The 144,179-nt window shown below is 44.0% G+C and overlaps 2 protein-coding genes and 1 pseudogene across 11 annotated transcripts; 2 read left to right on the plus strand and 1 right to left on the minus strand.

Moving 5' to 3' along the window:
• The first annotated feature begins 650 nt into the window (after positions 1-650).
• On the plus strand, positions 651-17,934 carry CYP1B1 (cytochrome P450 family 1 subfamily B member 1). The gene is made up of 3 exons (XM_084828355.1): positions 651-2,275; positions 6,947-7,927; positions 15,052-17,934. The coding sequence occupies exons 1-3, from the start codon at positions 1,599-1,601 to the stop codon at positions 15,656-15,658; spliced, it is 2,265 nt and encodes a 754-aa protein (XP_084684481.1). The 5' UTR covers positions 651-1,598; the 3' UTR covers positions 15,659-17,934.
• A 1,946-nt stretch (positions 17,935-19,880) lies between these two features.
• Positions 19,881-72,070, minus strand: RMDN2 (regulator of microtubule dynamics 2). Of its 10 annotated transcripts, XR_014786836.1 has the most exons (13): positions 70,794-70,858; positions 68,388-68,854; positions 57,407-57,602; positions 54,746-54,848; positions 54,311-54,371; positions 48,305-48,380; positions 47,536-47,613; positions 42,030-42,128; positions 41,012-41,065; positions 40,598-40,678; positions 36,370-36,826; positions 35,794-36,215; positions 35,497-35,664 (listed from the first exon to the last, which is right to left on the minus strand). XR_014786836.1 is itself a non-coding variant. In XM_084828356.1 (11 exons), exons 2-11 carry the CDS (start codon positions 68,840-68,842, stop codon positions 22,118-22,120), a joined length of 1,491 nt encoding a protein of 496 aa, XP_084684482.1. In that variant the 5' UTR covers positions 68,843-68,854; positions 70,794-70,880; the 3' UTR covers positions 19,881-22,117. The 10 variants fall into 10 exon arrangements, 5 of the variants coding, with proteins under 5 accessions (XP_084684482.1, XP_084684484.1, XP_084684485.1 ...); XR_014786832.1 differs by having other exon boundaries at positions 35,495-36,215; positions 70,794-70,880; XR_014786833.1 differs by having other exon boundaries at positions 35,497-36,215; positions 36,378-36,826; positions 70,794-70,880.
• A 47,943-nt stretch (positions 72,071-120,013) lies between these two features.
• Positions 120,014-120,946, plus strand: LOC146359903 (DNA-directed RNA polymerase III subunit RPC6 pseudogene; annotated as a pseudogene).
• Positions 120,947-144,179: the final 23,233 nt, after the last annotated feature.

The following is a 144,179-nucleotide window of genomic DNA, read 5'->3' on the forward strand; positions in this document are numbered from 1 at the left end:
TGTAACTCAAGGGTAGGCAATCTGATGACCTACAGATGTTTTGGTCATGCTGCCTGGGGCTGATGGGAGTTATAGTCCAAAAAATCTGATGTGTGCCAGGTTGCCTACCCCTGATGTAACATCATCTTTGGGGCTGGGAGAGATGTTTTTGCCCAGGTGAGAGTGATCAGGGAAGCCAAGGATTTTTATTTTTTTTTTGTCTTTCCCAATAGCCTGGTTTGCTAAAGTGATCTGGAGACATTTTGTTCTGGACTTCACTTGTGCTTGCTCTTTACATGTGGCATATGGTGGCCTGGATTAAGTGCACAGTATGTAATGGATTCTGCTTAGCAGTGTGGGCTTGGACCTGACTCGCAGCCCTACACCTCACGTGGAATTAATCCTCCCACAATCTTACCTTCAAAGCCATTCGTCTTTCAGGGTTCACATTTTAAGTTTGTTCACATATCTTTATTTTTTTTAAGGGCACAATCCCATGCATGTTTAGACAGAAAAAAGTCTGCCAACTCCTAGCATGCTTCAGCCAGCATAGCTGGCTGGGGAATCCTGAGAGTTGTAGGACCTTTTTTCTGCCTAAACATGCATAGATTGCCCCCTAAGTCATTAATGTACCCCAGAGAGATCAGGGATGCCACAAGTTAGGTAGTTTGTGATGTTACCATTTATTGTAGTTACTTTTCCTGCCCACCAGACTCATGCATGAGTGCTTGTAAAGGGTAATTTTTTTTTTTTTTATGCATTTGACATCAAAATATACACCAGCCCTCCCAATGGCCATGCTAGCTGGGAATGATGGGAGTTGCCATCCAGCACACCTGGGGAGGGGAGGCTGATCGACACTTTCCATAGCCACAAAGCCACTGTGCCAGGATTCCCTCATCCCAGTGACAGTCTATCTTGTCGATCTGTGTAAACAAGCCCACACACACACACACACACACACCTTGCAAAGCCATTTCTACATTGGTGTGAGGTTGTGGGGGGCTCGTACTGGGAAGGGTCGAGATCAGTAGTGTAGTGGCAAATGCAGAAGTGCAGGGTCCCTTCGTGACAGTCACAGCCACGCCCCTTCTAAGATTGTACAACCTTGTAAGATATACAGCCTTCAACAGGGATCCAAAAACGGTGCAGCTGAGAGTAAGGCAGGGGTATTTCAATTGGACGTCTGAGGAAAAATGCAGGGGTGTTAAAATCTTTTTCACTCACTCACTCACTCACACACAAACATTGCAGGGTTTCAAAATATGATGCTCTGTGGAAGCTTCCCCCTCTCAACTCAGCCCTCACGGACAGATCCCTTCTCATTGAAACAGCTCCCTTGCACACTCCCTTGGCGCCCCAACATTACCCATTAGCCTTCCTTAAGCTCCTTCATGATCTCTCTCCCATCCCGCAACAGAAACGTCCAGACACCCAGCTGGATTGAAGCACACACACACACACACACACACGCCGAGATCGCTTTGGCCAACCAGCCGGACGCTCATCTCCAGCTTCCCCCTTTGGAGCCTTCGCGCTTTTCTCTGCTCGCCACCTTCCTCTTCGGGTCTGGCGCGCGCAGCATCTAATGCGGGGAAGGGGAGGTCTGAGGGGAGGGGATGGCCAGAGGGCTTTCCACCAGCAGATCACGCAATGCGAACTCCGCACGCAACGGGGAGGTGACACTCGGAGGCGAGGAAGCTTTGGCAGCCTCCAGGGAGAAAGAAGAAGCGGCGGCGGCGGGCGTCTTCCCGACCTCGCTCTCTCCGGTGTTCCCTGGCGGCTGGACGCTTGGGAGCTCCGCTTTTCTCCCAGGGCGTGCGGGGCTGAGCGTGGCCGCCGCCAACCGACGGGAGAGAGCAGGCTGGCAGAGAGCAACCAGGTCCCTCTGGAAAGGGCAGCGGCTGCAGCGCGCCAGTTCTGCCCGGCGAGCTGGCTGGGCCACCCCGAAAGCTGCCCTGGTCGCCTCCCCCGGCTGCCGACCGACTGCGGAAGGGGGCATCCGTCGAAGCGCCGCTCCGCGCCCTGCAGATCTCTCGCCGGCGCTGCGAAGGGGGAGCTGGGCGGGCGTCGCAGGCAGCTCTCCAGTGCCGCGATCCTCATCGGGGTGCTGCCGCGGCCATCTGCCTGCCCCCGACCTGCCAAGAGCTGCCGCGGACCTCTTCGGGTCTTCAGCGCTCTCCTTCCTTCCCTCAATTCCGGGCGCTGAAAACAGCTGCTACCGTGTGCGGCGCTCAGCCTTGGCCGGGGGCATGATGAGGCGGAGAGAGCTCGGAGACGCTTCTTTGGCGAGCAGGTTAGTGGTGCCCTCCTGCCCAGAAACGTACTTTTCTACCCCCTTAAAAAAGAGAAGAAGGAATGGTCACAGTTGTGCCTGGCTAGGGCCAGCCGTGAAGGAAGAACAACGAAGAGTCTTGTGGCACCTGAAAGACGAACGCGTTTATCTGGGCCTAAGCCTTCGTGGACACTCTGCCCAAAAAGCGCATGCCGAAATGAATGTGTTCGTCGTTCAGTGTGCCACCACAACTCATCGTTGTTTTGGCTGCAACAGATTAACACGGCTACCCTCCGGAAAGGGTTAGCATGAATTAAGCCAATTGTACTTCTACCCCCCGCCCCAGGTAACCCTTCTTAAGGGAAATTGCCTAAAGAGAGGACCGGTTCTCACTCCCATGCTGAAATATGCAAAGGCTTTGTTCCAGCAAGTATGGGACAACGCCGTGGGATGAGACCTCGACGATCAACATGCGTTCACACTGCCACATCCCTTTCACTTGTAATGAGAAGAGAGATCTTCCAGAGACCCTTTCGACGGGTGAATAGCGATCACCTCTAGAGCGTGTTCCTTAAAAATCTTTTGACCGCCTCGTTGTACATATAGCCAGGATGCGAGTGGCAAATGGGTACCTTCCCCCATTTTCGACTGCTACTTTTGGCAGCGGAGGTTAGTGGCTCCGATGTCAATGGGGCGGTGAATCCGCTCCGGGTTTGTCAGAACTCTAAAGGAGCTATCCAAGGTAGCTTCTTTAGAGTTCTGACTGAAACTCGGAGCCGATGCACCACCCCACTGGCATTGGAGCCACCAGCCTCCACTGAGTTTGGGGGTGTAAAATGGTGATTTAAATCCATGGGTTGTATCCAGTATTAGTCAAAATTACTCTCCGTTCATTTCAATGGGTCTACTCTAAGGAGGAGGACTAACATTGGATACCAACCCATGTTTGTGGATGAAAATACAGAACTCACAATTCTGGAAGTTTTGCAACCAATGGGTTTCTTCTAAAGCTACTGATTTTAGAGTGGCCAAGCAAGACCCTGAAATGCCACACCTCCAGTTTAGGAGCTGGTGGTCCACTCCTGAAAGCCACACTGAGTTGCTTTCATGGCCCCAATCCTGCTACGATTCCTTTGTGACTCACCTGCTCCATTGCTTCCAATGGAAGTTAAGGCTGAAATCTATGTACACTTACCTACGGGTGCACCTATGGAATGTAGCTATTTCCAAGTAAGCCTGCATCAGAGCAGGCTGCATGCAACAACTACCTCTAGCTGGATCACTTCCATATGTTTAGCATCAGGACATAGGAATGTAACCTTAAGCACAATTACATGGAAATAAGTTCCACTAAAATCAGTGGACTTTCATTCACATAATGTAATCCTATGCACACTTACTTGAGAATAAGTTCTACTGAAATTGGTGGGCTTTACTTCCAGCTACACATGGATAGCATTAGATTGCATGTGACAATGTTTTTCATGTATTTTAATCACACGAGTGTCCATCCACTCTTGGTAGAATGGCAACTAGTAAAAGCCACAAGGAGACTGATAGGTAGGTAGGTAGATAGGATCAAATCCAAGAGCCGTGAAATGTATGTGGAATATATGTGTAGCAAGTAAGGCTGCCCTGTTCCTCATCCATTCAGCTATCTGGAAAAGAAGTGAGGATTTTCTGATCACTACAATGTCCTTATTTCCCCCTCAGTCCCCTTTGTTGGAAGGTAGTGAGTCAGTGAGCACTAGTTGATAGAATGCTGCATTTGGATTCAGGTTTAAATTCCCATCCTTGGGTGGTCTTGGACAAGTTACAATCTGCCACTCTCTAACCTACCACACGGAAGTCATGAGGATAAAGAAGATAAGAGTTGTAAAACACTTTGTACAGGGAGAAAGAACTATGGGGGATTATTATAATTATTGCTCAGACACAAAGGAATGGTTGTCATTTTATTTTCTATAAACCACTTGGAGCACTATATATCTCATATTTTTAATGTTTTAAATCTTTGTAAGCTGCCCAGAGAGCTCTGGCTATTGGGCAGTATAGAAATGTAATAAATAATAATAATATTTGTGGAAAAGGAGGTGTGTAAATACATTTAATAGGGCTATGACCTGTAGCAAGGCTGGACGCCTTGGCCAGTAGCAGAGCTAGAAATGGGGCTCTTCCTTACAATCCAATTTCTTTGGCGTAATTCAAACGACTGGAATAAACTGTATTTACTGTTTTTTATAGTCTGGTACCATCTGTTAATGAGAAGGATTTCTATGTAGCAAGTTAGAACAGGGAGATATTCTTGGTGGCTCTTTTGGTCTGGCCATTGGATTCTTTTATATATCCGACAAAGCCCAAAGCTGCTTCTCATTCGGAAGAGCTGCAAACACTTTTCATTCAGCAAGGATTTAGTGGTTAGGGATGAAAGTGGGTCCTTGTAATATACCAATACATAAGCAGTTCACTGCTGTGTTCTGATCCAATCCTGGCCTAATGATTTTGCACTTGAAGGGCTTGATTTTGAGGTGATATAATGAATGCGTACACATGGAGATGTTGTCTGGGAACTGCAGGTTTTCCTACGCTGCTCTAGATTCCAATCTGATGTGGTTCATAGACTTGCAAAAATATGACAAATTCTCACATAACATTTCCAAATGTAAGTTTTCATTTAGTGTTCATACCATTTTTTCCTGGCACGGCTATATGACAAGCAAAAATTCTACAGGTCCAGCCTGGCATGCAAATACAGTAATGGACAAAGCTTCTACCTGTCGAATTTTTTGCCAGTCATATAGCTGTTTATGGTAGAGGTGCGCTGCCAGAAAAAACAGCAATCCGATACTCATGGGATGTCTTTCAAAAGCAAGGACCAATGATTAAGTTCAATTCAGCATGGCTAAAAACTGATGATTAAAACAAAGAATGTTTAAAAAATCAGTTTAAAAAGACTGGATATTTCAGCTATAGCAATAGCTCAGTCCTATGCAAGTTTATTCAGAAGTAAATTCCATGTTTTCAATGGGGCTAAAACTCTACTAAGGGCATAATCCTATGCAAGTTTAGACAGAAAGAAGTTCTACACCTCCCAGCATTCCCAGACAGCCATCCTGGCTGGGGAATGCTGGGAGTTGTAGGACTTTTTTTTCTGTCTAAACATGCATAGGATTGTGCCTTAAGTGTGTCTAGGATTGCAGCCTTAGACTCACTTACTTGGGTGTAAGCTCCACTGAAAACAGCGGGGCATACTTCTGAGTAGACAGCTATAGGACCTGACACTTAAAAAAAAGAATGTGTTTTAAAATGAAGCCTGTATTTAATATAAACATGTTAAATCCTATGCTTCCCTTAACTAAAACTCTGTCTATAACCCTCACTCATGCATACTGAATGTAATCTTATTTTTTCTTTATAAAAAAAAGGATAAAATATTTGGGTTATGAAGCAAGTATTATAAAGATGATACAATATGTCATATATTTATTACTGCAACAAATTATGTGCTGGATCCAGACTTAGTGATACTCAGAAATAAGTATTGCATTAATTTTTACTTACTTCCCATTGATTTCAGTGGGTCTACTCTAAGTACGACTATGTTTCGATCCACCCATATGATTGTTTCTGCAACTTTCCAGCTCTTGCAAGAACAGTTTTCCCCAATAACGATCAGCTTTGCTTCGGGAAAGTTTTAGGCACTTATAGCCCAAACTTACTTAGAACCAAGTCACTCTGTGTCCAGTGGTGCTTACTCCCAGGGAACTGTGTACAGGATTGCAGTCTCAACCCACCATCCAGCACACCTGACTCTGTACTGGACTGTGGCCCTTGTTTCCAAGCAGGTTAACTTAGCTTTTCTTTCCAGGCAAAGAAAAATCCAGTAATTTCATAGGTAAGAACCTCCCTCCTTGTCTCTAGACATCACATAATCGTTTAGTGTAATAAGCAAGAGAGATGCATGTCTGAGATTTTGGATTAAAATCTTAGATGGCATAAAGGCTTTATTTAGTTACAAACCAGTCTGTTTCGTTTATTGCTATAGCAACCTGTCAGCATACACTCTTGTGCGGAAATGCACGTATTACAACATGGGAAACTCGATTTAAGGCAGTGTTTTAAAATCAGTCGTCGTCATCCCCCCACCCCACCCCCCGCATTTAAAATCAGCTCACTTTGGTTCAAAGTGTTATTATTGGCTTCACGGACTAGTTTTTATGCTCCACAGAATCAGGGAGTAAAGCCTTTTCTCTGGACCAGCCTCCCCTCAAGCCGGCGCCCCCCAGATGTGTTCGACTACAGCTCTCAGCGTCCCCAGCTAGCTGGCGATGCTGGGAGTTGTAGTCGAACACATCTGGAGGGCGCCGCGTTGGGGAAGGCAGCTCTGGCTCCTGCCACTTCAGGCTGCTTTAGTTCGGCGTGGCACGTTTGAGTGCCTCCCCACGGGGAAAGCCCCTCGCCGCACCTCTGCCGACAACGGCACGTGTAGGATGTTGTGCCAGCCGTTCGTTTTTAAAGAGGGCGCGATATTCAAACAGGCGGCCGCGGCCCGACGTGGCGAGCCCGGGAGAAAGCTGGAGCTGCGGGCGTCCGTTTGAACACGGCAACCCCGCCGCTCGTGCCTGCCCGCCCCTCGTCCTGATTCCCCCTCGAAGCACGGCAGCGCTTCTAACGCGGCCCTTCCCCCTGCAGCGTGCGCCCCCGCAGCGCGAAGGACGCGCTCCCGGTGCAAGGCCTCCTGCTGCTGCTCCTCTCGCTGCTCGCCGCCGTGCACGTGGCGAAGCTCCTGGCGCGGGAGCGGCTGCGACGGAGGAGGCTGGAGCCGCCGGGCCCTTTCCCGTGGCCTCTGCTAGGCAACGCGGCTCAGCTGGGCAGCGCCCCCCACCTGGCCTTCGGGCGCCTGGCGGCCACCTACGGCGACGTCTTCCAGCTGCGCCTGGGCAGCTGGCCCGTGGTGGTGCTGAGCGGCGAGCGCGCCATCCGGGAGGCCCTCATCCGCCAGGGAGCCGCGTTCGCGGGCCGGCCCCGGTTCCCGTCCTTCCGGCTGGTCTCCGGCGGGCGCAGCTTGGCCTTCGGCGGCTACTCGGAGCTGTGGAAGCTGCAGCGGCGCCTGGCGCACTCCACCGTGCGCGCGTTCTCGGCGCGCCGCCTGCTGGAGCGGCCCCTGCTGGCCGAGGCGCGCACGGTGGTGCGGCTGCTGGCGGGCGCCTGCGCCGGCGGCGCCTTCGTCGACCCGTCGAGGAGCCTGGTGGTGGCCGTGGCCAACGTCATGAGCGCGCTGTGCTTCGGCCGCCGCTACAGCCACGCCGACGCCGAGTTTCGGCGCCTGGTGGGCCGCAACGAGCAGTTCGGGCGCACGGTGGGCGCGGGCAGCCTGGTCGACGTGCTGCCCTGGCTGCAGCGCTTCCCCAACCCGGTGCGCTCCGCCTTCCGCGCCTTCCGCGCCCTCAACCACGAGTTCTACAGCTTCGTGCGCCAAAAGTTCGTGTGGCACCAGAGCAGCCTCCGGCGTGGCGACGCCCTCCGCGACCTCATGGACGCCTTCATCCGCCTCCAGCAGGCGCAGCCCGGCCTGCCGGTGGAGCACGTGCCGGCCACCGTCACGGACATCTTTGGGGCCAGCCAAGACACCCTCTCCACAGCCCTGCAGTGGCTCTTGATCTTTCTCATCAGGTAAGCTGACGGGCTAGGGTGGCTAGAGGGTAGAAGAGCTGGGAAGGAGGAACTGATAGGAGATGCTGCGGGGGGAGGGGGGGGCTTCCTATATCAGTATTATTATTGCTGTTGCTATTATTACATGTATATCCTGCCTTTTGTTCCTCTTGGAAGGAACCCAAGATGGCTTACATAGTCCTTTTTCTCTCGGTTTTATCCTCACAACAACCTTGTGAGGTAGATTTGGTTGAGAGTAAGCGACTGGCCCAAAGTTACCCAGTGAGCTTCATGGGTGAGTGGGGACTAGAACCCGGATCTCCTGAGTTCCAGTCCAACGCTCTAACTACTACACCACACTGACTCTCATACATGTATTTCCCCTGGAAAGTTAAAGGTGGTGTGATAGAGGCATCATCAACTGTGGTGGCACACATACTCATCCCACTAAAATCGTTCTTTGGTTTGCAGATCAGAACTGTAGAGGGGGGGCCCTTTTCTCCCCATGCTGTAGCCCCAACAAAAATCTTCCACTCCCCGTTTATGTTGAGAGGGACGCTGCCATTGGCATTCTCTTCTGCTTTGGTGGGGAGGACCTTTTCGTTGTTGGGGATGATGGAAGGAAGCCCTCTCATGGAAGGTGTCTGTGCCAGATTTGGGGGGATCCCCCCTTCTCCCCACAGCCTACCCCATTCAACAGGGTCACCTGAGTCTGCTGAATGTGTACTGATTTCATGGGGCTGCCATGGGGAAGAGGACTGGGGCAATCTGGTTCCGACAGCCCTTCTGCACATTTAGCCCTGCTAAATCTGGACGCAAACCATGACTTCAAATCCATGCTCAATTATAGACCCCTAATATGAATGGCTCAGCTCTGTGAATGTTAGAGCCCGAGTTCTCCCCTTGACTAAACCCTGTTTGGTCCATTTTTATACAGTTTCCCACAATAGTATTAACGTCTACTTTTATATAATTTCCTGATTTTCAGGATTCTCTCTTCTTGTACCACAGGCTACTCCAGTTGGCATTCTCTCCCCCCCCCCCCCCGCCCAGCAACTCTCTGTGTAGCATTTTTAGTGGGCAGGAAGAGAGAGAAGGCATTTCTGTTTCCACCGGCCCTGTTGCAGGTGCAGAAATCTGGACCCAACCCCATGTGTTTAAGTTCAGCACTAACCATTGGAGGACACTGTCTCTTTGCACTGATATTTCAGAGATGTTCTGTAGCCGAGTTAGAATCTTTCCACCATCCTTTCAAGATGATCTCAAGTGTGCTGCATCCACAGTTTTTGTTTTGTTGACAGAAATGCTATGCTTACAAAAGGAAATAAAATGCTCCTGTTAGAAATGAACTAATGCTGTTTGACTATTTAGCCATTCCCTTGTGAAAATATGGTAGGTAGGATTTTCATTAGTTGGAATCGTGATCTAAATTTCACACACATATCACTATTCACTTTGATATATATCTTAACATCCTTGTCAATTAAGGGCGCAATCCTATCCAGGTAGGCGACCGCCTCTGAACTCGGAGGCGGCTGCCTATCCAATGCAGGGCAGGAGAAGCATGGAGGGGATTGTCCCCTCTGTGATTCACCTGCTCTGCATTTGCAGCTAGACAGCCGATAACGGCTGTCTAGCCATGGAAGGGCTGAGCCAGGGGGGAGGCTGCTGTACGACACATTGGTTGTGTTGTACAGGCATTTCCGCCTTCCCCGCCCTGGAACGCGCCCCCCCCCCGCCACGCACCTTTTCGGCTGCTCCGCGCTCCTCTTGCGAGCACGGAAGATGGGGCTGTTCTCCACTGCCTCCAAGGCAACGCGGAAGTGGGAGGAGGTCGCTTCTCCGGGAACCGACCTCGGAGCGTGGACTCCGAGGTCATTTCCCAGAAAACAAGATATCCTATGGCCGTCTAGCCGCTGTCTAGCGGCCATAGGATTGCTCTGTAAGTTAGTTTGAAACAGTCCTTACCTGTGCTCCTTTGTAATGCTGTGCTACTGAAGCCAAACATTAAAGAGATTCTATTATTTGTCCACAGTCCATCCAGAAGTTCTGCTGTGTAAAGCCTATTGAAATGAATGCTCTTTCTCTAGTCTTGTGCTACTTTCCTTTTTTCAGTAGGGCAAGTGCAAAAGAAATTCTGTGGACTGGGCCTTATCTGATTATCTGGGTGTTTTGGATCCCCTCCCTCTCTCCCGGAAACAACCTGCTATCAGATCCTTTTAGGAGTAATACCAGTCTGACCAAATCAGGTGCTTTTATTGCCTTGGACTGTGTTTTCAATATTAGTCTGGTACCCTCAGATAAGATAAAATGTGGCTGTTTTTGAAATAAAATTATGAAGCATCATCTTGCCACATAGAATGTCAGCAAACTGAAAGCTGTTTAAGGATATTCTGCCCCCCCCCCCCCGCCCCAGGAGTTGAGGGTGGGATTACATAGGAAGCTGCCGTACACTGAGCTGGACTATTGGTGCATCTAGCAGTTCACACAACATGACAACTCATATTCAAGGTTGAGTGTGGGTTGTTGTTGAAATGTGGGTTGTTGTGTTGTGTGAACCCAGTTGCGCTAACAAACTATGGTTTGTTAACCACCAACAATCCACAAAGAGAACCTATGGTTTGTTGTTGGGTTGTGAATTGTGGGTTAATAAACGCGCGAACAAACCATGCTTTGTTAGTGTGGCGGGGTTCACACAACAACCCGTGTTTCAACAACAACCCACACTTGGTCCTTACTCAATCTTGAGTGTGGGTTGTCGTGTTGTGTGAACCCAGTCTCTGATAGCAAGTGGCTCTCTAAGGTTTCAGAAGGATTTTTTCCTAGCCCTACCTGAAGATGCTGGCCAGAGAATCTCTGCATGCAGAGCATGTTCTGTACCACCTGGCTGCAGCTTTCTTTCTTTGCTTTCTTCCTTTTGCGATGTGAAGTGCGTTACCAGGTCCAATAGCAAGACTATCAGTCCATCTATCCATTACTCAGTTTTACTAATACATCATGCTGCTATTGACAAGGGCTTAGATCCAGACATTGTTTCTGTCAGCAGGAACAGAGTTCAGCTTGGGACACACTGGTTAGGGGGAAACGGGAGAGAGTATTTTTGCTCATTTGGGGTGATTTCCCCTTTCTCCTGTGATCCCCTGGACACGGTTCCTTCAATCCCCCACCCCCAGCAGATTTTCAAGGGGCATAGGGGGCTGTAGGGAAAATCAGTGAAAATCACCATCTCCCCCATTCTGCCAGCAGTATTCCTTTGCTGGATCTAAAGCTTTCCTCAGACAGAAGGAGGCTTTCCGTTCATGGGAGCTATAGTCTGGATCCAAGCCAAGGACTCATAATTTAAAGAAGGTATTGGATTTGCCCGTCCAGAACAATTTATGTGACTGCAGAAAATATCCAATTTGGATCCTATCCTGAAACCAAAATGTGTAAGGCACTAAGTACAAATTAGCCTGTTATTTTTAGAGCAGGAATTTACCTGATCATCATCGTGAAGGCAATAAACTGAATTGAGCTGGTTATTAGCTCTTTATTTTGGGGGTATCCATCTGAAAAACCAAGATATGGTATACTAACTCTTTTAGATTGAGTACAAGTCCTCCAAGTTTCAAAGGAAAATGGATCATTATCACTCAGTTCAAAAATAATCTAAAGCAAAAAGTCCCAAAATATGTTAGAGATTAAACAAATCTTTAGACTGTGATGGGTTAACAACAACCTTTCATAAACAGTTTGTAGATACCTTAACTGCAGATGAACAGATCAGTATAACTCAGTATGTGATACTGTCTCATTCCCAAAACCTAGAATGAGGCAAAGATTGTTCTTTTAATAAAAGAAGGTAAATAAGAAACACAGGTTGCATCATATCGTCCAATTTCATTATTAAATATGGACTATAAAAATTACTCAAATTTTGGCAAAAGGCTTTAATATTATTGTGGGAAATTATATAAATATGGACCAGACAGGGTTAATTAAGGGGAGGAAATTAGTCTCTAGTATTTGTAGAGCCATTCATATTATTAACAATCACAATCTCACTCACAGCTCATCCTACCCTTCTCTTGTTTCTAGATGCTGCTAAAGCAACCCCCTGCAATTACCCAGCCAGATACTGAAAGTCTTCACTATAAGAGGAAATTTAGCACTTCAGGTTAAAATCTTAATAGAGGATTTACAAGTTCTTTTTCACCTTTGTTTGTGTTGGATAGAACCATTAGGTATAGCAATCAGACAGAGCAACTGGCAATATGAAAGGTGTTAAGGCTCAACATGATTCAGTAAAAAAACCCCTTTATCTGCAGATGATATTATGTTGTCATTAGAGCATTCTACTCAGTCAACTTGGTATTTATTCCATCTGACTGACACATAGAAGTCGACCTCGGCATATAAAGTATGTCAATCAGGAATAATATGTTTAAATATTTCAGCATCAGATCAAAGGCAAATATTCGGACAACTTAGGTTAAAAAAAGAGGTAGTTGAGAAGTGAGATGCCTGGGTATAAAACTTTGAAGTGATCCATTGTATTTTGAGAAATTAAGCTATCAGGCTTTAGTCAGTAATATATAAAAGGAAATGGAAAGATGGTCTACATTGATTTTTGACTTGGTTGACAGAAGTGGTAACTATTAAAATGGCAATTCTTCCTAAATGTTTATTTTTGTTTATGCCTTTACCTCTCTTAGGGTGCAATCCTATGTATGTTTAGACAGAAAAAGTCCTACAACTCACAGCATTCCCCAGCCAGCATTTAAGGCCTACTGTCATACTCTGGCTACTATGATGTGTGCATTTATTATGAATGTGTGACATGGAATTTTAAAAGATGTAGAAATTGTGGATGCCATCCTGCAGCAGCATTTAAGCATACTAGCAGTGTGCAGAATTATAGTCTGAGCCATCTTTAATATTTGGCTTGAATCCAATGGCAGTACTGGAGTGGAAGTAACTTTAAAGAACAAGGAATTAGTGTGTGTATGTGTGTGTGTGTGTGTTCTTCTGGTCATTTCCATTTTTGCAAGCATCATGAAAGATCTCTTGGTGGGGCATGGGGGAAGACCCCCAAATAGTTGATCTCATTAACCATTTCCTCTAGAGCAGATTAATGTACAAGTGCAAGGTATAATTTCCAGTGTTCGTATAATATATTTGCTTTTCTGAACTGCAGCATTTTGTATTGTTTGACTTCTGTATGCTGTAAAAAATTTGGAGAATGATACAAATCCTCACACTAAATTAGTAAAAAGACAAATAAATCTTGATCTCAAAACAGAGAAAATACATGTGTGAATCTATTTAGCAGGTTGTTAAATAGAGAGACAGTAAAGATAAACGTTCTTGGCAACAATATCTGATTTAGAGATAATATAATGTAGGGCAGGGGTATACAAACATTTCAGTCCCGAGGGCCGCGTTATGTCCCTGTTGGGCTGGCAGGGGCTGTACATATGCACATGCACTCACATACAACTCAGAGACACCCTTCTCACATACATTCACCCCAGCAGCAACAGATCTTCATATTGCAGCAGCAGCAGCAGCAGCAGCATCAAGGTATTGAAGTGCCTTTTTTGGCCACTCCAACGTGACCACCCAAACAAGAGGAAAAATACACTCCAGGAATAGGCTCTATGGTTCCTAGACCATGTCCTCCCCCCTTTCTAATGGCATTTGGGACTTTTGCACCCCTGTTATAAGGCTTGATTGTCCATCCAGTCTACTGCAGATTCAGTGCTCAAATGCAGGGGGATCCCCACAGGGCCTTTTTACCTCTCTCCCTTTGCAGCATGTGTCTGCTGGAGAATGGGAAACCTGTGCTCACCTCCCATATCCTTGTCCATCCTGCATCTACTTAGTCAGAGAACATAAGCTCAGAGCTCACATTCCTTCACTGTGGGCTCCTTCACATGGAGCTTTTATCCTGCTATTGAGTTTGCTCACTCATGGAAGTTTGCGGGTCCTTTTCATGATGTTGTCAACCTCCAGGGCACATCCAGAGGTATTTCCTGGTTATTCCATCTCAAAAAGTTCCCGAAATAATGAGCTGTCTATTTAAGTCAGATTGTTACGCTATTAAAACAGCCACTAGATGGTGCAGTTTCATTGATCTCTATGGAACCTTGAACATTTAAAAAAAACTTCCCCCCCTCAGCAATCACATGGTTGCTGTCTGGGAGCCATAAACATGGAAATGCTCCACAACGGGAGGACTGCAGGATTTTTCCTTAATGTAAAGGTAGGGAGAGAGAAGTGAAGGTTTGACAGGGATATGGGAGCTGTGCCAAGGTGCAGAGCATCTCTGCATGCATACCAAGGAGTGAGTGAGAAAAACAGGATTGTGTTTAACTCTGTGGAAAACCTTCTGCATATGGTTTCTGTGCCCCCATAGACTGGATCAAGCCATAATATGTTCTCTGTAGGCTCATAAATGTGCTAGTTCAAGCGAGAGTCCAAATGAAACAGCATTGTTTAAAACATATAAACTCCCATCTAGAGCTGGGGTGTTGTTTGACCGCAACTCCCCAAATCCCTCACCATTGGCTATACTGGCTAGGGCTGATGGAACATGCAGACCAGTAATATTTGGAGGGCAACATTTTCCCCACCACTGATCTAGAGAAAGACACATTTTTTTGCCCATAGTAGCTACTTTAGTTCCCATTGCCAAGCCATGCATCAAGTCTTTCTTTACACTCATACAAGAAGTACACATTACAAGGAAAATACAGGGTTCCAAATGCTTTGTTTTCTTTATAAAGCAAATGTGTGTGTGTGTGTGGGGGGCACTTGCAAGGGTGAATTGGTGGGGTGGAGGTGCTTAACCTTTCCTTTGCCTGCTGATTCTTGCCCCCATAGCATATTTTGACTGAGGCCATTTTTAATTGCTTTTCCCCAGCTGCGTTCCAGAACTGGAAGGAACCCAGCTGCTGCAAATCCCGCCTTGGGGAGCAAGCACGTTTGCAGGGGAGAACTGCAGGCACAGGAGGGGCATGGTTCTGTCCTCCCTGCCAGTTGCCACCCCCCCCTTCACGGTTTGTCCACAATCATGGGCTCGGGCGTGCGTTTGCTCAGATAACATCTGTCCTCAGCAGAGTTGTGAATCCCCAAATAGCTGCTGCTGTTGTTTTTTTAACCAGGTACCCAGAGGTGCAGGCTAAGCTGCAAGAAGAAATAGATAAAGTTGTTGGCAGAGACCGCTTGCCGTGCGCTGAGGACCAGCCCCGTTTGCCTTACGTCATGGCTTTCCTGTACGAATCCATGCGTTTCAGCAGCTTTGTGCCAGTTACCATTCCGCACGCCACCACAGCCGACACCACCTTAATGGGCTATCACATCCCCAAAGATACAGTGGTCTTTGTCAACCAGTGGTCAGTGAATCATGACCCAGTGAAATGGCCTGCCCCAGAGGATTTCAATCCATCAAGGTTCCTGGATGAGAATGGGTTCCTTAACAAGGACCTCACTAGCAGTGTGATGATTTTTTCAGTTGGAAAACGCAGATGCATTGGGGAAGAATTATCCAAAGTGCAACTCTTTCTCTTTATTGCAATATTGGTGCACCAGTGCATTTTCACTGCTAATCCAAAGGAAGATTCCAAAATGGATTTCACCTATGGCTTGACTATTAAACCAAAGCCATTTACACTCAATGTCACACTTCGAGATACCATGGATTTGCTGGATAACACTGTACAGAGACTTCAGGCAGAAAAGGGCTCTGAAAATTGTCTGCCAAATATATAAGCTCTGAAGTTTGAACACAGTCTGTAATAATTGTATAAAGATCTTGACCCATCCTTCACTTTTTATATTTAAATGAATCAAATTGAAATATAATGTACTGGAGAGCTACTAGCATGATATGAAGTAAAACAATATATACCTTTTAAAAATTGGTATTTTCCTTACCTCTCCATTTCTTGCCAGCCATCAAAGGCATTCTCTAAAGTATTTTTTGTTTTCGTAATTCTTAGGGTGCGTCCACATTAGGCACTGAGTGTGGAATTCCCATGCTTTGTTCACTTTGTATGGGGCATTCACACGCTTGTCTTGCTCTATTTTCCAGGTGGTTATTCTGTCTTTTCTCAGAGTGTACAAAATTGTTATTTTCCAGAAGAGCAGCACATTCTCCACAAATGTAGATGCCCTTAGCGCTACTCCTCTGTCTTTTTAAAAGTGGCGTTTCAAGGTGGGCAATGATGTATGAGACAGGTGAGCCTATCCAATCGCAGCAAACATTCACTCTTGTGGTAGGTGCCATTTTATCATCCCATCATTAATCATTATTTTAATTAACTCTAAAATGCCTTCCTGGCTATATTAATGTAGGAAAATATTGGTGAAACACCAATGAATAGTGTTATAATGCGATAATACCTTAACAATACAATGCTAATTTTAAAACAATGATAGGGGAAGCAAACTTTCCAGTCACTACTATTTCACCAACATGTTTAATGGTGGTGACTGGAAAGGTTTTTTAAAAAAGCATTAGCGTTATGGCATTCTAGCATTAATAGTGCTATCATTTAAATGGTATTTCACTAATATATAAATTATATAAATTAAATTATATCCTGAAAAAGCATTTTAGTGCTAATTAAATGACTGATTTTTTAAAAGTAACAGGGTGATAAGATGGACTCACTACAAAGACTATAGTGCTAAGCTTCAAATGGCTGTTCAGATGAATTGCACTTTCCCAACCAACAGCAGTTATGTCATGCCTACTGGTATGGACAGAACATAAGGAAGATGAACGTATGGGAAAATGCAACATCTCTGACAGTTCACACAGCGCATAGTTAAACTATGGAATTCACTTCCACAAGTTGTAATGATGGCCACCAATTTGGATGGCGTTAAAAGGGGATTGGACAAATTCATGGAGGAGAAGGGGCTGTCAATTGCTACTAGTCCTGATACTCTGGGTTTGCCATGGGCAGCTGGTTGGCCATTGTGTGAACAGAATACTGGACTAGATGGACCCTTGGTCTGACCCAGCATGATCAGGGGACTGGAAACAAAGCCCTATGAAGAGAGATTGAAAGAACTGGGCATGTTTAGCCTTGAGAAGAGAAGACTGAGGGGAGATAGGATAGCACTGTTCAAGTACTTGAAAGGTTGTCACAGAGAGGAAGGCCAGGATCTCTTCTCCATCATCCCAGAGTGCAGGACACAGAATAATGGGCTCAAGTTACAGGAAGCCAGATTCCGGCTGAACATCAGGAAAAACCTCCTGGCTGTTAGAGCAATACGACAGTGGAACCAGTTCCCTAGGGAGGTGGTGGGCTCTCCCACACTGGAGGCGTTCAAGATGAGGCTGGACAGCCATCTGTCAGGGATGCTCTGACTTGGATTCCGGCATTGAGCAGCGGGTTGGACTTGATGGTCTTGTAGGCCCCTTCCAACCCTACTATTCTATGATTCTATGTCTCTTCTTATGCTTTTAATTGCAATTCTGCTTGTAGCTTACTGCAGGAAGAGCTATGATTATTGGCACTAGGAGCTACCCACATGGAACCAACCTTTGCCCCACTCTGTTTTTAAAGTTTTTATATCCCAAAGTTTAAAACGTTATGTTTTAACATCTGATGCAGCAGCTTTTCCCTGTATATGACCAAAGGTACATGTTGAGATTCTAATTGTGATTGGCAATGATATTCAGCTGGCCTGGTCATCAGATCTTTCTCCTTTAACATTCCAAATCACTTTTTTTTATTCAAACAGATTTTAAAAGTAAATCGAATTTCATTCTGAAATGCAATTTGTATCTGCATAGCATATCTTGATTGACGCAGTGGATTTAAATATGTAAATTAATTGTCTGTCTTCTATCAAATATTCTCAAAATATCCCGTATCTTGAGAGAATGTAATATTTTAAATTCAGACATCGATTAAAAATAATTGGCATTTAATTAACCTGTCTTTTATTGGTTGAGTGCTCTGTTAACATCGCCCATTGACTTGTCTTCAGAAATAAAGATATTGCTTATGATAAATTTGTATATATAAATCATACAGAAAATACACACTAAAGTTGGTGTTCTGTATTTTTAAATAATTTGAATAAGAAACTGGAAGCATTCTGAATTCTATTGATGAATTCTCAATTTACTAATGAGAATGATTGCAGGACTGGGCTCTGTTAAGTCTATTCCAAGATTTTTGCTCCATAACAGAATCAAACTCTGATCCATCTTTCATTTAAAATAAATATAAAATAAATATATAAATGAATGGAATTATAGTTGTCTTCAGTAGAAACCATAGCCCCATTCTTTCATCTGGGTGGGTGGGGGGCCTGGGATTGCCCCGCTCACTCTGGCCCACCTGCCCCACCTCTAGCCGTGCCTGGCATTTGTCACCAGAATGACTTTGAATAAGAGTAAGATCCTATCTGCTGTCATTACCCTTAAAACTGGGTGTTAAAGATGTTGTGCATTAGGCCTAAGAGCACTGGGCTCTGTTTATCGGCTCCTCTTTGAAACCACTGTGCCAATGCCATGCAAGCCAGGGAGGGGCGCAGCAGGCTTCTGATCCCCCACTGTTTGCAGGCTATACACACTTGTTGTCACATTTGTCTAGGTCCACGGAGGTGGAAGAAAAGTATTCTCCATCCCCACCCTGCCAGATAGAGCCTGTCTGGCAAGTTAACTCAAATAACGGCAGCTCATTACAATCTGTCTGAAAAGCAGCAAGTTGTAAATGATTCCCTTGATTTCAGTTTCAAGGTGTCATCTTTACTGTGCTTACTAAAAAAAAATGGCTTTTTGGGTGGTACTTTTCAAACATCTCTATAAGTGCTTCTGAAACCATGGATTTCAAAATTTGGGTACTTGATTTGCAGTGCATTATATAACCCTGCAGTTGAGTAGAGTCATCTGCTGGCCAGTGCGTTCTTTTTCATGAGATTCAAATCCGTCTACGAGATAGCCAGAAACTTAAGTAATATTTTGTATATTTAGTGCTCTTCCATTTCATATCTTTATCTCTCTAGACCAGTCTTCCCCAACTTGGTGCTCTCCAGATGTGCTGGACTATAACTCATATCTCTCAGTCAGCATGCTATGAGGGGATGTTTGGGGGATATTAGGAGCTGTAGTCCAACACATCCGGAGGGCATCAGGGGAAGACTGCTTAAGAAAGGGCATAGAGCAGAAATGTTAAAACAAACTGAAACATTAGTAGAGGTAATTAGTAGATTAGTATCAGGCATTGTGTTTCTTATGTTTCTTATTGCAGAACTTTGCTTACACTGTGAAAAGCTCTGTGCTACATGAAACATTTCATGCTCAGGTCTATGTTAGATCTGTCATTAGGGTAATCCCATTTCCCCCCAGTACTTCTCCAACATCGATGTGTATGTAATGTGTATTATAGACTAGAGAATGTAATGTTCCAGCAGATAGTTCCCATTAACTCAAGATCCTTGAGTTTTTGTTTATCAAATGCTGATTGTAATTTTGTTTATTTTACTTTTCATAAAAGCTTAAAAATATATCAGGCTGATAATATGATATTGGTACATGCCATTGTTGTATGGATTTCTGTATAATGAGTTAAATCCTTGTGTACCTAATTCATTATATATATATATATATATATATATATATTACAGTCAGATTGTTCAACAACTATTAGACCTTTTTGGTTGCCCTCCCCCATTTAAGGATAGATTATTGTATCACCCAAATATTAAATAAAACCATTCTTATATTGCAGCTACTTCGTTTGTACTTGCTGAGACTTTCAAATTTATACCTCCCTGGATTTCTCTAGTATTTGTCTAGCATCTTGTTGCCCCACTTCCAATGACAGAAAAACCAAGTTTTGCCTCACTTCCAACTTTAGAAAATTCAGGCTCTCTTCCGTGCCCCATTGAGCTTCCACACATTCCTTTTTTCTACTTTTCATCTTTAAAAGTGAAGCACTAAGAAGAATATAATGGAATGTTCCAGCATAAGTTATCTGCTATATTTATTTATTGTGTGACAGAAGTGTAAAGATGAGGGAGTCTGCCAGTGCTCATCCAATATCAGCAAGGTCACTGCCATGTAAGGGATCCCTGTGCTTTGTGAACTACCATTCCCTTCTCTTTAGATGTGAAGAGTGTTGGACAGGCCCAGTTCAGCCCAGTCCAACCCAGGAAATAGGTTAACAAACAGACTGAATAATTGAGAAGATTTTAGGTCACTTAGGGTGCAATCCTATGGCCGGTAGACAGTGACTGGATGGCCATAGGATTAATCGGTTTTCGGGAACGGACCTTGGAGCCCGTGCTCTTGAGGTTGGTTCCCAGAAAACTACCTCCCTTCCCCTTTCCTCGCCACCTCGCAGGCAGTGTGGATTGTCCTGGGCTCTGCGCTTGTAAGAGCAGAGTGGGAGGGGGAGCATTCCCGGGGGCAGGGAGGGGTAGGGACCTCAGAAGGGCTGGTATGATGCTGCGTCATCTAGCCAGACCCACCTCCCCTCCAAAGTGCTGCAGCTAGATAGCCGAAATTGACCGTCTAGCCACAAATGCAGGGCAGCTGAAGCGAGAGGCGAAGATCCCTTCCACTCTCTGCCTGCCCTGCATTGAATAGGTGGTCGCCTCCGAGTTTGGAGGTAGCCACTTATCCCCAAATGATTGCGCCCTTATACTGTATATGTACATCATGAGTGTTGAACCTCTTTCAACCTGAGGGCTGAATACCATTTGGGAGGAGCTCTTGCGTGCCAAATTCCAGTGTTGTTGCCAAAGGCAAAGGGGATGGGAACCAAAATATCAAAGGTGCCAGCATATTTTAACTCACAGCTCTTACAACCATTAATGAAGGCTTAGGAGAGGCATTTTAACCTTTAAGAAAGGGGGAGAAACTGCACAAAAGCTGGGAAACCACCAGGAGAAAGGGGTGGGGCCTGAGGAAAGGGGGCATGGCCATCTGGGAACCCTAGAGGGCAAGAGTGGGATCACATGCCTGATGTTCTGCACCCCTGATGTACGTCAGTGCTGAGGAATGGATGCAGCACTGCTTGATGACGTCAGTGGGTAGGCTTTTGACAGACGTTGAGATGTATGGACAAGATCCTGCTGCTTTGATTTGTGCAACAAAATATTATAGGTGGTGCCAGAAGGAGCAAGTGACAAGCACCCCCCACAGACAAGTAATTTGTCGTCCCACCACCATGACGTTGCTTGAAGGAAAGGCATGTCCCCCAGTATTTTTTTTCTGGTGTCGCCACTGGGATGCAGTAAGATGCTCAAGTTCTCTCTTGGTCAATGCAGTTTCAGTAACAGTTCAGCCTATGTGGTCCTTCTCTTGACTCACCAATTGCTGCCTCTATGCTGGCCTAGCTCTTATGGTTGCCAAATGATTGGGGCAGGCAGCGAAGGCCTAGCTTGCCTTTCCTTGATCTTCAGACATTATCAGGCAAAGCTTTTAACAGTACATAGATAAATATACTTCTCATGTCTATAAATTAAGCTGCTGTTAAAAAGGCTGGTTCAAAAGCTGGAAACTACTAGCTATGGCTGTGAGCCTGTAGCCCCATTTTGGGCAAGTAGAACCTCAGGATACTCCATTCTTCACCAGGAACACTTCCTGTACATCCTACCAAGGGTGGCTCCTGGGCAAAGTGCCTCTTGGTGGTCCTCCTTTTATGTTGATGGCCCCCGAAGTCTTAACTTGCAGTAGCAGCAGCACTCCCAAGGATGGCTGGAAACTGCCATTTTTATTTCCCAGGAATACCCACTGTAGTGTCACTCCTCTTGAGGCAATGTGAGAAATTAAAATGGAGGCTCGCAGACCCAACTGCTGGATGTGGAACAGGTGTCAACACTGCTGGACCATACTGGGGCCCTGCTGCCCTAGGATGTCAGGTGTTGCCGGGCCTGTATTGTATGTGTATCTTTTCCTTTTTTAAAAAACAAACTTTCATGGTTTCTAGTGTCTGTGGTTGTATAAACATAGCCTTCATTTTTCATACAGGTTTCCCCCTTAGTTGTGGATTTTGGACTGAATGCCTCTGGTTTGAGATGACTGATTAGTTTAGTTCAGGCAAAACAATATAATTGAAGATTAAAATCTTTTCGTAGATAACCTCTGGAGTGGAAAGGTAGCTTTGTTTGAGGAATTTCTCTCTAAGTCTAGCAAGAGTGTGCTTCCTTCCTGTTGCTGAGGTTCAGTTAAGTTGAACAGCTTCAGTCTGAAGCACTGGGTCAGGTTGCAGCTTGTTGCGTTACAATTGGGCCTCTTCTGTTTCTGGCAGAGGTGAGAAGGCAGACCTGTATCTGCAGTCCAGAACAATGTGCCTCGTGGGTAAACTTTGCAAGTGATGCCAGAACAAAAAGGAAGGGTTTTTTTCCCCTAAGCTCTTTCTGTTTAATGCATTTTTTCTCTTGGGTGTCTTCTACTAACATCCTGTACGTTGTTGCCAAACTGTATCTTCTCAGTGCGTGACAAGGGTGCTTGCAACACAGAGCCGATTGCAGAGCAGCTAATCCAGTCTGGAGGGGAAAACAAAACATACAACAGAAACGAAGTTCCAGTATTGTTCAAGAGGATGAGGTATGAAAAATGGGAAGAACCCAAATGTTAAAGGAACTCTTTTTGTGTGACTGTGGAGGGAGGGACAGAGGAAGAGGGGGCCACTGAGAACCAAAGAGACAATGAACAAACCTGGAACCCAATTCTAGCCAAAAGCCAAGCACTTTAAAGTAGGGATTCTTGTGGCATTCAAGCCCTATTCAGGTATTCTCAACTTGTGTTGTTCAAACACCTTAGGAGAGGGAGCATGCTAGCCCCAGCCTGCTCCATTGTCACTCTTGTTGCTCTGTATATGTCAAGGATGACTGTCTGAAGAGGAGTGACTCCTATATCCATGGAGGCTCTCCATGAAATCTGGAATGCTGGATAAGCCCTAAATAGTGCTTCAATCTTCGCATGTTCTGATAGCTACTAACATGAACCATTCCTCCCTGACTAATGTGCCAATAGAACGTAGTTTTCCCAACATTTTTCTAATGTTCCAAAGCAGTTCTCAGCTAAAAAAAAGTATCAACATTTTAAAAATGTGATCATACATTTAGAAGTACATATCTTGAAAGAAAATATCTTTAGAGACATATTCATGTGGATTTTAAATATTTAGATATATAAATCACAGATTTAGAGGGACATGGGAAGGACACCGGTGAACACATGCGAAAGTGACAACACTGGCGGAGACATGAACCTACTATAAAACTCCTAACTACATTTAACAGGAGGTGCAAGTCCCACCTAGTTCAGTGGGATGTACTTCTGAGTGGGCATGGCTAGGATCATACCACATATTACACTGACATTAGTCGGAGAAATCCATGAGACTGAAATGTGCGTGGGTGGGTGGTGAATGCTGGGAGTTGTAGGACTTTTTTCTGTCTAAATATGCATGGGATTGTGCTCTAACTGTGGCTGGTTTGTGTTTGGGGTTTTTTTTGGTTCATGCTGAAAGATGTGTACTAGTTTTGCGGTATTTTGATGCCATGTGATTGCGGGTGTAACTGTGCTCTAGGGAGGGGGACAGTGTCTTCTGTTTGTGACATCAGTTAATAAATTAAATAGGGTGTATATTTCAGCATTGGGCAGGGAAATCATACAACCCAGAACTAAATTAAATTTAAAATAATAAAAGTGTTCATGACATGGCAGGGCGATGCTCTGGGTTTGTGGAAGCTGGTGTTTGCCTTCTTTCATTTAAAAAAGGATCCATAAGCGTTCCCACAAGAATATCGTGTAGTGGTAAATTTTGAAGAGCAGGTGCTCATCATGACAGACCCCATAGCCATGGTCCCAAGGAGAGTCCCCAAATTGCAGACAGCTGCATTGATCCATATCAAACTATTTCTAGGAGAACATCTCTTCTAAAGCCAATGGGTCTGAATTGCCCATTCACGACAAAGCCAACGCAAAATGCTTTGCGTTACAGCAGGGAACAATATACTCTTGCTAGGAAAATTAATTTGTCCTCAGCTGCTGTGAGGATTGCAGCTAAGTTCAGAGGCAGCTGGGAAGTCTGAGGGTGGTGGGGTGGTAGATGACGTCAAAAGGAAAGGAAAGGAAAGGTTCCTCCTGTGCAAGCACCAAGTCATTGCTGACTCCTAGAGGGACGCCGCTTTCGCTGGCATTTTCATGGCAGACTATAGCGGGGTGGTTTGCCATTGCCTTCCCCAGTCGTGACTACCTTTCCCCCAGCAAGCTGGGTACTCATTTTACCGACCTCGGAAGGATGGAAGACTGAGTCGACCTGAGCCAGCTACCCGAGACCCGGCTTCCGCTGGGATCGAACTCCGGTCGTGGGGAGAGTTTCGGTTGCCATACTGCCGCCTACCACTCTGCGCCACACGAGGCTCAAGATGACGTCAGCTGCCCTGCTAATAAAAGAAGTGCCAGGGCTGCCTCTCCGTGAGACCTGGCTCCACCGCACCACTGATCCCGTGGACAGTGAACTGGTCCTACAGAAGCCAGGTGTGGGGGCAGGGGAGGCCCTACATCCAACAACTGATTTGGCGCACCCAGAGAACTGGGGTTTTTACTTACCATAAAGTCTTGGTGTTGAGGAATTCAAGAATACAGTTCTTACTTTCTGAGTTATCCCATGGAGTTTGGGAGACAGGACTAGCTTGCTAACGCGGCCCATCCCTGGGAGAGCCTGCCACTTCCCAGGCCTGCCTTGCCTTGCAGCCAGGTAACAGGGCTCCAACACAGCACTGAAAGAGCCTGCTGAAAATGTGTGTTTTTAGATCCCCTCCTTTGATTTTGTTGTTTTTTTCTCTAAGTTAGGCTCCTTTCTTTTCCTCCCCCTCCCCTCCGACATATCAATGCAGGGCCGGGCAAGAAACAGCGGGTGGGCTGGGGGGATTTTCTGCTGGGCCTATGGAGGAGGACAACAGGCATGGTTCCCCAACAAACCCTGGGCTGGCAGAGATCATGTGCTGTGGGGCGCTTTGCACCACTGGGCTTATGCAGCATTCTTCCTTCACTCCTTAGGTGGGTTTCCGAGGACTCCTCAAAGGCAGTCCTGTGTAGAGCACATTGCAGCAATCCAGCCATGCACCACGAATCCAATGTACAGGGATAACACTGGCACACCTTGCAGGGCCGTTGTAAAAACAATGTTGATCTGTCTATGAAGAGCTTTGAGCACATGCAATATTATTATGACTGATGCAGGGAGAACACAGGGCAGCATGACCGCTGCTTTCTATCTTCTGTCAGTTTAGACCAGCTTTCATGCTATTTTCTACACGCTCCTTTCTGCTGTGCGTAATGGGGGCGGGGCGGGGGGGACTGGCCAGCCTCAAGTGATCAGTCAGGCCTCCCTGAGGCTGAAATGAGCTGGCAAGTCAGTCATGACATCCCCACATGTTTCTGTTTTCTGGACTAATGGGAACCTTCTGTGCTCCTGGCCCGGCTCTCCTTCAAACAGCAGTGCCAGTGCAATCAAGGGTGTGTCTGTATGTCTGTGTGTGCGCGTGATTCACTGCTACACATGGGGAACCACATGGGATCCAGCTCAGCTCAGAAGTCCCCGGGAGCTATGTTCCTGTGTGGATCTAAGCCAGCAGAATTTTTTCTTGGTGTGAAAAAGTTTCTAAAACCGCAGCTATCTTTTCATGGTGCTGCTAGAGGCTGGTGATATGGGAGACCTCCATGCTCCCAGGACAATGCATTAGTACAAAAGCGGAAGTACTGGAAGCCTGGGCTGGTGTCAAGGGTAGGCGTGCTTGGGCACCTGCCGAGGGCCCACACCCCAGAAGGGGCCCACTGAAAGAGGTCCCTGGAGTTGCTTTCCTCTTCACCATTGCAACCCACTTTCTCACTTGCCTCTCGCTCTGCGGGGTGGTGAGGAGGAGCAGGAGACGCCACTGCCAACTTGCTCACTGACTCTCTGCCTGTCAAGCAAGCAAGTGGTAGCAATGATGAGAAAGAGAAAGAACAGCAGGAGCAGCTGGTGACAATGGCAAGAAGATCGACTCACTGAGGGAGGGGGGCATTGAAGGTGCTTTGTCAGGGACCTCAAAAACCTGAAGCTAGTATGGCCAGAAGCAGTGCCTGGATTTGTATGACACGCCAACCCATCATGGGTGACGAGCCACAGTAGGTTGTTGTGTCAGGTGAACCCAGACTGATTCCCTCAGGGTGGCTTGTGCATGGCAACAAGCCACTCTAACAGCCCATGGCTTGTTCTTGGGGTTGTTGTACCCATGATGGGTTGGCGTGTCGTCCGAATCCAACACTGCCAACCCATCATGGGTTCCAGGCTTCAGCAAGCAAGCTGCTGGGCAAGAGTGGCAGAAATCCACTCTTGCCATGATTACTTGCCATGGACCTTGCCATGAATGAGTGACAGCCCCTCCAATGGTGCCCAAGCAGCACTTTGGAGAGGCTGTCACTTATTTAGTAACTCCAGGGGACATGGCGGCAGAACTCATCTTGTCTGCAGGCAAGTCTGTCCCCCCCCCCCCCCGAAAATGACGATCCTAGTTGCTGTTCCCATTATTTTTTATATTATTATTTTTGCATTTGGGCATTTGCACAAAAATGGGGCCAATTTTTTATTTTTTCAGCCCCAGCAATGTGCGCAAATGTCCTCTTTAAAAAAAAATAAAATTGTGGCATTTTCTGAGTTGCACAAGTGCGCAACTCTGACTGTCCAAAATATATAGGCTAATCTTGTCTGGTACCTTGTATGTTTCAGCTGTTGAACATACAAAGTATCTGAAGAGGAGAATGTATATAGGCTGATTTTGATAGTTGACAGGTGGGAAAAAGGGGTACAGATCACCTCCTTAGTAGGGTGATCCCCAAGGTTTAAAGCAGTGCCCCGCCCCCTGGGATGCCCTGCTTTGAATCTCCACTTGCCTGAGTCCCCAGCATGTCTTTTTCATAGAGATCTACAAACCACCCCCTTTTTTGCTCTCTTTTGCAGTAACCGCAACTTCATTTGACAGCTGTCAAAGATTGCCACTGTTAGTTGAATGGCAGGGAAGGGGGTGGTGTGTAGATCTCTGTGAAAAAGACTCTCTGTGAAAAAGACTCTCTTTTTCACAGAGATCTACACGCCACCCCCTTTTCCCTGCCATTCACGCTAACTGCCCTTATCCTATGAGGCAGCGGTTCTATTGCCAGAGCAAACAAAACAGTGGAAAGAGGAGAGCCCCGTCAAGTGCCCCTGTGCAGAAAAACTGTGCAGTAGCACCTTATACCATTGGTGTGTATCAGGGTTTCTGATGTTTTATACATTTGTCCTGTTCCTGCAAGGGAGCATTCCCCACCCCACCCCCACCCCACTGTAATTCATCAATATAGGGCCACTCCAAGCAATCAAAATCCTTAAAGGCATCACGTGACAAAAATGTTATCAATGCATTAGACTGAGCCCCATGGTGTACTAGATTGAGCACTTTCCATATAGGTGTACTCATGTGCCAAGCAGGCATAAAGCCCGTTTTGTCGGCATGGATATATTCAGTGTTACTTGAGTTCAAACGTTTAGTCAGAACACGGGGGGAAATCTTTGCATCCTGATTAAGTAGAGAGATTGGGCAGTACAAGCCACTAATTGCGGGTCTTTGCCAGGTTTGTGGAGAAACGTCACGCTGGTCCTTCCTCCAGGTACCTGGGACCTCCTGTGCATCCAGGACACTATTCACAAGAAGTTTAAAATGTGGCTGCAAGTCCTCATGAAATATTTTGAATAATTTCTCTGTGAAGCCATCTATCCCTGGGATTTTCCAGGTTTAAGCTTTTGGATTACACTTTTATCTCCTCCTCTGAAATAGGGTGATTTAAGTATTCCCTTTGAGATTGGGAGCCCCTCGCCCCCCATCCCAGGGAAAACAATAAGCCCCTTATTAGGGTTGTCTGAGCTGTAAAGGTTGAACTAGAATGTCTGGAAAGCTTTATTTATATAGCCTGTTGTGTTGTCTCCACTCCCCCTTCTTTATTCTTGACTGCTAGAATGCCTTTTCTAGTCCTTTTCTTTTTGAGTGCTCCAGCCAGAAGGTGGGAGTTTTTATTCCCCAATTTGTAGTGATGCTTGAGGTAGATTAGAGAAGTTTGAACATCATCCAACTCCAGAGCTCATAATTTCAGCTGTTTGCGAGGTTAATGCCTTTTTTGTTTTAGGTTTGCCTTATGTTCATAAGACAGGCAGTCTATCTCCTTCAATATTTGCTCCCGAGTATAACTTTTTTGTTTTTAGTATGGAAGCTTCTTGAATAAGGGGACCTCTCAGGACCACTTTTAGATGGTCCCATAATAAAGCATTAGAAATCCCTAGCTGGGCTTTTTTTTTTAAGGAAAATTTTGATTCTAGCTTTATCCACTAGGACTTGGAAGTAGGGAAGTGTTTAACCTCTAGATTAGACTACGTTGCTGTGGATCACTTAGCTCTAGGGTCAGGCATATCACAACTGATCTGACAGCACGATTAAACTGGTTTCACTCCTACCGCATGTAGGAGTGATCAGTATGTATGTTTGATGTCTAGGGGAAAAGAATGTGCAGTCCCTTGCAGTTTATTTCTTTTCCTGCAGACATCCAGGAGTCCCGTCTCCCCCAATCTTTCATTAATTTTCTCTGAGACTCTAGTAAGACACGGCAGTAGAGAAGTGGTGTCCAGATGTTTATCTAATGTCATATTCATATCTCCTCCCACCACCACTTCCCTTGTAGTGAATCCTTCCACAGTGTTGAGGAAACAAGTAATGAATGCTCCTTGGGATTGATTAGGGGCATAGAACAAACGTATAGTCAGCTCTCTGCCACCCACCAGCCCCTTACTATATAACATAGTACCCCCCTGGAACCTTAAGGACTGCTTCCCCCACAAAGGAGCGCTATTTAGCAAAAATGATTGCAACTCATTTTTGTTGAAATAGCCCTCTCAGGTTGTCATCCTCCTATGGGCCCCTGCTGCCTTTCGGCTGCCTCGAGACCTTTGTCAAACCAAGCACCATACTGGTTGTGGTGGTATCAGAAGGCCTGAAGTATCCCAGGGAGGGAAAAAAGTTTTGAGATCTCTTTCTGTAGTATGACCTAAGCTCTGCTTCATGCCGCTCCACAAAATGCAGAGAGAGATCTTTCACTTCACACTGCAAGCTGTGCAAAGGTATTTGATGGCAGGTGGAGGAAGGAGTGAGAAGCCAACGCATCCATCTTGGCTCGTTTACAGGCCACGTCTCTTTTGGTTTGCTTTCCACTTTGGGGGCTACCTCACTATGCTGGTGCTATTGTGAGTCTGACATGTGGCCAAGAGTGGGCTTTGTCTGGTGGGCAGGGCCAGCTCTGGTACCATCACTATAGCAAACTGGGATCTGCCCCTACCTTCCTATGGCAGTGGAGGCCCTTTTGTGGGGGTGAGCCCTGGCAGGCTTAGCTGGGGTAGGAGTAGTGGGCAGCAGCAACATCCCAATCAATGCTGAGCGGCTGGGTCTGGGAGTCGCCATTTTGATTTCCCAGTGTCTCCTTGTGTACCGATGCTCCATCAGAAGCATTGTGAGAAATGTTATATACACATATTATTCACACACACACACACACACACACACACACACACACGACACTAAGGGCTAATGTAAGCGATATATGGGGGACCCGGGGCTAGTGTAAGTGGTGGGCCTGGCTCAGATGCTGGGGCCCTTACAGCTGCCCAAGGATGCTACATGCTGACCCGGGACTTGCTGGCTGGGGAGGGATGCAGTCAGTCAGTGCAGTGGCCATCCCCTTCAGTGGATGCCCCAGTTCTCTTTTTAGCAAGAATTGACAGGACTAACACAGACAGGATTTGCTGTTGCCCGCTATACTCTTTGTATGCAGGCTCTTTCCTTTGAGCATGTGCCTATCACTAACTAGGCATGCCAAGTTGTTAGAAATCTAGCAGTCACTGCCCTACGAACATCTAGGTGGTATTGTCCCTTCCTCCACAGTTCGCCTTGGCATGTGTGCATCTAAAAGAATACATTCCCCACAAGGCTTTTCAGTTGTATGGTTCCTGCACTGTAACAAAAGAGGAAGAGCCTTGCCTTTCCAGTCTCCTGTTCTGACATCTGCCTGGCAGAAAAATCTGAAAGTGCACTTCCTGTTCCTCCCATGAAGCTCTAGGGCAGGAGTGGCAACTCATGGCTGTCCAGAAGTTTTGGCCTACAACACCCATCATCTCTGACCATTGGCTAAATTAGCTAGGGCTGATGGGAGTGGTAGGCCAAAACATCTGGAGGGCCACAAGTTGTCTGTGCTTTAAGGCAGCCTTCCCTGACCTGGTGCCTTTCAAATGTGTTGGACTTTAATTCCCAACATGTCTGAGCCACCCATTCAGGCTGGGGCATGCTGGGAGTTGTAGTCCAACATATGGAGGGCACCAGGTTGGGGAAGGCTCCATTCCCAAATCTAGTTATTGAGTTTCCCCGAGTTATTGAGTTTAAAAAAATTATATGGCAGGATGTATTTTTACTTAAACATACAGAAGAACCATTATGCTTCGAGCAAGGATTAAATCAGGATCTGCAATGTCCCAGCATTAGCAGTTCTCATACCTTTATTTATTTTCCATACCATTTCAAAGCACTGAAAGGAAATACCTGCTTCAGGACTATAGAATGTTACACACTTTACAAGCTGGAATTAGTCTTTAACTGTTTGATTATAAAGATGACAGTTTGACTAATGGATATAAATATCTACCTGCAGAGAAGGAGGTCCACTGTCTGGTGCAGTGGTGGAAGGTTCTGCCACCATACCAGAAATGGGATGTTCCAAGGATGTGTTCAAGAGGTGCGCCTGCAGGATCCTAGCCCCCTTGTTCCCCAACTCACAGCCCTGAAAAGGGCTCAGAGCTACACCAGCCCTGGAACTGTAGTAAATAGCAGGGGGGGTTAAAAGAAAAATAAATAAAGCCAACCCCCTCACCTCCCAGCCTCTCCACAGTGAGCAGGCAGGGTTTTGGATGTGGTGGAGCAACTGCCACAGATTATCTCCACCCCGAAATCTCCACAGGACTGGTCTGTAAGCCAGGTTTTAAGATGACAGAAATATAGATACAAATAAAACAGCAGAAAGAAAACAAGGGAAATGGTTGAGGTGGTGGTGAACCACCTGGGAAATTAAATCTGCCTTTTGTTAAGTTTTATTGTTTTTTGTGGCTTTCATTTCTACTACTATTACAGAATTTTAAACGAACAAAAATGCGTCAGTTTGATCCTCAAAGCAAGCCTGTGAGTTGGGGGATTCTTTTTGCTATTTTACACACAAGAAAGTGAGACTGTTTGCCCAAGAATGAATGGAATCTGAGACAATTTAGAAGTCCATCACATTATACACAGGATCCCAATTATCTTTGGTGTCAACCCAGCTAAGCAGTCATGCATGCTTTGTGGCATGTAACTAATGGCACTAGATAGGCATGATGTCATCTGCATCATATGTGCATACCAAGCTCAATGGGGCCTGCTGGGCCGTTGCAAGATGATGTGCGTTTGCATCAATTGTGCACACAGATCTCCTTTGCTGGAATGAGGTGCTTGTGTTACCCTTGTGTCAGTGGGGGCTGGTGGTTCCAATGTCAGTGGGGCAATGAATTCACTCTGGGTTTCAGTCAGAACTCTAAGGGAGCTATCCAAGGTGCTTCCACACCTTGGATAGCTCCTTTAGAATTCTTACTGGTTCTGACTGAAACCCAGAGTGGAATCACCGCCCCACTGACATCAGAGCCACCAGCCTCTACTGCCCTGTGTTATTATCTGGACAAAGCCATCATCTGTGCATATCGATGTTATATCTTTGCTTTATGATGATTTTAACTTACAAACCACCTTAAGAGGGCTGTATAGCCCTTAAAGGCAGAATATAAATACCTAAAACAAACAAAATAATCTGTAACTATAAAATTAAATAATGGCTAATAGCCCAAACTAAGAATCTTTAATAGAGAAGTAATAATAGAACATTAATAGAACACTAGCGAATGACACATGCTTAAGAAATGCATTTTTCCAGAGTCATAATTTTTAGGTGAGTAGTTAACTTTGTATGACTGACATAGTAGATTGTTTCCATATCATATGGTAGGAACTTTTTCTGCCAGGGGAATATTAAATGCATGAAATGGGTTTTCTTTTGGAGTTTATTGCAGTCTGCTTTCCATCACCAAGTGTAAATATTTCAAACTTCAAGCCCAGTATCCTTAGAGAGTGATATTATATTTCATCTCTGATAATGCAACTTTTAAACACAGAGCCATTTATATTCAATGTTTTACCATCTTTTTGGTTTATGCAAGTTCTTAAGAGGACGCCCTCTCCTTTAATCTATCAGGCAACTGTTTATTGGTCTGTGACACAAAGGGAGTCCTGATCTAAAGAGGGCATCTACAATGCTCCTATCTTTTGTTTCCTTCACACTCTTACCTAGCCATGTGAAAGCCACTTTGGTGTAGCATCATCTCATATGGGTGTGCTATGCCAAGTGATTACAGTTAAGATAAAGGGGCAGCATGCTCTAAATAAAATCTATTTGAGGTTTAAAGGTAAAGGTGTCCCCAACCAGTCGTGTCCGACTCTAGGGTGCGGTGCTCATCCCCGTTTCTAAGCCGAAGAGCCAGCACTGTCCAAAGACGCTTCCGTGGTCATGTGGCCGGCGTGACTGAACACCGAGGTGCACGGAACGCTGTTACCTTTCCCGCCGAGGCGGTACCTATTTATCTACTTGCAATTTCTTGCTTTCGAACTGCTAGGTTGGCAGGAGCTGGCCTGGGACTGAAGACGGGAGCTCACTCCGTCACGCAGCACTCGGGTCTCGAACTGCTGTCCTGCCGACCTTCCAGTCTGCAGTTCAGCGTCTTAACCACTATGCTCTACACAAGCAACCCAAGAGGCAAAATGAGATCTAAATTATTCAGACCAGAAGTTAATGGAAGTGGGAGCAACGTTCGTTAGCGGTGCACAATGTCCCGCATATATCATATCAGTTCCCTTGCATGGCATATGCACTATATGGAAATAGCCTAATCACTAATTAAGGGCTCAATCTTATGAATGTGTAGACAGAAAACAGTCCTGCAACTCCCAACATTCCCCAGCCAGCATGCATAGGACTGAGCCCTAAACAGACTACAAAAGGTAAATGTGAGAGGATGAATAGTTCCATGACACATTTACTTTTGCATCTCTTCCTATTTCAACATATACAGGAAATCAGAACACAAAGGCAGGAGAAGGATGTGGAAATTATACAGCCTTACACTGCAAGAGACATTCTAGCAAAGAAGTGATAATTCTAGGACTTGACATTATTGGTGTTTGGGAATTATAATTTTCATTGACATTTTCCCCCTGCCCATGGGACTCTTTCTGTCTCAGGTGAAGCTTCTTGACAGGCCTGTGGTCACAGCTGAGTGGTCTGCCTGTCTGCTTGGCACAAAAAACCATGTACTGAAATTGCTAAAAATTGGCTGGATGGCTCACAGGTTTACGATTACATTTTGGCTTCCCCCTTCAGCTTGGATGCAAATAGCATTTGGTTTGGCAAGAAACCTGGAGGAGATTCAGTATGCTTGTGTTGCTGGGTGGCTCAATGAATAAGATCTTCAGATTATTTGCTCCTGAGAGAGGGAGAAGAGTACAGCCTGTAATAATGAATGTGTACAAGCCACATGGCATTGGCTCATTTTTCTTTCTTTAAAGATGTTTTTGTGGGAAAGCCATCATCTCCAAGACACAACATCATGCAGAGGGAAAAGACAAAATGGATGCCAGAAGGTTCTGGGGACACAGAAAATAAAGCTTGCTAACTTGCCTTACAGCGCAATCCTATGCATGTTTAGACAGAAAAAGTCCTACAACTCCCAGCATTCCCCAGCCAGCATTCCAATAGCTGGCTGGGGAACGCTGGGAGTTGTAGGACTATTTTCTGTCTAAACATGCATAGGATTGCACTCTTACTCCAATTTTCTCCAACAGGTTTGGGCACTTTAAGAGGGTTGCTGGGTCCAGGTAATCAAATGTGAGTAAACTTGCAGTATTCCAAAGAGAGGAAAAGAGAAACAGACCAGCTGATGGTGGTCACCCACTGCTCCACCCATTACAGCAGAGAAAGTTGGTTAACAGAGAGGATTCAGTGAGAGACATACGGGAAACAACTGACAGAAGGAGTGTGCACATGTGGGGAAAGCTTTCCCAAATCTGGAGATCTCTAGATGATTTGAACAACAACTGCCAGTATTCCTGACCGTTGGCCATGCTGGGTGAAGCTGATGGGAGTTAGTCCAAAACAGATGCAAAGGGCTGGATGCGCCTGATCTCGTCTGATCTCGGAAGCTAAGCAGGGTCAGCCCTGGTTAGTACTTCGATGGGAGACCGCCTGGGAATCAGGATTCCTGCACTGAGCAGGGGGTTGGACTCAGTGGTCTTGTAGGCCCCTTCCAACTCTATAATTCTATGATTCCATGATCTGAAAGGCACCAGACTGGGGAAGGCTGTATTGTATTTAGTACATTTCCAAGATGCCAGCCCTGGAGAAAGTGTCTGGGAGGAAACAGGAACACTGAATATAGTCAGGATGCTAGTTTGGTTGATAAACCAGAGCTAGGAGCAGAAGCAACCAATAGGAATGTAAGAAGCAGAGACCTGAAGAGAAAGGAGGGCATTCCAAACCCTGGCATCTTAAAAAGGTAAGGAATGAAAATTTAAAACTATCAGTCTTGCTAACAGAGTTTCTACAACTTTAAAGCCTCTGCTATATGAATAGCACTGCAGATGGGATAACCAAGATTAGAGGTCACTCTGTGACCACAGGGGGAAAGTCAACTTATTTCTCTTGAAGAATATATTAAAATATATTCACTCAGTAAGATACTTATTTTCTTGGAAAGTCAGAAAAAAGATTCTCTAACCATAGAAACAAACCAAAATTGGTCAAATCCCCAGACTGCAACAAATTGCTTACATTGAAACTGGGCAATGAATCTGGGCATGTGGAAATTGGGAAGGGCACAGTGATGATTGAAACTCTGTTATTCCTTGAAATTCTTCAGACTGTTAATGCTGGCCTCCTCAATGCTCAGACATAAGCGCCCTGGTGGATCAGACTGAAGGCTTACCTAGTCCAACATCCTGTTTCCCACACTGGCCAACCAAATGCCTCTGAAAGCCCACAAGAGCTTGAAGGCAACAATTCTGTCCCGTTGTTATTCCCCAGCGACTGGTATTCAGAGACATACTGCCTCTGATTCTGGAGCCATCATGACTAGTAGCCATTGATAGCCTTATCCTCTATTAATTTGTCTAATCCCCTTTTAAAATCAGTCATGTTGGTGGCCTTTACTACATCTTGCGGTAGCGAATTCCACAGTTTGACTATATGCTATGTGAAGTAGTTCCTTTTGCTTGTCCTGAATCTCCTACCATTGTGCTTTATTGGATGAAAAACATCTCTCTATCCACAGAGATTCTCCCCAAGCAATGTTCCCATGAAAGAGAGATACCACTGTAACGGGTAATTCTATCTAATCTCATTAACTATTTCTATTTCTGATGTTTCAAGCAGAACAATATATACTAGATTTATAAAAAGTCTTTATTGTATTTATATTTATAATTCAGATACTAAAATAATAGCCACAGAGTGCAGTTTTCCCACACATAAAAAATACACTTTCTGAGAGAAAAAACAATGGAACTCATATTACCACTTGTCTGTGCAGTAGAAATAGTTGGGTATCACAAGGCTGGGGAACATGTGACCCCCCATATGTTGATGAATTACTACCTCATCATCCCTCACCCTTGGGTAAGCTGTCTGGGGCTGATGGGAACTGGAGTCCAACAACAGGGTTCCCCAGCCCTGGTGTAGAGGCTTAAAATCATTCTCAGCACAATTGATGCCCATCATTCAGCACCTACAAAGGCATCCATTGCCAGCAGTGGATTTCATGCTTAGAATTCCTAGCAAAGAGGTAAAACTTAAAATTTGTAAAATAGTACCTATGAATTTAAAAAGAAAGGATGCATGTTTTCCCAGTGTTAAGCTCCTTGGCATCATTTGCGTAATGACCCTGATTCACAATCTGTTAATTGCAGATTAGTTCTATTAAAAATAAAAGAAATGAGGTGGTCACAGAAGTGTTCTGGTTCTACTGCCCATGAGTACAAGTTGCAGCAAGGAGAAAAATGGTTTTTAAAACTCATTCCAGAGTTAGCTGCATTTTCTTCAGACATTCAAAAAGACAATGTGTGTGGCAGATGCTTTAAGTTTACTTGTGCAGTCACCCAGTGGAGGCTGGTGGCTCTGATGTCAGTGGGGCGGTGAATCCGCTCCAGGTTTCGGTCAGAACCAGTCAGCACCTTGGATAGCTCCTTTAGAGTTCTGACTGAAGCCCAGAACGGATTCCCCGCCTCACTGACATCGGAGCCACCAGCCTCCACTGTGTCACTGATGAGCCTTTCATGTAAATCAGCAGCCATCAGATGGATAAGGGAAGTCTTTGCGCACCTCAAGAAATGCACCTTAATGGACGCTTGTGGTGGCACGCAAGACAGTCCTCATCAAGACCCACTGATGACACCATCTTCTTGTCTTTGGACTTAAAGTAACTTGTTTGAGTGCTGTGGACTTAGGTAACTCAATCCCATCAGTTTTCATTGGGATTTCTAAATTTAAACTTTAAAGTTCCTTGTTTGAGATTTACCTCCCACCCCAATATTAACCCTAATATGGCTACAAATCCCATTGAACTCAAATAAGTTCATATAAGGATGCTTTCAGGACTGGGTTCTGGGTTTCCAGCAACCTTCCACAAAATGGGGCATAACCCAAAGTGCTTCTTGTTGTCGTTGTCACAGCTTCAGAGATGGAAGTAAAGTTTGTAAATCTATCTCAGCCTCTTTATCCTAAAAAAAAAAAAAAAAATGGGGTGGGGGGAAGAAAAAAGAACTAAACATACGCAATTACATCTGAAGAACCACCCAGAGTTTCTATAACCCAATGCCAATTGCTGCATCAGAACAAGAGATTATTTTCAGTGTTGTTAGTCCAGGAAAACATAACTGCTTCATTCTTCCTTTTAATCATTATACAAAAGTAAAGTATAAGGCTGAACTAAGGGGAGGGGGAGAAAAAAACAACCCCTAATCTCATACAATGCTTTTCCTTTCCAACTTCCTCCTAAACGAATGCACTGAAATATTCATTACATACAATTCTAATGGACCGTAATTAAAGGTTTTTATCCCCCAACCACCACCTTTGGAGGCATTTCAGTGAACCCAGTGTTCCTGTGGCTTGAAGCTTGTGACTTAAAAAAAAAAAAAAAAATTCTAGGCCATTAAAACGGAGGTATTCAGAGGGCCGCTATAATCCATTCCAGTAGTTATGCTGGTCTCTGCGCTGTTTGCATCTTGACCTTATTTGCTGCCTCTAAGCAAGTCCCTGTCCATGAGCTCCAAGCTCCATTCTTATGCATAGCCTGGGTGGCTATCTGAAATGGAACCACGTGGGTGGCACATTTCTAAGTGGCAAGTTGTTTGTGTGAAGGTTGTATGAGGTTAGGGGATCCCTTTCAGGTTTGGGCATCTCTAACCATACCATTATAATTTAGTAATGCTGTGGTTCAACACACTGGGATTGTATAAACATTTGCTTGCCTTGTGGAGGTATGCTTCCATTTTGTGCTTCCATTTTAAACAATTTCCTACAAGCCAGGTACACACATGAACTAGTCCCGAACTTCATTCAAAGTATGAACATCAATACTGGGGCTTGGCCAGCCAGTCATTGTACTCTGGCAATTGTCAGTCTGAAGTGCCAGACTTAAGGGACAAGGTACACTGACAAATTGGACAAGTGTACAATTGCACTGTACGTTAGCACTGCAACGTTGTTAACATTCAACACACCAGTGACGTTTTAGATTCCCAGTAACAAAACCATCCTAGCCAATACCACATAATTAATACTTCCATAATAGTGCTGGTAATCAATACAGCATAACGAGTTTATTTCTAGATGTCACTGCAAAAAGCAGGAGTGCGGAACCTGCAGCTTACCAGATATTGTTGGAGTACATCTCCCATTATCCCTGACCATAGGCTATTCTGGCAGGGGCTGCTAGGAGCTAAAGCCCAACAACATGGAAGTCCACCAGTTCCCCACCCCTGGTAAAAAGGATACAGAGTAGAGACCAATAAGTAAGCAAGGTGCATGAGAGAAGGCTGAAGCAACTTGGTAATTTTAAAATATGGGAAGAGATTTTGACCACTTTTACATAGAACTGAAAGAACATCAATAAGAGAGAATAATTGTTCAACCTACCAGGTGAGGGTACAAAAAGAAAAGGCCCAGTTTAGATATAACGGAGCCACCCCAAACCACCACGGTTTGAGTGTGAATGAGCAATACTGACTAATACATTTGAGTTCTCCCTCTCCTCCTTCTCTCATGCACAGTTGCAGAAGACACTTTCTTATTTCTTTAACCACAGTTTCTCAAGTCATCTGAACTTGGAACTGTGGTTTAAGGGCTCTCTGCAAACCAAGATCTGATCCTCATTTGTAGAGGTTACTTAAATCAGTTTCCTTGTTCAGATGTTATGGGGTCTAAAAAAGGAGGAACTGGGCACACAAGAGGAAGGCAGGCAGGCTCAGATCATCACTTGTTTACATGCCAACAGATCTGTATTGTTTTACTTAACATGCGATTTGCCATATTTCGTAAAGTTTTGGAGATGAGCCTTCTCTTTTTGTTTTGTTTCTATATCTTCCTCTATGGAAATAAAGGCACAATCCACCAGGAAGCACTTCTCTGCAGGCCCTATTGAAATTAAGGTGAACCATGACAACTGAACAGGGCCATTATTAGTGTGATGGAATGATTATACCCCAGCTTTCCAATATAAGAGTGCTGTTGTCCTGCAGTGGACAAGAATGCCAAGTGTGAGCCAGGAAATCCTCACTTCAGCCATGAACTCACAAGATGGTCTTAGGCAATCCACTCTCACTCTCGCTCACCCTCAACCCCCCATCTGAAACATGGGAAGAACAGTTCTGGTCTGCCTTACAGGGCCTGCACATTGATTACAGAGATAATGTACGTGAAACACTTTGAACATATGAAATGTGCTATATAATGCTAAGCTTTGTTCTTATATACATGGAGTTCTGAACGTGCAAGGTTTCCCCATCCTCTTCTATGCATACTTTACTATTCCAATACACACAGAAAGCACAAAGCATCTTGAAGTTCACAGAAAAAGAACAGGGCAGCCCATGTGCATTCAGAACTCCACAGCCACATCGAGGCCTCAGCTGTGGAATGTGCCCTGTAGGATTAAGTTGCAGAAAAATAGGCTTAGATTAAACCAAAACTGCATAAACATGAAGAGCATAATAAGAAATAGTTCCATAGCAGGACAAGCTCCCTAGGAAGGTTTTGAAACTCATGTCTTCAAGCAAAAGCTAGACAGTCTGCTTATCTTGAAGCATTGGATTGTATGTATGTATGTATGTATGTATGTATGTATGTATTAATTAATTAATTAATGTATTTCATTTCTATACCACCCAATAGCCGAAGCCCTCTGGGCGGTTCACAAAAATTAGACGTCTTCAACAACTTAAGAGATCTATCCAATTCCATAATTAACATATCTGCTGAAAGCTTTCATTTGATAGGTCTTTTCAACAGCAATAAGGTGATGTAACTAACCAAGCAATTATGTATCAGTACCTTGAAAGGTATTTATTGTACTTATTGTGCATCTTTGCCAAAATACTGTCAGTAACAGGAAGAGATGTCAGATAAAATTTCCACGGCAGATAATGGAGCCACCTTGCCCAAAGCTTGCACTACAGAATTGTTCATTTCAAAATTCTAGCATCCGTAAATCATCATCAGATATAATTTCTCTGAATCAAGTTGTTGTTCCCTCTGCCTCCCTCCCTCCCTCCCTCTCTCTCTCTCTCTCTCTCTCTCTCTCTCTCTCTCTCTCTCTGAAAGTGCATTTGGAGCATATTTTGCATGGTGGGTCTTTGAGCTTGGTAATGTTAAGCAGTGCTGCAGGATAAGTGACTACTATGGTGAGTCTAAAACATGGTGCCCATGGTGAGTCTAAAACATACAACTTCAGAATTAGACAGCAACAATTCTTGTGATCACTGTGACTCACTGCATTGCATGCTGCCAAGTTCCTCATTAAAATAAGCATCACACATCTTGACAGCCATCTGTTTAAATGTAATTTCAAAACATTGGTTTTTACCCTCTTTACACATTTTGAATGTGTGACTGCAATCATGCCGGGGAAATCACATGCCACCTTCCACTGTACAAGCAAATCACCATATTTCATAAGGTTCCAAACATGGGACTTCTCTTTTGTGTGTGTTTATATGTAGCTTCTTCTATGGAACTAAAAGCACAATCCACCAGGAAGCACTTTTCCGCAGGTCCTATTGAATTAAATGATAGCTGCAGAAGAGAACTACTCCCTCCGCCCCCGTTGACACTGCCCCAAATGGTATGGAAATATGTTCATGATCTGGGCTACCCACATGATCACAACATTTATACATTACTGATGAGGCATGGGAACCAGTCACAGAAGAGAATGTCTGTGGCAGCAACATTATCAGAAAGCTAGCACACAAATTTGGCTTCAGACCCACCTCCTTAGTGACTGACAGAATCGACAGTGCAGTTTCACAGCACTTCAATGCATCACTCCTCTGGCCAAGATCTTTGTAGCACTGCGGGTGTGGAGAGAAAGGACAGAAAAAGCACATGAGGCATTTAGTTAATAGAATTCTGTGTCTTCTATATGTTTTACTTTCATTAGGTACTGAGCTCCTACTTACACTGTTTTATTGTAGATGTTCCATAAGCATATCAGTTATAGGCTGAGATTTATAATTAGTGAATTCCTTTGTTCTGTAGTGATTTCGATTTATTATTATGTACGTTCTTTTTGTTGCCTTTATTTTGTTAACCTTATTTTGGTTAAATAAAATTTCATGAGGAAAAAAAAGAATTACGTGTCTTACATTAAAAAAGGAAAGAAAAACCAGACTAATTTCAGTTACCTTTGCCAAACAGACATAATTGTATTTAGAATATCCAGGATGCATTTCTTCAGCCTGAGTAAAAAAGACAAAAAGAGAAGAAAATGAACAACAGCACAGCAAGACTAACACAGTCAATGTAATATTTCTAATCTCTCCAAAACCTAAGAGAAATAGGAGGTGACAAGAGACAAGGAGCAATGGTCTAGAGCTGGAACCAGATTTCAGTACATGCAGCTAGGTGGGTGGAAGTCGACTTTCCCACCCTCTCTTTCCCATGGCAGGCTCCCTCCTCTAAGCCCCCTAAAAATCATCACCTTCTATTTGTATGCCGCTTTTCCACAAAATTGTTCCCAAAGCAGCTCACAACATAAAACCCAACACAGAGGGTCGGGGCCCCTGATGAATGGGGTAGACTGTGGTGTGGGGGGCTAAGGGGGAAGGAGAGATCCCCCCTGCATGAAAGCCTACCCCATTTAGCAGATCCCTTAACCCTTTGTCTAGCATTCTCAGGAGGCTAGAAGGTCTGCAGGGAAATTTGCTGCCATTATCAGCATCTTCCATCACTTCTGTTTCAACACTGCAAGATGGAGGTGGAGGGCCAAAAAGTAGTTCGTATCTCAAAAGTGTGGCACAGGGCGACGTTGCCCTGACATCTTTCTCGCACCTATAAATGGCAGAGGCTGTCAAGACAGGTTTCATTCTATTGAGAAGCCACAGGCTGTAACAGGGGCAATTTTCACACAGAGGCACATAAACAACTCTCCAGATGAAACTCATGGTATTTTATCTTTGAAACAGGCCTAATTCCAACAGATACTGATATAGCAGGTTACTGAAATGTAGTTTAGGGAGAGGAGGGTCGTCACTCTTCTACAGATTAACATTACAGAAATCTTTAGCCTTTAGAAGAGCTTTGAATTTATAGCAGCCAAGAACAACTTGTTGAGCACGTTTCTTGAACCCCAGCCACTTGGTAGGTGGGCCTTTAAGGAGAAGTGAATTAGAGAAGGGGGGGGGGGTGAGAAATAGCATCTACCTTAAGAAAATTCTGCAAAGCTTCATGTACTGTTGAAGTTGGCGGAGTCCCAAAAAGAGCAGCAGCTATTTTTTTCTCAATCCAAGACAACTGAGCTACCTTTGGAAACCACAGGAAAAGGAGAGAGGGGAAAATGCAGTTGTTTATAGATGCTTAAAAAAAATGAAACAAAACAGTGTTTTGCAAGCCAACGGCCATAATAAAATAATGTCAATAAAAATATCTTTTTTCAACCACACAGTATATTTTTCACACTTAAATAGTCACCTTCAATACCAACCTGTTTTTTTAGTACAGAACGGGAAAAGGAAAATAAATACCATGGCAGATTAAAGTTGCACACTTATAAGGAGAAGCCCAATTGAACTCAGTGAAATTTACTTCTAAGTAAATATGACAGGATTGGGTTAAACAATACAGAACATATCTACAGTATCTTAGTAGAATATTTTGATTTCATTTACTATAGCTAATAGGTACAGCACTAACATCAGCTTGAGAGGCAGGGAGGAAGGGTTGCTATAGGCCCTTTCAACAGTTGGCAGGGCTTGAGGGCCTGTACCTGGTGTTGGGGAACGGAGACAGGATTAGGGTTCTCTTGGTGTACCAAGCACCCCACAGCCCAAGAGTCTCCCTGGCTGAGCTTATGGAGGTGGTCTTGGATGTGGTGTTGAGGACTCCCAGCGTTTTTAGTCTTGGGCAACTTCAACGTTCATGCTGTGGATGCTGTGTTTGATGTGGCTGAGGAATTCATGGTCACCATAGCAGCCATAGGCTTGTTTCAAATTATATCTGGCACAGCACATTTGGACTAGTCTTCTGTGCTGGAGTGGGAGCTACTGATCCATGGATCAGGGAAGCAATAATGACTCTGTCATCATGGACAGATCACTATCTGATCAGGTTTGGACTATATGCAGCTTCTAACCTGTGCAGTGGTGGGGGATTTTCCCATAGATCTGTCCAGTGGTCCTGCAGAGGTTCTGATGCCTGAAATAGGGGAAGGACTATGGCTATAGATAGGATCACCTCCAAATGCCTTCAGACAACCCTGAGTAGCATTCAGGTGCATTGAAAGACTTGTAGGGGTTTGGGGGTTTTTACTTCAGTATAAGCACGCACAGTCCCGATTTGGATCAGGACTGTGGTGCTCCAGGAAGGGGAGGGTTAAATATTTCCACCCACCCATTTTCATTCCAAATTCTACACATACACCCCACAGAGAGGGAGGCTGAAAAAAAGAAAAAGTCTCCACTGAAGTGTAGCACTGAAGTGAATGGAGACTTTTTTTTACTTTTTTCACCCACCTTCCCAAGCACAGGGGGAAAAATTTCAGAACAAATGTGGGTGGGGAAAGGTTTAACCTCCCCTTTCCAGAGCACCATGGTCCCAGTCCAAATCAGGGCTATGTGCTTACACTGGAGTAAAAAACCTATCATGCATAGCTTCATTATGTGCAGTTACAAGAACATTTAGTTTGGCCCTTAGTGGACTAGCCTTTGGGGATTTAAGCTGGGAAAGGTGTACAAATTTCAATAAACTAGACAGCTTTAGTCTATTCTAATTTGCTGGAGGGGGTTTGCGTTTGTTACCCACATGAGTTTTCAACATAGGGCAGGCTATGTTTACACATTTTATTTAAAAAGAACAAAGAATCTTGTAGCAACTCCATTATCGCATACGCTTTCAAAGATTATAGTCTACATCAAATACATGAAGTGTTATCCTCGATTGGCAGTTAAGTATACAGCACACAGGGTTTTGGAGGGTGGAAATGTAAATAAGTGGGGTCAGAGGGAACTAAAATATACAAAGTACAGACAGTGGAAAGGAAAGGTTCCCCCTGTGCAAGCACCGGGTCATTACTGACCGCTCAAGGGACGCCGCTTGCGCTGGCGTTTTCATGGCAGACTGTAGCGGGGTGGCTTGCCATTGCCTTCCCCAGTCGTGACTACCTTTCCCCCAGCAAGCTGGGCACTCATTTTACCGACCTCAGAAGGATGGAAGGCTGAGTCGACCTGAGCCGGCTACCCGGGACCCGGCTTCCGCTGGGATCCAACTCAGGTCGTGGGGAGAGTTTCGGCTGCAATACTGCCGCCTACCACTCTGCGGCAGTGACAATTACCTTAATAGTGACCATTCATAAAACGATTGTTGGGTGACAATACAGATATCCTTGAATGGGTGAGCTGATTAACACATGTAGTGTATTAATTAAAATGTTACATTGTTCCTAATCAATGACTTGCAAGAGTATTCCCAGGATGAAAGCTATCATCAAGGGGGAAGTATCAAGCACACAGACCCCTCACTCCCAAGGCCTCTTCCCCCTCCCTTTTAAAGGGAAGTGCTGTTTGACAATTTCACTGTGTCTTATTTTTCAACATCTTGAAGTTTTACACTTTAAAAAAAATTCCTTGAGCAGCAGTTGTCTACCTCATTTGGAAGCACAGTGACATTTGTGTGTTAGCATTAAGTGCAGCTGATTCAACTGCAGCATATATGGATTAATGGAAGACTTAACCTGAGAGGAAATATTGCTTGTAGACCACCCAAATGTGTGTGTGTGTATATATATATATATATATTCATAGTAGCACAAATTGATGGATCCCACACAAGGTTCATCTGTGATGTCATAGCATAAGGACTTTTAATTTTTCCATTGTGGAATTTATAATTAGCTTCTTTATACCTGTGGCTTGAATGTAAACTATGAGATCTGTCTGGCACTATATGTTTTCTTACCAAATTTAATAAGAACTGATGTAGAAAGTTTCAGTTTCATCTTTTTGCTGGCTTAGTTTGATTTGCACTGATCAACAACCCTTTCTCCCCAAAAGAGGAACTGTTTTACTTGGCTCTAGCACCTTGCTTAGAAAAACAACAATTTGAGTAGCACAAAAAATTGCAGTTATTATGTTACTTGCATGTATGGAATTGACTTTACGTTCTAGCCACCTTTATGGGGAAATATGTCCAATAAAATTTCTAATAGTATTTTAATAACTGAGGTTTACCATAACAGGTTTTTTTAAAATATTGATATTGCCAGCTGGAGAAATTCTAGGAATAATTCTGTCCTACTCTTGAGAGTTGTGCAAAAGGTACACACCTGTTTATGCCCAGCCCTCCCAATGTGTTGGACTATAACTCCCATTATCCCCAGCTAGCATGTCAATTGGTGGTGTTGTCTGTGGATGATGGGGGATGTAGTCCAATACATCTGCAGGGCACCAAGTTGGGAAGGGCTGCTGTATGCAGTTCAGGGCTGTACATCATGCTATTTGTCGGGTTTGTGTCCTTCTCCTCCTCCATAGGCATCAGGGCAGCATTCACAGGGTTATTCCATTTCATCCTGACAAGACATCTATGAGAATGTGACTGGCCCAAGGGTACCCTGTGAGCTTCAAGAGCCTGCCAGTGAAAATGGTTATGGAACATTTGATGTGCAAATATGTACAAAATTATTCCACTACTCCTAAGAGGTGGGTGAAAGGAAACCAAAAACCAACACAATTTCCCCCAAAGTCTGATTTTGAGCTTGGTCTCAAAACAGCCAAGACTCCTTTTTGAATTCAGATTTTTTCTAGAAAAACACATGCTATTCTTAATTTTTACATCTTCCCAGCCCCATTTTTCCTCCTGATAGATTCAGCTTAGCTGAACAACAGTCCTGCAAGGTAGATTAGGCTGAGGAATAGTGAATTTGCCCAAGGCCACTCCATGAGCTTTACACATAAACATGTTCTTTCTCCACATTCAAAACATATACTCCAACCATGGTACCAGACCAGCTGAATAAGGAAAACATGCAATCCTACATATGTCTCCTCAGAAATAAGCCCCAATGAGTTCAGTGGGACTTACTCCCAGGTAAGTATGTATAGGATTGCAGCCTAAACATATTGAACCCCAGACTGGCTCTACTGAATCAATTTTCTCTCTACGCGATTAACCTAGTGTATGGAATTCTGCTTCCCTGAATGTTAATAGATCCCAGATTTTATCCAGTGCTTTGCTTCAGATATAGTTTTCCATCCTGAAATATTCTGTCTAGATTTCCTGATAAGAACAACTATATTACCTGCGGTATTTTGGTTACTTTCCAACTTGGCTACAATGTTCTGTTATCTGACCTATAGGAATTTGATATTGTTTCAGTCTGAAAACATTGTGGTGTCCTAGGTAAATTTAAATAACTTAAAACAGAGATACTAGTTATAAATAGTATGTTTTCTATTGTGAAAAGAACAGAAAAGTCTGGCATGTTTATGCCTTGATCAGTAACGGCTTTCAGGTACATACTTGATAGATTACACTTCAGGTGGAATCTTTTAAGCCCAAATTACATCTCTTTCAAAAAGATATTCAATTCTTTAAATTACAGAATTGAAAAGGGGAATACTGGGTGAAATCCTATCACTTGTGGATTTACTGAAAATGGAACTATATTATTTGAATGATTCCTGCTGCAGCTGCTGCTTTTTAAAAAGTGTGCAAGATAGACCAAAATCCAAAAGGCAACACTTTAAAAAGATCTAGTATGTAGATGGTAAGAAGCGGTTCAAAAAGAATACATCCAGAAACAATACCGTTCAACTATCAAGACAAAATGCAGTATCTGGTGGAACATGTCAAACTTGGTTAATAAATGTGCAAATGACCTGTGAGCCAAAGTCTACTTTTCTATGGCTTTACTGGCTCTGCAATACTAACGAGACAGACACTGAGAAAACATTACAAAATCAGCCTGCTGCAGATGTGTAAAGGGAAAGCAACCCACAACATCAGAGCCAGCCTCTGCCCTACCCAGACATGCTCAGCCCCAGAAAAGTGTAACACAGAGATCAACCTGACTGATATCGTGAGCTGGGCTGCATCCACGGAAGACACACAAAGGTCATCCCATTGATGTGAAATGCCTGATTAAGCTCATATACTACTAGACATGAAACATAAATAATACACAATATGCAGATTAATTTCTGGTGTTAAGAGCTCTACTGGTTGCTGATTAGCTTCTGGACTAAAGTTCAAGGTTCTGTTGCTTATTAATCTTATTAAATTGCCCCCTCAGGTTGCTTCCCCAGTCCAAACCCAATGCTCAATTGCACGCAGAAATCTTGTGCTCCATTCACTTGCACCCAGACATGGCATACTTTTATAGGTTTAAAAACTGGGCTCTGCCTGTGTGCCTACCTATGACAAGTGTATGGGTTGTATCCAATGGTGTCACTCCACTAGCATTTAGCACTTGCAGAAATACCATTTTAATCCTTGTGCAAGTGTCAAATCCAATAGTAAGCACTAGCACAGTCCATTGGGCTAGCCATTGCACAAGACTCTCACAACTCATTACTTTATAGCTGAGGGTTGTGCTAGTTTTTCTGCTAGCATTATGTTGGGATACAATCCTGTGTATTTCAAAATTGCTAAATTGTACAATTTTTAAATAGGCTTCATGGGGCTACAGCTAAACAAATAAGGATCATAACACACTCACTTCATAACACCATCTTCCACTTAGGTAATATAAAAAAGGATCTTGAGGCTTAAGCTCAATTGCTTTGTCTAGATGTTCCTGTAAGAAAGAGAATTGAAATGAGGAACTGCCTCTCTTTGGACGTCTGGTTCAAGCTCATGTACATTGTCATGTTTGTCTAGGTGATCTGTAAATATTAGAATTTGCCAAAGCCATATGTACATTAAAAGAAGCCACAAGCTAGAATTGACAAATACACATATACAGAGTGTACAAGAGCACACTCCATTTAAAGCATGACCTGTTAACTCTAATCAGTAGCAAAAGCAATGTCTTGCCAATAGTTAAGGGGTACAACCCTACTGAAATCAATGACTGCCCCTAATTTTAAGATGAGCAGCACTTTAAACTCTGCTGTCAGCACTTCATTAATGGACACAAGCGTTAATGAAAAACAAGAGTAAACGGAGAAGCTTATAATAGAAACACATCCGTACACACGTCCCTCTCCATGTCATGCTACTCTTGACATTCCTGCTTGGAAGCAGTATACAAATCTTGTGGCTGGTTCATGAAGTCATGCGTAAATCTTTTCAGTTTAAAAGCTAGCTCATGCTGTCTGGTAGGAGCATGCAAAAAAAAAAATAAAAATAGATCTCTCTTCAACATAACCCTGGCACTGAAGCATGCTCCCCTAGGCAGATTTAGTTTTACTCTAAACACGGTCTTCAAAACTGTCAGGATGAGGTAATTTAATAATAGCAGGAGCTTAAAGCTACCAAAAACATACCTTAAAGAGATAGCCATTCCTGATTTTGTTCTGTATACTTTCAAACTGAGACATGTAACCACACATCATTGCAAACCTGAAAAGGAAACATCAAGAATGGGCAGAGTAGTGGTGGTGGTGGGAATCATCGAACTTTCATGTTAATTTTAATCACAAAGATGCCAGCCTGGCTGAGATCCTTAAAAAGAATCCTTCATTATTTTCAGTACTTAAACCCACAAGAGGCAGGAACCATTTCAGTAGAGGCATTCCTCCTCTCACACATATGGCAGAATGATGGTGCCCACTGTGTCCTGTGACCATGCATCATCTAAAAATGAGGACTGCTCCTTTGTTTTTGTTCAGAACAATTGCTTTGTTTATATGCATTGTTGCACAGATGTGCAGTGCAATCTGATGCTTGTTTACTCAGAAGTAAGTCCCATTGAGTACAATATGACTTATTTCCTAGAAAACACGCTTAGGATTGTTGTTTCAATTGACTAATTAAATCAATTAAAAAGACTAATCAAGTAAGTTTTCTTTAATTGGGCAACAGCCCTGCTTTTAATGTGTGTATGTGTATCTGCCAACTCAAAATCTCCCCAACTCATTTTGAGTCAAATTCCCACGTACAGCTTTCACTTATTCAAACCTTTGCATTGCCAATTGCGTGCGTGCATGCGTATATAAAGATTGAAAATGCAATTGATTCAAAGCCATGCAGTTGGTTTTACACACAACTGAGTGTTCAAACTATTTTGCCTCACTCAACCTTCCCAGCTTCCCCCTCCCCCCGCCCCCAACAAACAAATGCACACCACATTTATGTTTATGACAGGGGTGGAAGACACATATTTTTTCCCAAGGCTTGTGGGAAAAGTTTTCCATCTGTATGAATAAAAGAATGCATGTTTTTAAGTGTTCGACCACTACAGTACAAATCAGAATATTCCTCCATCCCAAAACACATGATTGAAGCCATAATGGAAGACCTTTCCTGACTGTCCTATCCAAAAAACCTAACAAGACTGCTGACCACCCGAAGTGGGGAAAGTCAAGGAATTTCAAGTATTTAGAAGAGGAAAAGGTACTAAAATTTTAATTTCCCATACGTTGCAAAAAATGCAGGCAACATTTTCTCTCTAACCTCCCTTGGCTCATTAGCTGCTAATCAGATAAACTCAGCATACCATAGCTAAACGGATTGCAGCTAGAAAAGAAAACAATGAAATGCAAACAAGCTAATCCTGCGTTTCACAGAATCTCCAAGTCTGTGCGTGACAAGAGAAGAAAGGTGCTGGGTTAAACCAGTTAAGGGCGATACTTTTACATGTAAAGGCCTTTCTGGACAAATAAAAAGCTGCTTATTTTTCTTAGTATAAAAGTCACGCTAGCTACAATCTAGGGTACATAGTGCCAGGTCTGTCCTTCAGGTGGGGAGGGGAGGGGACTTGTTGAAGGGGATATAGATATTCTGTACATTCAATTCCCCCTTTTAAGGTAAAGTAATCTAAAATTAATGAGAGATCAACATGGAACAGAATAGGTATACAGTCTGAAGGAAGTTCATAAAAAGAGGGGAGACAAAAATCTGCGGGTTAGATCCAGACTTAATCATGCTTACAGTAGACACACTTAAATAAACAAGGACGTAATTTAGTAATGACTGACTTTAAGTCCCATTGATTTTAATAGGTCTACTCTAAGCATGACTGAGTCTGAATCCAATCCAGATAGATAGATAGAGTTTTTGCTGAAACCCATTTGAAAGTACAGAAGTAAACTACATGTCAACTTCAGGAAAATAAATAGTTTGGCCTGGGAAGCAGGTCTGTCAGCTGGAGAGGCAGGGACCAGAGGGGCACCAAAAGAATTTGGTGACAGAATTGTAAGGCAAAAGACAATGTTAAAAGAAAGAACTGTACAGGAAGAAGTGGTGATATCTTTGCTGGTGCCTACCACTTTAATTTTTTCATTTAAAGAGCTGCACAAATCTTACTGTACTTGAGAGCCACAAACTATAATTAGGTAAACAAGAAAATTTAACATCAGGAAAGGGTGGGAAATGGCATGGGGGCAGGGCTTCTGAGCATTAAACAAAGCAACATCACAGATGTTATCCAATAGGTGTCTATGACTCACAGCTACAGTCAAAAGGGTACCCTGTCCTTGCAAAGAGGAAACCTAACTGCTAATAAAGTACATGTGTGCGCCCCTCCCTACAATAAAGGTCTTCAATACATGAATGACATCTGGATCTTGTGCAATAGTTTCGTAACTTATGCACAAGCTCTCTGCAAAAGCCCTAAATAAATTTTTGGTACTTCTAAAAAAATAGTCATAAAATGTAGAATTTGCATTATCAACTCTAGCCAAATTCCCTGAAAAACTGTAAGACTGCAAAGTGCAGTCTTAGATTTCCCTATACACACTTACTGTGGAGTAAGTTGCACTGGACTTACTTCTGAGTAAACACTCATATATTGTACTGCTAAGCAGCGTAGCCAAACCTACCTAAATAATACTGGATACCGAGTACTCATCTGTGGACAGGATGGGTGTCTGCACTTTACTACAATACAGTTTAGAGTCTAGAGAGCCAGTGTGGTGTAACGGCTAGAGTGTTGGACTGGGAGTTGGGAGATACGGGTTCTAGTCTCCACTCGGCCATGGAAGCTCACTGGGTGACTTTGGCCCAGTCACAGACTCTCAGCCCAGCCCACCTCACAAGGTGATTGTTCTGAGGATAAAATAGAGAGGAGAATTATGTATGCTGCCCTGGGTTGCTTAAGGAGGAAAAAGGGTGGGATATAAATTAAATGAATGAATGTATGTAGACAAATGGTGCAAAAGTGAAGTGAAAATGATTCATTTATGTGCCATCTTTCTCCCAAAGCACCCAAGGCAGTTTACATTTTTTAAGTACTAAAACAAATACATGTTACCTGAAAAATAATAATCATAAAACCATTTTAGTACAAGTAAAAGATAATTAAGCATGAAGGGCGGAGGGTGCAAATTTAATACACAGAAGTTCCAGTATGGTTCTCCAGCACAACATAGGATAGCAAAGTGTGCATTCAGAGTCCATAGCTGTTTTGTAACAGTGGATTCATCCTTCAGTGTAGCCCCTTCTATAGCTGCTGACTGTGCTTGTTCCAGTAGGCCTGTAAGTGAATGCAATTCTATCGAGGATGAATATTACGAGCTATAAAGTATAACTCATTTGGAATAGGACCAAGGTATTTCTAAAACATTAGGGATCAACAGCAGCAGGCCTGGTCCAAATCACAAGTGGATGTTGCTAACTGCAGCAACCCAATGAAATGAGAGACACACAGTGGGTTGTCAACCATGCTGTGCGTGTTGGCCCGCTTTGTTTAATTACCCTCGCTGACGCAACTCACCATGTCATTCGAAGCCAGGAAGGGAGGGTTGCTGCCATAGTTAACAAACCACCCCAGAACCCTAAATCAGTCTATGGGTTCTGGGTGCATGTGCAGCACGTTAACAAGTCATCATGGCTTGTTAGGTGAGCTGGTGACCAGGTCAATGTTATTTGCTGAAGTGGTAGAATTTATACTACGCAGCGAACTGCATAGAGGACCTGATCAGAAAACAGTAACTACTGAAGGAAACGGAATTGATATTAAAACACAGTACTTGTAGGGAGCATATTTTGTGAAGACACGAAACTGTTAAGTTGGCAATTAAAAAAAACCTGATCTCAACTTCAAAATAAAGTTTGAAAGAGCACATGAAAGCCAGGGGATTTAATTAGAGTGTTGTGAAGAGAAAGCTGTCTATAAGGCTGAAATGGAAGGCATGCCAAACTATAGTAGAACTGGTTATGTTGCAAACCTCTACTGGCTAGTGGCTACTAGGGATGCTGGAGAAATTCGAGATGGACTAAAATAAGCTCGTATTTCTAAGAATCCGACCTGCGGAATCCGCTGCGGAGCGACCCCCTCAGACTGCGTGGAGTCTGTGGACTTTTGGATTTTTTTAATTTTTTTTTTACTTTCCCAAAATTTATGCATATTTATTTGTAAGAAAATACGGAAGTTTCTGCTAAGGAAAAGTTGAATGGAATGGGGGATAATACACTAATTGTTACGTACTAAGGTAATTTATGTAAATTGTTACGAAACCTATTACTTGTGTATTTTTCTGCTTGATAAAAAAAAATACTCACATCCATCTGTGAGCAGACGAGGGAATGAAAGGTGCCCAACAATCTGCGAAACACAGACGGAGCGGATTTTACAGAGTCCGTACATCCATACTGGCTACAGTTGCAATCCTATACACACTTACCTGGGAGTACGTCCCACTGAAATCAACAGGACTTACTTCTGAGCAGACATGCATAGGATTACACTGCAATTAATAAAGAATGGAAAAGCTATAGTTGATTCTGCAATGAAAAATGACTGAAAAAATGTGAGTGGAAGAACATGAAACATGACAATAATCTTGCAAGAGGCTAGGCTGTGCTATTTGGGTCATATAACTATTTTTCTTTATTACTACAAGGGCTGGTGGGGAGATAAAAAAGATGATACAAAGGTTGCAAGGCACAAGATTGAAGGGAAGGCCAAAAGCTCAGATCTATGGATGTAACCGAGAGAGAGTTGGACTGCAGTCCCACAAGCACTGACACTTCTGCCCCACTGAAATTCCACAATGACAGTTAAGTTACTCAGAAGAATTGCAAATTTGGTGGACTGTGAAATACCTAGAAAAATCTGCAGTGAGGAACAATAAAAAGAACTGGCCCAAAGATAGGAGAAAAACCAAGGAAAAAGAAGAATCATATACTCCACCTAATGGTCTAGACAGAAACGTGCAACCACCTTAGAGACTTTGCACACATTTTCCTAGGATAGCCATCTGACGATTGTCAGGTTCAATTACATCAGGGGTGGGCAACTTTTGGCCCTCCAATGTCTTGATCTAAAACTCCCATCATCCGTCCCCACTGGCTGTGCTAGCTAGGGCTGACAGGAGTTGTAGACCAAAACATCTGGAGGGCCACAAATTGCCTACTCCTGAATTAGATATATACATACATTTGGGAATGAAGGGGGGAAAACAGATTTAGTAGTGCTTGTAACTATTAAAAAAATTTTAATCAGTGACAATCATACTTTAGGAATGTTATATGGCAAAGGAAATTGTATACAGGAAACAGAGCAGTTTCCAAGATACAGAAATGCTTTAACAGTTTTAAGAAGTTATCAAAGATATTGTTCGTTCCCATTTTAAAAAGAAAGAAAGCCACCACTAAGACATCAATCCATTCGGAAACTCAGTGGACAGTATCCAATACTGCTGCTGTGCTTCTGCTTTTTCTGTTGCACCAGTAGGACTCACTGCTAGCACAACAGAGAGTTAATGCTACCTACATCAAGGCCCGGAAACAAGCAGAAATTCTTGTTTCTGTATTGGGACGGCTCAGGAGAGCTCTCTTCTGCAAGCTCTGCTGACCTGTCCTATTCCAGAAACAAGGATTTCCACTTTTTCCCCAGACTTGCTTTAAGAAACGCTAGCTCTCCATCCTGCTGGTGATATTGCCCTTTATTCTTTTCGGTTGTGAAACTGACTCACCTTCTAACCTTAACAAAAAATCAAACAATATGCTTATTTTAAAAATTGTTTCCTGCTTTTCAGTCCCTATGGGCCCTGGTTTCTGCAAAGACTTCTTGCTTGCTGGTAAATGCAGCTAAACTGTAAACTGGTAAACAGTAAACTGTGAACATGTACATGTACAGAAAGTTTCCTTATGCCTTAGACCACTGGTCCGTCTCGCTCAGTACTGTCTTCACTTATTGGAAACGGCTCTCCGGGGTTTCAGACAGGAGTCTTTTGCTTGGGATGCGAGACACTGCATATTGGCATGCACGTGCTCCTCCACTGGGCTACAGCCCTTTCCCACAGTTTCTGTGCTTTAGGATACAATGTGAAAGTTGTTCATCTGAGGTCAATTCAATATGATGCAAGTCCTCCCTCATTCAAACTTACCACTGGTGACTTTCAGCACTTGATGAATCCAGGTTAAGGGCGTTCTCACCCACAAGCTTTCCTGCAAAAGGTGTATTATGGGGTTTTTAGTACTAAGCCTGACCTGACAATAAACTGAACTATAGAATTCAAGAACATCCTACACAATATAAAGAAATCAATAGATAGTTATAACGAATGCACGCTGTTCAAGAACATAAGATCAATTCAAATGGCAGCTGGCTTAAAACCACCATCACCCAATCCTAACCATGTTTTGCCCTGAGATAAGTCTCAATGATTTCAGTAGCACATACTGAATATAATAAAAATAGCAATAAAACCAACAACAAAAACAGCAATAAAAACAGCAACAAAGCAATCATATTAGAAGGCCAGAGTAAAATCACATGAATGATCTGGTATTATTTTAAATCAAAAAGTATATTATCCAACCTTCAGATGCATAGTTCTTTTTTTCTTCAACATCTGTAGTTATCACAAACATGTCCCCATAAGCTCGGGCAAGTCTCCAAAGAAAGCCAGCATAGTTTCTGTACTGAAAGGAACAGAATTAGATACATTAGGTTGTCTTCATATAGATTTCTTTTGACATTGATAAAATGCATTAACATGCTAGTTCCCACATGCCATTCTGCAGATAATACATTTTATTGTATTCTAAATTCTATGTATTCAATAATTTATTACTTGCATGTCTTTTCAGACACTTCTATTGCAGCAACTAGTAAATTTTAGAACTAGATATATACACACATTGTAAATCTTGGAAGTAAAATAAGAATCTTTCCTGTGATGTTTTAAAAACGACAATACAGTAAGGTTACAGTTGTCGCTAATTTGCTGTGCAGAATCCAGGCATCTTTCTTTTCTCGGTAGAGCTTCTGTTGTGGGAATATCGCATTTGTCTAGCACTTCAGCCCAACATTTTCTGTCTGAGAACATGTCGTTCTTCTGCCAAATAGCACTTCTAATGCTGTTTAGACTAACAACTGGAACATGTGCAAGGTTATGTGCATCTGTCAGTAACCAGCAACACAACTCTTTCCACTGCCCATCCCTACATCATTTTGTGATCTTTATTTTAACTGCTGGGTTCATCTGGCCTAATTTAAAGAAAAGTGGCAGATATATATTTATTACATTTATATCCCACCCTTTTCCCCCTTAAGGAGCCCAAGGCGGACTACATAATCCTCCTCCTCCTCTCCATTTTATGCTCACAACAACAACCCTGTTAGGTAAGCTGGTCTGAGAGTCTGTGACTACCCAAAGTAGCCCAGTGAGCTTCCATGGTCAAGTGGGGACTAGAACCCGGATCTCCCAACTCTCAATCCAGCACTCAAGCCACTACACCAAAGTGGCTCTCAGCAAGATAGCAGAAAGAGCCTTCTCCCATCAGCAATGCTGCTCCTGATACATCCTACTCCTCCCATATACCCCACTGTGAATGAGGCTGGGTGAACACATGCAACAGAATGAGACAACAGAACATACTATACCACTTCAGATCACAGGAGGGGAAATCAAGTTTTTGAATGCTCATACATACATACATACATAAAAAAATAGTCCCTCCAAGTAGAAAACTTGCACAGCAGGGCAAGGACAGAGACAGAATCATTTTGAGGGGTGTGCTAGTCTTGTTTCTGAATGAAGTTCTATAACATATTATATATTAAGCACTAAAATGCTCCCTCCCACATGCAAAACATAACACAGTTAACTTGGCCATCTCAGAATTCTACCACCTTGTCTGGTTGCTTGCAAGGTGACTGAGCCTGAGTTTTGTCAGTTTCACTTCATACTGTGAGAGAGACTTGGCCATTTCACTTTCCCACTTTTGACAGCACAAATGAAATTGATATCATTCATTCACAGAAATGCAGTGAGGCTCTTTAGACCAGGAAATTAAGTATGTGCCCCCCATTCCTGCTTCAGCACTACACATGTAGCCCCACTCTTAAAAATAAGAGGCTTGCATGTCTGCATAGCTATGCCCTGTTTTAATGGGAGAGAAATAAAAAGGCGTTTAATTAAAACTAATGTAACTCCTTTTTTCTTGTTCTTCCCCTTTCTCCATCTAGGGAATCAGATAGATAGGGAGATAGATAGATAGATAGATAGAGAGGGGAAGAGGGGGAGAGATAGATATTGCAATTATTAAGAAGTGTGAAGCAATGTCATACTTTGCAAGATCATGTGGGTAAGCCCTAAAGAGGATAAAGCTAAAAACTAGACCCTCTATTCCACATCCTGCTGTACTAAGAGGGCAGTAGCTATGTGTGAAAGTCTTTGTTAATAATCTCTGTCTCACACCTTGCATTCTGCAAGTCTAGATGCAAGTTCCTGGCTGCTACTGGACATCCCCTCTGCCCCAATCCAATCCAAATGCAAATGAATGACAGGGCAACAGAGTCAGTCCACATTCTAAGTCACATGTGTAGCTCAAGGTTGCTCTGTGGACCCTTTCATGTGGCACCTTTGTGGTATGGGAGGCTTGGGCTAGTTTATTGGCCCTAGTTTGTGGAAGGGGCAATTCTAGTATGCGTGTCGGGGGTGGGGGCTGCTGCAACATGGCTTTTCCATATGGGACAGTGCAAGGCTTTTCAGGTTGCTTTTGTGGCACAGCAGCAGCCGGTCTTCAGTACTTCCTGCCTCATGAAGTGAACACAGGAAGGAAGCCTACACTGGTGCGCTGACTTCTTCACAAGGTAAACTGTGTGTGTGTGTGTGGGGGGGGACTCCTGCATTAGTCTACTCATGCAATAAAACAGTATCTTGACTTGAGCAAGGTGCCTTTCCCTGACTACTCGGAAACAACAACCATGCTTAACTTATTGGATATAGGAAAATTGCTTTCAGCAACTTCTGGGCATCATGTGTGGACAATGCTAGAAAACGTGCCCAAGTTCTTTAGGCAGTAGTGTCAAATTTTTAGACAAAATGTGAATAATCAGGCACCAGGGAATGTTTCCAAAAACCAACATACACGAATGTCTCCTTCAGTTCTAACATTTCAAAACCATTTAAGAGAATGCCACTGAACTGTGGACTGCGATATGAGAACATTAGCATGGCACATGCCCTTTATACCTTTTCCTCATTTTGAAGCAAAAGTTTGAAGCTCTCTCTTTTTGCATCGTCCGAACCGCAATGCAACTTGTCCACTTCCTGTAGAAGATTAAACAAATCTAGTTGGTCTTCTGGTGCCAGAGAAGATGTGGAGGAACAGATCCATCCTTTTTCTTCCTCAGATTCTCCTTCAGTGTCGGTGTGAGCTGTGATGTAACTAAAATACAGGGGGGGGGGGGAATAACCTCTTTGAAAGCTGCTGAGAGCCAGCACTGCAAACTTTACCTGTTTTTAGCTATTACCCCATCTTATGAATGTTGCTCAGTTCATGTTGGGTTTACATTCATTCTGAAGTATCCATACTCTGATATACTGATTAAATTATGCTCATTAGGCAAAGGTTTTGCTGGATTATTTATTTTATTGCATTTCTATCCCGCCTTTTTTCCTCTTGCAAGGAACCCAAGGCGGCATACATAATCCTCCTCCTCTGCATTTTATCCTCACGACAACAACCCTGTGAGGTAGGTTGGGCTGAGACTCTGTGACTGGCCCAAAGTCACCCAGTGAGCTTCCATGGCTGAGTGAGGACTAGAACTCGGATCTCCCGGCTCCCAGTCCAACACTCTCACCACTACACCACACTGGCTCTCACACCACTGGCTCTTCTTTTTTGCTCAAGAAACTTCTGCAGAAAAAAAGATCACATTTTTATTGTTGTTTTTATTGTTTTTATCACGTTTAATATTTTAACTGTTTTTATGTATTTTATTGCTGTAAGCTTCCTTGGGAGGGCTTCTGCCCTGAAAGGCAGCAAGAAATATTTTAAATAAATAAATAAAATTGCAGTTTTAGAGCAAAGGTGCAGAGTCTCAGGCCCAGGGGCCAAATCCAGACCTCCAAGGATCCCCATCTTGCCCTCTCAGTTTCCTCAGAAGGCCCCGCTCCCTTCTCCATGCCCTATCCCTTTCTCCCGAACATAACTGATGGTTTCCCGGCTTTTGTGTCACTTTTTGCCCATTCTGAAAGGTTGAAATGCCTCTCCTAAGGCTGAATTACTGGCAGTTGGAGCTTTAAACTGACACATGCTGGGTATTTTTGACCCCACCCCTTTTGTCATTGGCTCCACCCACCACTGGAATGTGGCCCCTGAGAGCTTCTCCAAAATGGAATTCAGCTCTTGGTCTGAAAGAGATTCAACAGCCCTGTTTTAGAGCCACCTGTGTGGCTTTGGTAATCTCTATACCTCTGTTTTATCTGTGGAGATAAAAGAAAGCAAGTTACAACAGATATATTATGAAATTTCAATATGTCTTGCACAATTAAAAGAATAAAATATGCACTGTGTTCCTGGAACTTAGAGAATGTGGCTTCCAATGTATAATTATTTTGAGTGGTAGGCGGCAGTACTGCAGCCGAAACTCTCCCCAAGACCTGAGTTCGATCCCAGTGGAAGCTGGGTCCCAGGTAGCCGGCTCAGGTCGACTCAGCCTTCTATCCTTCCGAGTTCGGTAAAATGAGTACCCAGCTTGCTGGGGGAAAGGTAGTCATGACTGGGGAAGGCAATGGCAAACCACCCCGCTATAGTCTGCCATGAAAACGCCAGCACAAGCGGTGTCCCTCTAGGGGTCAGTAATGACCCAGTGCTAGCACAGGAGGAACCTTATGAAGGTACTGAAGACAGAGGGCATGCCAAAGTTAAGAATGTCTAAGGCTGTAATCTTATATGCGCACTTACCAAGGAGTAAGTACAATTTTAAAACATTAGGGTTTACTTCTGAATACACATGCATAGGATTGCACTGCATGCCTCATTTCTTTCAGTAGGAAAGAAATAAAAAGGTGCTTAGTGGAGCAATCCTATGGCCGCTAGACAGTGGCTAGAAAGTCATAGGATTGGTCAGTTTCCTAGAGAACCATTTCCCCTTCCCTTCCCCTGCCACCTCATACGTAGCACGGAACATTCCCGGGCTCCAGGCTCGTAAGAGCAGTGTGGAGCAAGGCAAAAGGGGGCATTCCTGGGGCGGGGAGGGCAGAAGCCTCTTTACAAGGCTTCCTATGCACCGTCCATCCTCCCCCTCCCCACCCTGAACCGTTCCAGCCAGACAGCTGAAATCAGCCATCTAGCCAGTAACGCAGGATGGCCGGAGCACAGAGAAGATCCCCTCAGCGCTCTGCCCACCTTTCATTGAATAGGTGGTCACCCCTGAGTTCAGAGGCGGCCGCCTATCCGCATAGGATTGCTCCCTAATTGAAACTAATGGAACCCCTTTTGGGGGGTTGTGGCCCCCAAACTTAAAGAACTGCCCAACTAGTTCCAGGCACTCAACAGGGCTTTTGGTATGTGTTTTCCAAAATACCAAATGACATCTGAAACTGATTTTCAAAAGCAGATTATGATATGGTTTGGGGTGTGCTGTTCAAAGCAAAAAAATAAATAAAAAATGAATACAGTTAAAGTGGCTCTTTGTGTCTTGAAACTTAGAGCTAGTATGAATTCAGTGAAATTTAACAACTCATCTTTTTCAATACATACTACTACCACCTTCTGTTTCTGGTGGAATATTTATGTTTTAAATGAGAGAGAGATTAAATTATTTAAAGTTTCCAACCAAAAGTGCTTGAAAACACTGAATGGTAAAAAAGATTAAAAATTATAAAATAGAATTATAAGTACCTGCATATCATCATGAGCTTTCGAGCTATCAGCATTTCAGCACTACGTGAAATACACTTTAAAGCTTATAGGCACTTTGATTTGTCATGGGAGTCAATGTCATTTATTGCATTACCAAAACCTTGAGATGAGAGAAATTATCTCTTCCCTGCCAATGAAAACAACTCTGTGCTTTCAGAAATGTCTGTCAAGGCCTTGTTCTCACAAGGTTGAAAAGGCAGTAAAGGGTATTACAAAATTTGCCATGCAAATACAATTTAACACATCAAGAAATGCTCAGGTGATCAGTGGATTTCTTATTGCAAGTTTGCTACAATTTGTTTTTGTGTGTGTTGTATGTATCAGTTTTTGGCTTGTGAAAATGAGTGCCAGACAAAAGCAACTTGATGGGGGTGGGGTAGGGGGAGAGATCTTAATTCAACCTTCCTCAACCTGGTGCCCTCCAGATGAGATGATGGCAGTTGTAGTTTGACACATCTGGGGGGGGCACCAGGTTAGGAAATTCATATTTTTGCAGTCTAAGCACTCACCAGTGCTTAGACTACAAACATAGGAAGCAGAACAGTAGCCACATCTGTGAAGAGAGCGTATGGGTAGGCCAGGCAGCTCTGTGCCCTGGATTTGAGCTGGCTTTCCCCTTGGTATGGCAGGGTCTGAGTGTTCTGGCCCCTGAGAGAAGGGGAAGGGAGAGCTGCCAAGAAAGTCGCAACAAAGAGGAAATGTTTGGAGGGTTGTGTTGGACAGTGAGTGCAGGTGTGGAATGATGGGTTGACTGGGAGATCTCCATTTCCTCCTCTCTCTTCCCTAAAAATCTTCTAGGCTTTTCATACTTTTTTGTACAACTTGAGTAGGCAAGACATTTTACAATCAGCATTTCAGCCATCTGCTTTATTTTTCGGTTTTACACATAAATCATTTTTTAAAATATGCCTGTGTGGACATCCCCCCCCCACACACACACCAGGAGCACTTAGATTTGTTGGGCGTGACCCATGCACAGCACTTAGTTACTCATTAATGGGCCCCCTATTTCTTTTTCCTCTACCCAAAAAGCTGTGACCTTCATATGATTGCCCTCTAGTGGTTGGTTCTCAGAATTATTCTATTCAAACTCATTAGTTGATGCACAAAAAGGAGACATATCAAGATTAATGTAACAGATCATGTTAAATTCTAGATCATGTTGTTGACAAATTTAGCCACAGAGGCTTGCAACACCTCCTATTCTAGTGAAGTTCTCACTGGAGAAGTTGTTTAGCACTGGATCTATAGGGTCTATAGCAGCCTGCTCCCCTTCAGATGTTTTGGACTATAACTCCCATATGCCCCATCCACTACGGCCAATGCTTAGGGATTATGGGACATAGTCCAAAATAGCTGGAGGGCACCATGTTTCCTACCTCTGGTCTACAGGCTCCATCACATGACAAACACATTTTCAATGTGCCCATGCAGTGACCACTCCAGATCAAGGGTACACAACCTCCAGAGGTTTTGGACTACAACTCCCATCAGCCCCAGCCAGCATGGTCAATGATTACAAATGCTGGGAGTTACAGTACAAAACATCTGGAGGGCACCAGGTTGGGGAAAGCTGCCATATGAAGCATCAGAAAGCCCTAAATGATATCTTTAAAACTAATACAAATTGCATTAATCACTCATCTGCTTCCCCACAAAAAAGGCGTGATCCAATCACAGTATTTTACTGGGGCAGGAGTCAACTTCCAAAGATCAATGTGCTGCAATTGTGAAACTGGAATAGAATGCAACACTGATGCAACTGGCAGCAAAAGTAAAACAGAAAAGAAAAAAGCAGCAGCTGTTTTACCCTCAATATTTGAGGGAGCGCCTCTCCCTATATATGCCTGCCTGAGGACTGAGATCTGTTGGGGCCCTCCTCTGTGTTCCACCATTGTGAGACATACACTATGGTGGGATGTGGGAGAGGGCCTTCTCCACTGTGGAACCCCGGTTGTGGAATGCCCTCCCTTTGGAGGCCCGACTGGCGCAGACATTAGTCTCATTTCAGCGCCAAGTAAAAACATGGCTTTTTATCAAAGCTTTTGCAGGCTAAATACATTCCCTAAAGTAGTACATGGTTTTAACTGTTTTATTGTTTTAGATTTTAATTGGTATTAGCTTGTATAATGGCTTAATATGTTTTTAGCTGTTTTATACAAATATAAATTTATTTATTGTTTTATACTGTTTAAATTGATTTTTTCTGTATGCTGCCCTGAGATCTTAATGATAGGGTGGGATACAAATGTTTTAAATAAATAAATAAATATTACAGTGAATTGTGCTGGTGCAGCCAGATATTATTAATAATGCATTCTGACTGAAATCTTTAATCCACTTACTCTGAAGTAGATTCAGTGAAGATACTCCAGAATAAAGAGTCTTAACAACTATGTTTTCATTGACACCACAAGCTAAAACAGCCGCTCTTCAAACACAACACTTTAAGTATTAGCATTTGAACATCAATACAGTGTATCTATGCTAATGTTACATCATTAGTTTAAATTTCCAGAAGGGTAGCTGTGTGAGTTTGTTACAGCAAGATACAGAAATACAAGATACAAGATTCAACAACAAAGACTCTTGTGGCACCTTAAAGTCTAACAAATTTATTTTGACACAAGCTTTCGTGGACACTGTCCACTTCATCAGATGCATGAAGTATTAACTTCAGAGTAGCAGATTTATATACACATGCTGAACAAAAACCTTTGTCCTTATACATGCCACAGGAAATAGAGTTGAATCTCTTGATGAATTTTACTTCAGTAATTTTACATTCCCCTTCATGAATCACTGCCTTGTTGTGGCGAAGGGGCTTGCGTAACTCAGTGAAGCCATAAGCTATGCCGTGCAGGGCCACCCAAGACGGACAGGTCATGGCAGAGAGTTCTGACAAAATGTGGTCCACTGGAGAAGGAAATGGCAACCCACTCCAGTATTCTTGCCAAGAAAACCCCATGGAACGTATCACAAGGCTAAAAGAGATGACGCCGGAAGATGAGCCCCTCAGTTCGGAAGGTGTCCAATATGCTACTGGGGAAGAGCAGAGGGTATTTCCAAGTAGCGCCAGAAAGAGTGAAGCGGCTGGGCCAAAGCCGAAAGGACACTCAGCTGTGGATGTGTCTGGTGGTGAAAAAAAAATCCGATGCTGTAAAGAACAATATTGTTTAGGAACCTGGAATGTCAGATCAATGAATCAAGGTAAGCTGGAGGTGGTCAAACATGAGATGGCAAGATTGAACATCGACATCTTGGGAATCAGCGAACTAAAATGGACAGGCATGGGCGAATTTAATTTAGGTAACCATCATATCTACTATTGTGGGCAAGAATCCCTTAGAAGAAATGGAGTAGCACTCATAGTCAACAAAAGGGTGGGAAAAGCAGTACTGGGGTACAATCTTAAAAATGATAGAATGATCTCAGTACGAATCCAAGGCAAACCATTCAACATCACAGTAATTCAAGTCTATGCCCCAACCACTAAGGCCGAAGAAGCTGAGGTTGATCGTTTCTATGAAGACCTACAACACCTTCTAGAACTAACACCAAAAAAAGATGTCCTCTTCATCACAGGGGATTGGAATGCTAAAGTAGGAAGTCAAGAAATCATCGGGATAACAGGCAGGCATGGCCTTGGTGTACAAAACGAAGCAGGACAAAAGCTAATAGAGTTTTGCCAAGAGAACATGCGATCATAGCAAACACTCTTTTCCAACAGCACAAGAGGCGACTCTACACATGGACATCACCAGATGGTCAATATCGAAATCAGATTGATTATGTCCTTTGCAGCCAAACATGGAGAAGCTCCATACAGTCAGTAAAAACAAGACCTGGAGCTGACTGTGGCTCAGATCATGAGCTGCTTCTTGCAAAATTTCAGCTTAAATTGAAGAACATAGGGAAAACCACTAAACCGTTCAGGTATGACCTAAATCATATTCCTTATGAATATACAGTGGAGGTGAGGAATAGATTTCAGGGATTAGACCTGATAGACAGAGTGCCTGAGGAACTATGGACGGAGGTCCGTAACATTGTTCAGGAGGCAGCAACGAAATCCATCCCAAAGAAAAAGAAATGCAAGAAAGCCAAGTGGCTGTCTGATGAGGCTTTACAAGTAGCTCACGAAAGAAGGGAAGCGAAAAGCAAGGGAGAAAGGGGAAGATATACCCAACTGAATGCAGAGTTCCAGAGAATAGCAAGGAGAGACAAGAAGGCCTTCTTAAATGAACAATGCAAAGCAATCGAGGAAAACAACAGAATGGGAAAGATTAGAGATCTCTTCAAGAAAATTGGAGATCTCAAGGGAACGTTTTGTGCAAAGACGGGCATGATAAAGGACAAAGAAGGCAGGGACCTAACAGAAGCAGATGAGATTAAGAAGAGGTGGAAAGAATACACAGAAGAACTATACAGGAAAGATCTCAATGTCCCTGATAGCCATGATAGTGTGGTCACTGAACTTGAGCCGGACATCCTCGAGAGTGAAGTCAAGTGGGCCTTAGGAAGCATTAGTAACAACAAAGCTAGCGGAGATGACAGTATTCCAGCTGAGCTATTTAAAATCCTAAAAGATGATGCTGTTAAGGTGCTGCATTCAATATGCCAACAAATCTGGAACACTCAACAGTGGCCACAAGACTGGAAAAGGTCAGTTTACATTCCAATTCCTAAGAAGGGCAACGCCAAAGAGTGTTCAAACTACCGCACAATTGCGCTCATTTCACATGCCAGCAAGGTGATGCTCAAAATCCTACAAGCTAGGCTTCAGCAGTATGCGAACCGAGAACTACTGGAAGTACAAGCTGGGTTTCGAAGAGGCAGAGGAACCAGAGATCAAATCGCCAACATTCGCTGCATCATGGAGAAAGCAAGAGAATTCCAGAAAAACATCTATTTCTGCTTCATTGACTACGCTAAAGCCTTTGATTGTGTGGATCACAACAAACTCTGGCAAATTCTTAAAGTGATGGGAGTACCAGACCACCTTACCTGTCTCCTGAGAAACCTGTACGAGGGTCAAGAAGCAACAGTAAGAACCAGTCATGGAACAACTGATTGGTTCAAAATTGGGAAAGGAGTACGACAAGGCTGCATATTGTCACCCGGCTTATTTAACTTATATACAGAGTACATCATGAGAAATGCCGGGTTGGATGAATCACAGGTCGGAATTAAGATTGCTGGCGGAATTATCAACAACCTCCGATATGCAGACGATACCACCCTAATGGCAGCAAGCGAAGAGGATCTCAAGAGCCTCTTGTTGAGGGTGAAAGAGGAGAGTGCAAAAGCTGGTTTGAAACTCAACATTAAAAAAACTAAGATCATGGCATCTGGCCCTATCACTTCCTGGCATATAGAAGGGGAAGAAATGGAAGCAGTGACAGATTTTACTTTCTTGGGCTCCAAGATCACCGCAGACGGTGACTGTAGCCATGAAATTAAAAGACGCTTGCTCCTTGGGAGGAAAGCTATGGCAAACCTAGACAGCATAGTAAGAAGCAGAGACATCACTTGCCGACAAAGGTCTGTCTAATCAAAGCTATGGTTTTCCCAGTAGTAATGTATGGCTGTGAGAGCTGGACTATAAGGAAGGCTGAGCGCCGAAGAATTGATGCTTTTGAACTGTGGTGCTGGAGAAGACTCTTACGAGTCCCTTGGACTGCAAGGAGGTCAAATCTGTCCATCCTAAAGGAAATCAACCCTGAGTGCTCATTGGAAGGACAGATACTGAAGCTGAAGCTCCAATATTTTGGCCACCTAATGCAAAGAGAAAACTCCCTGGAAAAGACCCTGATGCTGGGAAAGACTGAAGGCAAAAGGAGAAGGGGACGGCAGAGGATGAGATGGCTAGATAGCATCACTGATGCAATGAATATGAACTTGAGCACGCTCCGGGAGAGAGCGCAGGACAGGAAGGCCTGGCGTGCTATGGTCCATGGGGTCACGAAGAGTTGGACACGACTGAACGACTGAACAACAACAACAAATTTTACATTGATATCTGCCTTTGAAATTCCTTTATTCCAATAGCCACCTTAAGGTCACTGATAGAGTATGAGACGTTTAAATGTTCCCCCACTGGTTTCTGAACACTGCCACTCCTGATGTCCGATTTTTAAATTATTATTATTATTATCGTACTACATATGTTAACCAGCCCACCATTGCAACTGGCTAGGATTACTGGCATGTCTGTGCTGTCACCCAGCAACATTTTGTGAATGGCAACTGTTAAGGTAATCTTTACTGTTAGTACTTTCTGCATTTCAGTTCTCTCTGACAACAGTTACATCTCCCCCAGCATATGTATGTAAATCTTCCAATTTGAGCTTAACACTTCACGCATCTGACGAAGTGGACAGTGTCAATGAAAGCTTATGCCAGAATAAATGTGTTAGTCTTTAACATGCCACAAGACTCTTTGTTATTAGTAGTTTAGTTATTATAGAAAGATTAGCAGGAACACAAACTCGGCAATCTAAAAAAGTTTTTTTCGGCTTGCCGCTAAAATTAAGGGCCACTTCATGTTCTCTTTCCCTGTTAAGGTGGGGAATTAATTAGTTGGGTCTACTTTATTATGATTTTTTGTTTTATAGTACTTTGTTTTGTTAACTTTTGAATAATACTATAGAAATCACTGGAATATGCCATGGCTTTAAGAAAAAGTACGATATATATATTTTGCATAAACGATACACCAGGCATCACTATGCAACTTCCACATATATCACCATATATGGCAGTCCTATGTGTATTTTGCTGTGTGTAAACATGCTGGCTAGGATTCCTGGCATGTGCACACTGGTCTACTTTATATTCCACTTTATGGTGAGGTGGAAATAACCAACTAAACTGTTTCCATGCAGTGTCAGTGGTACAGGAGCAAGAGTGATCCAGTTTTAAATAAAACTTACTGGCAGAGGTGCAGACACGACAACAAAACGAGATAAGTTTTACCACAGGAATTATATTTTCTATTGTAAATAGCTCTTGAGACAGGATGAGACTAAGAAGCAAAAATACTGCTGAAATACCATAGGTTTCTGGAACTGAGGCAAACCAAGGAATAAAACTAGTATGGTCAACTTGAAAATAAGACATACAAAGGCCAAAGTAAGGACTAGATGCTTATACCAAATCAAATAATCTCTGCACAGACCACAAGAACTAAGGCAACCGATCCCCTTTAAATAGTATTTCCTAAAATATCTTAGGGCGCAATCCTATGGCTGCTAGAAAGCAGCTAGATGGCCATAGGATTTTTTGTTTTCTGGGAACCGAGCTCAGAGCCAGCACTCTGAGGTCGGTTCCCAGAAAACCGCCTCCTTGCCCCCTCCCCTGCTGCCTCATAGGTGGCATGGTTCATCCCCAGGTCCGCACTTGTAAGAGCAGTGTGGAACAGGGGAAAAGGGGGTGATCCTCGGGGCAAGGAGGGAGCAGAGGATGTGCTGTTACGACACTTCCTGTGTTCTGTCTGCCCCCCCCCCACACACACACACTCCAAGGCACCCTGGCTAGACAGCTGAAATCAGCTGTATAGCCACAAATGCAGTGTGGACAGAGCACGGAGAAGATCCCCTCCATCCACCCTGCATTGGATAGTTGGTCACCTCCAAGTTCGGAGGTGGCCGACTATCCCTATAGGATTATGCCCTTAATATCTGAAAGGAATTATGAGATTACAGGTTTTGCAACGGGCTCCCAACATTACACCTCACACCCTTTCACCCCCGTCCCCCAGTTTGGATGTAGCACTAAAACCCTCTCCTCTCCAGCAGAGCTACAAGGAAGCATTGGAAGCAAATATTGGAAGCATTTGCTTCTGTTTTCAACTAACTGCAGTTTGTTATTATGTTTGAACCAGGAACTGCACTTAAGTTTTAACTATGGTTTACATGAACAAGCCAGGATGATAAACCAAGGTACAAAGTTTGTTCAGGCATATCATAGTTAAAACTAACCACAGTTTGTCCTGATTGAGATAACATGGCTAAAACAGGTGCAAGTGCATCTTCTCCTAATTGCTGTGCTAAAGGACAGACGTGTGCATGAGCCCAAAGCTCAATGACCTAAGGCTAAACCATACTTTAGCATTATGGTCAAATGCAAACACCAGGCAACACTTGAGCCACGAACTGTTTATATTTTACAATTCAGCATTCTTCTAGATTCATAAACCTGTAAAAACAGTGGTTATGAAAACGGCAAGCAAACCGTTTTTACTGAAATGTAAGTATTTTATTAAAGGTTGCAATAGACCTGAAATATTATTTAGATACCCACCCGCCTTCACTTTCTGCCTCTTCAGAACTGGTGGTGTCCGGCACACCTTGCACCGCCTCAACTTTCCTCTTCTTCGCTGGTCTATGTAAAGGGCTGGTCCTGCGAGTATCTGTTTTCCCCTCGAGTTCATCTCGAACAAGGTCTTCCAACTTTGGAATGGCTTCTTTCAGAGATTTCACCTCTCTTTGAAGCTCTTCCACACTTGCCACTAAGCCATTCAACTTCTCCAGCATCTGAAGCTGTCTTCCTTGTAACAGCATCACTGCCCCATGCTCATTATGAGTTTCATGTTGAAAATCTACCAAATCAAAACTGTTCTCTGAACTCAAACATGCAGGCAAATACATGGCTTTCCTGTGTTTCCTCATCTTGCGATACCAAAGCAGGACCAAAGTTATTCCAGCAGCCCCTGCCAGTAGGCTAAATACTAGCCTCTTGTTTTCTGAGCAGGACATGCCTTTCTTCTTCTGAAATTATATACAAAGCAGAAGAGACATTGACATGTGAAGCTTCCCATGAAACTCCTTATTTCATAATGTGGGCTAAAGGGATATGGCCAGATCCATTTACAAACCAGTTATACAGGACATTTTAAAGACATTTAGGCCACCACCCTAAGCACACTGGCATAGAAATAAGTTGTGATGGGTTCATAAGAAAATTGAACATGGGGCTGTTTTTCAGTCTAGGGACATTTTTGAGGGGCCTGCCTGAGTTCAAACCAATCCAGTTTTTGAAGATGAATCCATTTGAACACTAACTTTGCCCTTATAGTACAGCAGGATACTATTGGGAATATACTAAAAGAATTATTCAGAATGTATTTTGACTTTCTCCAACACTGCAGAACATATACCATGACCATATACATGTCAAGCAAGTAATTATTTCAGTTCTATATTAAAGATGTGCCCCTTCCTGTTTGGCTTCCAGGATGAAGCCGGCAAACAGATAGGAACTTTTCTGTGGTATAATCAGAGGCCACAACCCAACACAGAGTTAAATGCATTTAATTCTGTGTCAGGAGTAGGCACCACTCGACACTTGCCGAGCCACGCACTTCTGCAGGGGACCCACTGCTGACTCCTGGACCGCCTGGCCTTGCTCCTCCTCCTTCCTGTCACTGCCTGTTTACCAGGCCTGTACGAGCATGCAGCAGGGACAAGAATGAGGAGGGACACTAGCATCCTTTACTTTCCTTGCACTCTCAGTCTTGGCCGTTGTATGGATTGGGCCCAAAGGGAGAGGGTAAGGGAATGGGCAGTGGTGACAGCATTCAGGGAGAGGCCCCACTGAGGACACACATTGCCCAAGTATCAGAGCTGTCTGTGCTGAATGATGGCTAGCATTTTAATGGCCCGTGTTATCTGCCCGGAGCCTTCAGAATGTGGTGGGCTAGACATCTAAACAATAATAGACGAATAGACAAAATAAAGGCTCAACCAACAAATCTGTCTGGGACAAAGATGAAAATTCAAAGGCACATGCATCATGTAAGATGGTGTGTTCAGTGACCAGAAACCTAGACTGGGGTATATGGGTTCAAGGGAGTCCGTCCTATGTCCGATCTTTGGCAAACTGCAAACTCTCAGCTCCTGTTATACTTTGGCAATAGCAAGAATGGCCTCCCTCCCAGGCAAGATCAGAAGGCACTTTGCAAATTAGGGTTGCAGTCCCATATACAAGCTAACCTGAAAGTTAACAAACAGCATGGCCAACTTCTAAGAACATTAGAAGGGCTGTGTTGGATCAGACCAAGGGCCTATGCAGTCCAGTATTCTGTTCACACAGAGGCCAACCAGCTGCCCGCGGGAAACCCACAGGCAGGCAAGAGTGCAACAGCACCCCGCTGCTTTATGCAAGGAAACATGCATAGGTTCAGCCTGTACTGCTACCTGGGGCAGGCAACTTGTATCCCTCCAGATGTTCCAGCCTACAACTCCCATCAGCCCCAGCCAGCAGGGACACAGGTTCCTTCCCTGTGCTGTTAAGGGTATCAACCAAGGTTCTTTTTAATGAGTTGATGTTTGGAAAAATGGGGCACCGGGAAGGTTGGCCTCTGACATTATGCAACTTCAGCAAATTACTGCGAGCGAAAGGATGACAGCGAGCGGGCGACCCAGTTTCATCGCAGCCAGCCGGAACTATCAACCCCAGCGAGCAGCCGCTGCTGCTGAGCAAGCAAAAGGTCCACGGGCTGGGGCCGGACCGGGGAAGAAGCGCGCACTCAACGTAGCGCAGGCTATGCTGTTGGCGGGGGATATAACCCTCAGGAGCAGCAGGACGCCCACCCAGCCCCACAGCTGCGCGCCCCTTCCCTGCCAGAGGACATGGTGCGCCCCGGCTTCTCCCTCGAGGGACGCGGGTTTCTGTCTGGAACGGTCAGGGGAAGGGTTCCCTACGTACCCGGGCTCGGCGACGCTTCTCCGCCTACGACAACACCCGCCTGCGACTCCTCCGCTCCAGTGCCCGAGCCGGCCACAGAAAAGAGGCGGGGAAGACGAAGACGAGGGAGCACCGCCCACAGCTTCGGAGACCCGGATGCCGAGGGGCCGGTGGGCGGGCGAGCGGAGCAGTCGAAGGCGGCGCCTTACCTGGCGGCTCCGACGAGCGCGCGCGCGCGGCGCGGGATGGGCAGCGCGGGCCTCCGGCGCCTCGACCGGCCCCGAGCTAGCGGGGGCGAGGCGAGAGATGGCTAGCATGACAAAGAGAGACCCCGTCTTCCTCCTCCCTCTCCCCGCTAATTGGGGTGTTCGTGCAGGGATGGCCCGAGACATTTTGCTGCCTGAGGCAAAGAACGAGGTGGCGCCCCCCCATTCCGTGCGCAAAAGCCAACTGGACTGGCAGCTGAATACTCCGTCAACGCTGACAATGGGACAGTAGCCACCAGGGCAGCCGAAGGCAAGTCCAGCAGGCTAGCTGAGAGGGGGTTGGGCAGGCCGCATGGTTCATAGCTCTCACCTCCCAACACCTTTGCTGCCACCCTGGCTGGCCCTGGGTTCATCCGACATCCTATCCCGACTTACCTGGGAGTAGTACGCACCCACTGAACTCAAAGTAGACGTGTGTAGGATTGCTCTGATGCGGTCCTTATTTTTAGGGCACTTAGAGTGGATCCACTGAAGTGAATAGGAATTAACATAGGATGCAACCCATGGTCCCTAATTTTTTGCCTGTTAGGGTGAGTTGCTAGGGAGCTCTTTTTGTTTTTGTTTTTTAGCGTTCTGGCCCCTCTCCAGGGGTCTGTAGAAGTTGGCAGTGCAATCCTACCCATGTCTACTCGGAAGTACATGTCGCTGAGTTAAATGAGGCTTACATGAGGGGGCTTACTTAGGAGTAATTCCCATTCAACAGAATGGGACTTTTGAGTAGAGTGTGTCAGATTAGACTGTAAAACTGATGGGTGCATCTTGTCACATCAGCTTTGAAGTAACTTTGTTTATAGTTATGCAATTGCTAGTTGAACATTATCCTTGGAAAATGAGCCTTTTTAATCTCTTACTTGGAGACAGCACAATGTCAAGTGAGTCTCAAATGAACATCTAAAATACTTTGTAAAAGGTATGCAATATGTAACATTTGGTAAAAGAAAGGGGGGGACAGGCAAACCCCAACATTTACATCTCATAAATTCAAGTTAAGATGCAAAGACACCCACACACCAAAAATAAAGGATAACTTTAAATTATGCCTACACTGCGAATATTTTCAGAGTCAGTACATTGTTATTACATTATACAATATACAAACCCCTTTCAGTGTTAAACAAAAAGGTATGAAAAAGTATATATTATTGGAGTATATATATTGGAGATAAATTATATCTTTATAAATTATATATTGGAGATAAATTATATATATTGAAAATACATTATACAGAACATCTCAATATGAAAGGATTGCATTGTAAACCCCATCTTCCTTTCTACTCTTTCCCATGTATTCCTACTTGCTCCTCCTCCTGTGGCTCTTGCTTAAGGAAATATGCACTATTATCTTCCTGGTCCCAATGCTGCTTTAAGAACATAGGGCTATGGGTACTTTTAATTAATTAATTAATTAATTATACCCATATAAGGCTGAAATCCTATACTACTTAACTGGGAATGAGCTCAACTGAACTCTGGGACTCACTTCTGAGTACATATAAATACAGAATTGTGCTGTAATGCAGTATTGAAACCCCCACGTTATAGTTATCTGTCTATTGCCTAATGATCCACAACTTGACATGTACTTTTAAATCATAGCTTCATTTTGTGAAAACCTGAACTTGATATTATTTGGTGGAATTAACCTTTCACTGTGGGAGTCCAAACAGGAGGATTTCAAGAATTTTAATATTTGCAAAAGTAATTAATAAATATACAGTATTCCTTTCCCAAGTGTCTGTCACCTCTAACCTTTAGGAGACAGTTCCTGCTTTTTTCTGCCTTGCCAGCTGTGAAAAACCAAATATTACAGTACTAAATAATGACAGATAGCATGGATAAGGGTTTGCTAAGTAAATCTTTTCTCTCCTACATTTTCCAGTATTTTTGTTTTGTTACTGAGTCCCTTTAGCCCTCTGTGTTTTAATTAGGGTCAGAAGATTTCCTCATGCTTTCCTAACATACCTACTGTTATATGCATACAGGATTCTGATCTTTAAAGGGAGGAGGGAGCATCATTATGAGAGAGAGAGAGAGAGAGAGAGAGAGAAACAGCTCTGCAAGGGTAGGCACAGAAATAACCCGAACTATCATATTTAAGTTCAGTTTGATCTGGTTTTAGTTGCTTGTTCATTTCATTTGGGATGGCTCCTGCTGGGTTGGCACCACATAAGAAAAAACAGTCACCTTGAACTTTCAGGAAAGGCAAAAGATAAATATTTAAATGAATGAATAAACTGTGCATAGCACTCTACCAAATACAAGAGGACAGATCACTGGGACCTTACAATCTAAAATTCAACAAATGTGAGGTAAAAGAGGAAAGGGAGGGAAATGAATATAGGAGTAAGGGGGAAGAATATGCATTGATTTCTGGTGCAGATTCTTAGGCTTAGTTAGATTATGATCTGCTGGTAGATCTTTGGGTGATCTGAGTTGTTACAATTACTTCCTGGTGGTGGGGTCCTAACACTAATAATTAGGAGGTATTGTGCAGATATTCTGTCTTTTCTTTCTTAACGGATTTTCCGCAGTAAGAAAAGAGGCAGTGGGAAAACACACTATGGGCTATGAGTAGAAGACAAAAATTATCTGAAACCCCTGTAAAATTCTATGAATAGGGCAGGATAATGGTACAATTGGGGCCGCGGTGGCTTAGTGGTTAAGATGCTGAACTGCAGACTGGAAGGTCGGCAGGACAGCAGTTCGAGACCCGAGTGCTGCGTGACGGAGTGAGCTCCCGTCTTCAGTCCCAGCTCCTGCCAACCTAGCAGTTCGAAAGCAAGAAATTGCAAGTAGATAAATAGGTACCGCTTTGGCCGGAAAGGTAACAGCATTCCGTGCACCTCGGTGTTCAGTCATGCCGGCCACATGACCACGGAAGCGTCTTTGGACAGCGCTGGCTCTTCGGCTTAGAAACGGGGATGAGCACCGCACCCTAGAGTCGGACACGACTGGTTGGGGACACCTTTACCTTTACCTTTTAATGGTACAATAAAAGCCTCATCTGGAAGCACCCTTAGTTATACTTTGGTTTAGTAGATCACAGTCTATTGGTAGATCCCTGGGTGATCTTCTGTAGATCAGCAAGGATTTCTAACTTCCAGTTGTTTAATAATAGTAAGAAAATGACTCTTTCTCCCTGCTGCCCTAATTTATATTGCTGAAAAAAAGAAAGCTTTAGGATAACTTGGGCCGAATCTACACATAGCAGCTTTTTACCGTTATCATACTGCAATGATAACTATTGGTGCACATGACACTAATGGGCATCAATAGTTATCACTGCAGTGTGATAATGGCAAAACTGCTATGTATAGATTCAGTCTTAGAGTGCATTTTGTCTGTGACTACCTTTCAGTTCTCGGACTCAAATCAAATTCCTGGACTGCAAATTCTTTAATTCAATGTGTGTGTCTTTTGTGCCTGGCTGTGGTTGCTGGTTCTCAGCTTCTAATAAAAAATAAAGTAGACCCTGTGCCTTAAATCTGGGGCCTGAACCAGCCAGGACCCACGCTAACCAGATATGAAGGTACCAATATGACTCAAGTCCACTTGTGTGAAAGAATGATAGTTTATTGATGTAAAATGGATGCAGAGAATAAAAGCAAATAGAAGCCTACATACGCCCATCGACTTGCAGTCCATTGTCCCTCCATTCCCATAAAGTGATAGGCGTGGTCCAAAGGGGGCTGTTTCCTGAGCAGCTGGTGCACCTCCTCCTCTCAGGATATAGGGCCTGTCTCATCAGACTGTCAGAAGACACACACACCCCTCCCTTCACCCAGAAGAAGAAAGGGGGGGGTCTTTCTTGGCAGGGAAGTAAGTTTCTCACAACAGAGAAAGGAACATCCCTATCAGCTGATAGTACAAACCATAATAGCTACTGTGCAAAGCAATTAGTGTGCATTGTTTAACTTTTGTTAATAACAAGAAGGGCTGACCTTCACTGTGTGTGGATACAGCAATGAGAACTAACTCTAACATCAGAAAAATTGCCAACTGCTCTAACAAATTAGTATACATATGCCAGTCGATACTGCATATGACTCTGTGTAAATTCACACTTGACTCCTTCCCATTCTTCCAAAAACAAATCCAATATACCGTGCAAGTCTGAAGTCTGCCCACAACTGCAATAGAGCATATGGGGGTGGAATTAGAAGTATGTAAGAAAAGTGGCAACAAATAAAGGTTTCTAGGAGGCAGTTTCAGGCACAAGGAGCAGCAAAGAAGAAAGCACAGGGTCATCTGAGAGAGCAGGAGACCTTCAGACAACTGAGAGAGGTGGAGCTGGAAGACTGAAAGTTGCAGTCAAGGATATAATATTGGGGTATAAGGGCAGAGAGATAAAGAGAGGCAAGGAGGGCCTTGAAAATAAGGAGGAGGAGCTTGTGCTGTACCTGAGAGCAGAGAGAAGCCAATGTAGAGATTTAAGGAGGGGCATCATGAGATCAGAGTGTTGAGAGAGGTGAATGGGCAGATTGGCAGCAGAGTTCCAGACAGAGCTTCTGAGATGGAGCTCCAGAGAGAGCTCTAGAAAGGAGGAGAAGGTAGCAGTAATCAAGCCAAGATATGACTGCACTATGAACCAGACAATCTTACAAGTTCAGTGTATGTAACTTTAGCGAATGGAAAAGGCCCTAAAAGTTTGGCAACTTTTCCTACTGTCATCGTCTGACCACTTGCTTTTCTCCCTCCCAGTCCAACAGAGCAATCTGGTTCACACAACATGAAAACCGTCGGTTGTGACATCTGAATCCAGTGTGGTTTCCACAAGGTGACATATTTTTCATGTACAAGCCACCCTGAGAGTCCATGGCTTGTTGTTGGGTGGTTTATGGTGGCTTGTTTTCAGGATGGCTTGCTGCGATGTCCAAATCTGGCAGGCTGACTTGTGGGTTGTCAGGATCAGCTGGAGAGCCTCTGGGCAAGAGCAGCGAAACCCCCTGCCACTCCTCACAATCTTGTTAGTGCCACTGCCATCCTCCTTCATCCCTTCTCAGTGCCCTTCACCCTGTGCTCCTAAACATCAAGAAGATTACTGGCGACTTTCCCGAATGCACTCACAACTTGTTTTCCCAGTCTTGCACAAGTGTGCACATTCAAAAGTTTGCGGCTAAGAAATTTGCGTAATCTCCCCCTCTGCTTTACTTCTGTCATGAACTTCTCATATATTTACTGATCCACTTCACTTGTCGGCCTTGAATTTGCGCGTCTTTACTGATTCCCCTTCCTCCCTGCTCTGCCTTGAAATTTGCTTATCTTTATCTTGAAATTTGTAAACTGCTATCTAGAACAGAAAGTTCTCTTTAAAGACATTTGGAGTAGACCTCAGTGAAATATCCTGTTTCTACCAATCAGAATATTTGGCTGTATCCACATGGGGGCACCCTCGTTGCAGCTTTGAATATTATGTTTTTGTTCCTACAGTATGTTTCATGAGATTTGCATGAAGTTATGCCCTCTTTTGCTCCCTTATGTTCTATTCATTAAATTATGCCATTCCTAATGGGTGAACACTATTCTCAAATGGGCACATTTTCAGGGTTGGTCCCATCCGCTAGGCATGGGACTCCAGCCACATGTGGTCCTGTGCTCATTTCCCCACATTTTATAGTCATGACACACTTCTAATCCATTCCCCCAAGCAGGACAAAAATTCCGCTGTGGGATTAAGCCATGTATGGCAAAGTCACCTGTACCAACCCAGTGAGGGATGGATTGTTAGGTACGAAACTGGCAAGATGTTGGATTGTGGATTAGACCTTTCCCCCACCCCACCCCTCTCTCCAACACACACACCCCTCTTCTAAATTGGCAACTGCCTTACCAGAGTTTAAATTGTTCTGCCATGGAGAGGAAAAGGAACTGGAGGGAAACAGAAGAGAAAATATAAAATATGCTGGGATTCTTAGAAAGGTGTAGGGAAGTTGTTATTCCAACAAGAGGGAATTAAAAAGCCATGTGTAGTTCTAGACATATACTTGGCCTGCACCTCAGTATTTCTCCATGTTTATTCCCTCAGGGCTTTACACATGAGCACTTCTTTTTTTTGCACGTTATTAATGGGATTTTATTCTCTGAAGGTACAACCTGCTGCCCAGCTACTAGATAAAGCTACCTAATTTGGTATCTACTGACTTTTTAAATACAGAACCTAAAATTATCTACAGCTTTGTTAATAGAAAACCTTCCTAGTTTCACTCTACTTCTGTTTTCCATCAACTAAGGAACCTGCGTGTTTTGCCTAAGGATGGAGACAGATTGAGGTAACAGCTGGATTTTATATTTTTTTAAATGGGTGAATCAACCATTGTTTTCTAGGTGGAACCTGAAACCTGCATCGCACCTAGCAGAACTTAATTTAAATATCTGCTGTGGTGCCACCACCTCCTACATCCCATCTTAAGACTAAGGGCTTTTCCACACAAGGCATTTATTGTGTACTCGCAATTGTTTATGGGTTCTTCAGAAGATGTTGTGACCCTCTGGTTTTGCTTCTGTGTCTAACCAGCACTTAAGGTGAGTTTGTTTTAAGAGCAGGAGAAATGCGACATTTAATTGTAAAAGTGAAAGAAAGTGCAATTTCCTGTTGTGTATTTGTACTATTCTGCTACACCACAGTGCCACCTAGAGGTCATATAGTGCAAGAGCAGGAAAAGGAAACGCTTTTCATGTAGTGCTCGGATCACAATTCTGCAACAAAACTGAAAGTAGATATAGTGGATAAACAGCCTTGTGCAGAAAAGCTCTAAAACTAAACATAGACTCTAAGGGCTTCTTCACATGAAGCTTTTATCCTGCTATTGAGATTGCTCACCTATGGAAGTCTGCAGGCCCTTTAGATGATGTTGTTAACCTCCAGGGTGTCTCCTGCACTAAATGACCTTTATTCTGTTTTTACATAAATCAGAGATAATTAGGTATCAAATTATCCTGCTTGTGTTCTGCTTGAGTTCCCTCCATAAAAAAAGGAAAAGCACAAGAAGAGGGGCTAGACCAATGAAACATATGGAAGACTCAGATAAGGGGGAGAAGGAGGGGGGAAGGGGAAGGGGGAAAGGAAGCACATGTAATGGGAGTCGGTTGTGATCCTGCATTTAAAAAAGCAGAAAGCCCCTTTTTAAATGCGGGATTTTAGGCTGGTGTAGAGATGCTCTAAGACTTCAACATCAGTCAACTTTTTCTTCCCCTGCCCTGCTTTGTTTACCGTCCAGTCTGATGAAGAATTCTGGAGCTTGCACACAATTTTGTGCCTCTGTGGTCAGCCTAATAAAGGTATTGCCCTAATATGGATTCTGGATTTTTTGTTATGGGCAAAACAGCTTTTTATCAACTCTGTGTGTGATGTTAAGTTCCCGATACTCATGGATTGCATTGCCATACTGCCACAAATGATGGATGAAGTACTGTACATAAAAATGATTTTCAGTAGTACTATAATTAAGGGATTGTGCACAATTTATTGTCTTGTTGAAGCCAGTGACAGCTTAGTACATGTCACAGCATTTGCTCACACGAAGTCCTTGAGCCTTCTACACGACGCATTTATTGTGCTCTCGTGATTCCTCACTCACGGTAGTTTGCAGATGCTTTACACGACATCGTCATCCTCCAGGGCCTCTCCCATTCTTTGCAACCATTTCTGCTGCTTTTTTTTTTGATCAAGGAAAGTCTGGTATTATCTGGAAATGGTGAAATGAAACCCTAGTGTAGTTGCCTAATTCTGCTATACCACAGCACCACCTAGTGGTTATGTAATGGAACATATAGAAAGGCAGAGAAAGAAACCCCCTGGAAAAAAACTTGTGGAAAGATACGATCTTAATCCCACAAAGAACCCAAAAGCAGAAGCCTCAGTAAAGTGACACATTAAAAGCCTCATGAAGAAAAACTCCTTGTTACCCTTGCCTCTCCCTTCATTTGTTTATTACTCTTTGTTCTTCCTCCATCCCTCCCTTTGTTATCTCTCTCATTTTGGAAATGTAAATTGTAAGCTCTTTGAGGGAAGGACCCAACTTTTTTGCTTATGTTGTTCTGTAAAGCACTATGCTGACTGGATGCTTCCAGACAGATGGCTCCCAATGCTAATAAATAATTGCATTTCCACTGTAAGTGACAAGAGTATTGCAATTGACTTTCCACACTATTGAAGGAATATTGTGCATTTTCTGGGTGTTCATCCCACTATGTTCTGTCCATACCAGTCAATGCCTTTTGCGCTACACTTCCATCTTTTTAAAGGGGTGTGGTTTTGATGTGGACGATGACTTATCAACTCAGTGAGTACTGAGCATGGTCAGCGGCCTCAAGGAGCCATGGAATGAATGTCAGTTAAAAAGATATGGGGAAGAGGGAGTGGATGGGCCTGTCTGATCCTCTTGTACTATCCTAGAAGAGGGCATGACTGGCTGGAACCTTGAACAAGAGCACTTTTATATGCTGAGGAGGATTCACTGCAACACTGTTTCTGGTCACACTTGTAAAGAATAATAATTATCCTTCACTGGGTTATATCACTATTGTCTCTATAAATCTCTATACTTTTTTTGCTTCCTTGGATACGTTACGGGGATTTAGCTCTTCCCTTCAACACCTCTGTCTTCTGGTGCTTTCTAGTGTGTATAGAACAGATGTGGAACTCATGTTTCATTTTCCCCTTTTTACTTGGCCTTGTATCTCCCTCCCTTTTAAAACTGGCTTGTTTACTCTTGCCCCTGAAGCTTATTTGGGCTTCAGTTTTATTGGTCTTTCCTTGGCTTTGCATTGTCTACATGCAAAGCAACATTGTGTGTGTGGAGCGGTCTTCTGCTTACTCTATTAAGAGTTTGATGTCAATGCTTAATGTTTATACCACAGCATAAAGAATTTCCTCCTCCGAAAAACTAGAGAAAGTAATCTTAATAGTCAAAGGAAGGCATGTCCCACAGCCGGAAGCTTGGACTTCTTTCTTTCGTTCCTTCGTTCTTTCTTTTTTGTAAAGTCAGGTAAAGCTTTTGGTCCGGTGTACATCTTAAGTACCTAAAATGGAGCTGATGAAACTTGAATTAATGGCCCCCTCTCCCCAAATGACCAGTCTTTCAGTCATGGCTTTCCCAAATCATTTTCTTGCTCTTATATAGATACCACCTTCCAAGGCCATGTCAGTATAAATATCTATAACTGACAAAATGGGAAAGTCTATGAAAAGGAAGTGGAGGAGAGCAGAAGGGAGGATGCTAAGTGGCCATATGAGAAAGAAATTGGGGAGGAAAAGAAGGGGGCAATTGAGACTGTGATAATGATGGCTTTGAATATCAGTTCTCTGCCCAAACCTGAAACCCACTTTTACCTAGACAGAAACTTCTTCTATGGACCTGTGGAAAAGGTTTCCTGAGGAAGAACTTGAAGGCTTGCTTTAGCTTGCAATCAATGAAACTCAAGCATGTCCATGTTGAAAGCTTGTGGTATACTGTTATGAGCTTGCATCTCAATTCCTCAAGTGGCAAAAACCTCAGGGGTGCAAGTGTCTTACCCTTTCATTTCCTTGGAACAAGACTTCTGGAGACTGACTGGCATTTTTGTGATACATGGTTATTTAAATAAGGGAGAAGCAACAAAGGAGAGAGCCTTCTCAGTGGTGGTCTCCCAGTTATGGAATGATCCCCCCAACTAGGCCTGCCTGGTGCCAACATTGCTATCTTTTTGGCACCAGGTTAAGACCTTTCTCTTTTCTCAGGAATTTGGCAGCATATTCTGCAGAACGCAGCGGCTCGCCTGATTAAAGGCAGCCGCCAGCAAGATCACATCACTCCAGTGCTGAAGGAGTTGCACTGGTTACCAGTTGTTTTTTGGGCCAAATTCAAGGTGTTGATTTTGACCTTTAAAACCCTTTATGGTTCCGGCCTAGCCTATCTCAAGGAGCGCCTCCAGCAACACCAGACAGGCCATTTGACAAGATCAGCCTTGGATGGCTTTCTCTCTGTCCCATCAGCCAGGACAGCTAGACTGGTGGGGACGAGGGAGAGGGCCTTTTCTGTGGTGGCCCCCACTCTGTGGAACTCCCTCCCTAGGGAACTCTGCCATGCCCCCTCTTTAATGAGCTTCCGCCACACATTAAAACGTGGTTGTTCAGGCAGGCATTTGGGGTGGGTTAGGGTATTTTAGAAAATGTTTTTACTGTAGAATTTTATTGTTTTAAACTGTTTTATTATATACTTTGTACATCACCCAGAGTGGCTGGGTGACCAGCCAGATGGGCGATTAATAAATTTAATAAATAAATAAGATGAGTTTTAATCATATACTGGATTTGTTTTATGGTTGACTGCTTAAAGTTGTTTGTAGATACATGTTATCTCTCTGTGTGTTGTCTGTTCATGTTTTTTTATGTAAATGGTTTTTAAACTTTGCATACTCTATTTTTAATGGTTTTTAATCTTTATAAACTGCCCAGTGAGCTTCAGCTATGGGGTGGCATAGAAATGTTAATAATAATAATGTACAGTTTGAATGGAGGCCGTGGTGGCTTAGTGGTTAAGACACTGAACTGCAGACTGGAAGATCGGCAGGACAGCAGTTCGAGACCTGAGTGCCGCATGACGGAGTGAGCTCCCGTCTTCAGTCCCAGCTCCTGCCAACCTAGCAGTTTGAAAGCAAGAAATTGCAAGTAGATAAATAGGTACCGCTTTGGCGGGAAAGGTAACAGCATTCCGTGCACCTCGGTGTTCAGTCATGCCAGCCACATGACCACGGAAGTGTCTTCGGACAGCGCTGGCTCTTCGGCTTAGAAATGGAGATGAGCACCACTCCCTAGAGTCAGACACGACTGGTTGGGGACACCTTTACCTTTTTACAGTTTGAATATAAGTGGAGATTCACAGCTTAAATCACTCCAGCGGACACTGCTGCCCCCATCAGATTTCCAGGAGAACCAACTGTGATATCGGAGTTTTGTATAGAGCAATTTGGCGCTCTGTCTCTCTCTCGGTCTCCCTTAAAAAATTGCTTCCCTTTTCACAGACACTCACTTAATTAGCACACTCCTTGGGGTGGGGGTGGGGCAAAAGTGGGAGAAGAAGCATCTCTTCCAGTATTTGCTGGCCATTAAGAGCCACAGGCAGAGCACAATGGGGATCTGCCAGATTCAGCTTGTTCAACCAGTGTGGGCTTCCCTCTAATCCTGAAACTTTTACAGTCAGAGTCACTAGGCTGTAAGGAATGGGTGGGGAACCTCCAGTCTGTGGGCCAGATGCGGCCAGCAGCGCCTCCCAATGCAGATCGCCACGTCCCGTTCGTGCCCTGCCCCCACAGCAATTAGGCTGGGGAAAAGCTTTCTCTAACCTTAACTGCAGCATGGGGGGGAGGCAATTTGGGGGGGCTAACCCTCCCCTCCCTATGCCTGTGACCCCACAAATAAATTGCTCCAGTGATAGTTTAGGCTTGGAAGCCAATGGAAGTCTTTTTTCCAAGCTTAATTGCTGGGGAGGGACGGCGGGGGGTGGGGTTGCAGCTGGGGAGGGCGGGTTAACCCTTTCCTCCTCAGCTACAGCTTCCTATAATTATGCTCTTATGCTGCAATTTGGCTTGGTAAAAGCCTTCCATTTAAGCAATCAAAGGTTTTTCCCAACCCTAATTGCTGTGGGGGCAGGGCGAGAAGGGAGGTTGCAGCTGGGGAAGGGAGGGTTAACCCCCCCATCCCCAGTGGAAACTCCCTCCTCAAATTGCCCCCCACACACACACACTGTAATTAGACTTGGGGAAAAGCTTTCTATTGGCTCCAGTTGTTGTGTGTGTATATGTGTGTGTGTGAGAGAGTGTGAGTGAGAGAGAGCGCAAGCAAGGAAGAAAGAGAAAAAGGATGTATGTGTTATGTGGGTTGGAATGAATGTGTCTGTGTTATGTGTGAGAATGATGTGTCTGTGTGTATGAATTAGGAATGTATGAGAATGTCATTTTTGCTTACAAAAAATGTGAGCATGCCCCATTCAAAGCTCTGAATGCGAGCCCACTGAAAATATTTGCAAATTGTCAAACATGTGTTCACGTTTGTCTCGTTCCTGAGTCATTCGACCTGCACAAATTTCCTCACCCCCTGCTTTTGTCTATAGAGGGAATTTGTGCAAATTTGGGGAGATTTGTGCACATCTCCCATTTGACTGCTGCTTCATTTGCACAATTTTCCCATTTGCGCAAAGTGAGCAGTGATCACAAACACAAATGGAAATCAGGCACGAGATGAGTGGTGCAACAATGTTCAAAGGATCCTAGCAATCTGAAACATCACTTGTTCTCCCATCCCTAGTATGAATGGGGTGTGCGTGTGAGAAAGCCACCTTTGGGTTTTGGCCCTTCCAACTCCTGGCATACAATCCCCAGCAGGTTCCTATCCTTGGGCTGAAAAAGTTTCTCCATCTTCCCCCACTGCTGTAAGGGTTCGCTGATATAGCTCATTTAAACCAACTCCAAATCAGATTACAATATTACAGAGGTGAAAGCTAAAATACAGATATATGAAACTGGCCTACACTGAATTTTACAGTCACTGATAAAGAACATCTACTATAGTCTGTTTATAATTGTGGTATAAATCCTTGTTTTTGTTAGATGCTGGACAGAGCCCGGTTTACATTTCAGTATCTGTTTTCTATGAGTTTCTACTTGTTTCTTATTATTATTTTCTTATTATTAAGATGGTATTTGTGATTTGGATGGTAAGGTTGGTTGTTGCTGTGGCAGTACAGGCCAATGGTTTGAATATTTTCATCTGTGTTACTGATGTTTCTCCCCAGGTTTGCTGTGAATGTGACATACACAGGTTGCTTCGAACTCTGTAGATTCTCTGGAATTACTTGGCTGCTATATATAATGTAAACATTTGATCTGCAACATTTACAGCGCAATCCTATACACACCTACTCGGGAGTTAAGTCCTATTGTGGTCAATGGGACGTACTCCCAGCATGTACATATAGGACTACAACTTTAGTTGTTATTGTCATCTTTACTTTCCTAGTCAAATACTTTTAATCTTCCAGAACCGCTTCACACCTTTCCAACTAAATCTTCAGAGAGGTATCATGTGCATTACTTGTGGTGGTGGTGGAAACAATGCACTATTTACTGCCAAGGAAATACCAGCCTAGAAAGAATGATTAAAGGTGCAATCCTATGCATGTTTAGACAGAAAAAAGTCACACAGTTCCCAGCAATCCCCGGCCAGCCATGCTGGCTGGGGAATGCTGGGAGCTGAAGGACTTTTTTCTTGCGCCCTAAATCATGCTGTCATATTGGACATAGTATACTAATGCCAATTTTCAGAGCCCTGCACCAGAGCTGTCTAATTAAGGGAAGAGGAGGCGAGGGCAGGAATGAGCACTAAACAAACATTACAAAGTGCAGACTTTCTGTGGTATTTGGCTGGTGAAAACAGAATAGAAACTCACCATTGTCCTCCTATTGGCTTTCAGCAAGAGTACTTTTCTTTTATTCCTATTTGCATAATATGAAGCATAATTCATAGTTACCATATATATAGCAGCTTGAGTCATAATAGTTTGTGGGATCCACTGGAAAGCAAAGGCTATAGCTGAGTCCCATTCGCCTCTTTGGAAAACAACAACACTCAGCTTCTCCTTATATTTGGTGGGCGGGCACAGGCAGCCTTGAGCCATCGATTTTTGATGTAGATTTGAGCCATCAATAAAGAGATAGGGCCACAAATGGCATATTAACACAGCTTAGTTAAATGGCTCCAAAAGACATTTCATTGTTTTGGGGAAGCCAACCAGGTGTTAGGGATTTCTAAATGAAGAGCTTTTCTACACAAGGCTGTTAATTGGTGGTTAATCCACTGTATCTACTTTCAGATTTGTTGCAGAATTGAGCATTTCCTTTCCTGCTTTTTTGCTACATAACCTCTGGGTGGCACTGTGGTATAGTGGAATAGCACAAATACACAAGAGGAAATGGCACTTTCTTTCGCTTTCGCAATTAAATGCTGCATTTCCCTGCTCTAAAAAAATCCCTCACCAAAAGTGCTGGTTAGACAGAAAAATAAAACTGGAGGGTCACATCATCATCTAAAGAACCAGTAAACAACCATGAGTAGGGAATGATGAGCCATAATAAATGCCTTGTGTAGAAAAAGGGAGCATTGACAGATAAAGTGACATAACACTAATATAAATTGTGTGTCTGGGAGTCAATATTTCCTTTGAAAGCCATGATTAGGATGAGGACAAGGGTTTTTCAGAAGCCCTGCTTCCCTTTCAAATCCCTCAACAAGGTCTCCTCAAATGGGGGGGTCACTTGACCATAACCCCCCCAAACAGGAAATATATACAGTCAGGGCCAGAAATATTGGAACAAGGATAACTGTTTTGGCAGTTGGCCTCTGTACACCACCACACTGAAGTTGAAAGGAAACACACCCAGATGGGAGTGAGGTCCAAACTTTCAGCTGTAATTCAAGGGGTTTGACAAAAGTGGGGCACTAACCATTCAGGAAGTACAGCCAGTGGCATACACACACACCCATCACTGGTGGCTCATAAGTAATGAAACGAATGGCTGACAAGCAGGTGCATGGCCAGGTGTGGCCTGTTTCCTGGGTACCCCATGACCAATCAAGCAGATAAAAAGCCTGGAGGTGGTTTTGAGTGTTACATTTGCATTTGGTAGCTGTTCACTGGAACTCCCAACATGAGGTCCAAAGAGGTGTCCATGCGAGTGAAGGAGGTCATCATTAGGCTGAGAATACAAAATAAACCCATCAGAGAGACAGCAAAAACGGTGGGAGTGGCCAATACAACAGTCTGGAACATCCTGAAAAAGAAGGAATTAACTGGCAAGCTCAGCAACAGCAAAAGTCCTGGAAGACCACGGAAGACAACTAAAGTGGATGACAGCAGAATTCTGCTCATGGTGCAGAGGAACCCTTTCACAACATCTAGCCAGGTTAAGAATGCTGTTGGGGAGGTAGGCATGTCATTGTCAACATCTACAGTCAAGAGACAGCTTTATGAATGTAAATACAGAGGCTTCACAACAAGGTGCAAACCACTAGTAATGCTCAAGAACAGACCGGCCAGATTAGCCTTTGCCAGCAAACACCTAAAAAAGCCTGCCAAGTTCTGGAATAAGATTCTTTGGACTGATGAAACCAAGATTAACTTGTACCAGAATGATGGGAAGAGAAAAGTATGGAGAAGGAAAAGAACAGCTCACGATCCAAAGCATACCACATCATCTGTCAAACATGGTGGAGGCAGTGTTATGGCATGGGCATTTATGGCTGCCAATGGAACCAGGTCACTGGTGTTTATTGATGACCTGACTGCTGATAAAAGCAGCAGGATGAATTCTGAAGTGTATAGGGCTATACTTTCTGCTCAGATTCAGCTGAATGCTGCCAAACTGATAGGACGCTGCTTCATATTGCAGATGGATCATGACCCAAAACATACAGCAAAAGCTACCCAAGAGTTTCTCAAGGCAAAGAAGTGGGATTTTCTTCAATGGCTAAGTCAGTCACCTGATCTCAACCCAATAAAGCATGCTTTTCACTTCCTGAAGACAAGACTGAAGGCAGAAAGACCCACAAACAAGCAGCAGCTGAAGGCAGCTGTAGTAAAGGCCTGGCAAAGCATCTCGAGGGAGGAAACTCAGCATTTGGTCATGTCCGTGGGTTCCAGACTTCAGGAAGTCATTGACTGCAAAGGATTTTCATCCAGGTTTTAAAGGCGATCCTTATGTTTGAAATGATGTAGGTTTGCTCCGTTACTTATGAGCCACCAACGATGGGTGTGTGTGTATGCTGCTGGCTGTCCTTCCTGAATGGTTAGTGCCCCACTTTTGTCAAACCCCTTGAATTACAGCTGAAAGTCCTGACTTCACTCCCATCTGTGTGTGTTTCCTTTCAACTTCAATGTGGTGGTGTACAGAGGCCAACTGCCAAAACAGCTATCCTTGTTCTGATATTTTTGGTCCTGACTGTAACTGAAGAAGAGGTCAAAAGTGGCACAGAGTGCCTTCTACCAACTTTGGTTGGTGGCCCGGCTACGCTCCTATCTGGACAGGGATAACATGGCTTCAGTTGTCTATGTTGTGCTCACCTTCAAGTTAGATTACTGCATTGTGCTCTACGTGGGGCCACCTTTAGGCTTGGAAGGCAGCAACAAAGGAGAGGGCCTTCTCGGTGGCAGCCCCCCAGTTATGGAATGATCTCTCTGACACGGCCTGCCTGACACCGACATTGTTATCTTTTCACCACCAGGTTAAGACCTTCTTCTCTCAGGCATTTGACAGCATATGATGAGGTTTTAATCAGGTCCTGGATTTTTCTTGCTGTTGTTTAAAATTGTTGAGATATATATGTGTCTGCATGTGCACTGCCTGTTTATTGTTTGCATGTAAATGGTTATTTATACAATGTATAATGTATTTTTAATGGTTATTAATCTTTGTTAACCACCCAGAGAGCTTTGGCTATTGGGCGGTATAGAAATGTAAGGAATGAATGAATGAAATAAGAAAATACAGATTTGCATGAAATGTGCATATATACAAATACAACCTTCCCCAACCTGGTGCCTTCCAGATCTGCTGGGCTGCAACACCCAATTATGGAAATTTAGAAGTAATTACTGACTGTGACCAGTATGCCTGCTCAGTCTTCTGTCCAGGCGCTGCTAACCGTTGATGAGCAACTTCAGGGATGCTGCATGTCCTCCTTATGGTTCTTTGTCTTTAAACCAGGCTTGAACTGGACAGCCTTCAAACAGAGGCTGCTTTCAAAAGAGAAGACAGTCTTCTGGCAGCCCTTCAAATAGAGCTCTGGGAAATGCCTACTTCACAGCCTACTTTTCAGCCTGAAAATGCCATGTGTGAGGGTCTGTTTGTTTTTTAAATTCACAGGGGCAAAGTATGACATGTGGATTTCTGACTAGTTGCTTAAAAGATCATTTCATGTGGCCAGTGAGCACTGGTTGCAATTTTTTAGAATACCAGCTTTCCATTTTAAAATGTACATTTTTAGCTCATCATGGTATGGCGATATGTCTGAAAATTAAACAGAAACCTGTGTTGAAGATGTGAACAGATTAAGAACAGGTTTCAGACCCGGAAGTCACATGTGTCCGCCACCAGAGTCCATTTAACTTAATGGTATCAGAGAAGAGAAATGGAGGCTATCAGAAGCAGTGTGCATCATATCCCATTGAAAATTTACTCCAAAGTAAGTCTCAGCTCAGTGAGGCTGATTCCCAACTATGACAGAACAGCACTGTAGCTTTCGCACAAAACATTTTCATTTTATGGCAACTAATGCAGTGATGAAATGTGTTCTTATACAATATAACTAATGTTAGGTGACTTAAACAGGTAGGTAGGGTGGGTCCCCAGTATTCTTTTTGTCCATGTCCCAAATAATAGTTTATTTTATTTATACAATTTATTGCCCAATTTTCATTATAAAATAATCCAGTTGAAGGGTACAATAATTATGCCATGCACTTGGAAACAGGATCATAGAATCATGGAATAGTAGGCTTGGAAGGGTCCTACAAGACCATCGAGTCCAACCCTCTGCTCCATGCAGGAGTTCAAGTCAGCAGGCACTACTTTTCCTGCTGGAGGGTGAAGCCTGCTTCTGCTCAGCATCACTCCTCAAAGGACAGATGTACAGCCTCTGACTCCAATCCTGATTTCCTTTTCTGTTTTCCCTACTCCGTCTCCATTCAAGTGCTTTGTGTGTTCATCTGATCAAATGCTTGTTTGATGCGTTGCATTTTTAAAATGTAAAGAACCTTGAGTGCCATTTTTTGGTAGAAAGGTAGGGTATAAATCAAATAAATAAATAAATTTAAAGCTTTAAAACACTTTTCTACACAGCTTTTTGAACTCTTGAAAACTGTTCTAAAAAGGAAGGGGTAGCTTTATGATGGGCACACAGCTGGGATTGTTACAACAGCTGGGCTTGTTTAGCTTGGGAAAAAGGGAAAGGGGAGACATGACAGAGGGGTACAACGTTATGCATGGTGTAGAGAAGGTGGATAGGGAGGCATTTTTCTCCCTCTCTCAAAATACTAGAACCTGGGGTCATCCCATGAAGCTGATTGGTAGGAGATTCAGGACAGATAAAAGGATGTACTTCTTCACACAGCGCATAGTTAAACAATGGAATTTGCTACCACGGGATGTAGTGATGGCCACCAATTTGGATGGCTTTCATAGAATCATAGAATAGTAGGGTTGGAAGGGGCCTACAAGGCCATCGAGTCCAACCCCCTGCTCAATGCAGGAATCCAAGTCAGAGCATCCCTGACAAATGGCTGTCCAGCCTCGTCTTGAAGGCCTCCGGTGTGGGAGAGCCCACCACCTCCCCAGGTAATTGGTTCCATTGTCGTATTGCTCTGACACTCAGGAAGTTTTTCCTGATGTTCAGCCGGAATCTGGCTTCCTGTAACTTGAGCCCATTCCGTGTCCTGCACTCTGGGATGATCAAGAAGAGATCCTGGCCTTCTTCTCTGTGACAACCCTTCAAGTACTTGAAGAGTGCTATCATATCTCCCCTCAGTCTTCTCTTCTCAAGGCTAAACATGCCCAGTTCTTTCAGTCTCTCTTCATAGGGCTTTGTTTCCAGTCCCCTGATCATCTTTGTTGCCCTCCTCTGAACCCTCTCCAGTCTGTCTGCATCCTTCTTAAAGTGTGGTGCCCAGAACTGGACACAGTACTCCAGATGAGGCCTAACCAGTGCTGAGTAGAGGGGAACTAGTACTTCCCGGGATTTGGAAGCGATGCTTCTATGAATGCAGCCCCAAATAGCATTGGCCTTTTTTGCAGCCACATCACATTGTTGGCTCATATTCAGCTTGTGATCGACAACAGTTCCACGATCCTTCTCGCTCGTAGTGTGGTTGAGCCATGTATCCCCCATCTTGTAACTGTGCATTTGGTTTCTTTTTCCTAGGTGCAGAACTTGGCATTTGTCCCTATTAAATGCCATTCTGTTGTTTTCTGCCCAGCGCTCCAGTCTATCCAGATCACTTTGAATATTGTTTCTGTCTTCCAAAGTATTAGCTATCCCTCCCAATTTTGTGTCATCTGCAAATTTGATCAGCATTCCCTGCACCTCCTCCTCCAAGTCATTAATAAAAATGTTGAAGAGCACTGGGCCCAGGACTGAGCCCTGCGGTACCCCGCTCATTACCTCTCCCCAGTTTGAGAAGTTCCCATTGATAAGCACTCTTTGAGTCCGATTCTGTAGCCAACTGTGGATCCACTGGATCGTTGTTTCATCTAGCCCACTTCGAGCTAGTTTGCTCATCAGGATATCATGGGGCACTTTGTCGAAAGCTTTGCTGAAGTCGAGGTATATTATGTCTACAGCATTCCCACAGTCCACAAGGGAGGTGACTTGATCAAAAAATGAGATCAGATTTGTCTGGCAGGATTTGTTCTTGACAAATCCATGTTGGCTTCGAGTCATCAGTGCATTGTTTTCAAGGTGCTTCCAGATGGATTGCTTTATGATCTGCTCCAGAATTTTCCCAGGGATTGATGTCAGACTGACTGGTCTGTAGTTCCCAGGTTCCTCCTTTTTACCCTTTTTGAAGATAGGGACAACGTTAGCCCTCCTCCAGTCATCTGGCACTTCCCCCGTCCTCCATGATTTCTCAAAGAGAATAGACAGCGGTTCTGAGAGTTCTTCTACCAGTTCCTTTATGACTCTAGGATGCAGTTCATCTGGCCCTGGAGATTTGAACTCATTCAAAGTAATGAGGTGTTCCTTGACCAGATGCCTGTCGATCTCAAGCTGCAATCCTGCCCCTTCAGCCTGTACTTCGCCTTTGCCAGGGGGGTCATAGACCCTCTTTTGGGAGAAGACTGAGCCAAAGTAGGAATTGAGCACCTCTGCCTTTTCTTTGTCATCTGTTATCATTTTGCCATCCTTATTTAATAGCTGAACCACCATTTCTTTCCTCTGCCTTTTACTATGCACGTAGCTGAAGAAAGCCTTTTTGTTGTTTTTAACATCCCTTGCTAACCTCAGCTCATTCTCAGCTTTAGCCTTCCTGACGCCATCCCTGCAATTCTGTGCTATCTGCCTGTACTCTTCCTTTGTTACTTGGCTTTCTTTCCACTTCCTATATGTGTCCTTTTTTGTTTTCAGGTCATCCCTAAGCTTTTTGTGAAGCCACATTGGCTTCTTCTGTTGTCTTCCACCTTTTCTTCTTGTTGGAATTGTTTGTGATTGTGCCTTGAGAATTTCCTTTTTTAAAAGCTCCCACCCATCTTGGACTCCTTTTCTCGCTAGCATCGCTTGCCATGGGACCTTACTGATCATTGTTCTGAGTTTATGAAAATCAGCTTTCCTAAAATCCAGGGTACGCGTTTGACTACACTCGGCTTTTGCTTCCCTTAGAACCAAGAACTCAAGTACAACATGGTCGCTTTCCCCCAGAGTTCCTGTAACTGCTACTTTATCCACTAAGTCATCTCTGTTGGTTAGGATCAAGTCAAGGATAGCCGATCCTCTAGTTCCTTCCTCTGCTTTCTGTAGGAGGAAGTTATCCGCCACACAAGTCAGGAATTTCCTGGAGGGGCCATGTTTTGCAGAATTTGTCTCCCAACAAATATCGGGGAAATTGAAGTCCCCCATTACTACTACATCATGCTTTCTTAAAACATTGGCTATTTGCTTTTCAAAAGTTTCATCCTTGTCTTCTCCTTGATTGGGTGGCCGGTAGTAGACTCTGACCACCAGGTTCCTTTTCTTCTTTGCTCCATTTATTTCAACCCAGATGCTCTCGATGGGGCTACCAAGCTCCTCCTCCTGTATTTCTGTGCAGAGATATGTATTTTTCACATACAGTGCAACCCCACCTCCCTTTCTGTTCCTCCTGTTCTTTTTGAACAAGTTATATCCTTCAATTGCTGTATTCCAGTCATGAGAGTCATCCCACCAAGTCTCAGTTATACCTATCAGGTCATAATTTCCCTCTTGTATTAAGAGTTCAAGTTCGTTCTGTTTGTTTCCCATACTCTGGGCATTAGTATATAGACATCGAAGACCATGTGCTTCATAGTCTGGCTTTCTTCCTACATGTGTCTGAAGACTATTATTGGGCGCTATCAGAGCTGTTCTCTCCATTGCAGTGCATGCGCCTATGTCCATTGTTACCCCCAACATTACATCTCCCTTCCCCGGAGGATTCAGTTTAAAGCCCTCCTGATGAAGTTCTTCATGCTGTGGCCAAACACATTCTTCCCAGCCTTTGTGAGGTGCAACCCATCCCTAGCCAACAGCCCATCTTCCAGGAAGTATAGCCCGTGGTCCCAGAATCCAAATCTCTCTCGTCGGCACCACCTTCGTAGCCAGTCATTCACCCACAGTATTTTTCGTTCCCTTTCTATCCCTCTTCTAACTACTGGAAGGATGGATGAGAAAACTATCTGGGCCCCAAAGTTCTTGAGTTTCCTTCCCAAAGCTTCAAAGTCTGATGTGATCTCTTCGTAGCTCCGCTTGGCGGTATCATTTGTTCCCACATGGATGAGAAGAAAGGGATACCTGTCAGTGGGCTTTATGAGTGCAGGCAACCTTTCAGTCACGTCTCTAATCTGTCCTCCCGGGAGACAACATGCCTGGCGAGTCCATGGGTCTTCGCGACATACTTGGGTCTCGATCCCACGCAGCAAGGAGTCTCCCACTACTACCACTCTTCTCTTCTTCTTCTTGTAGGCCTGGGTTTCATCGCCTCTGTTTGACTGACCTTTAGCCTCTTGCTCACTCTCATGCAGGTTCCCCTGTGATTCTTCCTCTGCAGGCTGTCCTCCAGTCTCATCTGCAAGTACCTGGAATCGGTTCCACAGCTCCACTGCTTCCACTGGTGCAGAGTGGCGTCTAGTTCTTCTCCTAACTGTCACCGTTTTCCAAGGAGTATCCTCTATTCCATTTTTCTTCACCTCAGCATTTCCCACTGCCTCATCTTGCTGTTGCTCTTCAAGCTTCTGGTCTGCCCTTTGCTGCTGTAGTTCCCCCATTCTGTCCAAGAACTCTTCGTGTTCTCTTATTCCCCGGAGGGTCGACAGTCGCCGCTCCATTCCACTTACTTTTTCCTCCAGCAGCGTGATCAACTTGCACTTGTTGCAGGTGTAGGCCATGTTGTTCTCAGGCAAGAAAACAAACATTGCACACACCTTGCAGGTCACCACCACTGGAGAGTCTTGTCCTTCCATAGCCTCTTTTCCCTTTTTGTGTCTAGCTTTGTGATTGTTCTAGACTAGCCTGTGCCTGCTCCTCTACTCAGTAGAGGTTAAAAGCAGAGTCCCACTGGTGTGGAAGTGTGTGTTACAAGACAAATAAATGAAAAAAAGTTAGTAAAAAAAAAAAATGTTAGGGGCCTCCCCCTTGACCTCCCCCGCCGAACTCCCCTGGCCAACTCCCGCCTGCTCCCCCTGTTCGCTCGCTCTGTCCACACGTTCTCTGGGAGCTTGCCTGCCTCTGTAGTCCCTGGACCAGCTGGAGCAGCTTGCTCTGCTCTGCTCTGCTCTGCTCAGCTGGGAGGCGGGAAACAGACTTTAAAAGGGGGTTGGACAACTTCCTGGAATAAAAGGCTATCAGTGGCTAGTAGTCTTGAGGGCAATGTGCTGCTTTCAGTATCTGAGTTAGGAGATCCAGGTTCTAGTCCCCACTCGGCCATGGAAGCTCACTGGGTGACTTTGGGCCAGTCACAGACTCTCAGCCCATCCTACCTCACAGGGTTGTTGGTGTGAGGATAAAATGGAGAGGAGGAGGATTATGTACACCCTCTCGGGTTCTTTAAGGAGGAAAAAAGGCGGGATATAAATGTAATAAATAAATAAATAAGTATTGATGGCTATGTGCTACCTCTAGAACCAAAGGCAGTGAGCCTATGTACACCAGTTGCTGGGGAACATGGGTGGGAAGGTGCTGTTCCACTTACGTACTGCTTGTGGGTTCCTATGGACAGCTGGTTGGCCACTGTAGAATGCTGGACTAGATGGACCCTTGGTCTGATCCAGCAGGGCTCTTCTTATGTTCTTACAACAGTCAGCCATTCAACACAGTGGAGATCTGTCTGCTACTTCAAAGAATACGTTTCTCCTGACCTCAGTCTGGGAGGGAAGATTGTACATGTGTCCAAAATAGCCTCACCAACAACATTATGTACATCTGTATACAACCTTGCTTGGTTTCTAGTTCTGCCTAAAATCCTGTAGCTAATTTACAGGACTAGAACATTTGCAAGATTATTTCAGCTATTAAGTGTTACTTTGCACATCCATAGCCGCTATCCCAGGTTGTGCACCTTACATTGTCTTCACATGGATGCAGAACCCATCAATGGAAGCTATATTCATGAGGGCAGAATCTTGTCATTACTGTATCAGATAATTATGAGAACTGATCCCCTGGGACAAGAAGGAATTCTAAAATGAAAGCCCAGTTTCACTATATTTTTCCACTTTATAATTTCTGAGATTTCTTTCTTGACCCATTTTTTCCATTTAACTTCTGTCACAGTAAGAAAGCATATTAAGAATACCGCAGGATAAATGCAATTTGTATGTCAATGGTGCAACGACAACTTATTACACTCTTCTTATTGTGTTTCATTTTACTTTTCAGTATAGAAACCGATATGTAATAATGTATCTTTTCACAACAACTAGCCAAAGGGTAATGACTTACCAAGGCCTAGCCAATGAACTTTGAACTTGCTGCAGCCCTCCAGGTCAGATGGTATAATTGTGTAATGTAAATAATCCTGCCTTATGCAAACTGCCTAATTAATGCAAGGAATTCCTATCAACAAATACACAGGTTAGTGTAAATTAAACAAGAGAAACTTAATAAGCCTGGTCTCAGCATAACTACCCGTTGTACCAGCCACAGAGACTGGTTTGTTTTATCTCGTTGTCCATAACACCTGTATAGGCATTGGCATAGAACCCGTAGGCCAACATACACGCACACACCCCAATGGTAAAATATGTACCACTCCTCTTTGTGGCATCACTAGAAAGCATTGCTGACACAGGGAGAAAATGTGCCTATAAATTATAATTTAAAGCTGGTTTAACAGCCTCCACCTCCATTAATGCCAAATCCATTCCTGCAATTGTGTTATGCTTCTTCGTGCTCTGTGAAAATGTGATGCACTTAGTTAGAAGGAGACTCCTTGCCTCCCAGGGGTTATACACACAGGCAGTATATTTCCTTGCCAAAAGACCCGCTTCCCCAGAAAACACTACACGTATCCTACAATCATCTATATGTGATCATCAGTGCTACATTTCAGTGTCATTTAGTGGTCAGAATATAAAACAGTCTGAGATTTAACATTGTGCTCTTAGGGTTCTGCACTGCAAGGCCTGAGGGCCACTGGCCGCTCCCAGTCACCTCATGTGCAGTGCTCTCTCTCTCTTACTCGGTCTCTGTTTTTGCAGTAGCTTCTCTCTCTCAGCAGGGCTCTCTAGCTTTCATGTTTGCTTCTTTTTTGTATTGTGCATTTTAGCAAAACAAACATCACAAAACCAAAAAGCATTAAAAATACAACCGCATATTCTAAAATCTTCAGTTTCAAATATTACAATATTCTAGGAAGAAAAAAGAGAGAGAAAGAATAGGTTACACATAAACTTTAGTAAAAGCAGACCAGATATCCAAATATAAGTCCATTTGCAAGTTATGCCTATATACCACTCTTTCAAATGTTGCTAGTTTGTTAAGTCTTCATTGCATTATAGGCAGTGAGCTTTTATCCTTCCAGTATCGTAATATCAGTCTTTTAGCAACCAAAAGGGTGTGAAGAATCCATTCACGCTGACCATGCGTTACATTCCAAGAAGCAGGTAAGTAATTTAAGAGAACATTTACATCAGTAAATGTTAAAGAGCTTTCCAATACAAAACATATCTGTATGATAACCTCCTCCCCAAAGAAGGCAACCATTGGGCATTTCCAAAACATATGAATAAGAGAAGCATTAACTGCATTACACCTCCAACAATTACCCGAGTTTGATAAACCTTTATTAAAGAGACGTGGTGTCCAATAGACCCGAAACAAGAGGTTTTGCTGAATAAGGCATAACCAAAGTAGCTTTGATGTTTGCTTTACTGGTGGGCCGGCTGCTGTAATGTGGGCTACCCAAGGAAGCATTGAGAGTGGGGAGTCAGGAGACCTGCCCCTTGTCAGGGGCTGGCGAGAGGGGGAGAGAACACAGGAGCAATCAGCCAATTAGCTGTGGTGGCGGAGCAGAACAATGGGACTGACTGGCTGCAGCGGCACACTGCACAGGCACTGGAGGGGAAATTGAATGGTGGGTGAGAGCGTACAATGTGCCTTGCTCTGGGAGATTCTGTAGCAGTGACTAGAAGAGAGCACTCTCTCCGTGATGAGCTTGGATGTCGTGAAGGGGGATGGGGAGGAGGAGAGGCTTCCAGCTGAGCCTGGTGCACAGTGTCACCGCCTGACCAGAGAAGGAGAGAGAAAAGAGGCCCCCCATAGCCCAGAATCCCCCAGGTGGCCTTGGAGGTGGTGCCTGGAGCCAAAGTGGCTCCTGCTTGAAAGTAGTGAAATCATGGACCTAAGCTACATCTACTCTAATGCTTTCTATCGGTATTGAAGTGCGCTGATAACTGTTGGGCACATTAGGCATTCCATATACTGCTAGCATAATTTCCCATTTTTTAATACCTCATTATCCAAAATACCGCAACAGATGTCACTGTGTGTGTTACAAGGTGTGTGTTACAACACTGTGTGTGTGTTACAAATACACAAAAGGGATATAGCGTCACCATGACAGACCCTATCGATAGGACATGAGGTGTAGATCTGGCCCTGGTTCACATGTAATGACAAGCCATCAGTTAAACAACCCATAGGTTGTTGTGCACAAGCAGGAGCCACCACGTCTGCTTTTACTCCACAACCCATAGTTGGCTCCTTCATAAGCCCAGGTCCCCTACTCACCAGAGGTCCCAGTTTGCACCGCGCGAGAGAGAGAGAGAGCGGAAGGCAAAAACCATGGGGTCACGAAGAGTCAGACATGACTTAACAACTGAACAACAACGAGTGATAAGCCAGGAGGGCTCTGAAGGACGGGGTCCGAGGCTACTGCCAGCTGCTTATGTCCACAGCCCCTCACAGCCCAATCAGAAGCACTGGCTGGGCTTGTGGGGGGGAGGGGGGCTGAAGGGGGCGACCTGGAGGGACAGGTTTTCCCTCCAGTCCACTCCTCAGCTACTTCAAGGAGGCTCGGGCCTCCTCCCCACTTTGCTGCCTTGGACTTGCCCAGCCCACCCGCCCTAAGTAAGGTTGCCTATTGCTACGGACTGCTGTCGGCCGCTGGTTGACAGGGCTGGGAAGGAGTTTTACCTGGGGATCAATTAGCTCATTTCACATGGTTTTTGCCTTCCTCATAGCAATATAAGTTGATTTAAAGGACAATTCTTAAGCATCATTGTCACAACTTTAGTGCAAATGGCATTAGGCTGTATCCAAGTCAAGGGCAAAGGGGGTACACACCCCACTCCCCAGTGGAAGGGGGGTCCCTGGGGGTGGGCCACAGAGCTCCAGTCCAGCTTGGGGGCTGGCATGCTGGTGCCATTCCCAGGGGAGCGGGTGGGAGGAATATGTAAATGGCCCATGCCATGGCACGGTCAACCCCATGCTCTGTCCAAAACCTCCTCTTTAGGGCCACACTGTACTCAGGCTGGGATGTGAATCAGTCAGCAGGCAGGCTGGCCAATGATCGGATCCAGCCCCATACCACGTCAAACTCTATGCTGTAACCAATAAAGTTGTGGCCAGTTTATAACCCAATATTGTCTCTGTGTGGTTATTGGTAGGCTCTCCTGGATGGCCACCCAGTAAGCACTCCAGATGCAAGTTATAGAGCATGATGTCTAAACATGGACCAATGGGCTGTTTATCTCCTAAACAACCCAGAGGTTAACTCATAGTTTGTTGTTGGGTTAACTGGAGGGGTTGTTTAGCCCCTGAACAACTCATCAGTCCGGGTTCAGATGTCACACTCCACAAACTACGAAGAGCTGATTGTGGGTTGTGGATTAAAAGCGGAGTGGCATGTACACTGCAGGCAGCGCGTCCACTCTGTCCTGCTCATTCCTGACAGCCCGTGGTTTATTTAACAGATGGGCTGTCATTATGTGCGAGCATGGCCACTATTTTAGAGGTTAATGCTTTAAAACTTTTAATTTAAAACGCTGAAATAAATTCCACGGTTTTGAATGTTTTATATTTTCTGTGCTTTCAACACGCTACCACGTCTGAATTTTGAGCTAAGGCAAGGTGTATATTGACATAAATGTTCGGCAGGGCCTTCCTTCTGTGAATCTTAATCATCTGAATCTCCCGATTATCTGAATGAACTCAGTGCTGTTTATTCAAATGCATTATTAGGAAAAAGTCAGGATATACGTATGTCAGATTATTCATATTCATGTAAACATTTATCTATATATTTTGATTTCTGTCTCTTCTTTGCCTGTAATATTCTAGAGGTCTTAGGTATTAGTTATAAAAACATAACGTCAAAAGATGATAAATCAACAAACCATGCCAATATCATTACAAATTAATCGCCTGAACTAGAAGTTCCACTGTAGTACCATCTGCCCATTCTAATATTCAGAAATGAAGAGGGAAGAAGCACCATGGACTAACAAGTCTCCTGTCGTCTAGACTACTGTAATGTGCTCTACATGGGGTTACCCTTGAAGATGTTTCGGAAGCTGCAGCTGGTGCAGAAGAATGCGGCGGCTTGCCTGATTAAAGGCAGCTGCCGGCGTGATCACATCACTCCGGTGCTGAAGGAGTTGCAGTGGCTACCAGTTCTTTTCCAGGCCAAATTCAAAGTGTTGGTTTTGACCTTTAAAACCCTATACGGTTCTGGCCCAGAGAGAAGGCCTCGGATGGCCTTCTCTCTGTCCCATCAAACAGGACAGCTAGGCCGGTGAGGATGAGGGAGAGGGCCTTCTCTGTGGTGGAACTCCCTCCCTAGGGAACTCTGCCATGCCCCCTCTTTAATGAGCTTCTGCCATGCATTGAAAACTTGGTTGTTCAGGCATGTATTTGGGGTGGGTTAGGGTATTTTTAGATGTTTTAATGTTTAATTTTACTGTTTTAAATTGTTGTACTGTTGTACATCGCCCAGAGTGGCCGGGTGACTGGCCAGATGGGCGATTAAGAAATTTAATAAATTAATAAATAAAAATAAAACAAAGAAAGGGAAGGCTGGCTCCGGTGCTTGAAAAAGGAAAAATTATTGTGCTCTACGTGTTTCAGAATATCTCCTTATTCACCTCCAACCTTCTTTGTCATTCTAATATTCAGCCTTATAATACTTTTGGAAGATAAGGTTGCTTTACTTATTTATTACTTATTAGAAGTATTTATAGACTGCCTTTCCGCTCACAGGACCCTCAAAGTGATGTACAAAACAATACATTTCCAACAATCAATTAAAAGCAAAATAGAAATATCTTAAAAAATAATCCAGAGAGCAACTTTAAAATCTATCAAATGTCAGGTAGAACAGAGCGGTTTTTACTGCCTTCCTAAATCAAGGCAAAGAAGGAGTCAATCTAACCTCCCTTTGAATGGAGTTCCATAGTCAGGAAGCTGTCACAGAAAATGTTCTGTCTCATGTATGCACCAACCTAACCTCTTTTGATGGTGAGGTCATACAACAGGGCCTTTAATGAAGATTGCAAATTTCAGGCAGGCTCACATGGGGGGAGGCAGTGTTTCATATATCCTGACCCCAAGACACTTAGGGCTTTATAGTTAAGGTTGTTCCTGTAGTTCAGCCTTCCCTAACCTGGTGCACGCCAGATGTTTTGAACTTCAATTCCCATCAGCCCCAGCCAGCATGGCCAATGGACAGGAATGCTGGGAATTGTAGTCCAAAACAGCTGGAGCACACCAGGTTGGGAAAAGCTGCTATAGTTTATAGATGCTATTCAAGCCTATACAATCTGCTTTTATTTCCCATGTCTTGCATTATATTTCTTTCAAGTAAATACAGGCTTTTTAAAGTCTCTCACTTGTCTTTCCAGTGCAGCTGCAGCCAACATGTTATTTCTTTTCTGCCAAATATGGACTCAACTCTGGAACTCTAGATACAAATCTCACTAGTTTTCTTAGAGCATCCTGAAGAGTGCTTGGATTCTGGGCTGTGAATCACTGATGTGTTGTAGATGAATCTTCTGGGAAGCCCTCAGCTCTTGCTCTTGTTTCGTTTTGTAAAGCAGTCAAAAGGAAATGTGTGTTAGAACTGCTTCCCATATGAAGGCCTCAGTGCAGATCTTTAAGCCTTTTTCTACTGAGACCAGGATGTATTTGGTCTGACAGTGAACTCTGCCCCCTCAAGAAGCTCTCCTTTCAATGACGTCCTTCCTGGTCTCCAAATGCTAAGCGATACGACTGGAAGGTAGCCCTGCTGTATTTTTTTCCCTATGTAAACTTAGTAGTCTCTGGCTCACAGGTTTTCATGGTGAATAGAAGAAAAAACCCACAATATTCATATCAAACTGGAAACCAAGTGGAATTTTGCAAGAGCCAAGAAAAGAAAGGGAAGACTTTCAAATTAGACAACTGTGTACAGCAGCCCTCTCCAATCTGATGCCCTCAAGTTGTGTGTTGGCTGGCTGAGGCATGCTGGGAGCTGTAGCCCAACACAGCTTGAGGGCACCAGGTTGGGGAAGGCTGGTGTATGCATGGCGTCTTTCAAAAATACAGTCCATCAGCAGAATATGTATGTACATATTATATATGTGCAGACCATGCCCTACGGAAGGCATGGTTTCTCCAACATTTGGGGTTCAGGCCCCTTTCTCAACTTTCCAGGAGTCTGAACCCATTGCCAGCCATCTCTTTCTGTGGCAAACAAAGACACAGAGGATAATTTTTCCTACAGTGTATAGGTAAAGATTTCAAGAGGGGTAGCCATGATAGTCCATTGAAGCAAAAACAAAAAAGAGTCTTGTGGCACCTCGTACACTATCGAATTTATTCTGGCATATACTTTTGTGGACCATAGTCCACTTCATGAGATGCATCTGATGAAGTATAGTCCACAAAAGTATATGCCAGAATAAATTTGTTAGTCTCTAAGGTGCCACAAAATGCTTTGTTATTTTTTTCAAAGAGTACTGTCCTATTAATTAAGGATGCTTCTTTTAGTAAATTAAAAGGGATTTTAATCAATTAATTAACCGATTAGAAGCTGCAGCCATAATCTTAATTTTAAGAAGAGATTTCCCTGCACCTTTTCATTTTTGCCAGACAACAGAGAGGGAGACACTGAAAGAAATGGAGGCAGGCATAGACAGACCTCAGAGCATCAGGATTTCAACCCATCACGAGCCATATAAAAAATCATTACTCCAGACCAGGTAAGACAACAGTATTAGTTAGTTCAGATCTGAAAGCTTTGCATTACTTTGCATGGGAAGCTAAAGAAATCATGATAAATCGTCTCTTGAAGAAAAGCAAAAAAAGGGGGCAGGCCAATGGGGGAAATCTGTGGTTTAGTAGAAACATTATTTGGATTCCCTGGAATAAATGAGCAAAAGCAGAAGGGAAATTGTTATTGTAACAGTGGCTCTGGTTCTGCTTGTTAGTGGAATCCTCTCCCTTCCGGGATTTCCAAGCTTTCCTCCAGGTGTCTTGTACCCATCCCAAAGGTCAAAAACTGCTGGCATAAGGAGAAACCCATTTGTTTGTTTATAGTACACATTTATACATTTCTTTGTCACATTTCCATAGAGTGCTTAAGGCAACATACAACAACCTTAAAACAGTAAACTAACTTCATCTACCCACAAACTAACCCCTGACTTTGTTTACCTGCAAGGTGTTGATATGCACCTGTAACTCATTATGTCAACCTGTTTTGCTATAATGTTTTAGAAAGCCATTCTGTCTACATGTTTGCAATCTAACCTCAGAGTTTTAAAAGGTTCAAATCAATTTGCTAACTAGTACTACATTTAATATATACAACTTATTAAGATCATAACTATTTTCATTACACCCTACATCCGGACTTACATCACAGCTATGCATTAAAAACAGAATTCCTGGCCATTGAGTTTTAATGAAGTGTTCATGCTACGTAGCAATGTGTGTTTGTTTTTTTTTTAAACCGTGCTAGAGGAGGAAAACCCTCCTGCAATTCCTTTTATATTGGCAGATCAACCCATATGCATTTTGTTATGTTTTGTTTCATTTCTAATTTTGCCAAAACCAACTTTTCTGCAGACTTTGGTTCTCCTTTACTTTCTGTCTAGTACTCCAGTGTGTGGTTTTTAAGATGATGTCTCAAATATTCAAAACATGGGAAATGTGCCTGAAATGACACCTGTGTTGAGGATTTATTCTTTTATGTCTGTTCGAATATATCACAGAAGCAGGGGTGTGTAGTGAGAACCTTGAAAGCGCAAAAGCCTTTACTTCTGGGGATGTGGGTGGTGGGAGTTGACAGAAATTAACCTACTGGAAACAGAAGGTTTGTCCATCGGAAATAGATGAGCTCTGTTCTGCCCCGTTATGCTCCAAGGAATAGTTGATTGCTTATGAATGGAAGAAGTTATAGTTAGATTTAATCTGAACTTTGTCAGTGAATGAACTTTGAACTTTGTCAATGAACTTTGGTAATGCTTTGCTTCCATTAATACTTAACTGCCAAGCAAAAGTTTATCTAGTGTTCAGTATTCATCCGCTACCATCCACAAAGAGCACAGCAGTTTAACAGGATGTGGAGCTTTTCTACATGACGCTGTTAATCACTGTATCTACTTTCAGTTTTGTTGCAGAATTGAGATCTGAGCTCTGCACAAAGAGCTGTTCCTTTCCTGCTTTTTGGCTACATAAGCTCTAGGTGGTGCTGTGTTATAGCAGAGTATCACAATTACACAAGTAGGAAAATACCTTTTCTTTTGCTTTCAGAAGCAATACCCAATTTTCCCTGTTCTAACCCTCCACCCCCGGAAAATGTGCTTAAAAAAGAGAAGAGAACCTGGAGGATCACGATGTTGTCTAAAGAACTCATAAACAGCCGTAAGGAATCACGAGGGCACAATAAATGCCTTGTGTAGAAAAGGTCAAGTGTCAGCATTTCAGTGCCTGTTCTGAACTGGGTCCTGAAGTTCTGGAACTAGTGGCCTCACCTCATTCATTTTTGAGGGGACACAGCTCAGTGGTGACCACATGCTTTGTACGCAGAAGGTTCCAGGTGCATCTCCAGGTAGGTCTCCAGGAAAGTCCTGCCTGAAACCCCCGAGAGCCCCTGCCAGTCAGTGCCGACAATACTGGGCTAGATGGACCGGTGGTCTGACTCAGGATAAGGCAGCTGCCTATGTGCCTATTCATCTTGGCCTTTGACATGACAACCTCCAGTGTGGGCTTCTTCACATACAAACGTATACATACGCACACTTCTGCTTCTCTGCCATCTAGTAGCCTCCTGTTGGTCTCTCTGATATGGCCGTTCAGTGAATTTCACCCCCAAGTCCAGATGAGGAACTACCTGTTGTCCCACCCGATATAGCAACTTTGGATGCTTCAGAGGAACTCTCAATGTTCCCAAGAAGAACCAATTTCACCCCCAAGTCCAGATGAGGAACTACCTGTTGTCCCACCCGATATAGCAACTTTGGATGCTTCAGAGGAACTCTCAATGTTCCCAAGAAGAACCAATTTCACCCCCAAGTCCAGATGAGGAACTACCTGTTGTCCCACCCGATATAGCAACTTTGGATGCTTCAGAGGAACTCTCAATGTTCCCAAGAAGAACCAATTCTCATGCTCCAAGCCATTTGCATGACTATATTACATAAAGGACTGGTGAACTACAAAACAGTTATCCAGTTAGCAATATTGCTTTATTTGTATTTTTTTGTTATGTGTATTAGTCATAGTTTTTTCTTATACAGTTGGAGTTTTTGTTGTTGTTGAAATATTCATAGGTTATATTTATGTTGGTGATTTTCATATCTGTGTGGAATCGAGGGATGTACTGTCTATGGTAGGTCCATTCCTTGAGTCAAACCAAGATTACTGAATGTCCTGGGCTAAGCAGAGATAGTTGATCCCAGGATTTATGCTGGACTAGCAAGGCTAGTTGGCTTGTGGTCACAAGGAAGGAACACTAAAATAAGCTCTACATCTTCTAAGCTTTGTGTGAATCCAGATTCTTACTTCCAAGAGTCCCAAGCCCCTGGACACAACACTACCCTTCCACAACACCTCATATGGCATCACACATTATTCCTAACCTGCCACTTCCCACTGGGATTCATTGCTAGCCTGTTTCTTTCTTCTAACTTCAGGTAACAGGGCAGGTCCTACTGTTAGGTAAGATGAAGTGACCTATTTCAGGTGGCAGATTTGGGGCTGCCATCAAAGGGCAGCAGATTATACATTACTGAATTATTACAATTTTTACTACAAATGGGAATTCATTTGGACTTTCTGCCTCAGGCATTATGATGTTTTTGATCATCTCTGTCCAGGCTTCCATCTTTCTTTCTTTCTTTCTTTCTTTCTTTCTTTCTCTCTCTCTCTCTCTCTCTCTCTCTCTCTCTTTCTTTCTGACCTCTGCCATTCCTGACAAGCAGAAAAAATGTGCACAGAGGCGAATTGTAGGAGAACATACAATTAAATATATTTGTAATTTTGAGTTGAAAGTTGTAAATCAGCCAAAGCTCAAGGTTTAAAGTACAGCTTTTATGGGCAAGAACAGACCGGCCAGCCTAAACTTGTTTGGGTATTTTAATTACAAATGAGGAATTTTAAGAGAGTAGGTAATTTTACAGGCAATTTAGATAATTCTTCATTAAGATCCACTTGCCCTGTAGATGAAATCTAAGTAAACTAAATTGTTATACAGGTACTTAACTTAATAAACATTATGACTAAGGTTTTCCAGGAGAATAGTTCTTGTGTCTACAACAGTCTTCATAAAGTCAATCCTCCACAAGATTCCAAAGGCTTAAAAACAACAACAACAACAACAACAACAACACTTTAGCTTAGAATATATTCTCTCCTCTCAAGAAGGGCTTGAGGCTGAAATGTGCAGTAAGCTTTCCATCAGTGGAACAACAGGCATGTGAGATGATCTTCCTTTGCCCATTTAGAAATATTGAAAAGAGATGATCCTGTATACAGATATGAATCATACTTTGATTCCCATGTATCACTTGCAACTCAAAGCATAGCTTTATGCATGGCTGGTCTATTTATCTGAAATGTCTTTAATAGTTACTGTGATTCTGACATCTCATATGAAAGACTGTGTGTGTGTGTGTGTGTGTGTGTGTGTATGTAATCATAGAGTTGGAGGGGGCCTTGCAGACCATCTTGACCACCCACCTGCTCAATGCAGGAAGTCCAGAACTAGATGATCTCCATCAGATGGTTGTCCGGTCTCTGCTTGAAGACCTCCAGCAAGTAACCCTAGTTCCATTGTTGAACTGCTCTTACTATGAAGCAGTTTCTCCTGATGTTCAAGCAAAATCTAACCTACTGTAAATTAAGCCCATTAAGTTCTGACATTGTCAGTGGTTTATATGCTGTTGGCATGTCTGTCTGTCTGTCTGTCTGTCTGTCTATCTATCTATCTATCTATCTATCTATCTATCTATCTATCTATCTATCATCTTTCTATAAATCACTGTATATATGTAAATCTCTCTGTGTCCCTTACTGGCTCACAAAAGATGGTCTTCACCCATATGAGCCTCCATGGTTCCTGAGATCTTCTGGAGAGGCCCTTCTTTTGAGATCACCACCTTCAGAGGCACGTTTGGTAGCGACACAAGAAAGGGCCTTTCCAGTGGCCATGCCCAGGCTGTGGAACTCCCTCCCAAGGGAGGCTAGGTTTGCTCCCTCCCTGCTGTTCTCCTGTTGGCAGGCAAAGACCGCCTTTACCCATTACGTGGGTCTCGTGGGTTGGGTGCTGTTGTTAATTGTGTGTGTGTGTGTGTGTGTGTGTGCGTGTGCGCGCAATTGCTATGTTTTCATTGTATTTTAATGTACTATTTTAATAAGTTTTAATTGGTTCTGTGAACCATCTTGAATGTCATTTTTTGGTAGAAAGGAGGGGTACAAATAAAACAAACAAATAAATAAGAAGTCTTGACAAAATGCACAGAATGAGTGCAGGCTTGTTCTGGCAGCTTACCAGCATGGGATGGAGGCATGAAGGACAATTAGTAGCAGTTCATATGATGCCCTCTGTAGGTAAAATCTCCTGGACAAATAACCCAGTAAAAGAAAGCTTTGGGGATCTCTTCCAGCTATTTTTTCCCCAGCTATATGGTTCTATGATTACTTCTTGCAAATGATACAATTTGGCCAGTTGAGGCTAAGGATATTTAAAGAATATATTCTCAACCTGAAGAATTTGTCAGCATTTAAAACTGGTCTCAAATGTATGAGGACAAAGACTGAAATAGTAAAGCAATAAACTTTAGCTTAGAATGTTTTGTTTTATGGACCCTGATTTACATACATGTCTAATTTTAAAAATATACCCATTTTTGTCTGCTTACTGGGCTTTATCCCTCCCCCCCGCGACATTACCACTATTATTTAATTCTACGTAATTGCAAGTATTTGTAAAGCCTTTCAAGGATACACAGAATGTAGTTTCATTATTTCAGGGATGGGGAATGTGTGGCCCTCCATCACCATTGGCTATGGTGGGTAGGGCAGATGGGAGTTGCAGTCCACCAACATCTGGAGGGACACACTCCCCCCCCATTCCTGCATTATTCCATCCCTTTATTTGCAATTGTGTTCAGTTTGTCCTGCTGCTATGACTTGCACAGAGACAGTAGATAATCACAGCTTAGCTTTCCAAAAACTAAAATAGTTCTGGGTGGTGCTTTTAAATGTTCAGACTGCACACATATAAAAACCTAAGAAGCCACACTTCTTCTCACACACACACACACACACACACACACACATACATATATATATATATATATATATATATATAGTGACACTCAGAATTCTGCACAAAACAAAGGAAAATATCCTCAACTTACTATCCATTTTTTTAAAACTTAAAAGTATGTAACTAACTTGCATATAACTCCTTAAGGACGAAGCCAAGCAGTATTCCATGATATTCTCCAGTACATACCTTTTGCTTCTCTTTGCCAGCAACGATTTCATTCACCGATAACTTGGTATTATGTATGGTCTCTTGTTTAATATGTGCAAACAGCCACCAGGCCTTTTGGCCAACTGCTGAAGACACTTGCATTTTGGGCTTCATGTTTCTACATACTTAGTCTACTCTTCAGTACACTGGTCTTATCTGCTGCCCTGGTCCACATGCCATGTTAATTTGTCTGCCTTTGGCATTATCCCATTGAGGTCTGGTATGGCCTTTTGCCCAGCATGAATTTTATCTGATTTCAGTGTATCTCTCAACATTGGAATGGGTTCTAATCTAGATAAACATTGTCCCTGACAAGGTAGCCCTCTCTAACCTAGTTCCTGAAAACAGCGAATGGAGTGGAGTGGTAAGCTTATGTCTGAACTGTACCATATCAGAGTGTGGGAGGGGCTCTCATGGTCTTCTGCAAAATAATAATATGCACACTGAAAATTAGATCTCCCTGATATGTCAGTCACTTTTCCCTGATATGCCCATTTGGGGTGTGCGTGTAGGGGCGGGAGTTGTATAAACCTGCCTTGTAGTCAGAAGTGGTACAGCCTCGCCATAGGCTTACCTGCTCATCTGCTGTCCACAAAAACTAGGCTTCTGCCAATTGGATGGTGACTATACTGCTTAGGATCTGATAGAGCAATGGGAAAGAATCTTGAAAGCAATTCTCCTCTTTGTTTGAGTCTTTGGTGCCTATGATGTGCTGAAAAATTAATAGAAGCATATATGTTGAAAATACTGGGTATACACAGGGGAAGGAAATGCACATGATCTGACCGTTACTATTGCTGTGTGTCATTGTGTGTTGATTTAGATCTTAAATCTTTATGAAGTGCATGATACAACAGATAAGAGTGCATTTGAATTTTGGTATTCTGTGTTGTCCATTTTGTCCATTTTGTCTGTCAGCTTGGTCACGGGCCCAGTGAGTGGTCTTAGGCGAGTCGCTATATCTCAGCCTTTATCAAAGCTCTTTAAAATGGAAGAAAAATCAGGGTGTATGGGTGGTGATGCAAAACAACAATAAAGAATGTTGCAAATGTTTGATTACCGCATGAACACTGTGGCTTGGATACAGACAGCCCATAGGTCAAGCGACAGTTACTTATGCTTGCAGGAGGGGGCTATTATCCTCCCCCCCCCGGCAGCTGCAGCTTGTTTGCACCACACTGCATGCCATTGCAAATGGTCTCCCATCCATTTCAGCAGGTGCAAAGCGCTGCAGCGGGAAGTGGGTGTGAGAAAGCCTTGCTGAGCTAGCAGAACTCTGCATGTGAGTCTTTCCATACAAACCAATATTTCATATTTGGGGGGGTGTTTCCACCAGCGATTTACTCTGAGCTGGCTGCGTGTTGAGCTGTTAGGGATACATGATATCGTGACCATCCAGCAGCCACCCCAGAGCTTATCAGGGAAAAATCAGATTTCCTGAGACTGCTTAAAGTCCGATTCGAAAAGTCGGGTTCTCCTTGGTATAGTTGCTGTGTGCCCCAGCCCCCGCATTTACCTTGGGTCTGTTAGCCTTGCTCAGGGGTGTGCCTTTCACCGTGACCCCGATCAAGGGGTGTTTCCGGTGTGTTTCCTGTCCCTGCGCAAACCAATTAGTGTCTCCTCAGAAGTAATTCCCATTGTGCTGAATGAGGCTCGCCCTCTGAATGCCCATATCAGAACTTACAGAGATCCCCCTCAATTGACATGGCACAGTGTAAAGCCCAATCCCCTTAGTGCAGTAAAGCGTGATCTTGAGGCTCCGATTCTACTTTGTTTGGTTTATTGCCTTAGGAAGTAACTACTTCCATCCTTCATTATAGAGATCCTGTGGGTTAAAATGGGGGCTGGTTTCCCATCTTTGTGTTCTCCCAGCACAAGCATATGTGTGTCTACTCGGAAGTAACTCCCATTGTGCTCCATGAGGCTTGCTCCTGAAATGCAGGTGCATCTGGACTTTCAGGGGAAAGGAGAAAGGCAGGGACAGTGCGGGGGGGGGGGAGCCTCTCTTATTGGTTGAGCAGCCCCTACCAGTCTGACAATGTTCACTTCCAATCCCCCCCCCCCCCCCGATCTGGAAGTATATTTCTGTCAGCAACTTATAATGGTGCAGTGCACCCTTTTGTGAAGCCCTGTGCACAGCCATGCAGATTCCATGAAAAATCCAGTATTCCTCCATTTGCTTCAGTCTTCCGTTGTTGTGGAAACATGGCCTTGAAGTATTGTTACAAAAAGACTCACACTGGTGCTGTTTTTCAGTACATGGAGATTTAGGCTTGTATCCTCAAGACCGCTGTATCTAAAAAAGTTCCTTTGCTGATAATAACTGCCTTATTTTCCTTCCTGGTGGTTTAGTGGCTTTATGTTGTGCTTTTATACCAAATTAATTGCTATGGCTTCCCCCAAATAATTCTGAGAGCTGTCATTTGATGAGGGTGTTGAGAATTCACTTTGACCCCTCACAAAACTAAAAAACCTTGGGGAGAGGAAATGACTATTAACCTGATTTAAGACTGTAGTGTAGGCAGACGCACAAAAGTGTTGATGTTACTGCAGAGTCCTGTCAAGGCATCGCCTATCAACTCTGTTGAGCTGCCATTGCAAATGCTGGACATAACAGAAATGAAAAGCCGCTCCTATGGGCATCCCCCACATCCTCTTCTGTGGCCCCTGCTGGCCCCGCACCACCAAATTTGGCAGTTCGGTGGCAAAAACAAATGTCATAACAGATACGTCATCTTGATTTTTGCCTACTCTTCGTGGGAGTTAAGGAAAGAAAAAGAACTGTGTCACATGCAGAAGGAATGCATGAGTGTGTGTGTGTGTTTAAGAATGGTTTAAGAATGGGAGAGATGGCAGATAGTAGCATTTCCGTCTTTTAGTTCTGTTATTTTAAACCTGTTACTGTATTTTAAATCTCTGCATTGCTGCTAGGTTTTATTCTGGTTCTTACATTTATTTTATACTGTAGTTTTAAAACTTTAAAACTTTTATAATGTATCTTATGCTGTATTTTGTCATTTTAATAGTTGTGAACCGCCCAGAGAGCTTCAGCGATTGGGTGGTATAGAAATGTAATAAATAAATAAACAAACTAAGGAGTTGAATGTATACCAGGCCTCAGTTGAAAATACGCCCAGTTGAAGAGATATTGCCTTAAGGTCCCTCTTGTTACCTGTCATAAAGCAGATGAGTCATCTCCTCTAAATTAATGGGATTATTCACCAGATTTGTGCTTGCTTACCTTGCTGGATCAAAACAACACTTAAAAATTGTTCCGGGTGAACCTCAAAGTTCCTGTGACATAAAGGACTGAAGTCTTTCTGGAACCATAATCCCCTTCAGAATGACAGAATATTTATCGTCATATTTTCGGTGAACTGTTTCAACAGTAGTAAGATGTCTGACAATAGCAGACCAGGGCCTGAAAATGCAGATAGCAAGTAATCTGATTCTTTACTGAGGTTGTGAAAGTAACCACAAGCTGCAGATGCCTTTTTTCAAATATTTTCAGATACCATATATGCTGTTTTGATTCTTATCATAATTGTTTGTAACCAACTGCAAGCATTTGATCTGAATAAGAAGATGGGCAGAAGAGTCTTTTCCATACTGGTAAGTAAACCCCATTAAAATCAGTGGGACTTCATTCTGAGTGCATAGGATTGGGCTATACATTTTCTAATTCTGGATCATTTCCCTCATATATTTTTCGCTTTTGTCATGAATATTTCTGTGGGCAGAAGAAGGCTAGCTGCTCCATTGCTGTGTAATTTTGTAAAGTTCCAACATTAAAGGAAATAAAACTACTTTCATGGATTAGTTAAATCTCCTGTTCAGGATGTTTTATTTATTTAAATATTTAGAGGCCACTTTTCTGGACCAAGTCCATCTAAGGTAGCAGACAAAATCCAAGCACAAAAATATAATAACACCTTACAATTAAGAATAATTGTAAAGCCAGTATGGTCTAGTGGCTAGACTGTTGGACTGGGAGTCGGGAGATCCGGGTTCTAGTCCGCACTCGGCCATGGAAGCTCACTGGGTGACTTTGGGCCAGTCACAGACCCTCAGCTCAACCTACCTCACAGGGTTGTTGTTGTGAGGCTAAAATGGAGAGGAGGATTATGTATGCCGCCTTGAGTTCCTTAAGGAGGAAAAAAAGGCGGGATATAAATGTAACGAATGAATGAATGAATAAGCCAACAATAGATTAAAATATAATTAAGCTAGTATAAGAACCATTTCCAGAGCCACAGCAATAAAACATCAGTAAGATTACAGCAATGCTGTCTATAGGCCTGTTCAAATGTCACAATAGTGTCTTAATTTACCCGAGGGGGCTGCTGCGTTGTGCTGCATGCACCATTTTTGCATGGTGGCTGCAGGTGCCCAGCTTGTCATGTTGTGTGAACCCAGGTGGCAGGGGTTGTTTGAAGGTTAGACAGTCCTCAAATAGCCATAAAACAAACCATGGGTTATTTGAGGATTGTCTAACCCTCAAACAACCCCTGCTGCCTGGGTTAGCACAACGTGGCAGCCATAGATCCATCCCTGTCACTGGAGCCCCAGGTGGACTCAGTGGCCCCGAGTATTTGGGGCCAACTTCGGCTGATCCGCCAGCTATGGCCTTTCCTGGACAGGGATAACCTAGCCACTGTAGGACACGCACTGGTAACTTCCCGATTAGACTACTGCATGTCTTATGTGGGGCTACCCTTGAAGATGACTCTGAAGTTGCAGCTTGTGCAAAATGCAGCAGCTAGACTGCTGACTGTAACACACATCATATATGATATGAACAATCATATAACACCAGTTTTAAATGGATTGCAGTGGCTGCCAATATGCTTCCGGTTGGAATTCAAGGTTTTGGTGATGACATTTAAAGCCCTAAGCGGCTTGGGACTTCGATATTTGAGGGAGTGCCTCTCCCTATATATGCCTGCCCGAGAACTGAGATCTATTGGAGGAGCCCTCCACTGCATCCCACCAGTGTGAGACATACACTATGGTGGGACGTGGGAGAGGGACTTCTCTGCTGTGGCACCCTGGTTGTGGAATGCCCTCCCTTTGGACGCCCGATTGGCGGGTACATTGGTCTCGTTTCGGCGCCAAGTAAAAACATGGCTTTTTACCAAAGCCTTTGAGGGCTAAATGCATTCCCTAAAGTAGCACACTCTGTTAACTGTTTTATTGTTTTAGATTCTAACTGGTATTAGCTTGTTTAATATTTTAATGTGTTTTTAGGTGTTTAAATTATTTATTGTTTTATACTGTTTAAATTGATTTTTATCTGTACTCCACCCTGAGATCTTAATGATATAGGGAGGGATAGAAATGTTTTAAATAAATAAATAATAAATAAATGGCAAGCCAGGGGCTTGCAGTTGCCATGCAAAAATGTCGCCCATGGGCCCGGCACAACACGACAGCCCTGTGGGTAAATCAAGCCACAGTGGGCTATCATGTTATGCGAACCAGGTCTATGTGGCGTTGCCTTTGAAGACAATTTGGAAACGTCAGTTTGTGCAAAATATGACAGCCAGATTTATAACATCCGCAAGATGGATGGAGTATATAACACCAATTTTGGTTCACTTGCACAGGCTGCCTATACGCTTCCGAGCCCAATTCAAGATGCTGTTTTTAATCTATAAAGCCTTATATGGCTCAGTACCACAATACTTGATGGAGCACCTCTCCTGTTATGAACCTACACATACTCTATGATCAGCATCTGAGGCCTTCCTCTGGGTGCCTCCTTGGATGGAGGTTTGGAGGATGGTGTCAAGGGGGCCTATCTACATGGGAGGTTTTCTCTGATGTTGCTGTGGCACAAAGTCATTAGGGACACATGACATTGTGGCCACTCTGCAGCCACCACGGAGTTTACCTGTGCAGAAGCCGCATTTTTGCAGATTACTTTTACTCCATTTTTCCCTTTAATTCGGCTCCCCTGTGGTTCAGCTGTGGTGTGCCCATCTCTCTGCCTTAAATGTGCTATGATTGGGGCATTCCTAGGGGTGTGTCTGTGACCTGACTATGCTCTTGGTAACCTAGGTAACTAAAGTAACTCCCCTGCCTTTCCAGCATATCAAATCCCCTGCTTTTTCAAGCCTTCAGAATTGCCCTGCCCTCCCATTTCACAAGTGGGAGTAATTACCATCTGTGATTATGCACATATCAGGGTGAAAACTGAGCCCATAGAGCCCCAGAGCAGTTCTGATTCTGAGGAAGAACAGCAATCCGTGGGAGAGGAGCTCGTTCATCTCTCACAAGCACAGCAGCTGGCAGAGGTTCCTCCTGCCAGCATTCCTGGGATAGATAGTGACACTGGCAGTGAGACAGCGCTGGAGGGGGGCTTGCTGGACGCTTGGCGCAGATGCAGGGAGCGACAACAGATGGAGGGCTCCGAAAGGAGGCGCTCCACTCATTTGGTGCTCAAACAACGGTCGCGTCCTGAGGACCCAAGGGAAAGAGGGAGGATCTCTCCATAGCCCATAAGTTCAGAGTCTTCCCGTGGTTCTCCTTCAAATGGGGACCAACTGCCTTACCTGGAGCTTAGGCTACACTGCTATCTTTCCCCAGTGCTGTTCCTTGCTTAGTCGCTAGTGATTAGTATCTGAAAGAGTCATAAAGTAATAAAGGAATAAAGCCTTGGAAAGAATCCTCGTCATCTGTGTCCTGAGTTGGCTATTGGAAGGAACTGCAAGAGGCAGTTAGGGTGCTCCTGACAGCACATATCTAATGTTTACATTACTTAGCTTCTGTGATGTTGTGTGAAGTCACTTCTCTGATGTTGTGTGAAGTTGCTTCTCTGATGTCTTGTAACTTCGCTTCTCTGTGATGCTTGCTGTAAGGGCTTAAGGGCATAAACCCTTATGCAGGTAAGGACTTTAGCGCTATAGCGATCTAGTGAAGTCTCAGGAACACAGTTGCTGAGAGGCCTGTCATTGCAAGCAGGGAGACGTGCCCAGGGAAGGAGAAAGGGGGGTTGGAAGCAATAATTCTGTGACAATTTGCTGGAACAGGGCAAAGTTGGGGTGGTGGGATGCTGTCATGGGGAGCCATCAAACACTGCACTGGATAACCAGGGATTTTGTCTTTTTCATTGAAAAGTATGCACACTGGGGAAAGGGGGGAGCAATAACTCCATGACAGTTTCCTGGAATGGGGTGAAATGGTGGGGGGGCTGCTCTCATAGGGAGACTTCAGATGCTGTACTGGGTAATTGGGTTGTTTCTAACTATCAGAATTTTGAATTAGTTACTCTCCATTCATGTAGTAGCAGGGGGAACCTGGACATCGGCCGGGAAACAAGACTCTCTCATTTGTTGAGCAGACCCTGCTGGGTTGATGACATTCATTTCTACTCCCCTAACCCAACCTGGAAGTATGTTCCTTTCAAGTGCTATGTGACCCATGAAAAGTGGATTTTTAAGGTATGGTACACTCGGCTTTTCTTGCTTTGTGTGTCCCTGACGGACCAATGCCAATTCTGTGAAAACCCGTACAATACTCCAACGTGCTTCTCATGCCATTGTCGTGAACATCCCCTCAAGGAAGAGGGTATTTTCATTGGTGCCTCCTGCCCATAATGGAATGTTCTCCCAATCAAGGCCCACCTGGCACCAACATTGTCATCAGTTAGGTGCCAGCTTAAGACTTCCCTCTATTCCCAGTCATTTGATGTCACATGACAGGCTATTTAATGTATCTGTTGAATTGTTTATGATTGTCACTGATCTTTTAGTTGTTTTAAGGGGCAGTTGTATTTTAGTGGATAATTGTTTTCGCTGTTTTAAATTTTGTATGTTTTAATTTTGTTGAAGTTCACTTGGTGTGTCTTTTGAGAAAGGCATCTAAGAAATCCAAGAAATAACAACAACAATGATAATAATCAATAAAACACATCAATTAGAAGCCTTCAAAGTGTTTTAAATACTGCAGCCGAGGGAGGCAGCTGCACAGCCCTTGGGAGAGAGTTCCATAAGGGAGGGGCCTCCACCCCAACCCTGTTCCTAGTGCCCACCAATCTAACTCATCTTAAAGGCAGGCCGATAATAAGCAGGACCTCCAATGCCAATCTGAACACACAGGCAAGTTCATACACAGTGGCCACAGTGGTACAGGCTCAAGACCCAGTTCCTGCAGTGCATTCTATGTTTTTAAAAAACGTTTAATATGGTGTTTAATTCCTTTTATCTTTTATAGCTCACCGCGCTGGAATCTATTTTGATGTGAAGCAGTATATAAATGTTGTAAGTAGGGATGTACGAAAATCACTTACCTTTCCAGGATTATGCTGATGGTGAGGGGGAGGCGTTCCGTCCCTCCGCCCGGAATCCTCGCCAGGGGGGAGGCACTCTGTACCTCCCCCCCCAGAATCCTGGCTGGCCGGCTGTGCTCCGCAGCGATTCTGTGGAGCCGCCGGCTGGCTCCGCCAGCAGCCAGACATCCGGCCGCTGGCTAGCAGGGACGCAAATGGCGGCGGCCGTAGCCGCCGCCGTTTGCGTCCCTGCAGTCAGCCGTGATAGGCTACGTAAATGTTTATGTAACCTATCACAGCTGATTTTAAAAAAACAAAAAAACCCATGCGTACGCAAATGGCGGCAGCCATGGCCGCCGCCATTTGCCTTCCTTATTTTGGAACATCTTAGTCTATGTAAACATTTGCGTAGACTAAGATGGCGAAAAGAAGGGGAACGCAAATAGCGTGGCGTCTTCGCTATTTGCATTCCCCTTATTTTCGCCGTCTTAGTCTATGTAAATGTTTACGTAGACTAAGACGTGCCAAAATAATGGCCGCCGCCATTTGCGTACGCGCGGTTTTTTTGTTTTAAGTCAGCCGTGATAGGCTACGTAAACATTTATGTAGCCTATCACAGTGTTTTTTTAAAATCTAGCCGTGATAGGCTATGTAAATCTTTACGTAGCCTATCACGTTTTTTTTTTTGTTTTGTTTTTTTTAACCTGGAAATGGCGGCGATGGCAGCCGGTCGGAAGACCAGCTGCCGCCGCCCCGCCGCCGCCCCACTGCCGCCGCTGCCGGATCCGCCGCTGCCAGGAAGATCCGCCCAAGGTAAGTCCCGTCCCAGGGGGGGCGGGCCGTTCCGCCACCGATTTTGGGGGGCTGAATGTGCTGGCATTTGGCCTCCCCGAGATCCGTGGTGGAACTTTCGTACATCCCTAGTTGTAAGTAAAATAAATACAGGTGCAGGTGGTCCTTCACATACCGTGTTTAAGGTTGGTTGATTTTGAATCAGATGGTACGTGACAATTTAACAGGGGCATGTAGAGGATATAAATGAAATTCATGTGCATTTGACTGCCGAAGACCGGCAGTGTGTCTGCGTATGATGCACACGGTCCATGGTTGTTATATGACTGCAGATGCAGTTGTCTCTTGGAATGTCTGGGGACACAACACAACCCACCTAAACAGTAGAGGGCTGTGCACGGTACGTGTGCTCGGGTGTGGATCCAGAGTACATGGAGTTCAGGGCTCAGAGCTTCATTGTATTGCTGCCAGTACCACCTGCTGCCCTGTGTCATTGCCCCTGCCATTTATTTATTGGTCATTTGCATTCTTATGTCACCTCTCCTCCAAGGAGCTCAGCGCAGTGTACATAGTTGGTTCTCCCTCTCCCATTTTATCCTCACAACAACCCTGAGAGATAGGTTAGTCTCAGAGAGAGTAACTGGCCCAAGGTGTGTTGCTGAGCAGGGATTTGAACATGAGGCTCCCCAGTACTAGTCTGACCACCGGAGGCTGGTGGCTCCCATTTCAGCGGGGCTGTGAATCCGTTCCGGGTTTCCGTCAGAACCAGCCAGATCTCTAAAGGAGCTATCCAAGATGCTGAACCCTATCCTCAAAATAGGTTCAGTACTTCGGATAGCTCCTTTAGGGTTCTGGCTGGTTCTAACGGAAACCCAGAATGGATTCACAGCCCTGCCGAAATCAGCCTCTGCTGAGTCTGATGCTGTAACGTAGTAGGGCGCTCTTTAACTATCATTGTGTTTTTTTATCTTTCTTTTTCATTTTCTTTTAGAAAGCAATACAAAAAGAGTTATGTTATGCTGCTTTAAAGGATTTAAATGCCTACTTTGAGGCATATTCTTGGGAGGCAGTGGTGTCGTGGAGGGGGAATACAGGGAAGTGCACCGCCAGGACCTTTTTCAGAGCAGGAGTGCTGGGTAACTGACAAGTCAATGCCCTTGCTCTGGCAAGTCCATTTGGTGATAACAAGGCTTTCAAGTTTTATTGTTTGGGATAAATTCGCATAGAGGAAGTCAGGGAATGCAGCTGCTATTATTGTGTTTTCCACCAGTCTCCTCACCAGCTGTATTCCTCAGTGGCATGCTTAGTTCATTTGACATGAGTTTTCTTTATTTTTCTGGGTGAAAGTGCATCATATATTTTCATATTCACTTTGCAGTGATTTTGCTCTTGGATATTAAAGGGATGGAGACAAATGTTTGCTTCTGTGTTCATTTATTCGCTTGTAACAATGATTGCAGGCTTTAAGTAACCTGGCTGGGCTAAAGACACTCCCCCACACATTTCATATACTGCTTGGTCTTGCAGTGTGGACAGAATTGAGGTGTGTTGAGATGGTTCAAAACCAGCATTTCAGGCTTTCATTAACCTGAAGGAGCTTGTCAGTGACTTCAGGGGAATAGAAGGGTTCTTTGAACTTAGTTAAAACGTCTTTGAAAGGGTCTTCCGAGGCTGTTGGTGGGCGGGGAGGGGGTGTTAGTAAGTGAAGTGGCTTAATGGCCATTTATTATGTGGGTGGCTGAGTGGGCACAGTTGCCAAAAGATGTCTGGCAGCTGACCCTGTGAGGTAAAAACCAGCTCTGCAAAGATCAAAGGAGCCTCGCCTCTAACCAGCTGTCACACATGGTAATTTACTTGTTCCTGTCTGATGTCCTAACATGTATTAATGATTTATCACTCCTGGAGAGTGGTTACCTCTATAGCTCTCATATATATGCGCATATATATATATATATATATATATATATACACACATACACATACATACATACATACATATATCTCACACATTCATTCATTCCTAGATGAACACCAAACACCATACAAGGCTGCATGTAATCACTATTAATGCAGGTTACCCCTAAACTTTGGAGGAATGAAGGAGCCCTTGATTACAAAATTATATCTCTCTCTATGGGATAGGAGATTCAGGACTTACTGCTGTGGTTTCCTTCTCCTTCCCAAGAGAAGGGAAGACCAGAGCTTCCTTCTCTGGCCACAGTGTGCTTGTGGAAGAGCTATTTTAGATGGCAAGTTATTACTACTGAGGGCTGGAAAAGAAAAGCAAGTAGGGGGTGAAGGAAGGCCAGGGAGCCTATTGAGATTGTATTGAGGCTTGTAATACCATCAGAGACTCATGGGGCCATGTGGATTTCAGAACTTCATTGCAGAAATAACATTGGAGTCGTTCCTTGTCTCCTTTCTCCAAAGCCACTTCCTTGTTTCGGTCTCTGTTGTTTCTGTTCCCGTTGCACTCTTGTTCCACATGCAATAATGACAGAATTACAGTGGGATTAGGACACTCCAGTGTCAGGGATAGAAAGCAGGATTTGCCCACGCTGCCACATTGGCCCTAAGCATCATGCTTTATTCTTCACTGTAGGAATAATTAGCAGATATTCATTTATATGGGAGGAGATGATGGCTTTCACCTGAATATGCCATGAGTTAGGAAGTAATTTGTACCCTTGCCCTGTTGACTCCAGTGTCTGGCACAAACAGGAAGGTTGTGCCCTTCCAAAATGTATTGCAGATTGCCTCCTGTTTACTTTGTCCTATAGAGCTCTATGGGAACCATTGAAAGGAGATCAAGTCCCTGTCTGCATAGCTACCTCTTCAACTGAATAGCCCCACCCTAGGACCTACAAGCATTTCAACTCCAGGCTAAATTCCTGCAACTTTACCGGGGCTTTCTGCTTCAGTTTTCTTTGCAGGATTATGACAGGTTCCTTTAGACAGTGAACACATGATGTGGAATTGAAAACTTCCTTTTTCAGCAATGCTCTATATGTTCAATGAAACAGCACCATCTATAGGCTGAATTATAGTGCTATGCCAGTATTACACACTGCTGATATGCCGCATTAATTTTTTATTTCAGCTTATCCCTGATCTCTTTGGAAGCAAGATAACCGGGCAAAAGTGCAGGAGATGGCCTGGAGGTTGGCGATGTTGTGTAAAGGACCTGCAAACTTCCATGAGTGTGCAATAAATTGCTCGTGTGGAGAAGCCCTATGTCTTGGTCATGCTAGCATGTGACGAAGAGACAAAACCCACTGGCTGTTATGAAGGTGACGGAGCTGTGAAATTTGGCAAGAGTTTGCAGACCCCTCTTGAATGGTTAATTCTTCCTTGTCTGGGAGATCCCTAAGAGTTCATTTCTGTGGCAGAAGAAACATCAGTTCCTAAGCCCAAATGGGTCACTGTGACTAACGCAGGTAGAGGGAGTGGGGTTTTCTTTTCTTTTTTTTCTGGCTTAAAATACACCCTCCTATTGACACAACGGGGAATCAAAATAACTACACCAGGCTAGCATAGTTCAGAGGCCCGACCTGTAGGCACTTTGGGGAAATGAGGCGGCTTTGGATCATGTCAGTTTTGGGCCCTACCACTGGTGGGAACACCTCCATGGGACTTTCTGCAGGTATACCAGCAGCACTTCAGCAGTGATTTGAATGGCTCTGCCATTTTTTTGCCATGGAGGAAGCGAAAGCGCTGAAGCCTGTGGAAATTGAGGGCAGGATCCTTGGGCTGTGCCATCAGTTTCCCCATGGCATCACAGACCAGGTGATTCAGAATGACATGCCCCACATGGAAGCTCAGCAACGGGCCCTGGCCATGAATAGGCTGTTCTCTATGGGACAACTGGATCTTCTGAGGAGCAGCACTGGCCTCCTCTACAGAATCAAAGGATCTCAGGATGCTGGTAAAATGAAAGGCTCTGACAGTCAAGAGAAACTGGTATATCAGATTATTGAGGATGCAGGAAACAAAGGTATTTGGAGCAGAGATATTAGGTATAAAAGCAATCTTCCCTTAATGGAGATCAACAAGATCCTGAAGAACTTGGAAAGCAAGAAACTCATTAAAGCTGTGAAGTCTGCAGCAGCTTCTAAGAAAGAAGTATATATGTTGACCAACCTCCAGCCTGACCGCTTTGTGACTGGAGAGGCTTGGTATAGTGACCAAGACTTTGAATCTGAATTCGTAGAGGTGCTAAACCAACAGTGTTTCAAGTTCCTACAGACTAAGGCTGAAGCAGCTCGAGAAAGCAAGCAGAACCCCATGATACAGAGGAACAGCTCATTTGCATCCTCTCATGAGGTGTGGAAATACATCAGTGAGTTAGGCATCAGTAAGGTGGAATTGTCAATGGAGGATATTGAAACCATTCTAAACACATTGATATATGATGGGAAGGTGGAAATGACAATCGTCGTTGCCAAAGAAGCAACAGCTGGCAGTGTGGATGGGCATATGAAACTGTACAGAGTCATCAATCCAATCACACAACCTACTGGTCTAGTTCAGATGCCCTGTGGGATATGTCCAGTTTTTGACGACTGCCATGACGGTGGCGAGATATCTCCATCAAACTGTATTTACATGCTGGAATGGCTCAAATTTTAGCAGTCAAATGAAAGGCATCAGCTGTGAGAACTTCTTGCCACCTAAGTTAGTGAACCAATTGACTTTTTAGCTATGGACCCTCTTTTCTTGGGGAGGATTGTCAGGGCATGGAGTTGGGTATTTTTTTTTAAATGCTGAATTTCTTTCCAAGGCTCACCCAAGGGGGCATGCTACAGGATTAAGGCTGTAAAACACATTTTTTATGAATTGTTGTAAACCGCCCAGAGATCTTTGGCTATGGGGCAGTATAGAAATGAAATTATTATTATTATTATTCATCTCTTCCTTGGAGAGTTCTGTAAAAGAGTATTTAGGTCCCATTGCTATTCAACTTCTATGTAAAAAAAACAATGGGCAAAATTGGGCAGACTTGGATTGAGGTGCCATCTTCGCATTCATGGCATCGGGGTGTTTTGCTGCCTGAGGTGAAAGACAAGATGGCACTCTTTCTCTCCATCCCACCTACAGAAGCCAGCTGGACTGGCAACTGAAACTTACTTCAACACGTGATGGGATTGTGTCCATGACACCTGAGGCCACCGGCTCCTTTAGGGGGCCCACTGCCATCCAGCTCTAGCTGGTGTGGTTATAAGCAAAAGTAGTCCATAATAAGCTGTGTACAGAATGTATTGTGTTTTTTTAAATTCAGATTTAACAACTCCTTACACACACAACATGGTAAGCCAATTTATATTGCTTTGACTGAATTTCACCTTGAATGAAAGCTACTCATTTTGGAAACATCTAGAGCTCAGGACACACACAGCTTTCACAAAACATCTGTTATTTCAAGTTCCGTGGCTTCTACTGTGTGATCCAATCTTGCCAATATGTAGTTTCCCAGAGAGTTTGCCACATTCTAAGCCAATCTCATACTATTTCTTGTGGCTGTTTACGTGATCAGATTGACTGTGCTGAACAGTGCTTTTAAAATATCTGTGGCATGTGCTGTATCCTAACCACTCATTCCCTTTTCCTTGACCTGCCCTTTGTGGGAAGTATGGAATGTTAAACATTTCTTGTGGGTCTGCCCAACCTTGTACTTTATTTAAACTTACTCTCCCATTCCCTTTTTCTGGGGCACCTTTTGAGATATTCACTTTCCCGTTCCAAGTCGGGAATGCTTCGGCAGAGCCTAGCACTGGGAAATTGGTCCATGCGAGCTTTGATTTTGCAGGTCTCTCCCTTAACATGAAGTTCAATGAAGGAATTATGTTAGGCTTTTGAAAACCACGTGGTGCTTTGCCTGAAATGCAGAATCGCATTTCTGAAAGCAGATCTGTTTTGGTGCTTATAGGGCAGACATTTCTATTTACAGGAAAGGTTTGTTCCTTAAAATGGAACATTTTATATTTATATTTATATTTCCATGTATTGGATTAAACTGAGTTCAACAATGGGATGGCTCCTATGCTCTCCTAGTCATCAGTCCTATTTGTGTAGCAGAGGAATGAGCACGCTCAGCCATCTCTACCAGGGCACACAGGGGAACTTGGGATATGAAGGTAATATGCATGTATGATAGTCTTGAAGGCACAGAGGGAGATCCTATGAAGCCCACCTATGTGTATAGGGTGGTATGTACTGAACCTTCACATCATATGTTATGTGTAACGCAATGACGAGGGTGGAGGGTGTACGCACACATCCCTTATCATCACACAAGCATCATTATCCAGGTAACTGGACCTCTACCTTCAGCTAGATAAATCCCTAGCAGCCACCATATCTGGTGATGTCTGGGTTGTGTTATGCTTTACACTCTTCTTATGCGTGCAGGGCAAACAAACAAAAAATATTTGGAAAAACATTTGACATGTATGCATAAAATGTGTAGCATATGCACATGCCAGAGGAGGGAGGAGGGGATTGGTGGTCATGGAAAAGGGGCCAGGGCCAGAGGAAGGGGGCGTTACCATCTGGGAAACCTTGCAGGACCAGATTCAGCCCCCAGGAGGGTCAGATTTAGCCCCCGGGCCAGAGGAGCAGCATCCCTGTTTTAAGATGTGTCCTCACTATTGTCTTTGAAGAATCCCTGTTGCATATTGTAACCATCTTTTTGTTCCATTAACCAAGTAGAGGAGTTTCCCTCACAAAACATACTTAGAGATTATCTCTTCTGATCTGAGTAATATATCTAATTCTGTACGTTTATTTTAGATTAATTAATAGTAGTACTTAGCACTTATATGATGCTTTCTTTAGAGAGTTCAAATCCCTATATACATTACCAGAAACTGAAATGAGCCTCCACTGACTCTTTTCTTAAGGTTGAATCGAGCATCATTTCTGCCAGTGGGAGCATTCCCTGAATGGAGTTCCTTTCAGAATTCTTCCACTGGTGGAAACAAGAACGGGGGTGAGAGATCTTTGACAATTCCCCCTCCCCCTGCAGCCCCCGGAGCCACCTTCCCCCACTGTTCCAGGGAGTCCCCTAACCTTCCAGAGCAGTTTTAGGTGGTCAGGATAGGGGACTACAGCAGGAGGGGAAAATCAGCGAAGTTTGCCGCCACCTCCTACCCACCAGTGGAAATGCTCCACTGGAACTGAAGCTTCCTGTGGCAAAAGATGCCATTCCTTCTGCGGAAGGAAGGCCCTGGATCCAAGCCATAGTGTAAGGACTACTTCCCACTTTACTCTTTACCAGAAAATTAACTTCCAGTTGATTCCTAACTCATGTACCTACCTACAGGGGAAAGACACTCGCACTTCATTCATAGAAAATGGGGGGGGGGTAGTTATGAGCTTTTCCCTCTTTGTCAAAAAAAGTTCATGGACTAGAAAGCCCACTGCTTGCTTTTAGCACACTTTCAAAGAGATAAGACCAAAAATCCCTTTTTACCACACTTTGCCAGAACAGACTGAGGTTTAGAGCATGTTACAACAACAACAAAGGCTAATCCATAAAAATTATATTGAGAATATTCCTTGAGATTTAAAAAAAGTGTTCTTACTGACAAGATATTTTTCAAAATAACAGCAGTGCGTATAAGTGAACAACTTGAATACAGCCAAGCTTTGGGCTTTTCTGGATGAACAGTCCAGAAAAAAAAAAAAAAAGTTGAGGGTATAAAAACAAAATCTGTACAAGCATATTTGCATATTCTACCATATCTTTAAACAGGAGATTTTAAAATAAAGTCTTGAAGGCAAGCTTTAAAAGCTAGCTCTAATCCACATTAGTTACTGCAAAAACAAATGTGGGTGATGTTTCATTCCTGGTTACTTTATCCAGTATCAAACAAAAAACTGAACAACTTGGTTTATTTTTAGCCTGTATTGTGCAATCCTATGCATGTTTTAGACAGAAAAAAGTCCCCAAACTCCCAGCATGCCTCAGCCAGCCATGCTGGTGGTGTGTTTAGGATTGCATCCCTAGACCCACTTACTTCTGAGTAGACAGGTATAGGAACTGACACTTAAAAAAAAGAATTTGTTTTAAAATGAAGCCTGTATTTAATATAAACATGTTAAATCCTAAACTTCTCTTAACTAAAACTGGTTGGCTGGGGCATGCTGGGAGTTGTAGGACTTTTTCTTTTTCTGTCTAAACATGCATAGGATTGCACTCTCAGGTTTGGAAAACCAGATTGAAATCCCTGCTTATGCAAACCATTGTTGCGTAGACTGACTGATGTCACAGAATTGTAATCAGGATGAGATAAGGCTATCCTTTAACATGCCTTGTTAGAAAATTTGCAAGCTGCTTCGAGGAGGCACAGGATTTATGTAATCATTTTGGAAGTGGTGCAGTAAGTTGATTGGAGCCCTTTTTAAACAAATGTAGGTTTAGTGAAGTTCCCTTTGAGACCTGCCAACTGCTTGACAACCCCTCTGCTTGTTCAGGCCTCTGACAGTCCCCCAAACAGGAAATTTACTGAGGTTCTGATGGGCCAACTTCCATAGTTGGTGGGCTGTTCTTGGGCGGGTAGGTCACACATTGTGCTTGGCCAAAATCAGGAGGAGCAAACAGCTGCACCAGATTTAACCTGCAGGAAGGCCAGGCTCCTCCTAGGGTGTCCGTGTGTCTTACTTTACAGACAACCGTCCTCTGTTTCAAGGGCTGTCAGAGGACAATCCTCTATTTTGAAATGCTATCCCATCCTAGTCCAGTGTAAAAAAGACAAGGGAACAGGAGCCTTGAAGTGGCCCATCACCAGTTAGCACCTCATCAGCAGACTGGGTGGGCAGACAGGCCACCTGGTCACAGTCTTCACAGCTCTGGTGAGATGTATGGCCTTTCTTTTTAAACTATAGTCATCATTTTTACATTTGCATCTACAAATATAGATTTATATAGATGCGAATCTGTGTTCATGCGTTTGCATCTCTAAACTGTGGTGAGATGTATTGTGTTTCTATTTAAATGATGGTCATTGTTGTTGCTAAATGTACATCTAAATTATAAACATATAGATTAGCATATGCAAACATTATGCAAATCAGTGTCCTCTTTTGGCCTTTTGATTTTTTGGGTGATGCATAAGTGGCCATCCTAACCTCTCCCCTTCATGTGTCCTGCAGAATGCATTATTAGGGAATTGGAGGAATATTGCAACGTGAGTAAAAATGCAGTTGAGGCACGCATTGACTGTTCATCCAGAAAAGCCCAAAGCTTGGCTGTATTCAAGTTGTTCACTTATACGCACTGCTTGCACATGATGCAAAGGCTGTATTGAGGGGGATGGGACAAACAACAAGCTAGGAATGGACACTGGGAGCAACTGGTCTAGCAGCTGCATTGCAGAGAGAGTTTTAGGAGGGGATTGAATCGATAAGTTTTAGATACGGACACAAACCGAGCCAAACCTCTAACCCAGCTTTTCTTTTGAGTAGCTAAATGACAGCCCCTAAACATAGACTCATCTGCTAGTGCCAAGAGAGCTCAGTTCACTAAAGAACTAAAACACAGCCTGTGCGTTTCAGTGGTTGAGGTTTGTAACCAGATGCTGAGTGCCTCCTCGGCTGTGACGTGAGGCTCAGCATGACACACATAACGTTGAAAACGTAGCTGCGTTTTCATGTGGCCATGGGTGATAAAGAGGACAATTGCTTGCCATGAAGAATGCACACCAGATCTCTAGATTTCCAGTCCTTTAATCAGGAAAGGAGGAATGGGGAAGATATTGGCAGTGGTGGAGGCCACCACAGTAGATCCATTCAAAAACTGTTTTGCCCTGTGGGTAGGTAAGGAAACATTTCCCAGAAAATAAAATGTCCAAAATGTTGATTCAAACATCATGGCCATATGCTTTTTTTCTTGGCTGCTACTGGAGCGTGCAACTGGCAACACAAATTCTATCACTTCAACTTCTTATAAATATAAAATCTTCAGACGGGAAGGTTCTTTGTGAATTTTGGAAACCGTTCCTGTTTACAAAGATTATTTACAAGGGAGCAGAGGTTTGCTGACACTCTGGCTAAATTTTGTTGTCTCAGGGTTTACATTGTATATGGTTGGTTTTCTCTCTTTCTCCTCCTCCCCCTCAGTGGGATTTACTTCTGAGTAAACATGCATAGGATCTGGCTGTTAATTTCTTCCCTTTATGATTTATGACAAATTGAGAAAGCATATTCTGGGCTCAACTGCAAAAAGAACTAAAGTAAGGGCATTTCAAGAGTCAACCCCCACCCCCGACTCTGGTTCATACATTCCTGTTCAAGTCTAAATCAAGAAACAAGCAGATGTTTGTCTAAGAGAGTGAAGATCCCTCATGCTTTTAATGTGGAAGGATTCCTTCCCCCGCTCAACTAGTAATCACAGTGTCATCAACTGCCACTGGTCAGTCAATGCTTGCTTCAGAGAAAAACTCATTTGAAATGGTGTCTTGGAGACCTGTCCCACCCACCACAGAGTAAGAAGCTTGATAATCCAAATATAGATTTAGCAAGATCCAAAGAGCCGAAACAAAATCAAACTCAGAAGTCTAAACAAACCAAAGCCTCTATATTTTGGCAATGTGTATTCAACTATTATGTTTGATGAATATCTTTTAAACTGCCTCTTCTTAGAAGATGGTTTATCACTTAATCTCCTTCAGTTCAAAGGCGGTTTTCAGAGGGTTTGCTTTGGAATCCAAGAGATACAAATTTATTTATAGGTTCAACTGGCTATCATCATCCTTTTGTCCTCTATGGAATCCACATTCTCAATGTTTCCTTTACAGTATTATCTTCAGCGTTTATAATTGCACCTTTCGTTTTCATTTTTGCATGGGAGAAAAGACATAAACATACTGAAATAAATTAAACGATTTGATACATCTGGGTCTTTTAACATATTATGTATCTTTAGCATCTGTATAATGCGTTGTGTGTTCACCTCCTATCATCTCAGTGCTTTTGAGTGGATACCATTCACACATTCAACTGCAAGTCATCCAGTGTCAAGTAATATACCTTTCTCCTGATGATTCGACATGGACCTATGGCCCGATCTGCTTAAGGCTATGGTCTGATCCAGCAGGCCTCTTCTTCCGTCCTTATGAATGCTGCAAGAACCCATGATTTGGAGACAGGGTTGCCAGTTTGCAGCATGGAGATTCATATTTTGGCTTCATAAGTATTGATGAAGTGGGAGAATCAGCAGTGTTGGGTTCTCTTGCCCATTCCTTCCCTGGCCCTTTTTTCTCCCACTTGCTGTACTGCATACCCAGAGTTTTCCTTACCAGAGAAGATAAGATTGCCTGGAGTGGAGAAAAATTGGGAAGGAATGGTCAGGGAAGCTGTTGTTGTATCTCCCACTGTGAATTATCATTGTTTTGGGGTGCAGTTCTATGGACTGCACCCTCGCTACTCAGAAGCCCCCAAACTCTGAGGTTTCTGGGATTCCTCTGACCTGCTGAGCTGAGGAGTGGTGGAGAAGATCTTTGCCTTTTCAGCCTGTCTAGTGAGGACGCTTTGGAAGGGAAGGGAAGGAGGCTGGAGGAGGCTCAGGATAAATCGTATTTATCTCCCCCCCACACCCAGAATGCCCCCCCCATGAGGTCGACTTTCCAACCTCGGAGAGACAGCTGGCACAGTTCTCTCTGCGCCAGCTGCGCGGGGTCATGGTTGGATCTCCAACTCTCCCTTCCAAGGCCGGAGCACTATCTCTGTCTTTGGAGTGGGGACTCCGAGCTATTCTATGGTCCCTGGGACATTCACCCAGGGACCATAGGATTGCTCTCTTAAAGCTTCAACATGAACCTGCTGACAGCATGGTGGCAATCTTGCTTAGGGAGCAGTCCACCAAGCACCAGTGTTGTGCAACATGCATTCATTTTCAAGTTCTGCATAACTTGAAAAGAAAGGAGGTCAGACGGTAGCCCTGCACGGTGAGTGGCACTGTTAACCTGAGTGTGAGGGGGGGAAATCCCATGCAATTTATTGTTCCTGACTTTGCTCCGCTTTACTGTTCTTTCCTATAAAATGTACATTGTGGTATGTACATTTTGCTACTTCCTGTGGGTCTAGATCATTATTTTATACACATAAGAAATTCATCTAATAAAATGTGAAATAAGAGCTGCCTCGAGGAAGAGAAGAAAGTAAGGCCTGCAGTCATTCTGAGCACCAGTCCCAGCCTTTGAGAGCTGTTTCCCTCATGTGAGAAAAGTCAAAAGGATGTTGGAGTTTAGAGTCCCAGTTTCCCCTACCAGTGAAAGATTTCTTTTAAAGAGAGACAGGTAGCTCACTAAACATCAGTGAACAACTCTGCACAAGCAAGAAGACGGCATTCAGCCTGTTGCACGGCCAACAAATTGCATCCAGAGGAATAAAATGTTGCTTCAAAAGTGAGATTCTTCCAGCAAAAATACCATCAAAAACCACATGTTGGCAACACTTTCCCAAACCAGATGTGGTAAAAAAAAAAATTTTTTTACCTGTGATCAGTCCTTCAGATGAATAATTTGCCCAATTACCTTCGACACTGAATTATATTATGTAAGCGGGATGTCTCTGGTTCAAATCTTATTCCAGCCAGGAGCTCTCTGTTTTGCTTAGGCAAGCTACCAATGCTTAGTCTTGGCTTTCTCTCTGTGTATATATATCGGGGAGGGCCCCTCATATAGTGGCAGAGCATAAGTGCAGAAGAGGAGCCCTGTTGGATCACACCAAAGGCCCATCTAGTCCAGCTTTCTGTTTCCACACTGGCCAACCAGATGCCCATCGGAAGCCCACAAGCAAGACATGAGGATAAAAAGCACCCTCCTGCATGTTCCCCAGGGACTGCCTCATACTGCCTCTGAAACGTGTTTCACATCATGACTAGTAGCTGTTGATAGCCTTCATGAATGTATCCAATCACCTTTTATAGATATCCATGTTGGTGGCCATCACATACTGAGCCTCTAAAATCTCTGGGTTGCTTATTTCATTTATATCCTGCCTTTCTTTCATCATGGAATTCAAGGCAGTGTACACAGGGTTCCCAGGTGGTCTTCTATTCTGGCCAGACCTACTTAGGTTCAGGTTGATGCATTATGTGTCTTAACTATAATCTTGGTCCCAGTTTAATCCATGTGATCTTCTCTTGGACAAACTTGGGCAGTAGGGTGAGAAAGACCCCTGTCTGGGTGCCAGAGCCACTGCTGGTCAGTGAAGACAGAATTTTTCAACATGTACCAACGGTCTGACTCAGGATAAGGCAGTTCCATCTATTTCTTCGTAAGTATCAAATAGGCAAGGTAATAGAATTGATGGGACCAAGTTTGTTAGTATGCAAGTTTCAGAACTGTACAGAGCTCTTCCTCCGAATGGAAATATTCTCAGCAATCATCAGATCACCCAGCTCCAGTTTTGTTTTTGTTTCTGTCCATTTCACGGCATACATGTTCTGCTGAAAGCACTCGTTTGTCAGAAAGTGTTCTCTAACCCAGAAGCTCAACACATTAACACCACACAAAGGTATACTGTATTCTGTCTGGCACGCTTTGCCAGACAAGCTGGAATGCAATCTGGAAACATTTACCAGGTTTTGAAATGGAAATGCCAACCACTGTATTTCATTCAATCAGAGAAGACTTTAAATGAAATATGTTTGTAAAATGTGCATGTCATACTGTACATAGAAACAAATTAAGCTCCCTGCAGTAATGTGGGCTGAAGTCAGTACTGGGGTGGGAGAGAGAATAGCTCTTAGCTTCACTTGTCTCAAGCTGTCATTTTTTAAATAGAAGAAATGTAAATAAGTGGGGTCAAAGACCAATGCAATGCAAATGCAGCAAAACCAGCAAAGAAGCCTATAGCACTTTATAGAGGGCAGACAGACTTAGTATGGCATAAGCTTTTGGGACTAGAACCCATCAGTTGCACCTGCACTCTACTCTGCTCCAGTCAATGACCTGGCTCACATGTAACAGCAACCTACACTATAGGTTGTTGAATTATGGGTTATTACATGTGAACCTGGAACTATGAGTTAACCATGGGTTGTTAACCACAAACAGCCCATGAAAAGAAGCCATGATTTGTTGTTGGATTGTGAACTCTGGGTTGTCATTATGTGTAAACCCAGAACTGTGGGTTATTACTTCAGAAGTGGCAGGCAAGAGTGGTAAAACAAAACAAAACACACACACCCAGCTGCTCTACATGCCAGTACTACAGTACTGCAAAGGTATTTGGGATACAGGGAGGGAGCAGGCGAAGGGGGTGGGAACCTAAAAACCCAGGAATTAACTAAATGACCAGCAATTTGCTAGATCATCTGGCAGCCAGATCATGGGTTAATTCTGGGTAAGGCAACAACCCATGGGTTAATTAAACCTTGTGTTGCCATTACATGTGAACAAGGTTAATATGTAACATGAAGTCACAACCTCTTCGTAATTAATTATCAATTAGTTACTTTTATTAAATTGATTGAAAATTACAGGGTTCTTCTGAAGTCTAGGATTATGCCTACGAATCACAGTGTTTGAAACTAAGCTTTTCAGTAGCTTATTTGAGTAACAGCTGTCTCCTTTATACCTCAGACACATGCAGAGAATTCAGGTCCTATATTACTATCATACTGAACCCAAACTAGTATTATTTATTTTTCCCTGTACATGACAACTTGCTGCCACTTACACACAGAAACAATGTGTATTTATTTATTCGAGTTATACCCGGCCTTTCCACCAAGAAAATGGCGCTCAAGTTGACTATCAATCATAAACACAGTTTTAAAAAAATCCATAGTTAAAAACAATAACAATATAAATACATTAAAAACACATATCAAAACACACCAATATTACAGAATAAAAACAGCACCCAGCCCAACAGACCATTTTACAAGGCAAAGCCCTGCTTGAACAGAAACGCCTTCCTGCTGGAGCCAAGAGAGGGAGCCAAGCTAGCCCCTCATGGAAGATCTTGTACATACTGCTGAAGATCAAGAGCCTGGTCAGAAACTAGTTTTCTGGGAGGGCCATTTTAAGGAGCCGGTAGAGCAGGGGTGCAGAACCTCTTTTTGCCTGAGGACCACATTCCATTTCAGAGAAGCTCTCAGGGGCCATTTTCCAGTAGTGGGCAGGTCCAAAGGCAACCGGGGTGAGGCCAGAATAACAGCATCTTGTAGCTGAGATCTCTTACTTCCGGTAACTAAGCCTTAGGAGATGCATTTCACCCTTTTAGAATGGGGGGGGGAAACTGCACAAAAGCTGGAAACCACCAAATGTTCTGTGGTTGGGGAAAGGGGATGGGGTCAGAAGAATGCGGCATGGCCTTCTGGGGAACGCTGGAGGGCCAGACTGGGCCCTCCAGAGGGCTGAATTTGGTCCTCTGGCCTTTGGTTCTGCACCGCTGAGATAGACAGTGGCTGGCCACAGCCCCTCCCATCCCCCAAAGTGGGTGCTAAGAAATCCCATCGGCATAGCACCACTCACACCATACTCCTTTCTTGCCTCTGGGTTGGCATCTTGTACTCTACAGGGGGTGAGAGTGGATGTAGCCCCTGGACTATCTGGCATTTATTTAGCATAAACCATGGGGATCTCTACACCTCAAGTTTATTGCGCATTCATGGTTGCTCACTCACTGAATTGTGCGGGTCCATTACATGATGTCGTTGTTGTCCAGTCATTATTCCACTATTTCCTATCCACTTATCTCATGTTTTCCTCAAACGGAAAAAATTGGGTATTTTTCCAGATATGTGCAAATGGAATGCCATGTCCTCCCTGTGTATTTCTCCCCTAGTGTGAATGAAGCACTGAGTGTGGTTGTTGGGGGCGTGGTCATGATGTCGAAGGTGGTGACGAAGGTCTGATGGGGGTTCAGCCTTCCCGCTCCTGTGCCATTTTGGCTCCTTGCCATTTTCAGCTTTCCTGTTCAAAACAGAGTGGCAGAGCAGCAGTGGGGGAGGGGGTGGCAGAGCAGAGGATCAGCAGAGGGGCTGAGTGGCAGGGACTGGCCAAAAGCATGGACGAGGGAGGCAGGGCCTGGGGAGATGGGTGGGGGGGCTGTCTGCGTATCAGTCCCTATCCACCAGTAATGTACACGGGGAGGGAAAGGGGCAGGAACCCAGGAGCAAGTATCATGGAACCTGGAGCATGTGTAATGCCTCTTCACGGAAACATAACGCTATGGGAACGGCCATCTACAGAGAAGGAAGCGCGTGTAAAGCGAATCAGTTGTGATACTTTGGGAAAGGAGTACGACAAGGCTGCATATTGTCGCCCTGCTTATTTAACTTATATGCAGAGTACATCATGAGAAATGCCGGGTTGGATGAATCAGAGGTCGGAATTAAGATTGCTGGGAGAATTATCAACAACCTCCGATATGCAGATGATACCACCCTAACGGCAGAAAGCGAAGAGGATCTCAAGAGCCTCTTGTTGAGGGTGAAAGAGGAGAGTGCAAAAGCTGGTTTGAAACTCAACATTAAAAAAACTAAGATCATGGCATCTGGCCTCATCACTTCCTGGCATATAGAAGGGGAAGAAATGGAAGCAGTGACAGATTTTACTTTCTTGGGCTCCAAGATCACCGCAGACGGTGACTGTAGCCATGAAATTAAAAGACGCTTGCTCCTTGGGAGGAAAGCTATGGCCAACCTAGACAGCATAGTAAGAAGCAGAAACATCACCTTGCCGACAAAGGTCCGTCTAATCAAAGCTATGGTTTTCCCAGTAGTAATGTATGGCTGTGAGAGCTGGACTATAAGGAAGGCTGAGCGCCGAAGAATTGATGCTTTCGAACTGTGGTGCTGGAGAAGACTCTTACGAGTCCCCTGGACTGCAAGGAGGTCCAATCAGTCCATCCTAAAGGAAATCAACCCTGAGTGCTCATTGGAAGGACAGATAATGAAGCTGAAGCTCCAATATTTTGGCCACCTAATGCGAAGAGAAAACTCCCTGGAAAAGACCCTGATGCTGGGAAAGACTGAAGGCAAAAGGAGAAGGGGACGGCAGAGGATGAGATGGCTAGATAGCATCACGGATGCAATGAATATGAACTTGAGCACGCTCCGGGAGAGAGCGCAGGACAGGAAGGCCTGGCGTGCTATGGTCCATGGGGTCACGAAGAGTCGGACACGACTGAACAACAACAACAAGAAATCCCCCGGTTTTGTACTGGAACAGTACACAACATACAAAAGTAGCACGGTCCTTTCTCAGTCTAAATAAGATGGCAGCCCAGACTGGCATATTCAAAGGCCATAAGGTAAAGAATTCTAGAAGAGTCCTCTCTAATACAGATGCCCACAAAAGCACAAGCCACAATACATTTGTTAACACTCAGTCCACTGGCCCATTTAAGTTCCATTGATTTCAATGGGAGGAAACACTTTTGCTCCATTGATTTCAGTGGTAAAGTTAGCCATGTGCTTGATGCTGCATTCCTATGCACACCTATTTGGCAGTAAGTCCCATTGAACTCTGTATGACTCACTTCTGAGTAAACATGCATAGGACTGGGCTACACATCTCTTCCAAGGAAATCAATGGGGCGCTCAGCTTAGGGTGTATCATTTCCTTAGGTGTTATCATTCCACTTTTGATGTAAATAAGCATCTTACATTTTCTGTTTCTATCTTATGTTTCATCTGGAGGACTATGGAGCTTATGTCAGGAATTTGCTGAAAGTGCAAAGCATTCAACAAAATGTAAAATACAATCTTTAGAGAGCCTTACAGGAAGTGGCAGAGAGGGAAAATAAATGCCGCAAGAAGAGACAAGAGTCACCACAATAACAGGAGAATCAGAAAGCCAAAGAAGGATATGGCACTGAGAACAAAACATTCCTACTCTACAAGTCTTTTCCTAGACAAAGATGTGTCACATGTTTTAAATGAACTTATGAATTCAAGCTTGCCTACTAAGGGACAACAGCAGAAATCTGTACCCAATGCTAGCATTCTCTTGTTATTGGATCTGGAGATGGATATTATTTTATTTCTTTGGTTTCTAATCTTTCGTTGCCATCTGCATTCTTATTGTGGAAATAGTTCTGAGAACTTGTGGGTGAGAAAATGGAGCCAGTAAACCTTTGCTTCAAGGCTTGTGAAGTCTGTAGGATGATAGGAATATCTCCATTCATTCACTGGCCAATGAAACAGATCTTTCAGATACTAAAATAATCTTCCTAGTTTTCTAATCTCTTATTAGAATGGATTCCATAACTATTTGCTTACTTCATGCTTCCATTCCCAGTTCACTATCAGACCCCAAAATATAACTGAAATGTAGGAACTTTGATAGTAGATTAGTCTTATTCCAAACTGAATTTGCTGTTTCCAAGAGCAATCTGAAGGGCATTGAATGATGATAGTGGACTCTAATGTGCTACGGATTTCATGTATGCTCAGGAATTACAGAATGATGTTTGCTTAAGTGTTGTCCAGACTGAGCAGTCTGAGCTGGCTGCTGTGAAACAGGTAATTTCCATGTTGGGGATTATTAGGAAAAGAATAAAAAACAAAACTGCTGATATCACAATGCCCTTTTACAAATCTGTGGTGCACATTGGTTGACATCGTCAGCTTATTTCCTGTCTCCCTGAAGTTACAGAGATAAGAAAAGGTGAGAGCACAGATTGGGAGGCTCCAGCCCACAGTCCAAATGTGGCCTGCCAAGCTGGTCCATGCAGCTCATAGGACCCTGAGTGAGGCTCCAGCCCTGAAGTTCCACCCAGCAGAAGGGACAATGGGCAGGAGAGCAACTGAGCTGCAACCCAGTCGTGTCTCTCCTCTGTCACCTTCCCTCCCCTACATGGGGAAAGTGTAGGAGGAGCAAAGCCAGTGTCTTGGTGGGTTTCACTCTGCCCGGGCTTTCTCTAGCTGGAGAAAGAGATGCTGTCTGAGATGCTGGCTGGTGGAGCTCTCCTCCAGCTGGCCTCAGACAGGGATCTGGCTTCGCTCTGTCCACTGTTTCCTTGGCTGGGAAAAGCCCACAGGAAGCAAGGCAGGCTCCCCAACTGAGGCACTGGCTGGAGGAGCCCAGCCAGTGTTTTGGCTGAGGACCCAGAGCCTTTGTACACAAGGCTTTTATTGCGCACTTGGGATTGCTCATTCACGGTAGTTTGCAGGTTCCTTTACATGATGTCATCCTCCTCCAGGGCCTCTCCCCTGCTTTGCAACCATTATCACGGTGTTTTTCCTAATGAGGAAAGTCTGGTATCCTTTGGAAATGGTGGAATGAGAGTCTCACGTCATTGTGCAATTCCGTTATACCACAGCTCAATCTACTGGTTGTATAATGAAACATATAGAAAGGCAGAGAAAGAAACCCCTCAGAAAAAAGCATGTGTAAAGGAGCCGATCTTAATCCTGCAAAGAATCCGGAAGCAGAAGCCTCAGTAAAGGTGTGGGATAAAAGCCTCAAATAGAAATGCCCTCAGTGATTTCAGGCAGGGTCACACCACTGATGTCACATATGTGGGCCCACCCCCTAACAACATTTGGCCTGTGGGAGGGCCCCAGGGCCTAAAAAGGTTCCCTGCCCCTGGGCTAGAGTCACACACAGCCTGAAGTTCTTGTGGTAAATTGACCATGATTTTCTATGGATGTCCATAGGATCATTTGACATCAGTCACTATGCTGAAAGCCCTCTCCGCCTAGCACTGGAAACTAGAGTGGCATGACAATCAGTTCAGTGTAATCCCAGGAATGCCAGTAAGGACCTGCTTGTACACGAAAATCCCCTTGCTTGACAGTGCTACCCATGTGTTTGAAGTTCTGTGCACATCCCTTCCTCCCTCCCGAAATGCCTCCTTCCACTTCCCTATGCCAAAGAACTCCACATTCTTTGAAAACCAAAGCAGAATAAATTATATAAAATATGATAAGCCTGAGCACAGAGAGTTTTGTTTCTTTAAGGCTTTTGTTGTTGTTGGTTTTTTGTTTTTAATTCAAGAGCATCGAATACCAGACAGACATCTTGAGCTATGAGAAAAGCACATGTTTGAATATACAGTTGGGCAGAGAGAGCTGCATTGCATTTCTACATGGACAGAGCAATCCTACACTCACATGATGATGGGACTGGAGTTATGCCGCTGCTGCACCAGTGGAACAGCTGCCATATCCAATGGGGGCTCAGCCTGGGAGGGGAGGGAAGAGGAAAAACACACAACTAGAAAATACAAAAAGTGGCATAAAAATGGCAGACACAACCACAGTGTCCACCAATCAGAGACTGTGCCATGGCCACTAGCCACATGCAGCCGGCACATGGAGGGAGCTAATGAGGACATGCCCCAGCACACATCCCTGCTTCCATACCCACACCATGCCACAGTGCCTCCACTCCCATCAGCTCCAGTGACACAGCCAGCAATGACCCCACTGCTGCCAGTCTCCAGGCATGGTTCACATCCCCTTATGCTCCTCACAACCACCATTTTGGAGCTCAGCACACAAAGGGGAGCAAGGAAAGCCAAGACAACATAGCAGACACACAGCTCCCTGGCCAAGGAGGCAGCTCAGAGCACACGCAGACCTCCTGGGACAAGGGTTCAAGATCCACCCAGGCAGGGAAAGGGAAGGGCTGCCCCAACAGAGTGTGTTACCTGAGGCGGAGAACAAGAGGGCACCCCTTCCCACTGCATGAACAAAAGCTGACTAGACTGGAAGTTGAAGCTTTCTTCGACACTGATGATGGGACAGCATCCTTTGCCACAGCTGAAGGCAGCAGGCTAGCTTAGGAGGCACAGGGCAGGCTGTGGAGCACACAGCTCTTTCCTCCAACAAGGTATCTGCTGCCTGAAGTGACGGCCTTGCTCTGCTTAAATGTAGGGCCAGCCTTGGGGAGGGGCCAGGACATGCAACAACACAGTGATCCTGCAAGGAAAAAGTGCTAATAAGTGTTTGGCCAGTAGTGGCAATGGTTGGACATGAGTAGCTGTCCAAATGTCTGGAGACGGTGAGTGGCTGGATGGGGAGGAATAAGCTGAAGCTGAACCCTGACAAGACCGAGGTACTTTTGGTGGGAGACAAGAGGAGGCTGGGGGATGTTGACCTGGTGTTGAATGGGGTACGGCTACCCTTGAAAGACCAGGTCTGCAGCCTGGGGGTCATTTTGGACTCCCAGCTGTCCATGGAGGCTCAGGTGTCAGCTGTGAGCCGGACAGCGCTGTATACGGCGGCTGCGCCCCTTTCTTCCCGACCATCTGCTCCCATCGGTAGCACATGCTCTGGTCTCCTCTCGTTTAGACTACTGTAATGCGCTCTACGTGGGGTTACCCTTGAAGATGGTTCGGAAGCTGCAGCTGGTACAGAACACGGCGGCTCGCCTGATTAAAGGCAGCCACCAGCGAGATCACATCACTCCAGTGCTGAAGGAGTTGCACTGGTTACCAGTTGTTTTCTGGGCCAAATTCAAGGTGTTGGTTTTGACCTTTAAAACCCTATATGGTTCCGGCCCAGCCTATCTTAAGGAGCGCCTCCAGCAGCACCAGACAGGCCACTTAACAAGATCAGCCTCGGATGGCCTTCTCTCTGTCCCATCAGTCAGGACAGCTAGACTGGTGGGGAGGAGGGAGAGGGCCTTTTCTGTGGTGGCCCCCACTCTGTGGAACTCCCTCCCTAGGGAACTCCGTCATGCCCCCTCTTTAATGAGCTTCCGTCGTGCATTAAAAACGTGGTTGTTCAGGCAGGCATTTGGGGTGGGTTAGGGTATTTTAGAAAATGTTTTTATGGTAGAATTTTATTGTTTTAAACTGTTTTATTGTATGTTGTACATCGGCCAGAGTGGCTGGGTGACCAGCCAGATGGGCAATTAATAAATTTAATAATAATAATAATAATAATAAATAAATAGCTGGCATTTGCTTACCTGTGTAGGGATAAATGTGTGTGTGTGTGTGTGTGTGTGTGTGTGTGTGTGTGTGTGCAGGGGACCCTTTCTCCCTACGTCCCATCATCAAAGTTCCCTTGAGTCAGTGGTACTTTTTCCCAGGCAAGTATGAATATTGCCACCTTAGGCTTCAAAACTGCACAGCATTGGGCCGATTAAGGCTGCAATCCTAAACACACTGACTAGGGAGTAAGCCCCATGGAACACAACAGGAGTGAGTAAACATGCATAGGAATGTGCTGCACATCCCACTGACTTCGTCAATGAGATTTAGCCAGTCTAAATGCACAGGGTCGATTCCAGCCTAACAGGGCTATCCTTCAAGAAAAGGGAACACTGAGGCACTAATGGTTTTACCGTATTCCCCTCAACCCTGAAATTCAGTTTCAAAGGCTCTGAACATGCCACTACAACCTGACAAATCTAGTCTGAACTGGCATTCGAAACATTAACACATATGTAGGGGTCTGAATATTTACAGCAGAGGTGATCAGGCATTTAAGCTTGTGGGATATTTTTGATATTTTTACCAGAACCCCAAGTTCCATCAACCACAACCAGGTGCCAAATAGTGAGTTGTTGGGAGGAACTAGACGCAAAAGTTCTGGTTATGGGAGTGGATTATTTACTGCAACTCATTAGCCAGAGACAGGTGTGACAAACATATACTAATCTACATCTGAGTTACTATATCAGTGGAGGATGGCAGCTCCAGTGTCAGTGGGGCAGGGAATCTGCTCCAGGCTTCAGTCAGAACCAGTCAGAACTCTAAAGGAGCTCTCCAAGGTGTGTAATCAACTTTTTTTGTTTGTTTCTGGTAAGAAAAAAGACAGAAGCAGCGGTGGGAAAACACGAGAGGGCTATACATTGAAAATGTTATCATCTCCCATAAAATTCTGTGAATGAGGCAGTGTGATTGCACAATGCAATTGCACAATCAAAGCCATGTCTGTGTGACTGCACAATCAAAGCCAGCCTACAGCGGTATTCCCCTTCCCATAGAGCCATAAGGCTGCTCCCCTCCTATGCCTGTACCTCATATCCCGCCGGAGCGTCTTCAAGCAAGACTCACAATCCTATAAGAGCAGCAGAAGGGAGAGCATAGCCCGAACATTGGACACCAACATGCAGATCATGGAGATGCACATCTGCACGCAGTGAGGATCCATTATAGAATGGCTGCTCTGCATGGGAGCAGGAAGTTTCCCCACATCTGCACAGACCAGAAGCTACCTGGGGGCGGGGGAGATGTTCCAGGAGAGTCCATTCAAAGCAGTGATGTACTGACAGTAGCTTCATTCCTTAGTAAAAATGCACAATAAAGAGTAAAGGGTATTGTATTACATAGAAGTAGCACATATGCCTATCTTTATCTCATTGCTGTGCTATACCGAAATTACATCAGAGCAATCTAAGCCACTGAATACAACCGACCCACTATATAAAGAGCAGTTGGAGTCATTATGATGAGTTAGAAACTCAGTATATGTTGCTCTACCAGTTTTCCTCCAGTTGAAAAAGAAGAAAAACAAATGCCGTCATTAGTGTGTAAGTCCATAAGAACTTAATGTTGTGTTTATGCCCACACAGTACCTCCAGCACTGAGAATAAGGGAGTGTTAAAGCACAAATGTTCTAGAGCAGGGGTGGGCAGAAGGTAGATCACCTGATTTTTGGACTTCAACTCCTAGAAGCCCCTGCCAGCATGGCCAATGGTCAGGAATGCTGGGAGTTAAAGCCTCAAACATCTGGAGATCTACTTTCTTCCCACCTCTGTTGTCCAGGGGAACCTTTATATAAACCTGAAACTCTCCATAATACTCTATGCATCTAATGAAGTGGGCTATAGCCCATATCCCGCAAAAGCTCATGCCAGAATAAATATGTTAGTCTTTAAGGTGCCACAAGAGACTCCTTGTAGTTTTTGTTGCAATAGACTAACTTGAGTACCCTCTGGGGGATATTCTAGAGTGTTTAGTTTCATAGGCTGGGAACATTTCTATGGTGCAACAGGAGTTATTTTCCCCTTTGTGCTATGTAGGCACTGGAGCTGAACCAGCTTTGGTAGCTTGATCACTACACAGAGGTAATCCATGTGGAAGCTTGGAGAAGCCTATTCACTCTATTTTCCCAATTATAGCCACTTCCCCAAAATCAACTGAATGGTAACATTTACTAGAATGGTTAACATGCAGGGTTATAGTCAAATCCAGGAGTTGGGGACATTTATTCTATGAAGGGCTGTTGACCCAAGGGGAAAAAAATAACAACCACAGGCCAGAGCTACTTATAAGCGGAGCCAAAAATAAGATAGAAGAATCTTGGTTGCTGCTTGCCGCCTATTATGATCCCATATTTGTATGTCCTTCGGATGAATCCTAGATGCCTGCTTGCAGAGGAAAAATGTCACTTCAGAAAATCAGTAAATGGTTTGGAGGGTGGATGGGGCAAGAACACATGGAGAACAGAGTTTAGTGGGGGGGTTTAAAGCCACCGGCAGAATAATTTATTGTGTGACAACTTCCCAGTTTCAGGTGCAGAAACAGCCTTCTCAATTAGGTTTGCATGCAGCCTCCATTTCTCCCTCTCTTGCGTACTTGCTCACTCTTACTCCCCCTTCCTCCCCCTCTTTATTCTGAAAAAGAAAGAGTAGAAGGAATTTGAAAATGTGGCAGAGGGCAATGTGCCTATGTTCTAGGAAGGAATCCCTATTGATTATAATGCAACACATCCCCAAGGATGTGATAAGTGTTTGATGAAGAATCGGAGAACATGCCTAAAATGCCCAGAGATGCCTTTAATTGTACTCTGGGCAAAATCCTACCCAACAATTAGTAAGGCATGCATTTCATTTTGGTCCACTCCTGCCCCCCATCCCCTGATTCACTCCCAAGGAAGATGTTCTGAAGGAAAATGTTCACCTGCCCAAAAGTTGTTCCCCTAGGTGCATGACTAATATTCTGGATTCCAAACTAGGCAGTCTCCGTCCCTCCCTGTTCTTGTCTCCCTGGCTGTGAATCATATTCCCAGCCAGGCAGAGCCTCCAGGCTGCTAAAATATAGGGCAGCATGGATGGGTTGGAAAGGCAATGGGTGAGGTATTGATGATGATGATGATTTAGGCATAATATAGTATATACATCCCCTTCATGGATCACTGCCTTGTTGTGGTGAAGGGGCTCGCGGAACTCAGTGAAGCCATAAGCTATGCTGTGCAGGGCCACCCAAGACAGACAGGTCATGGTGGAGAGCTCTGAGAAAATGTGGTCCACTGGAGAAGGAAATGGCAACCCACTCCAGTATTCTTGCCAAGAAAACCCCATGGAATGTATCACAAAGCTACAAATTTGGAACACTCAATAGTGGCCACAAGACTGGAAAAGGTCAGTTTACATTCCAATTCCAAAGAAGGGCAATGCCAAAGAGTGTTCAAACTACCACACAATTGCTCTCATTTCACATGCCAGCAAGATTATGCTCAAAATCCTACAAGCTAGGCTTCAGCAGCATGTGAACCGAGAACTACCGGAAGTACAAGATGGGTTTCGAAGAGGCAGAGGAACTAGAGATCAAATCGCCAACATTCGCTGGATCATGGAGAAAGCAAGAGAATTCCAGAAAAACGTCTATTTCTGCTTCATTGACTACGCTTAAGCCTTTGATTGTGTGGATCACAACAAACTCTGGCAAATTCTTAAAGAGATGGGAGTACCAGACCACCTTACCTGTCTCCTGAGAAACCTGTACGAGGGTCAAGAAGCAACAGTAAGAACTGGACATGGAACAACCAATTGGTTCAAAATTGGGAAAGGAGTATGACAAGGCTGTATATTGTCACCCTGCTTATTTAATTTATATGCAGAGTACATCATGAGAAACGCTGGGTTGGATGAATCACAGGTCGGAATTAAGATTGCCGGGAGAATTATCAACGACCTCAGATACGCAGACGATACCACCCTAATGGCAGAAAGCGAAGAGGATCTAAAGAGCCTCTTGCTGAGGGTGAAAATGAAGAGTGCAAAAGCTGGTTTGAAACTCAACATTAAAAAAACGAAGATCATGGCATCTGGCCCCATCACTTCCTGGCATATAGAAGGGGAAGAAATGGAAGCAGTGACAGATTTTACTTTCTTGGGCTCCAAGATCACCACAGACGGTGACTGTAGCCATGAAATTCAAAGACGCTTGCTCCTTGGGAGGAAAGCTATGGCACACCTAGACAGCATAGTAAGAAGCAAAGACATCACCTTGCTGACAAAGGTTCGTATAATCAAAGCTATGGTTTTCCCAGTAGCAACGTATGGCTGTGAGAGCTGGACTATAAGGAAGGCTGAGCGCCGAAGCATTGATTCTTTCAAACTGTGGTGCTGGAGAAGACTCTTACGAGTCCCCTGGACTGCAAGGATGTCAAATCAGTCCATCCTAAAGGAAATCAACCCTGACTGCTCATTAGAAGGACAGATACTGAAGCTGAAGCGCAAATATTTTGGCCACCTAATGCGAAGAGAAAACTCTCTGGAAAAGACCCTGATGCTGGGAAAGATTGAAGGCAAAAGGAGAAGGGGATGGCAGAGGATGAGATGGCTAGATAGCATCACCGATGCAATGAACATGAACTTGAGCACACTCTGGGAGAGAGCGGAGGCCAGGAAGGCCTGGCGTGCTATGGTCCATGGGGTCACGAAGAGTCGGACACGACTTAACAACTGAACAACAGTATATACATACAAAATATTCATTTTAGGATGGATTCACACATGTATAATTATCAGTTGGTGATATCAATTAGTGATAACTTGCAAGTGTGGAATGGCCATCACAAATCAAATGCTACAGAGTTCTCCAATCCCCACCAGGTATCATCTCCTCAAATACAATATTTTGCTATGGGGACAGTTCACACATTCAACTGCAAATTGAGTGGTAAGTAGGGATGGCGGAGAATTTCTCCCCGAAACTTCGGGGGGCCGAGCGCCAACATGTTCGGCCCCCCGAACAAATTTCGGGGAGAAATCCTCCGCCCTCCGCCCCCCGCCCCCCACCCCCCGCCCGGGACGGGACTTACCTTCGCCGAATGTCCCTCCCGGCAGCGGGTCCGGCCGGCGGTTCGTCGGGTGTTCGTGTGGGGTGGGAGCGGCAGCCGGTCTTTTGACCGGCTGCCGCCGCCGCCATTCCAATAAAAGAAAAAAACAAACAAACGCCCCCTGATAGGCTACGTGACGATTAACGTAGCCTATCACGGCTAGATTTGCAAAGTCAGCCGTGATAGGCTACGTCAATCGTCATGTAGCCTATCACGGGTGACTTAAAAAAAAAAAAAAGCGCATACGGATAATGGTGGCCCCAATAGGGAGCCACCATTCCCATTCCTTATTTGGTCGCTGTAGTCTACGTAAAGGTTTACGTAGACTACGGCGAAAATAAGGGCAACGCAAATAGCGTTGCCCTTATTTTCGCCGTAGTCTACGTAAATCTTTACGTAGACTACAGCGACCAAATAAGGAACGCGAATGGCAGCTCCCTATGGGGGCCGCCATTAGCGTACGTGCTTTTTTTTTTTTTTTAAAGTCACCCGTGATAGGCTACGTGACGATTGACGTAGCCTATCACGGCTGACTTTGCAAATCTAGCCGTGATAGGCTACGTTAATCATCACGTAGCCTATCATGGGGCGTTTTTTTTTTTTTTTTAACTTTTGAGTTCGCGGCCGGGCGAGGCGGGAAGCCTCCTCCCCGGCCTGAATTTCGGCCGGCGCGAGGCAGGAAGCCTCCCCCCCGGCCTGAATTTTGGCCGGGGCGAGGCGGGAAGCCTCTCCCCCCGGCCTGAACTTCGCAGGGGGAGCAGCAAAGCGCCTCCCCCCCACCGCGAACAACCTTCGAGGACAGGTAAGGGACTTTCGTCCACCCCTAGTGTTAAGTCATTGAATAGTGAGATATTGAATTGTGAACATACAAGTGTGAAT

This window comes from Heloderma suspectum, chromosome 1, assembly GCF_057233095.1.
Source record: "Heloderma suspectum isolate Gila_16-S chromosome 1, 16-S_ref, whole genome shotgun sequence".
Classification (NCBI taxonomy): Eukaryota; Metazoa; Chordata; class Lepidosauria; order Squamata; family Helodermatidae; genus Heloderma; species Heloderma suspectum.

Coding starts and splice junctions, on each gene's coding strand:
- RMDN2 (XM_084828356.1), bottom strand. CDS start 68,842: ATGTCCTGCTCAGAAAACAAGAGGCTAGTATTTAGCCTACTGGCAGGG. Junction 41,066..42,029: donor CTTTGCAGAATTTTCTTAAG/GTAGATGCTATT, acceptor TTTTTTACTCAG/GCTGAAGAAATGCATCCTGG. Junction 22,406..40,597: donor TTCTGTCAGTCACTAAGGAG/GTGGGTCTGAAG, acceptor TTTCCCCTCCAG/ACTGGATTAGCTGCTCTGCA.
- CYP1B1 (XM_084828355.1), top strand. CDS start 1,599: ATGGCCAGAGGGCTTTCCACCAGCAGATCACGCAATGCGAACTCCGCA. Junction 2,276..6,946: donor GACGCTTCTTTGGCGAGCAG/GTTAGTGGTGCC, acceptor TTCCCCCTGCAG/CGTGCGCCCCCGCAGCGCGA. Junction 7,928..15,051: donor CTCTTGATCTTTCTCATCAG/GTAAGCTGACGG, acceptor TTTTTTAACCAG/GTACCCAGAGGTGCAGGCTA.